Source organism: Spea bombifrons, chromosome 5 (assembly GCF_027358695.1).
Source record: "Spea bombifrons isolate aSpeBom1 chromosome 5, aSpeBom1.2.pri, whole genome shotgun sequence".
Taxonomy (NCBI): domain Eukaryota; kingdom Metazoa; phylum Chordata; class Amphibia; order Anura; family Pelobatidae; genus Spea; species Spea bombifrons.
This window is the reverse complement of record NC_071091.1, coordinates 101,683,172-101,827,350: the sequence shown is the minus strand read 5'-3', so window position 1 is coordinate 101,827,350 and position 144,179 is coordinate 101,683,172.

The window sequence follows — 144,179 nt, the reverse complement described above, 5'->3', positions numbered from 1 at the left end:
TTTCTAGCACAAAAACAAAAGAATCATATTTATTCACACTGTATATTATATTAAAGACTGCCCTAAAAATAAAAAAAACCTGCTTTGAAGATCTTATTTTTTTACAAATTGCAAAGGACTGCAATTCCCATGGTGCGTAACCAACCTCCGGCTCTCCAGACCGCTAGCTCTCAGCTGCAATTCTCATAAACTTTAGGGAAATGCTGGCTGTCCAGTTACAAAGGCGCCAGGAATTAAGTTGGCCAAATGGCACACATGGCAGGAAGATATATTTTGCTCTGTCATGTGATGACATCATACTCCCCAAATGTCCCTAAACCTGGAATCTCTGTGTCCCTCTTTCCTAGGAGCTCAGGAATTTGTTCCCACAAAACATTAATTGAGTTTTCTAGCATGTTATTCTAAAGATGTTTTACTTTCTATGGCAACAACCTATCAGCGTTTGTTTTGTAGCATATTAAGCATTCCCTTAACCCCTTCGCGACCTTTGGCGGTTCAGGACCGTCATGACATGAAGGTCGCTAAATGACCTTTGACGGTCCTGAACCGTCATAAAATTAAATAAGCTTAGAAAGTGATCAACGATCACTTTCTTCGCTTAAACGGCGTTACTGTAATGCCTCGATGTCGAGGCATTCAGTAACGCCGAGATCGGCATCGGGGGCCATGTCTGGCCCCTCCCCGGGGCGTCAACAGCCGTCATACATTGTATGGCGGCGGACGCCCGTTTTAAAAGCGTTTAGGAGGCGATCGACGATCGCCTCCTAAACTTAAATGGTGTCGCTGGAATGCCTCGATCAGGAGGCATCCAGCGACACCAAACACTTACCTTTGGATGGGCTGTGACCGCTCCGGAGAGCGGTCACAGCCGCTGCTGCCGGTGATCTTCGCCATCAAGCAAGATGGCGGCGGCCCGGGAAAATAAACAATAAAGATGAAAGAGTTAGCTAGACGGTCACCAGACCCTCTAGAGAACTCTGGCTCCACTTGCAGGTTGAATACAGGTACTGCATTCAACCATGCAAGTCAATGGAACCCAGCTTTCTAATCACTATGTGATTAGTAAAATATTCAAAAAAAAATAAAAAATGGAAAAAAAATAATAAAAAAAATGTGCTAACATTTAAAAATAATTATGCAGTGATGTCACTAGATGAACCATCCAGTACATTGCAAAATGTGTAAAAAAATATTTAAAAAGTATTAAAAAAATTAAATAAACAAAAGAATAAAGTTTATTATTTTGAGCAAGTGCTAAAATTTCTCAAAAATCTCAACAAAGAGTTAAAATAAAAGCACTTCAAATACCCAAGGGGTGTCTAATATATAAAAAAAATGGAGTAAATTGGAGTGGCCAAGCTCAAAGATAGGGCATAGGTACAGACTGACCAAAATGGAGAAAAAAAGCGCACTTCCCAAATGTGGCATTTTAAATCTCAAACAACCCGACAAACCCATGCATGTCGGGTATCACTGCACTCAGGAGATGTTCCTGAACACACATTGGGGTGTTGTTTGACAGTGACATATACCAGAACCTGTATATCTATAACTAAAGTACAATTTGTGTGAAAAAAATAAAAATAAAATACTATTACAAAGTTTGACAAAGTGTAGTTCTATAATTGGTGCATGGAAAGGGTTAAAATAACAGCATTTGGAATACCCTGGGGTGTCTAGTTTTCAAAAATATATGGTTTGAATGGGTTAAATTGAGTTAACCCGCTTCAAAGATATTCCAAAGAGGAGATGGAGGCAGAATGACCAAATGACCACCTGGATTACGCATGCCCCAAAAGTAGCCTTTTACCAGCCAAACAATCTGACAAACCCATGCATGTGGGGTATCGCTGTACTCAGGAGATGTTCCTGAACACACATTGGGGTGTTGTTTGATAGTGACATATACCAGAACCTGTATATCTATAACTAAAGTACAATTTGTATGAAAAAAAAAATAAAAAAAATTACTATTACAAAGTTTGACAAAGTGTAGTTCTATAATTGGTGCATGGAAAGGGTTAAAATAACAGCATTTGGAATACCCTGGGGTGTCTAGTTTTCAAAAATATATGGTTTGAGGGGGTTAAATTGAGTTAACCGGCTTCAAAGATATTCCAAAGAGGAGATGGAGGCAGACTGACCAGATTTGTTAAAAAGAGTTGGAAATCATAAAACGCTGCTTGTACTTATTGCCCTATAACTTACAAAAAACAGCAAAAAAACATAAAAACATTGGGTATTTCTAAACTCAGGACAAGTAGTAGAATCTATTTAGCTAGTTTTTTTACTTGCTTTTTTAGGTGAGTAAAAGATTTTTCAAATAAAAGTCATAAAATTTGTTTTTTTTCAATTTTTCACCATGTTTTTTTTATTTCTTTTATAGTAAATAAGATGATACGATCAAAATAATGGTATCCGAAGAAAGCCCATCTTGTCCTGAAAAAAACAATATATAACTTATGTGGGTACACTAAATGGGTGAGGAGAAAATTACAGCTGAACACAAGCACCACAAAAGTGTCAAAACAGCTGCGGTCCCACAGGGTACAAAACGAAAAATGAGCCCGGTCCTTAAGGGGTTAAAAATTGTGAATGTGGCAACATTATTATTAAATGGTGTTTCTGGTGCTGCATTTAGTTTAATCCAGTTTACATATACAACTATCATTAAATCCTAAAGTCACACAAAAATCTCATACCCTCCACTACACCGTCAAACAAAAATGTCCTTCCTTGGCCAGTTAAATGCCGGGACTTGTTCAGTACCAATACAGCCATGTTAGCATTAAAGAGGACTCTAAATTGGGGTATATTATGGTAATGGCGGGCTGAAACCGAGGCTGCAATGGATATGAGCATGGATGTGTAATTGTTGTGTATGTATGTGTGTGTGTGTTAGGGAGTATGATTAAGTGTGAGTGATTTGTATAAGTTTCTTTACATATGTGTGCCAGAGTTTATGTTGGAAGTGGGGGCAAAGAAGTCACAGACAAATTGATTGGGGCAATGATGGTGCAGACAAGCTATTTGAGGGCAATGATGGCACAAATAAGCGGGTTGGGGGCACTGACAAACTGGGCAAAGATGACACAGACAGGCTGTTAGGGGGTTAGGATGGCACTGATAAGCTGCTGGGGGCAAAAGCACTGACAAGCTGCACTTCTGATTACTATCATTTATTGATTTGTAGTGCACCATGATTTCACGGTGCTGTACGATGGGATATCATTTCATATTTCCACATTTTAAAAAAAAAAGGCAAGAAAAGATAACTGAAATACGAATATATTCTTTGTTTAGATGTACATTAAAACTTGCTTTCATTTTAAAATTCAGAGATTGGCTTTTGAAGATGAATTCATTTGGGACAAAGTTGTAAAAGTGGTGCAGATGCTATAAAAAGTAATAGAATGTTCCTGTAGGCTGCTCATCATGTAGCAATCCAGCCTAATATTACTATTTATATATATATATATATATATATATATAGTCCATAAAAATCAACAATGGTCTTTCGATAATGTAGAAAAAAAACCTTTTTTGACGGACTAATTTTTTTAGTATTCATAAAAATGATTCTAGTTTTAGTTAATATAAGTTTTATATGAAGGTCTGCGGCAGGCAATATTTGACATTAAACACAGCACATAATCGTCAATATGTAGTTTATTTATCGTCTCTTACGTATCTACTTCATATGTTCATACCACGGATGGAGGATCTCCAAGACGGCCTATTTCATAATATTCATAAACTAGTTTAAAAGCAACTAAATCCCAATTTCTGTTCATGGACAAATACGAAACAGATTTCTAACTGCCGTATAACAAGACTTTACAGGTTGTCTGATGGTAATAAAAATAATTACTTGCGTCATTCTCAAAAGGTTGATGCAGCTCTGAAGCATATAATCCCAGGTGTGCCTTTCCACGATCAGAAACCATATTATTTCAGGCCATTTCCAATAATCTTCGGGGGGGAAACAGAAGTGAGTTTGATAGGGCAACTAACACATGTGGCCAGTTTCTTGAAGAACCCATGCATGGTTTGCTCATTTATCAGAACCGCAAACGCGTAAAGAATTGTTTGGAATCAATAAAAAAGTTCTATTTTGAGGTCAGGAGGCATAATTTAATTTTTATGTGAATGGAACCTGGGAGCCGTATTTCCAGCCGTCATGCTGACATGTGATTTACCGGCTATCTGCTCCAATTAGAAGTGAAAATCTTTAGAATTCAGAGGCATCCCCGAAGGTCCTGTTCGCCAATACATAATGTAGCAATATACATCGCTTCCTCTTAATCATTATTATGAACAGATGTAGGACGTTCTTTCACTCGTGTGATTCATAGGATACGCAGAATGGCAAACCAGCCAATGGATTCTCGTCAAACATGAAGACAATATCAACATTATTTAAGTTGATACATGAACGGAACGTATCTCATCTTTAGCACTGCAAAGTAATTGCACTTGATAAACGTCCTTAGGGGGTCTATGAGTTACGTGAATAATGAAGGTTGGTGTTCTCATATGTTTTTGCTTGAGGACCACTTTCAAGATGTGTTGGACCCCAAGGACCACCTGCCTGTTGTACTTTTTTTTCTGTGCAATTAAAAAATACATATTCAAAAAAAATTAGGCAGTCCAAAATTCTAGGTAAGGTTGTCTTCCTTCTAACCCATGCACGCACACGCATTTGTATTCACTCCTAAAAGAGGATGACCAAATTTGAAACAAAATTGATCTGAATGACGGTCCCTTATGAATACATACATGTTTCTCTCCTTATTTCCTCTTACTTACTTTTACTGCAAATAAACCTCCGCACATCTATCATTTTATTCTTTCTGAAGGTTTAATCAGATAAAAAGGACACAGGAATATATATATATATATAGCATTTTAAGTAACAATTAATTGTTCTCAACTGGATTCTGAATATAACTAATAATCATTTTAGAGAGTTATTTCTGTGAAGGGTCTAGGCATTCAGCAGTTATAGGGGTAAAGTTTCTAATGTTCTATTTAGTAAACAGAATGTTAAATCCAGCAGTGGAACATCATCTTTAAAGTGGAATTGTCAACACTGTACTTTGTTCTTAGAAAAAGTATTGTCATCTCGATCATAGGAGCACTGATAGCTGAACCAGGTTTCCGAAACCACCGCCCTGCATGTATTTGATTTCTAACACGGGAGGAAGTTTATGGCAGCCCCTAGCAGCTTGGAGACCTTGCGATCCCCGGAGCTTACCAATACTGTAGATCTGGATCTGCCCTCAACTAAGAGTACTGAGAGTTGGCAAGAGTCCAGATGCCATGTTGAGGTGACTGTTGGTGTTCTTAGTCAATAATATGACCCTATTTGATCAAGAACTCCTATTCTCCCTCTGCTTGATATATCACTCCTGCCCCTATGGCTACCCAAGCTCCCTAAGTCAAGGTCCCAATGGTTTCAGTGATAACACATAATAAAATATTTATTCTAATACAAGAATATCAACCACCAGGACCGGCCCAAGACAAAATGCCGCCTGGGGCGAAGTTTAAAATGCCGCCCCCCATTATCTACCCTTCCTCTCCCTCCCTGCCGCCCCCCCCATTATCTAACCCCCCCCCCCCGTACTTACCTTTCAGCAGTCCTGTGGCGAGTCTCCCTGCTCGGTCTCGGTGCCGGCTTGTAATGCCGAGCGCCGGAAATGACGTCATCTTCCGGCACTCAGCATTACAAGCCAGCACCGAGACCGAGCTAGAGGGCTCGCAGAGGAGAGAGAGAGGGGCGTCGAGCGGGTTCTGACAACTTGGTAAGCGAAAAACCACTCGGCGCCCTCTCTCTCCTCTGCTTTAAAAATAAATAAATAATAAAAAAAAGGGTAGGGGCGGCAAAGTGCCACCCCTTCAAAAGTGCCAGCTAGAGCAGTTGCCCCACTCGGCTCCATTGTCGGGCCGGCCCTGTCAACCATTGTATGTAGAGTACTACCAAATTTAGAGCTCCAGAATCACCCATATAGGATTTCCACGGGAATGGTTAAATAAGCGATTACATAATTGGCAATATGCATGAAAAGAATGATCCCGTTTCAGATCTTTTATCCTTTTTTAGTGCTTTTAGATGCTAAAGGAATCATTCAAACAGACATTCATGGGTGGAGGCTCTGCAGTTGTTTTTATAATACAGATGATATACGTGAGAATCTTATAAACTATTACGCTTTAAAAGCATTATAAATCAAAAGTCTTTACATGTTGCGGATTTGGCACAGGGTTTGTAAAATTTGGAAAAACTTGCATTTTTTTTTTTTACATTTGCAGCTCTTATATTTGATATTTAAATATAAATAATAGAATGAGAGGGGAAATATGTTTTAAAACACGGTACTTTGTCTAAACCACATCTATGCTCGATACAGATACTTCCAAGAGAATCTAATGACTCTGAATAGCGTTTACAATTTCATCTTTTCATTGTTTTTTAAGCTTGAAATGCCACCCAAATTCAGTTTTTTTAACAGTATGGAAGCCCTGGGCGGTTCTTATAAAATAATACTACTAAATGATTAAAAAAATACAAATTCTGGTTTTGTTCCCAAAGTTAACCTAAAAAGCTTGCAGTCTTTTTTGAGTCTTTTATCCCAACATTTATATTGACCTTAAAGCAGTTTTACTAAACTTTTAACTGAATTTTAAGAGAAAAAAAAATTACTTTTTATAACACAGTGACTTTAAATTACGAGGCAACTTGGATGAACAAGTGAGAAACTCGTTGGATAGAAAGCCGTTCACTTAAAACCCTAGTTACTTACCTACCGTAAGTGATTACCAAAGATCACAGATCTCCGATCTTTTATCTGATGTTTCCCCTACTTTGGAGTTTTTGGAAAAGTTATTGGCACTTTGTAGGATGGTTTATTGTCATTGTATCTGTGGGGTCATTGTCTATGTGTTTTTGGTATTACGGTGGAATGTGTAAAGGGTGACGTTGTTATGGTTTGCTGTTTGGACAATGACTTATTATTGTAATATTTATGGTTTATGTTATGGTTTTTTATTGTTATAATAAAGCTGTGGACAACATTTTTCCAATAAAGAATATGTGAGTCTCTTTTGTTGAGGTATGGCTCAACACGATGCGCCTGTCAAGGTCATTTTGTAGGACATCTGGTTACTTAAAAGCGTATCCGACTACATCTTTTAGTACGAGCAGGCTGGGAGCCATGTTTAAACATAGAAGGGCCCAGGGCAAGTCCCTTCTCGTTGGGTCCATGATCTGAGGTCTGTTTAGCTTCAAACATAGACCACATTTTTAAACAGATCTCCATAAAACATAGTAATATAGACCTTATCTAAACATAAGGAACTCTCAGGGTCTGACCTGGAGTCAGTTTCTAGTTTCTTCAGGAGAGGTGTGTGGCACTAAAGGCTGGATATTTGAGAAAGCCTTTGCAAGAAACATACATTTGTATTCCTTTTGTTTAATAATAAACATTAAGAAATATGTTTCATGACAGCTTCTAGAACCAAATGCAAACAAATGCAAACCTTTCTTTAGGTTGGCACCATGAGAAGGCCGACAAGCCACCTGCATGGTCCCACTCACCACGGTGGAGATCCATTCTCCTCCAACACGTGTGATACAATGTCTTACAGCAGGATCCAAGCTACGTAATCACTAAAAGCGCTAGATAGAACCATAGAAGCACAGATTTATTATCCCTCCTCCATCAACAGGGGAAACATTCAAGTGGACACTTTAGGGGATTTGGAAATGCTGTCGGTTAGGCCTTTGTTACACCGCTAATTTCTTCAATGTCCTCCCCCTCGACAAATGCTGAAGATCTGCAACACACTCCATGAGAAATTTATGCAGCACTAACTGTAGCTTCACCTGTTATAGGACAATGCTTAAAGACATAGTCTTGTAGATTGGAACCTCTTGGAGAAGGTTTATTAAAGGTACATAGGCAGGAACCTAACAGATAAGGACTGGACGGCTAATTTGATTCTTCACCTGACAGTCTCCTTTCCCCAAAGGTTGAGCCCCTTGGTGCTCTGTGGCTGCGAGAAGGCTAATTCTTCACATCGATGAACCTTTTTTTAAAAGGGCAGATCCCCAAGGGACCCCACAGCTGTTGGGACATGAAGGCTAAGGCAATATAACAGGGTCTGGTACGCAGTCACAAAAATAAGAAGAAGCATACCCAAGCTCAAATGTATGACCCATAGAATGGGCAACATAAAAGTAGGGAAATAAATACAGAACCCAACGCACAAACTGGCGCGCACGGCATCATGACCCATGCAACAGCCCATGGTTAGTTATTAGGGGAGTCCATGTGGCACAACCTCAGCAGAAATGGATAGAAGAGAAAACATTGCTATGTAAATCCTGACAGGTAAGTTCCATACACTATGCACCAAGAAATCAACCTTTTTCTACTGCTTTACGGCAAGGCTGCATATGACAGCATACTGAGAAACATCTCAGTGCTCTCCTCGCCATATCAGCTATATCTGTCCAAGGAATCAAGGCGTTACTGTTACTTTACCTATTCCTCCTGTAACCTCCCATATAGGAGGTATATTTTTAAGGATTCTATCAAAGTCATCTGATGACGCTTTGATAGAACATTCACCCAAGTTCTTGGGTTAGTAACAGAGTCCTTTAGAACATATACACCAAGTGATTAGACTCATAATGATCTGGGATCTGCTATAAAATGTGTTACATTGGGCATGAATAACATCTAGAGCTTTGTCAGACAAATAATGAATTTGGGGATTTTTTCCAATAATTCCACAGGCTAATATAAATCAAATAATTGCGATTCTTGCAGGATGCCAGATAAAGCTCATTATTGCTCGCTATCTCGCTATACAAAAGCACAACTAAATGCAAAGGTTGGTTTCCAGCACAAATGAAAACAAAATGTGCTTAAAACTGGAAGGGGATCCTCCCAATGTACAATAAATGCATATGAAATTCAATTTTGGGCACAAAATCATGATCTGGCTTAGCTTTAATTTACTTCTACAATGTCCTTGGCAGAAAATACTAACATGTACTGCCCTTTTGTACAAAAGTACGCTAAACTTTACTTACATTATGATTTTTTTTTTCTGTTAGTAGGACTGGAATAAAAGGGATAAAATACAACGTAACAGTCAAAATACACCCTGAATCACTGCCAAAGCGTTTCCAGGTCCGATGGGGCTTTCGTTTAGTTTCATGAGATATAAATTATGGCCTGAGCCAAAAACGATATAGAAAACATAGACTTGGCCTTTATTTTTGTAAGATTCCTAAAAATATGCAAATGCAAAACTTACTTGTTTTTTTTTATGGATATCACTTAAAAGAAACAATGTAACAGTTTATTAGTTTATAGTCTTTTTCTGTAAATTCTGATAAATAAAATGTAATCAAAATGCAGACGTGGAATGCTGTTAAATCTTGAATGGTAGAAATCTACCATATAATAATATATTCCATATTATACCACCATAAAAGTGAGACTACGATCAGAGTAACAAACGGCTCCCGCTTAATTTTCTCACCTTTCCTGGCTCTTCTTGGCTGGTAGAGGAATTTTTTTTAAATACTGTGGCTTACTATGGGCACTTAGATCTTCTATTTTTCTACAAAAGCACTTTTTTTCTGCAAATGTACCAGATTTTGTATGTTTTTTTTTTTTTTTTTAGTTTTTTGTGATTTTTTTTACATTTTAAGAAGAAACACGTCAAAGGAATACACAGACTTTTGATACGCAGATTTTTGATGCACAAAAGTTTCAGCTTGAAGACTTTAGTGGTCCTCTTCATGGCACGCTGAAGAGGACCAAGAACATCTGGCCTTCTTCAGGCTTTAGCCTGAGAGGGAAATGAAGGGGAGGTATATTCCTATGGAGAGTGCCTCCTCAGAAGATTTGGGGTTTTTTGTCGAGCCCATTTGGAGTTCTTCACATTTTACATACCGTTTAACTGTTAGTTATTCATTTATTAATAATGTATTTAAACTTTTTTTTCACAGCACATTGTTACGCATTGGTACACATCACTTTGACTTTGGGGCTGTAGAACACTGATACCCAATAAACATTGGGAGCTCCTAGAAAAAAGGGACACAGAGATTTCGGGTGAGACCCCCCTCCCCCTAAAAAAATAAATAAAACAGAGGATGGTCGTTGCGTATACCCATAACTACTAAATGCCCCCAATAGCCCTGTTGCATTCTAAAACAAAAAGTGGACCAAGGGAAGCTCATACCCAAGGCACGTAAACGCCCTAATTTAATTTTCATTTGTGATACGCCAGGAAGTAGTTGTCATCCATACTCTTGAGTAGACTCCATAAAATGACATTGTTTATGAAATATTCTGCATAAACCACATTTTGCGTCTGAATGTTGTCGTTTATCTCGCTATTAAAATAGTTATGTTTACTAAATACGAAGTGGTTACAATTACTGTTCTGAATACACAGATGTCTATTTAACTGAAACAAATGATCCTATGATATCTAAATATTATCGAAAAGGCAAATTTAAACAGGCTCATGGGAAGAACTAATACATTGCGATCGGTCTGGCACTGCTAAAGGGTATTTTATTAACAAGACTATTACATCGAGGCTGTAAAGGAAACAATTAAATCCAATGGTATTTTTTGGGGCGGCTCAAGGTGTTAAGACAGAGCAATCACTCGGATCATCATATGTGTTTCCATAGTGACTGATTTGTTAATGTAAAAACAACATGCAAAGACATTTTGTTCACGAAAAGTTTTGCTTTCCAGATTTCCAGATCCAGAATTAGTCCTTCTGTTTGGGGAAAATTTTCCGGATCCCTTTCCGCCTCCAGTCTAGGCGACCGCATATGATCAGATTTCTCAAGAATTTTACTCGACTACATAAAAGAGTCATATATGTCCATGGGACCTTCAGAGAGCCATTAAGGGACCCCGGTGAGTTCCCCCCTTCATGAAAGGTCAAGTTCACTGTGCTAGATTTACATTTCTAGGAGCCGCTATGCACGAAGCACGTATACCAACTAAAAAAATGACATTTATTTATCGTGTGCAAGCAGATTCTGTAGTGCAATTAGAAAAAGGAGCGTGAAGATTAACAATTACATTGAAACTATTGATGTAAAAATCTACAATGACCTTTGTGGTGTTTAACCAAATATAAAAATATAACAAAGGTTCGTCTACATTCAAAGGTATTTATTATAAGGTAACAACACAGCCAAACCCCACAGGACAACAACCCCCTTTTATCTCTCTCTCTATACATATAACAATTCCCTTCAACACAATTTGATCTCACCCAATGTTACGCCTCCAGATCCGATAATAGCTCACTGCCGGGAGCTGACTCTTACCACATCCACCATGGAGGAAAAGGAAAAAGAACTGAAGGAGTCCATGTGTGGCATTATATTATATACCCTTCATTTGACATCACATCCTGTTTCATCACTTCCTTTAGTGAACTGTGGGAGGCAAGGATTCTAAGAACGCCCACCTTAACCTATTCCCTTTGTTTATGGGGACAAGACAAGTTACCACAACCTTAACGCACATTAAGCCACACTGATATAGAAGGAGAAGAGGGTCCTGTTCTTACGAGCTTTCAATTGATTCAGAGGAAGACGTGGAAAAACTGCATGGGGAAGGGTTATCCGATTGCAACGAGGGTCATGTGGAGAAATGTAAACACTTTGTAGGCAGTACGTAAACAGAATTGTTGGGACATTAAAAAATTGCCTGTGGAATACTTAAAAAGAGGCAGAAAATCATCCAGAGAGGTAGGCTGATTGTCCATGACTAGGCATGTGGAAGTCATTGGTGTGAAATGTACACCATAAAGTTATTACTGCCTACAGTTGGTGGCTGGGGGGGTTACCATTAAACTAATGTCCTTTTGCCACCTGTGCCTCCTCTACGTCTTCAGTCATAAGCTTTGTGTGCCGTATGGAATCTTTGGGTTTGTTTTAACCAACCCTGACATTCGTGAGTAGACCTGATGGACACATCCTTTCCTGATCATTTGACAATGGTAGATTAGAAACAGACCAATGCCATTTCTGTGGGTTGTTAGTTTGTACGGGGAAAAAAAACATTAAATTAATAAATGGAAGGACCACATACTGAACTTCTATATTAAACATTTTGGGAAAAGAAATAATTATAATTTTAAAAAAATGTTTGCAAGTAAAGAGAGCAGATCCCATCCAGCAATACAAATATAATTGAATTAATCCCCACTTAATAAACAGGAAGGTTGGATAATTGTGTACAATTAAAACCAGGACTTGCTAAAAATAATTAATGTTTCACAACTTTAAGGAACAAACTATGATACTTCTGAAGACTATTTAAGTTACTTCTTAAAGGAATACTAACATGGCCCATACAGCCCCACCAACAAATAATGCATATTAAAGTACTTAGTAATTACTCTAATATGAATCCTTTACCTGGAAGAACATATACCTTGTAAAAACACTGAAGCTCTAGAGTGAACTATTCCCTCTACTCTCAGCATTTGAAGCCAGTTTAGATTGTCTAAAGCAGCCGATCATTCTCAGGAAAGCACTCTCATTGAAATCGTTAGACCCCCTGGAAATCTCAGTAAACACTTATCCCTCTTGAGGCCAGAGTTCACCTCCTGGGACCTAAGGTGGGTCCTGCTGCAGGTACCACTTCTATCAGCAGGAAAGGGCCTGCCTCTAAAGCCTTTTACTGATGGGATGGAAGCAGAGACATATCTTGACTGGATACTGCTCTAGGCCTGTCTCAAGGCAATACCCTAGCTGCCCCCTAGACTACCATTTAAGTCCGTGGCCACCATACACTGTGCTGAGCACCAGGATATGATGTCATATCCCACAGCGCTGCATGCCCAAAGTAAAGTCATTATGGAGGTTGTGCTGGCTAGACACAGTGCTCTATAGGGTATATTGGCCAGATACAGGGGGGTCTATCTCCCCAACCAGCCCATGGAGCAGCGCCATGCCAGGGAGCCTGGACACCAATAGTGTGATCTACACCTAGGTTATTTGGCTGAGAGGCTGCCACCTCACTAAAGCTGCCTCCCTAGGCCGGAATATGCCACTGGATGGAGGAAGTCTGGTTGAAAATAATGGACCCCTAGAAGAAACCAGCACAATAAGTACCAACATGTCCTCATAGGCGATCTGGAAACATCAGTCTCACCACTGTCATAAATAAAAATGTCCTACTGTTGGGCGGCAATCCTTTCTAATTAAAAAATGCAAACTCTATGCTTTCTATGAAGTATCTAACAGCTAGGCAGCTAGACCCCAAGATAATGTAGGTCCATAGCTCATAGCTTTCTGTTACTTTGTTTTAGTTGAAGTCAAAACATCATTGCAGGAAGAAAACTAAATCTTTAATAACTGTTTTATATTATATTCAATGATCTAGAACACTCAAACTCAGCAATTATACTCATAGATACATCGTTCCTCTCAACGTTTCCTATGTTGTTTTTTTTCTTTGCTCTCGATAATTCAAAATGTTTATTTAAAGAGCTTGTTATGTACCATTAGGGGCCCTCCAGAGGGAAATACATTCATGCATTCTAGTAATTTATGTTCCTACTTATACAATGTATAGCGGAGTTCCAAATGTCACTGTTGTTAACATAGAAAACACAGGGGGGAAATGTACTTGAAAGGCCTTCAATTCGAAACAAAATGGGCTCAGTGTTTGTAAATTGAAACAAATTTGTAGAAAGGTAATTTGATATCCATTTAATCACCCAGTTCTGCTTCAGTACGTCGCCATGTATATTATTTACTTCAATTGCAGTGATCAGCGGAAACAATCGAACAAGCTACATGAAAAGAGCAGCTTTTTCCTCTGAGTAATATAGAAATTACCGTAGGTAACTCCACCTGCTGGTTGGGGTGGGTGGTCTGTTGGTTTCAGACTATGACGTGATACCGCAAAAAAATACTCAGTTAGTAGTCAATATTCTTAACAGTGTCAGTAATACATAGGGTAATACAAACCCAGTTCGCAGTGTCTAGTCTACCTGAAGATGTCCATAGATTATACCTTCTCAGACTACCCAACAGGTGGGTCAGGTGCTGAAGCTCAGGGGTACACATGCTGGATAAGTGAAGTTGCTTTAAACACGCTATAGTAGACTTGGCATAAAGTACTGAACAAATTCCCCAGTCTTACTTGGAGCTTGGCTCACTTTTTTGCTCCTAATGGGGTGGAAAGCCATTCACCATCCATGTACTTACTAGAGTTGAGCTTTGGGTCTCACTCCAATCTCCACCTGTACCGACCGGTTCCTGTAAGAAGGGATTCACTAAATTAAATATTGAAACAAGTGGGTGAGGAGAATATCAACTTTCCAAAACCATTACATTTGGAAAAAATAACAATAATGTGAACTTGCGTTAGAACCTAGAGGGAGAAGAAGACCGTGTTCTATTTATTTACTTTATGGTGTCATCTTGGAAGCACCTTTAGGGACCCTGGGACCCTGTAGGGTTTTACTCAGAGTTATGGAATCAACCTGTTTTGCATCCCCACCGAGGTTAGTGTCAGATTTTAGTTTTTATAATAGAAGGCGCCCTTGGAAGTGGGTGAATCTTTCTCCAAATGGACTCCAAAATGACAGGGTCCACTTTTTAGAAGCCATCGATTGGTGCACCTACTTTAGTTGATGGGCCTCTTCTAAAACATGGCCCACATCAAGAACACCTTTAAAGCCCTCATTATCAGCTGCATTGCATGTAGAATGGATAACCCCAATCCATAAAAGCTGGACAGCCACACTATCCTTTAATTGCTTGAATATTTAGTAACCAGCAGTTGTGTTCCTTTCATACATTGGACACAGCAGGTTTTTTTGGTGTTCCATATCGTAACTTACCTGTTCTAAGATGACAACATTTTTGGCCGTCAGTCTCTTTGTTATGCTTCTATCAACGAGCTTTTGTCTTCTCTGTATCCTTTCAAGAACTTAAGATGCTTTATGGAAATGAACAGTCTCATAAACGTTCAGTTAAACAACAATGACATTTGTTTAATGTCTGTTTAAGTGCAAATGCTATTAATTATATGGTACTCAAACCAGATCAGCTATAACCAGCGCTTATTAAAGCAGGGTAGCAGAACTCGTCTTGTGTCCAACAGTTTCTGAGTAAACATCGTAGAGCGTTACGAGGAACAGACTGCAGGTCCTGGCAGTCACCCATATTTACATGTGATGTCACCTCGGTATTATGAAAGAATCCCTTGGGTTTAATATGACCATTGCAACCACTGCCGATATTGTATTATTGCTGGATGAGTCCAACTTGACTGTGTTGTTGAAAGACAAAACCAATAAGATTCTTAGATTACGTTTGTTTTCTTTGCTCATAGAAAAAATCGTTTTCCACATCCAAAGCATTAAGCACTTGAAACACGAGTGAATGGGGGTCTGAGGAGAATTCCAAGTGGAACAAACAATGACTTGGAACAAAGTAATATTTTCTCTATGCCGACCCGAATGTTTTGCTGATTTTACAGAAGATATTTTTGTTTCTAAAAAATCGTTTTGGTCTGCTTTTCAGATTTACCTGCTGAGTATATTAACAATCAGTGACTTATTCTGGCCAAACAATGCTCCTGCTGCAAAAATGGGGGGGTCGCAATCTTGGGTGACCAGGGAGATCTCTCCAATCGGCCCGTTTACGCTATAGAAGCGGTGCCGGCTCACTGGAGCCTCATTAGACTGCATTATAAGGCACTGCACATTTTTAAAATATGGAGCATTGGGATATGAGAGCACTGCGCACTTTTTAATGCAGTGAAGATGTTGGCAGCTGAGGGCAAAATACTCCACTGTAAACAACGAGACACTGACAGCTACCTACAAGAACAGTTGGCTTTATGAAAAATATAAAGGGAAACCTTAACAAATGTACACTATATGGACTAAAGTATTGGGGCACCTGACCATTACATCAACAGGGACTTTTATGACATCACATTCTAAATACATAGACATTAATATGGAGTTTTTCCCCCTTTGCGGCTATAACAGCTTCCCCTCTTCTGGGAAGGATTTCCACAAGATTTGGAGAGTTCCTGTGGGAATTTTGCCCATTTATCCAGTAGAGTATTTGTGAGGTCAGACACTGATGGTGGATGAGACGCCCGGCTCGCAACCCCATTCCAGTTCATCTCAAAAGGTCTTCGATGGGGTTGAGGTCAGGGCTCTGTGCGCCAGTCAAGTTCTTCCACACCAAACTCACCTAGCCATGTCTTTATGGACCTTGTGTACTATTTATTCAGGCTTCATCTATTAGTGAGAATAGTCACATGTCAGACTTTGTCTTGGTACAGACAGCAGCAAGGTAGCTCTTCTCTACTCCTGCCTTGAAGAAGACTTCTGGCAAACTCCAACCACATTCTTCCTTAAAAGCATGGTCTAGTAACAGCAGAATAATGCTGAGAGGACCAGAGTCTTACACGGTGCTCAGTGGTCCATGCTGTGTCCATAGTATATCAAATACCAGGCTGACAGTAGTTATTGGTGTTTGGATGGTGGCAATGATGAAAACATATCACTCCAATAATATTCAGACTAAGTTAATCCTGATACGTAAATCAAACAAGCATCAAATTAATAGATAAAATAATATTAGTAAAATAATAAAAAAGTAAAATAATATTAATAATATTAAGCAAAAAAATCACTCACATAGAAGGTCAAAAGCAAATCATTGTTTTAAATACAATGTCACCACTCAATGGGTTCTCTAATGTGTTAACCTGGTAATACAACCATGCCAGTTACTGCCACATTTTGCCATGGAGGGTTGAAACATGGAAACTTCAGATAGATAAAACAATGGACATTAATTTGAAAATCAGCATGAAAATAAGATTGATTCTTCAAAACAGACCGTAGCAATGCCTGTATAAGTGTATCAGAGAAAAAAAAGTTATATTCAGGAAAAAAACGGGCCTAGACTCACTTAACACATGGACTGGTGATAAAAAAAAAATGTAAACGGCTTGATTGCTTTAAAATGAGAGAAATCCTAAAACTCTGGACAAAAATGTCCCAGATGACCAAATTTAAATTGTTGATATTAAATGAACTTTTAGATTTCAATTAGAATAATGTGTCTCTGTTTATAGCATACCCAAAATACGTAATAAATTATCTGCTATTGGAACCGTCTGGTTCTGGAACACAGTAAAATAATAATAATAAAAAAAAACAGCCCCCCCCCCACTACCTTGAAAGCGGTCCCGAGAATTATTACAAAGCATCGCAGTGGGCTACAGGGACCACCCCAAGAAACATGCAATGTGATTGTGGCTCTTATTATAGAGATATTCATGAAATCCTAATGAAATATTGCTTTGTGAAATTGTCTTGTCTCAGTTCAGCCAAAAAAACTTTTTTTTTTGCTTAATAAACACAGACTTTCTCTGTAAACTCCCACAAATGATACTCAAGTGTATTATTTATACGCAGTCTGATGGATCCAACTTTCTTAAAAGCAGTATTTGTTGTGGCGATGGTTTCCAAAGAAAAGTAGCATAATACTATGAACAACAGACACACCGCGTTCCACATGTATTATGTTTCTTTGTGAACTGAATTCTAGCCTGGGTGTCACAGATACATTTTAGTTTTCCAAGGTGGTAGGAAAATAAATTAAGTAGATTAAAAAAGTGAATTATTATGATCATCATTCTCACATAATGCTCATTCCAAAACGTTTTTTTTTCTCACAAAAATGTGGGGGGAAAAGGAAGATAACCGAGCTAATACCTGGGAAAAGAGGACAAAGAAAGAAGACAGAAAAGTGAAGCTGCGGAAAAAGGAGACAGGGACACAAAAGTAGGAGGTAGGGAGGCACAGAACATGAGGGGGCGTAAGAGAGAGTATATTAAAGTGTAAGAGTGAGTGAATGAGAGTGTTAGAGCAACGAAAACAAAAACAGTGGTTTTGTTTGTTTTAATAGGGTCGTCTTATATTCAGGCCTTTTTCTTCTTTCAGTAAGGTCCAGGGTTTGACCGTCGTCTTATCATCAGGTTCATCTTATACTCGAGCGGATACTGTAGTCATTTCTCAGGTAATGGACATGACATACCTGCTATCTGCTTATCTATACCATGTGTGCTATGCATGACCTGGAGTTTGCAGTGCCACGGATGTAAAACCACCTTCTTTCACCAATTCTAGCCACAATTTGGAAGAGGAATTATTTTGCCAGTAGAAGGGACATGTTAAAGGTATCCAAAAAGTCCAACTATACAGAATAATGTGACGCTAAAGTCTGTAAACGCAATTTTTCTTCTTTGATGGCCGAACAGCAGCGAGATCTTTTTGCAATAAAATCTGTGCTGGCACGCTGTATTTCTTGAATGTTATCCTATGCATGATACAGGGCCAGCTCAACCCTGTAGAGGTCGGCCATTCATGATGCATAGTGATAATTGGAAGTTGAAATGTTCAGCTTTCTTACAAACTGCTGTTTTAATAAACATACCTTTAAGGGCCAAAAGTGCGATTACCATATGTCCGTCCTTTGACCCAAAACACAGCCATTGTTTATACCGGGCTCTGATGCTACTCTAGTTTATTGACTCGTAAGCCGACATATGAATATATAGTATGTACGGATTTTAGTCATTTTTATGCACACATTTACCATAATCGCTGTTATTAAATATAATTACCATACAGTAATAAGTTAATGTTGGGTATAGTTTTGATTAACGGAACACAATTACTTAATCTTTACTTTAAGCTCCATTCCTTTTCTAGTGCAGGAGACAGCGGATAAGCTTCACGTCACAGATGTGGATTCCACTGAAGTGGTTAATCCACTAACATGTCAATTATACCTCAAAAGGAAGGAAAAAGTCAACAAAAAATCTCTCCCATCAAGCAATGCTATCTGACAAGAAACAGGCGGATTTACTAGCGTCTAAGACATAACCTGGTCAAATCCATTGAAATCACAAGTTTAAATGGTCATTTGTCAACACATGGGGGGTGATTTATAGTGGCGTGGTAAGCCCAACTTTTTGTCAAAACATCATGGAAAAGATAGTTGCAAGGGGAACACTTCGTGATATATAGTGAAGTCAGTGAGCGGGAATTACAGCTCTCCTGCGGACCCCTCTTTTATGGGATATACCCCACACAGGGGCTTTTGGGATTTTAATGGTCAGGTTACCTTCATGATTACTACGGACAGTTTATAACATAATAGAAAGCAGAAGGTCCCTACAGTGACAGTAGACAGTAACACCGACATTCCAGCTAATACTTAATATATTTTATACAAGCGCGTGTAACGTCTCGTTGTTAAAGTGTAAGAATGAAACATACGCATCGTGCAGATGGGCTCTATCTCACAGATTGAGCAAACAAAGTCGAGGAGTGAGATAATTGCATCCCTATGATATTAGGGGCGAAAAGGAAAAGTCTCATTAAAGGAGAGATTAGAGAAACCGGAAAAGAGATAACATGACCCTCAAGTGCTTGCTGGAACATCTTTATCTTCATGCAGAGCAGACTGCGCTTCTCTGGTGATGATTTCTGTCCCAAGACATCCAAGGGCGAGTCCCCTTTTTTCAAAAACTATAATTTATGGGGATGAAATTACTAACGATTTGTCACTTCGGTCAAATTTATTTACAAATGTTGTCTTTTGTGGCAACATTTTTAAGGAGGACTAGTGTTTAGCTATATCTAGTAATCTCTCATCATAAGATCGTTTGAGCAGTACGCTCCTCACCTTATGTCTCTAAGTCCATGTTCTAATTCAATATACTACATGTAATGCCTATATAAACCGAAAAAATAACAATCATTCTCTCTATTAAAAGCTGTCTAATGGTCGACCAGTGCAGGTATCCAATTTGTATCAAGTGGAAAAAAAACCAAGATTCCATGATATTATAAAATGTAGCTTTTTGTTTTCTTGGACCATCCATCTCACCTGTATCAATGGGTAATCATTTTATCTGATTGAACTATTAAACTTCCCCCAATTTGTTAGTTCAGAGTTTTTTTTCTACATCTCTGGATCGATCAGAATGACGAACTTCCATCATAATCTTGTATGTTAAAAAAACCCCTTTAAAAACAGACCGGCTTATCAGTTAGCGATGTAAACCAATATCTCGCTCATCTTAAAGCTCTATATTTCCTCCTCCCTTTCTTTACGGGAACTTAGCTTGTTTTTAGAAGTGTCAAGGAGGTGAGATGGGATCAAAATGGATGAACGTGAACGACCGGGTTTTGTTTAAACGAATGGAACAAGAATAATGGTTTACACAATTGTGTCATTTTGAGATCCCGTGTAACTGATATCTTTACTAAAGACCAAGGGGAACCTCTATTTTTTTTGTCGGACTTAAGGAAAAGATTGGGATGGCCCCATATCTAACAAAAATAAAATTTAAATAAAAAGTTAAATCAATAAGTCTTCTTTAAATATTCATTATTATGCTGCATTATATAATTTGAAATACATAGTTGCTTTATCACCAAAATATTTTTTAATAAAAAAAGAATGAAACATATAATCACACACATTCATATTTATGTGTACACCCATAAATAAAATAAATAAAAAGCAGCATTAAAGTACATCTATATAAATTATTTTTTAAATAAATGTTAATTTAATTACCAATTGCTTTTAAACATCAGCATCAACCTCCTTCGCCATCTAAATATTTTATTTAATGCTCGTAATGCCAGAAAAAAAAAATAATAAAAAAATATATATATATATACATATATATATACCTGCTTAGATGAAGACGTGTCTCGGCTTACATCATCATACCTGTTGCAATCGCTGAGTAGAATGTAATCTCCTTCCTCCCCTATTGATGCTCAAGGATCAGAGCTCTGTTATTGCCCTGTACCCATTCCCTCACCTTCTTGTGAACGCGAGTGGATGAGAGAGTGTGACGTAGTCTTACTTAAACTTGGAAATGTCGAAAGAAGGACGGTGAAGGTATGGATGGATTGCTGGCAGACGTCCTCTGATGAACAGTAACATACGAGTACTGGCGGTGCTACATATGTGTTAGCGGCCATGGCTGCTAGTGGGCCCCTTGACTAAGCATCCACTGGATCCAGTTATGTAGTAGAACCACCACCATTAAATACATTGATATTGATCCTGGGTGATGACTTAATTAGCTGAAGCTTCATACAATGACTTAATGCAACGTCACTGAACTACCAATGTATAAGTAGCTTAAAGTACCCCTCATTGAAAAGGAAATGTTGCCATCAAAGCACAGAGCATAATACATGAAGGAAATGCAAACATCCACATGATAGGCATAAAGCTATCTGGAATATTGGAATATTGGCCAGGGACCTATTAATGTTTGAGGTTTTGCAGCAGGAATAAGGAGCAGACTGGATGGGTTGCCCAAATTCTATATTTTTATGTCACTATAATATCTATAGCTTGTGTTTTTTTTATTTCATTTGGAGATATTTTGTTTAAAGGTGCAGCAAACGGCTTCCTGTCCTGAAGTTCTCTTCACCCACCCCAACAAAGGCTGCCTGAACCAATCAGCATCGATCAGCAACTTAATAGGTGAGAGATAAGATAACGGGGGGGGGGTGTAATAATGCGGATCCTGAGAACAGGAAGTTAAGAGCGCTGCTCGCTCGGTACTCACATAAGGTGCAACACGTTCTACTTAATATGTGAGAGATAAGATAACGGGGGGGGGGGTAATAATGTGGATCCTGAGAACAGGAAGTGAAGAGCGCTGCTCGCTCGGTACTCACATAAGGTGCAACACGTTCTACATCAGCTGTGTTAAATTGCATTTAAGTGCCTACGGAATCTGGGACAGGGCTGGGAATAGACTGTTAGGGTCACACATAGTAAGTTATTTATGGTTGCAAGTGATAAATCAATCCACAAATTCCTAAATATTGTTTATTTTTTGCTTTTTCTTGCTGGACTCATTCGTGGAGTAAGAAGCGTTAACCTGTAGCGAGCCCTGAATTTATGGCGATTCAAACTATCACATAGCCGACCATACACTGCAATTTCTAAGGCTGTGTAGTAAAAATCATTTATTACAAGCTACCAACAATCTCTAAACAAAACAGATTTAAAAAAATGATTTTTGAGTCAAAGACCAACATCAATAAATCAGTCAACAAAGCTTTTGATACATTGATCACATCAGTTATGATAATTTGAACTCCATGCACTTTAAACCAAATCCTAAAGCATAAAATATATAGATGATTTGGGGGAAAAATATGTTTTTTTTCTGTATACGTTTACGGGTCTCAAGGAGATTAGATTATGATCGAGAGGACTCTAAGGAGAGGGGTTTCTTTTCCATCTTCCGTGTAAAGTAGGCTCGGCAATATAAAAGGAGTATTATTTCCCTATTTTTTGACTTAAACCTACTGATATTTACTACAGCGGGATAAAGCCACAGATAAATCATACGCATTTCCCATGTTATCCAACGACTCCTTACTTTTCATTTAATGTGTGCGCATTTTTCATACGACGTTATTCTACTTTAGCTTAACATTCTTTTGGAGCCTTCAGGGTTAAGAGATCATTCTACAGGGACAGTGAGAACGATCAAATTTTGCTAATGACATAAGCAGATAATGTTTGCTTAATAGTTGGCCTCCAGAAGGCAGCTGAAGACATACACATGGAGAACGCAACCATTTCAACGTTTATTAGGTTCAGAAACTGTATCAAAAAAATATGCCGAAATAAAAAGAAAATGTTGGAGTTATGGACTTAATCATTACTCAATGTGTGAATATTTGATCTTCCGAGACAGTTGGGTGTCTATTGCCTCATATATTTCATTGTTGCAGCATATGCTGTAATGCCCCTTGGGTTGATTTAGCTGATCTTTTTAGTCCAGTCAATGTTTTATTTATTTAAAAGGACGCTCCAGATATCATATGCTTTTTAATGTATATGATAGTTTAATGCCCCCTTTAAATTATTTTGTCCTCCTTGTAAATGCATGAAGGGGTCCTGCAGAATTCCCCCTATGTATTTTCCCTTTTCCCTGCCTGCTCAGCTCCTACGCTTAAATCAAAACGTGGATGAACACCCGTTATACTCCCCTCTAGCCAGCTCCAAAGCTGGTCCATGTAGGACTTCCAGGGGATCTAAGGGGACGCCCCCCTACATGCGCAGAAAGCACTCCTAAAGCAATAGGAGTGCTTTCTTGGCACTGATTGGCTGCTTCAAGAAGCAAAAAGTGACACGGATGAACCACTGAGGGGACAGTCCTCCTCAACTTTGGAGCTGCATCTTCTGTCCTACAGAATAAATATGGAAGACTATAAGAACGATATACTTCATCGTTGGGGTTGTATTCACTAGTATTCATTGCTCTGAAATATCCGCCTGATTGTTTGACTGACATATTATTTACAGACACCCTACAGGAAAGCGAAATAAGAAACTGCAATAAACGTCCACGTTGAGCCCTGATAAGGTCCAGAAGCTGCACTTTCACTGAACTGTTTACTTCCGTAGTAAGAACAAGTCGGATCCCCTTTCATAATGATATGTATAGCTTTACTTTGCATGGGTGTAATATGACTTCATCGTTGCCGCAGAATGATTAAACCTTTATATGCAGAAATGTTTTTCATGTGTTACACTTTGCATGCTCTGAAGCTCATGCTGTACATTGATTACATTTAGTTAGTCTTGAGTGACGCACAGACATCAATAATCCGAGGAGCTCAGCGACAAAACAGTTTATCATACAGATCGGTTATTATTTCGCCAGTGTAAGCAATTACTAATCTCTGATGTTCCATCAGCCTATAAACAAATATATATATATAAAAAGATGTTTTAAAAGGTTAATTATAATCAGGCGGGATTAGTACAGCCTACAGAGGTTTCAGCTCAATAACAATTATAATATCTGGGATAAGGGCTTCAACGGGAACTTTCTCCTGCAAGAAGTTCCTGGATCTTGGCATTTAACCCCTTTCTTTACTTGGGTTATGGTATATACTCAAAAACAAGTAACCTTAAATTTGATTTATGGAATTCTATCCAAATAAATTACCTCTGAGGTATTTCTATATTTTATTTTTTTTGGTCCAATAATAGGGGAACTTTGATTTAATTACGCCATCTTCTCCTAGACCAATGGCTACATCCCTCTCCTTGCCACTTGTCAGGGCTGTGGCCTACCTGCAACGCTTGCCTCATGGTTTCTTTTTGTTAGGCCACACCCACTTCTCTTTATAGCCTCTGACCCCAGCAAACCCCGCCTCTTCCTTCGGGCTGTGGCTATAAATGCTGAGCTGATTCAGTTGCTCGTTGCCCCTCGTGGTATCATATATTCTTACCTTTAGGCTCTTGGATTCTGATTTGGCTTACTATTTACTTGCCTTGTATTTATTTACCGGTAAAGGTGTATTAACTAGTATTCCTGTCTCTGTCCTGATTCTTGGTACCCGGACACCATCACAGTTCCCATATCTCTCGATTTTTTATTTTTTTTTCAGATAACAAGGTATAAAAAAAACCCCATATTTTATTTTAAACCGCATACATCACATGAGTCCTCTTGCACGTACCAAGGAATTTTTTTTGCTGTGCTTAATACCTTTAATGGAAGCCTATTTCTCATATCTCCTCACCGCCATTTTCATAAGGGTTTGCAATACCATTCTTACTTGGCTATAATTTGGCAACATAACAACGTCTAATATTTATAATGCTTAATTTTCATTATGTGACATATGGATCCAGGCCTGGGCTGGTCATCTGACACAATGTAGAACAAGAAAAAAACACCCTGAGGATACATAATAACCTTATGATAGGGACTTAATAAATACTCTGGTCAGTAGAAACCTTGTGTCCACCAATAAGCTGAAAAATGTTACTCAGATACAGCTCACATTAGTCAGCCTTATTGAATATAAATGAATCCTCTGCTACAGCCCCTAATGATCCCCCATTCATACATGTGTTAGGATTCTGCATTTTGCGAAATACCCCTATATGCATTTGCCCCCATTGGGCCACCCCCAGCTATTTTCCTTGTGGTCAAAAACAAGATAGACTTGTCAACCCCAGGACTGGTCTGATTAACGTTCTGGAGTGGGGCTGTCTAACAAGATGCACCCATGCACACGTGCAGAAAGCACTGATATTTATTTCAATGGGAATACTTTCCTGCCACTGATTGGCTACTTCAAGCAGCCAATCAGTGGTGCGGAATGCCAGACCACGGAAGGGACATTTTGAAAGTACTTACATACACATTGATTGTTTAGGGGGGTAATTGGGATGCTGGGGTGTCCTTTTAATAATATTCAAGCAAAGTCTTTTCAAGACAATCTAGGTACAAAGTACAAATATAAGTCAAGGCATTTTCCACTCCTTACCTCGCAGAAACCACCACTCAACCCTTAAACCCCTCATCGTGTTTGCTGTCTCGCTATACCTACCCGATATATACTTTATTCATTGAATATTTCAGGGCTGTTTAATGTTTAATTCTGCATTTTTTTTTCTTTCCGTATTATCTGTGTAAATGTATTTCACATATTTTTTCAGTATTTCCTTTTCTTATATTTTCCCCCCACATGAGAACACATGTCATCACCAGCTAGATACGGTGGTTGTTTTATTTTTTTTTGCCGATAACTTTCCTGGTATCCTTCTAAATCACTGCGATACTGAAACATCTTACAGCCATAGTCATCGCTAACACAGTGAAAAGTCTGGTGTTCCAGATGTTAGCTTTTCTAGCTTAACTTGGTAGGACTTACAGGATACCTGGATCTCCCGAAGGTTCTAGACAAGAAACCTTTAATTAGCCACTAAGCCACCTTTGACACTAATCAGAAGAGTAACTGGTTACGTTTACTAAGCTAGTGTAATAAATACACATATATAAAAGGTCATAAGTCTCAGTGTATGTATGGGGATTTTATTAGCTGGAGGTGTTGAGGGGGCTACCGGCCAGAATCTACTAATCCAGCGTTCGAGGTCCGTGTTTCCCAGCTGGTTTTTCTGGTTTAGTGTCACATAAAAACCCAATTATATACACTATCCGGTAATCTCCACACCAGTAGGACTTTAAACGATTAGCCTAACTTGTTTTCCGTTCTCCCATTTGCTCAGAAAAAAGAGTAGTGGGGTTTATTCACTAATTATGTAGCAACAGGGGTTGGGGTGTCCCACCAGTAGTCTCATAGAAGACTTTAAAATGAAAAAAATGTCAGTATTTTTGTAACAATGCCCTTAGAGATGTGGTGCGGTGTATCAACAGGCATACAGGTACATCTGATTTTGTCCAGAGGCTTTTGAAACTACCTGATTTCCATTCCTCTTAGATATTGTGCCCTTTGGGCAGGGAAGAAGGATTTTGCCCTGCTAGCTTCCTTGGGTTTTGCCTGTCCCAATAGATCACCAACATAGCAGTCTCTACACAGCCCCCCACATCCACTACTTGCCTCGTAGATGTCCCTCATAGCCAGATGCCCCCTCACTCTGCTGTGTGCCTGAAAATGGCGCACGGTGTCAGTGAGAGACCTTTAGTGCCAGTGCTATGTTGGAGGAGACCATGTCGCGGGACCCAATCACATCCCGGCTTTGCAAATGTCTGGGGCCCAGGACCAATTGCTCCACGTGCTCCACCATTGATATGGCCCTGGGCCGGGCCTAGCATGGCACACATCCAAGAATACTCCACTGTCTCTGGACATAAAGCCTTAGTACCAACACATCCTATTTAGCAAATTGCAACAGGGTCTAAAAATAATTGGCTGTAATTTCCTATGGAATATCATGTACGTCAGCGAAACATTTAGTAGAATTGTACATGAGGGCTACGGAAACCGTCATGGCACAACAGCGCACATACGCATAGCTCATAGGGATTAGTACATAGGAGATAGAATAGAGAGGCACCAAAATGGAGATTCAGGTATGATGAGGATTAAAGAATTCAGTTTGGTCGCAGTTACATAATACTTTGATCTGGCTTCCAGAATCTTTTTTTTTCCCCCTCGTTCATGCAGAGTATAGCTAATGGGTGGTAATTGGATTCAGATTTAGGAAACTTAACAGGAAGGATGCTTAGTGCCTTGGGGGGCATCGAAAGGATCTATCCAGCTGGGGCAATGACTAAAGCAAAACTCCCCTGCATTGGCAAACCAAAATTATATGTTTGCATCACAAAGGGCCTGCAATCAGAATTAACCCACGCATACCTAACCCCCAAGACTTGGGATCAGCTCATCAATCAGTGTTCTGGTACGGAACAAAGTGATGCACTAGGTTAGTCCGTTTTCTGAATGACACACAAACCCCTAGAATGAGGCCATAATAGTCCCCGTTAATAAGAAGCGGTATGCAGAGTATAAAGCGATAATACATAATTTCCCAAGATTTCTTTTACATTAACTCTTAAGACTCCTAACATTTAACACTATATATTTTTGACTCTCTAGGAGATATTATAAATCAGAAAATCAGTATTATTATTAAAGCTGGACACATTATTATAAAATTGGGAAAAGGTGCTTTGACTAAACCTTATCTAGGGCTCTTGGCACCTGAAGCAGGATCGGTAGTCCTGCCCCACGCTAACGTCACATCCACCAAGGGGCACGGGGGCACTGCTGCTGGGCATCGTATGCGCCTCCCTCACCTTGCCTTATCTGTACCAATGGGTTGGGTGTAAATGAAGTTTATTGGGTTTGGGGTCAACTCACCTCCCCCCAAGCTCATTCTTGACAATATAAATTTAGGCAATCTGTTCCCATGGCTTAAATCTGGTCTCTATTATTATTTACTTATGAAGGCAGTTTCCTTTTTAAAAGCCATTGTGAACCAAGGCTATTTTATTCTGTAGGACCCGAGCAATTTTTGTGTTTTTGCCACACAAATTACATATATTTATATATATATGTTTTTGTTGGGCAAGTTGTTTTTTTTTTAAACTATATAGTGTATTTAGGTTTTGTGCTGCCCTAGGACTGACTAAACTCACGCGCATCCTAATCTTAATCTTTCCTGTCCAGCACACACTTCTTCCATCCCCTTCCTCTGTAAACGCCGTCCCTTTCCTCTTTTGGGTTTACCCCTTCTCTTTTCCTCTTTGAGCTCCACCATGTCCTCTCTGTATATTAAGCGTGGATACTGAGTACCAGACTCGTTGAATTCGCACTTGGTCAGTCTATAATTTGAGCATGATGTGTGTTACTGCACATTCATGCACCGTCTGTGCTATTCATACCATGCCACCGTTGTGCCCAAACAGCTTAACAGTATCATCTTTGTGCCCAAGCATTTTAACAGTGCCATTTTTGTGCCCAAACAGCTTGTCCTGGCGTCTTTGTGCCTAAACACCTTAACAGTGCCATCTTTGTCTCTAAACAGCCATCTTTGTCCCCAGACAATTTGTCTCTGCCAAGTTTATATCCAAACAGCTTAACAGTGCCAACCTTGTCCATGCTCAGACAATTATACATACACATCCATGCCGAGACACACACACTTATATAGATTACATATAGATATTGATGTACATACAGTCATACAGTCATACATACAGTCATACATACTCCCTTCCTTACCCTCTTCCTCTCACTCACGCGTTACGTGACCTCGCTATGTTCACGGATGGTTTTGGTTTTATATATTGATTCATCCTCTTTTCATCTTCAACTTTGGAGAGTTAAACCACCTATTATTGTTCTGCTGAACCAAACAGCATCCTGAGCAATTCAGTCCCATGCTCTCATATGCTAACATTACAAAACATCATAGATGGGGACGATAAAAAGTTTAATGTTTTTGTGTTTATAAATTAAAATTATGTGCTTTTATATCATATTAGGTCATTATTTGTTTTTTTCCTGTTGTACGATGGTTTGGACACCCAGCCAGGCTCAATGGGTGTGTGGTTTGGGCAGTCCAGTCACAGATGATACTTTTTGTGCATGAACCGTTGCATGTGATATTGAACTGGAAATATGTAAAAACAAATTAGCAAAAAATACCTATCCAAACCACAAATATTGGCGATTCCATCCCAGTAGATGACCATAACAGGGGACTATCCAAGGTAGGCTACCCAGTGCTCGCCCTCTTCTGGGGGGGTGCTTTATGAGGGGGGGAGGCTGGTTGTATATGTGGGATAGGCATAGGCATGTGGTACAGGTGTACTTCATTGGTTGATGGCAGAGGAGGCCCCTGCAGACGACCAATAGAGTTGCTCGTACGGACATTTAAACTCCTGGCACCAAAGCTGCTGTGTAGTCCGTACCGCGTTAACCCCGTATTAACCCCTTCTAAAAAAATAGCGGAAAAACGAAGAAAAAAACGAACACGACGAACGCACGCGAATATTCGCCCGAACAGAAGACAGGAACGTGCGAATATACGCGGAATACGAAGATTTTTTTTCCTCCGAAGACGAACACGAAGACACCCCCGGCGCCCAAGTCTACTGTTTAGTATGTCTCTTAGGGCTAAATACATAATAATACACAAATAAATAAAATAATAGCATTTACTAATCGACATCAAGTTTTGAGATTCCACTATTTATTTTTGCAAAATCGCTAAACTGGAACAGATTTCCCAAAATCTCCACAATGCTATAGGTTTCCCCCAACTTGTGCTACCTTTTTTACTGATACAAAAGTTTCCTCTAGATGTCCGGCTACCTAAACCAATCTTTACTTCCCAAATCATTTCATATGACCAGTAGGTGATGCTGTAGACCTTTTCGATTTGTTCCTCTTTGCATTCCGGCTACAATAGGCTTCTGTTCATCATACTTTGGCCATGAAATATATAGTTAGCACATGTGTATACGATGTGGATGCATATAAAGAATTAAAAGACCTCGGCTGCTTCGATGAAACATTATAATTTTACATCAAGAATGAGGCATTTTAAAGAGGGGCCGTCGTGTTTCTAACAGGATGGGGCAATCCCAGGGCAATAAGTCAAATGGCAACTAGAAATTAGAATCTACTAGTCTTCCGGCATTTCCACTGCAAAAAAAAATGTCAGTTCATATAACAATTATTCACACGCCTGCACAAAAGCTGGTGAATGTGTGAAAAAAAATCAACCAATTGGTTGGATGCCAGAGGAGCCCCCTGCCGGCGACCAATAGAGTCGTCCGCACGGCCCTTTAACTCCTGACGGCGAACCTATGGATTTCCGCTCACGTTAACCCCGAGGATGCTGCGTAGATAAGGTAGGCTAGCTGGGGATGGGACCAGAGAGATTAGTAAACGAAGACGAACACGTCTCTCCGTGTTGTGTGTCTTCGTCTTCGTATCCGTTTTGCCGCCGCCATGTTCGTATGTTCGGTATTTGGGCTGAACAACGAAAACGCACCCTTCGTGTTCGTTTTCATGTTCGCCCAAATACGGATGCGCAAGTCTACTCATAAACATAGCACCAGTTTATTAGACAAAAGCAGGATTGCTCTTCTATATGATAAGCTTCGGTAGACAATTGTCTCTGTTTTCAGGTCATACAATCCAGTGTATGGAAGTATGAGTATAATTTGAAGTGTTTCCAGTGGAGCCACTATTTCTAGCTTATTCCTACATTGGTGTAGAGTGATGTCATTTTACAGAGATTTTCATTCTCTCTATGAAAGTAAATGTTTCTGCCCACAGCAAGACTGAGAGTAGTTAGCGGGCTCCGTGGGATGGTAAAGCAATACATTTTCTTTATAGGAAATGCTAAAACACAACGGGACACTTCATATATTAAACATAACCCTGGCATGAACCCATTAAGGGTCATTTGTGCCCCATTAAGGGAATATTTTACAGTCCCTCATCAGGTGTTGATCACGTATGTTCAGCACCTTGGTGGCACGTTACACAGTTGGTAAGATGTTAGAATAATATTTCTAAGCTTTCTCAGAACACTTTGTGCAGAGATGATTAAAAAGCCATAATCCTTAGCTGGGATAAAATGGATATGTCATTTTATTGCTATAACAGGCTTTTCATGCCATCACCAGCCAACGGAACACATTAGTAGTATAAAGAATTTTATAAAGAGTATTTTCTACAATTGGTTGATAAAAGGCACAGTTCATTATCCAAATATCCCACCCGCCCTTGGATCCTATGTGTTACAGTGCACCCCCACCTCATGTTAATCCCTTAAGTACTGAGGGCTTTGAATACCTTAAATACTACAATACTAGTTTGACCTTTTTATCGCCTATTGGTTCCACCATGATTCCTCTTTTCCATGTTTGAGGTAGGTCTCATGCCGCTTGTTCCTGCTTACCACTAGACAGACTGAGATCTCCAGGCAAATTTACCAGCATGGTCTCCTCCAGTAGAGAAGGCATGGAGACCCGTCGGTGACCCGTCGGTGACTAGTAGAAAAAGGTTTTAAAAAATCTGAGCTGCTATGCAGGGGCACCCTAATGTGGTCCTGCGTTACCTGTGTTATACCTTGACTCCTAGCTTGTTTTTGACCATTTTCTGCCCATCGATTCTGGACCTTATTAACCTGCTCTGCGTACCGACGTTGGCTTGGCTGACTCCAGCCTGAACTCGGCATACTATATCTATAAGCTAATGGGAAGTATTAAATAAGCAGGTCCTATACACATGAACACGCATTTTATACTTGATGTGTATACACCGCTGCATATGTTTATTTAGTGTACAGATCTGTAACAGGTAGGATCTGGGAAAAGTGACGGATCCACTTTATCCTTCTACTTATCTTCATACAGCAGCCAATGAAAGGTCCACGATGATTGAAGATCCACTTTTTGTTCAGGGGTTTATTCACAATCTGTGAATTTCATAAAATGCACAGTACAGGATAATTATTCAGCAACATGGCGGCGGCACGCCTATTTCTTGAAACAATTCTCAATTTAATGATATCTTTTTAACTCTAAACACTTCCATTCCGTGTCGAGACAAGACTCCATCATAGCATTGTTAGAACCGGTTTTATTTTGCTTTTGCATTTTACTCTATGTAAACATTCTGGCGTAGAATGAAAATGCTTCCATGTTTCGGTCAGATTTGATCAAAATCAAAGCAATGGAGCGAACGTGGAATTTTATGGCACATGATCTAAGAAAAATATTACTTCTACATAAAAATGTTCATGCTGATAATTTTTTTGATTGCTTTTTGAAAACTATTTCCAAGTATAGTTATTATATTGTTTCTCTTCTGTCAATAGAAGTGGCTCACAATCTACCTAGCCCAACAATATCATATGGAGCACGGTTCCCTCCATTGGGTGAAAAAAGAAAAAAAAAGACTCTTCTCAGGCTTTCGTTCTGTAGTAGAAAAGGCATTAATGCGTGAATTGGATTTAATAGCTCTTAGCAAACAATACATATAAAATACACAGGCATTTGGATAGCTATGTCCTTGTTGTGACCTTGTTGTGACCTTGCTTGCTTCCCATGGCTCCTGATTTCTGGCATTCGATTTCTACTAACATGACCTTTTGGCTAAAAGGACTATTCTACCATTACTCACTACCAGTTCGATAGAGGCACTTGAGGTTCTGGCTGGATCATCAGTAAGTCCTATGGCTGCTTGAACCCAAGGGCTGACCTTGAGGGGAAACCGGTAGGAGGGTGAAAAACTCCACTTTGGTTCCGTGGATGTCTCTCTTCTTTTGGTAAACAATGATCTCTGCTCAAGGGACTGCCCCAGGAAATGTGGGACTGTTGGCAGGTATGCACTTGATGCTACCCATTTTGCATCCCACTTGCTTGGTTTTGCTAAGATTTTTTATGTGACCTTATGGGCAGGGGAATAGGGAAAATGTGTTCCTGTGAAAGACCATACCTGCCAACAGTCCCGCATTTCCTGGGACAGTCCCATTTTGGGGTTCCTGTCCTGGCATTAAAAACAGGTTTGCATTTAAATGCCCTCTTTTATATTTCTCCTTCTCTGTTTGGCCCATTTGAATACAGTCCCTGTATAGCTAAAGAACAGTCTATAGGAAGAGCAATATATTTGGGTGCCAAAAAGGTTTTCATCAGAATAGAAGAACACGGCCTTTGTTCACATCTGGTAGGAATTACTGAATTGGATGCTGTCTTTAACAACACACTTAACATCTTGTGATTCACTGCGTCATCTCTCTGCATTAGTTAGAGCTGGACGTGTCTCCCGATCAATCACGGTACCATGTGGCTAGTTGTCTGATAGATTCCGCTAACTGATGTAAGAGTTACTAGACGGCAGCTTTTACAGGTCACTTATGCAGAACATTGGGCGTATTCACTAAAGGAGAGGTCGGCTGGAGACTTTGCAGGAGAGCTGCTTCTTCAACTTACTGACTTCGCTACGCACTGCAAAGGGTCAACGCCAGTGAAATAATGAAAAAAAGTGACATTTCTTTAAACTCATCAGTCTTAGGGGTCCGAGAGATTTCTTGTTCTAAAGAGGACCCTAAATTGGCACTAATTACGACCTTTGCCAATGACGTATGTAATTATTCACTGCCATGCTCTAGGTATTGACATCACTGGCATTGTAATAATTTAAACATTTTAACTCTTAACATTCCCAATGGCCACTGTTTGTGTAGCAGGTTGTGATCTGTGCCTTACTAAGCCCTTTTATGTCACTTTGGAGTAAGGTTTTGCTAGTAAGGTATCTAGAATAAGAATAATGTAATTTACGTAACAATTCATAATTTAGCATTATCAATAACTACATTTATTAAAAAATAACAATAATTGCTTATTATTTAATGTGAGTCTCTTTATTGTATGAATGGGAATAAAGTACTATTTTTTTATGAAGCAGTTATTGTTGATGCTCTTTTTGTTTTGTTTTTTGTTCTTACAACTCCATTTTTTCTGTATTATATTATATTACCTGGGGGGGCATTTGTACCATTTTATAAACTAGGCATTTGACCTCATATGGTTCTATTTAACTATTGGTGCGCCACTCCTATTTTATATAGCGTAACAATTTATAAACCAAATTTCTGATGTTTATATACACAATAGTGTAACTTTTTAGAAATATAAAACACCGTGATACATTCATACCCAACAAACATTCAGAGGACCTCCAACAGGGGGACGCTTACAACCCAAACAGGGACACTCGGGTTGTTAAGTTGATGCATTATGACCTATGCATTTAAGGTGGGCTCCTGCCATGCCGGAATGACAAATGCCTCTTAAGGGTTAACTCCTCACTTTGTTACGCAGACTGCACCTCATTTTCGGATGGACTGCAGACAGGACAGCTTAGACCATATGCCGATCTGGTGGTGATGTAGACGATCTAATTGCTTACCTTAGAAGCAGGCAGCGCCAAGTGCCCGGGAAACAGAACTAACGTCTAAAGTTTTACAGGCAATGTAACTAACTTGAAAAGGAGTTAGTTATCTAAATATACAAAGATTGGTGTCCAAATATCACTTAATATAAGGAAAGTGTACCTTACACAAGAGAAGAATCGCATTTGGCAGTAGAGCAGTAAGATGAGAACGTTCAGTATTGACATTGTCCATATGAACACGAAGAGGTTTTGAACGTACTTTAGCAAAAGCAGAACGAAGACATGTATCTGTTGTTTTATGTAAGTGAGATTTGAAAAGGAACACGGATCACTGGAAACTGTAGTAAAACTGTAGTAAACATGGTGTCATCATAGATGGTGTGTGCCAAAGGTGAATCGCTGCATTTGTATCGTGGCCATTGTAACTTCACCGTACATGCGAGGCGATATAAGTCAGGCTTTTGCTGCAAAGAAACAGAGAATAAACAATCTATCCATCTGTTGACCTATCGGTCTACGTCGATCTATCGTCTACGTTCTCTGCGCTGAAAGTCATAAGATCTTAAACCAAAAAATATTATTATTTTTGCCATTTTTGGATTAAAACAAGATTTATCGCAATACTCAATGCTCCTACGTGAAACAGTAATTAATCACCCCTTTAAACTACCTTAAACAGACCTTAAAGCTAGTTACAGCATCTTTATCAGCAAAAACTGCAACCAAACGCTGCCTAGTGCTGTCCAGGGGCAGATCAAGGTCTGGCGGGCTCTGAGGCAACAATGTTACTAGGGGCCCCTCCAGAATACTTTATGACATCACATTCTAAATACATAGACATTTTAGGTACGTATTGTCATACATTTACATGTAATTGTAAACATGGCATACTTAGCCTGGTTAAATGTGGGATATCTGGTTTGTAGAAATCCTGTATTCCAAAAACGCATGGCATATAGCACGTTGGTAAGAGCTGTCTTTGTCTCCTTGGTGGTCTTATCAAGTTCTGCTGGCTTAAGTGTGCAGTCTGTTCACACAAGATTTTATGCAGGGATTACTCTACTAATCTGTTTTTAGCTACCAGAACTCTATGATATACAAGAAAAAGCCCACTACAGCTGTGAAAGCAATACAGTCACACCCTTTGTATGTTTCACTTCTCTTTCATAGTAATTTGTGCCAAAAAATCACATTTGTAATATTCCTTATGGTTGTGTTTCTACGTATAATTTTATAGCCATTGGTATGATGAGGATATTTGCAGTAGCATTTTATATATATATATATAGAACCCAAAACAAGACGGAGAACAGCAGGGAGCCAACCGTCTAAGTCATATAGCATAACGGTATATGGCTTTCTAGGTATTATCTAACAAAGGTTGGTCTGTCCAGAAGATGGTTATAATGACCGCTGCTCATTCAGAAGCCGTGCCCTCGTCCCTTTTTGTTACGATATATGAACTATTTAGTCTTTTTTGAAAACTCAGAAGATTCTATATAAGTTCTAAAGCTCTGCTGTGTTTCCATTCCAAGGACATATTGCTTGCCATTTGTTCTGATTACACGATAATGTGACCCAGTATCTTATTATTCCTCTGTGAGTGTAATTTTGGCATTGGGGGGATTCCATATGTTCCATGTGGATTTGTAGAACCTCTGTTTTCCTGAAGAGTCAGCTAAATGTGTTTCTGCATCTGCGGTTCTCTTTCGGGTATGTATACTGTTCACAGAGTTAGTGATATTCAGAAGCATCTGAATATAACCCAAGGGGATGTAATAAAAGCAGTGAAGGCACTAGCTATAGCTATACTAATTCTATCAAAGGAACATAGTGATCCACAAAGTGATTGGCAGAAGATCATCTATCAGTCCATCCATCCATCCATCCATCCATCTATCATCAAGGAGGTTGTAAATGAGACCCAATGCGTTTCTAATGCAAGAAGAGAATAGTTGGCATTTCCCGCCACTACAAGCCATTTTGGCGCTTGTTGATGAATTAAAGTGGGAGGGACTGTATGTGGGAGGGTACATATCAATGACTGACAGGTAGAAGCAGCCAACAAAAAGCGGGAATGGTCTCATTGATGGTTATAGCTGTGATTGATGGGTCTAAAAACCTGTAGGAGTTTTTCCTTACTTTTTTTTTTTTACTTTCGCCAATCAGCATCTACAAGGGAATGGACATGCATTTGAAATTCAGTCCTGCTCCACGGGGCTGCATGTTCCTATGATCATTCAGTGTCTGCCTGCCCAGGCCCAGTGCTCTACTACTGCTGCTGCTGCTGCTGCACCTCTTTGACCGTCCTAACTCTGGGGGAACCTTTTTATTAATTTCTATAATGAAAGATGAGTCCGAATGTCATCCTGAATCAAAAACGACCTCAGAATTTTGTCCAAAATGAATGGCTGGGAAATTAAATTTACTGCCTGAAAACAAACGCGTCAAATATTTAGGCCGAAGGGACTTTGCTCGCCGTGCACATGTCTAATAGAAAGCCTTCTTCCAATCCTGCTTTATATCTTTGAGGCTGGATACATAAGACTCACTGCTGTTATTGCACTAAAGAAAGAATTACCAGGATCATTCCATACATATATTTATAAAATATATATTGTTTTTGGGCAATCTCACTGATCTTCAAAGGGCCCTCGAAGGTTAATGGGGTATAAATTATAACAGACACTAAAACCATATATTAGGGAGCAAAGCATAACAACAATAAGGTCTTTGTGGATCCCTGGAGAATTTAAAGATGGGATTTCTATTAGAATATAATGATACAAAATCTATCCACTGCAGACCCCGCCTATAACAGCCACAACGCAGAGCCACTCCCATGCCCATATAAGGTCATGCCCATGTCACCAAGGTGGAACACAGGTGTTTGTTCTCTGACCACTGTGATGTCATCGGGTGCCCAGCGCAACACATTCTGTGATCTTGGCTGATCTCACTCACTTGTGTTTTGATCGTTCCTGATCACCACACAACTCTTTGCTGAGAGACAATTGAAATTATTCAGTATTGTAGATTAATCGGCTACAATAAATATGGAAGCTGTAAGTTCGTATTATTATTACCTTTTCAGCCTAAATGATTAGAACATATTATATGGAGCTTCAACATTTTATTATTACAAAAAGTCAATATGTTGTGTTGTAGAGATAAAGATACAAAATTAACTATTTTTATAGAGCAGTTATTTGGCTAAAATCTTATGCTTTACCAAAAATTCCCGCTGTGAAGCCGGGTTAGATGATAGATAAGAAATGCTGATTTTTTTGTGTCTTTTTTTCTGCAGTGTTCTTCTTTTATGGGATTTTTGAGGCGCTGCTGTTACTGCAACTGGTGGGGTGCGGAGGATGCAGATGTGAACGAGGAGGCCACACAGCTCGTCCCTGACACTCCTGTGATTGAGGAGCCTTCTGCGAGCAGCGGTAACTGCGACTTCATCGGCAGAGCTCCCGAAAACAAGTTTGAGGCATTTTACAGCAACACCATCCTCGACACGAACTTGAGCTCAGAACCCGACGGAGATGTCAGTGATGGCAGCAGCAGCGAGTGAGGGGCTCCTCACTGCTGATGAACAATTATCTTAATAAATGTTTTATTATTATTATTTATTGTCTTCTATAGCGCCATCATATTCCGTAGCGCTGTACAATGGGTAGACAGGACATAACAAGTAGTATATATAACATAACAATTTGACTTACAGAAACAGGTGAGGGGGGGCACTGCTCAAACCAGCTTACAATGTATTGTGTTTCACATTACGGGTGAAGTGAAGAGTTCATTAAGTCGCTACAACTTGTCTAAATGTGAGATTGTGTGTCACTGGAATTTTAAAAAATCTACTGTTAAAATAAAAGCAGCACATAAGAGTCGCCATGGCGATTGTGACAAAATGAACTGTCATACAGGGGCCCAAGGCACTCAGAGATGGCTCCAGCCTGGCTGCCAAACAGGCAGGAACTCCATTGTGTAAAGTAATCCCATTAACAGGATGGCTACCAGGGGGATATTCAGTAGCTAAAGGGGATTAAAGGTTGGGTTGTCTACATGTACCTGTTTATCAATGTTGATTTATGTTAATGAAGTTCTGTGGCTCTATCAGTCTATGTTTTACTACAATAAACTGTTCATTCCTGCTGTACTCAGTTCAAGGTAGTTGTGTCTACTTATTGGGTACACATAACAGGGTTCCAAGGTGCGCATGCTGGCTGGTGCTGGAAGTGATTCCGGGGACAACAGGAGGATACATGTGGGTGATCTCTGGGAGTTACTTCAGCTCTCTTGGTGAACCCGTTACACCGATTATAATTAGAGGACAATATCATAAGACATATTTCCAGTTTAATATTTCCAGGGGCTGGATAAAGATCCAATAAAAGTATTAGGGCAATTACTAACAGAGCTGTGCGGAGCGGATACGTTGGTGATAAGGAGTAGGAGGATCTTAATGTGGAGAACCCAGTGGTGAAAATACCTTTCCGAAGGGGCCGTTTTCACTACAGCTCCGCGTCTGAAAGACTCACAGTTTAAAAGGCTGCCTCAAGAGAGTAAATTTGCAGATTGGGGAGATCAGGGATAACCGGCCCATTGAGCTGCAGCGTAGTGAGAGTCCCGATCACGCAACGGGGACTGTCCTACCCCCGGACCTGTCACTTTAGGACTAGTTGAGAAGACATTTTTATACACATGTACTTGGATGACAAAATTGATGGATTGGTTTTATGGTGGAATGGAGTAAAATAGAAACTATCCATCGAGGATGTGATGCAAACGTTGTTTCCTTCTCAACAAAATGTGGTTTATATTTATCATGTTTAAATGAGTTTCTCTCAAGTTGTAACATTTTAAAACCCAATATTTTATTCGAAACTAAGCTCTATGCAATTTAAAAATATATATAATTGTAAAGTACTTTTTAATTTTGACATAGAAATGGCTTCAGTGGCCTTCACTTTACATTATTGCAAAAAGCCAGTTTGAGTTAATATTTTTTTAAACCTTATTCCACTCTTCTGGAAGTCACTTTTACTAATATTACCTCATCATGTATGTAAATAGATTTTGCATTGTCTAGTTGCCACATTTTGTTTACGTGTGGGGAAAAAAAAATATATATATATATATGTCCATGAGAATTTTTATACAATCATCTAAAGCAAAGCAGGTACTTGAGCTATAGCATGAAAATGTGCATGTGTCTGACAACAACATGCCTTGACCAACATTATCAGCCACTAATACAACTCCCACATTAGCTATCCCTCTTTCTCTGTGCTTTATGCTTTCCTATACCCTATTCACGTGTGAGCCGGGTCCTCTTTACCTAATCTATCGGTTCGTCTTAGTCTGTCAGTTCTAGTCTTGTCAATGTATGGGCTGTAAGAAGTGCTGTGTCCACTGTTGGCACTATATAAAGATAATACTACTACTAATAATAATAATAAAATGATCTCTTTTCACAAAGATAGATTGTGTAATCTAACAACTATTCAGCACAACCCGATAGGGTCTTTATCTGCAACGTTCTAAATTCCAGTATAGATAAGCATTGCAATTCCTTGTAGACAAAGTATATAACTCCGAGGAACCTGCATGATCTACTCGATGACAAGATAAGCCTAACAATGCAGGATCCTTAACTTTTGCATTTGAAATAACAATACTTTATGTATATTTTTTTCATTTCACACTTGAAATTGCTATGAACAGTAAAATGCGTGTTGATTACCTCTCTGGGTATCACACACTTTTTTGTGACGCACGTTTTCACAACATCACTAACATCGTACCTGCCTAAACCATATATCCGGATCCAATGGGAATTCTGGCTTGAACGGACTACAAACGCATTGTGTTTGCTTACTGGATGTTACAATGATGCAGCTAAATATTCCTAGAACATTCACAGAATGAAGAACAACTGGTTTTAATTATACTTCTTTCCCAGAAGGTTTTTTTTTACCCTTTGGCCATGAAGGAATAATTTAATCTTGTAATTTGTAAACCCTTGCAGAAAAAACTGCATGTTTAGATAAGCTAAAGGGTGCCGTTATGTTATTTTGGATTTATTGTGACCTCATACAGATAATATCCAACCCATTTGTTTTAGGTAACTGTTCTGGCATCACTATAATATATCTTTTAATGGCAGGCCCTATAGGATTTATAAGCTTATGGACTGGGCATAGGACATACAGAATCCTATAGAGCTGTCACTAAAAGTGCGTCTCTCATTGGAAAATGACGAGGTGTTGCTTTGTAGGGAGTAACTTTTCACCACTACATTGTGCCAACAAATTGGCTTGGAAATGCATAGGTAAAAAGTTATTTAAATCCTCAATTCCACACTCAATACCTCTTTAAGCCAGTACAGAGATAAAATGTCTCAGGATGTATAGTACTCTGGAATTGAATAGAAGGCTGTCTGAGTGAGTGCGCAGAACACACTCAGACACACTCGTGTTCAGTGATACATATATATATATATATATATATATATATATATATATGTAACCAAAGAACAATGGGCACTCACGGGTCTTTGTAATAAAGACCTTCTTGAGAAAGGACCGGAGGTGGTCTGAAACGTTGGCCGTGCTGATTGAAACTAGTGTTTAACGAACTTTACTACAAAGACCCGTGAATGCCCATTTTTCTTTGGTTACATATATCTTGCTATTTTTGGAGCACCCGGGCAAATAAGAGCCTGTGTATACTAATAGTATTTCTGAGTGTGCAGCCGCTCCCTTTGGTTTGTGTGTGTGTAATATATATATATATATATATATATATATATATATATATATATATATATATATACATATATATATATACACACTGTAATGGTGATATGGGGAAGCGAATGCCAGTGGGGATAAAGCTGTGCAAATCACCAGAGTGAAAATGTTCAGTTTGGGGCATTTACTAAAAAAGATAACAGGACAACCCCCGCCAGGGTTCAGAATCTGGCAAGTCCCATATAATATAATTATTCTTTAATGCATATTACCCAAAATAATTATTAAAAGGAAAATTAATAATGAAAAACTGAAATTATTATTTATTTATTACAGCGCCATCAAATTCCATAGCGCTGTACTACAGGACATAACAAGTAGTATATAATATAACAATATGACTTACAGAAACAGGTGAGGACATTTGCCAATGACACGGATGGGTTGCGGGTGGGCTCAGTTCTCTACCTAACCACCAGTGGAGAATAAATCTGAAGAGCCGTAGTGTTGCCTGCCTCTGCATTAAGCTTCCATTATGCAACTTTCAGAAGAAATATGGTTCCAATAAATTGGAGTAAAGTGAATATTATTTCGTGGCCTCAGATTTAATGAGTAGTACTGTTATTGTCAAACTTTGGTAAAAGTTACCATATTACTTAACATGCTTTGTGTATTTCCAGCCGGCAATTCCTTTAGAGGAATAAAAGTAGCCAGCGCCGTACCATAAATTATATTAAATGACACGTGATATTGTGCCGTTACTCCAGGACATATGAAAGACACGGGGAAATCAGCGGAACGGTATATCACAGTAGGTCTGATTTCTCATTTGCTCTGAAGTTATTCACCGGAAGGTTGAGTTGCTTTGAAGTTGCGAATCACGCTTCAGGAAATCGGCCTCTCTCATCCTCGAAGGATTTTCGGTAAGTCACACCATTAGTACTCCTATGGGAGCAGAGAACGGTTAAGTAGTAACGCTTTCTGATTCTGGCAGCGAGTACATAGGGCTACAACATTCCCACTTCTCATTTGTTATTTTTTTCGGTGTAACCTGACTTTGGATCAGGAAAGGGAAATCCATGCATTTAATCCAATCCAATCGGTAGAGGGTCAGGAGGTGACGTGCTACAGGAATAAAATAATAAAAAAAAGGGGCATAGAAATGAGAGGTAACTGTTTGGATTTATTTCATAGGCTAGTAAAGGTTTGACGGTGAAAACCCACCCACCTGAACAAATAAAAAAGGCATGTGATGCAGTCATATCGTTTGTTTAGAGTGGGTCTCCCTTATGAGTTTTGGTATTGGTTTTAAAAGATGCTTATGACCTTTTGCCTTTGACCCTTTTCTGTCCCCCTGGGAATTATAAGGTTAAAAAAACTTCCCAGACGCCGTAGAAAATGTGTTATTTCCAGCAGGTTCGCAAATGATCTGAACTCTTACTGCACACGCACGCACACACACATACGCGCACACACACACACATACACACACACATACGCACACAAACCCCCCACTGGAGTATTGCTGCACGCGGGAGATCTCTCATCTGATCAGTTCAAATTGCTTTATCCTGCTAGTGATGGAGGGGAATAGATAAGCCATCCAAAAACATTTCATACAAATCTTAACAATTCACTGAAATCTAAAGTAAATCTAGACACGTAATTATTAAACTGTTTCAATGTGTGTAGCTGATCCTGCACACAACGTAACACGTTTTATACAGAAATTATCTACAATCTTGTAAACGAAGCACTGACAGAAGTTGGCCATTTTACTCGTATTTTTGGGATTAACTTTAGGTACGTTAATAGATTATAAGAAAACTAATATATATATATATATATATATATATATATATATATATATATATATATATTATATATATTATATATACTGTATATATGTATCAATCTATATTCACAGCACTCCCTCCAACTGTTTAGTGCCCCGGTGCATTCAAACAGCATCAAAATATCCAATATTGATAATAAAAAAAAAATATTTATATATATATATATATATATATATATATTTCACATCAAATGTTTTATTATTGATATAATACCCGTGAGTGCTTTGAATTATTGGTGGATATATATATATACTGAAGAAGTAGCAGCATATCATTTGGAGATATTCACGCTAGGGGATACCTAAAAGTCACCAGATGTTGGTCGCATTCAGGGTGCAAGACTTTCTGGGGCATTTAAAAAAAACAAAAAAAAAACGAAATTAGTAAATAAATACTTGCAGGGTTTTGCCAAGGTACGGCCGAGATCACATTATCATCTGATGGGTCCTGATGAGGACGCGTGAATCACTGGGCAAGACGTTGAAATTCTATACTAGCAACCCTTATAAGGCTTTAAATAATTGGAAGTGGGATGTGAACCAGCCCTGACTCAAACCTCGCCTGATTGGTGTTATAGTATATCGGTGGAGTCTTTAGTCGAAAGCCGATACCTTTTATGGGGCTGACAATAAGGGGCGTGACTGGCATCACAAGTAATACGGCTACTCGCGGACATGGGCGGAGCTAGCCCTGAGATATTATGAAATGGGTTGGGGAATGGGTGTGGCTACATGCTGCTCTATTGCCCCAGAAAAAAAGGAGAGTTGTAGAACTTTACCTGGAGCCTCAGGGGCAAACCCAAAGATCTCCCAGATGAACTTCTCGATATTCCATCTGGATATGGGACAATTAAAATTGTGATTTATTTTTGTGTTATTACAGGGTTTGTTCTAAAGCACATCGATGAAGTCCTTTAAAACCATCTTCAAGAACTTTTTAAATCTTATTTTACATTTGTAAAAAATATACAGGTGGAATAAAAGAAGCATTTTTCACACAGTAATAAAGTGCAATCCTCCTGCCCACCATGCGTGATGTGATTTTGTATAGAAATAAAACGCCACGTTTCTAGTCACTTCGCTTGAGCAGAATTGTATATTATCATGTGACAATGGTTACCGCTGTCCCATAGGGACTATGATAAGCATATCACATATATGATGACAATAAACCTTTAACATGAAGTGTATTCTGAGCCCTTAGATGTCAGTGATAATGACAGATACCACCAAGGACGCAAAAGTACAGCATTGTTTCATGCAGAATAAAACTGTCATATAAAATCTATGTATGTATATATATATATATATATATATATATATATATACACACACATGCATAGATATTTATACATAAACACATGTAGCTAAATCATATAAGTAGCAAACAGTTGAAAAGATACAGTATAAATACTAAAATACTAGGACAGATAATTAGTGTCTTGTTATACATTTTGATGTATATAACAGTTTTTGTTCAGCTGGGTAACTAAAGTAATAGCCCAGGAAGGGATTTGGCAGTATGGCATTTGATGTCTCTCATAGAAGACTCATAAATAAATTGAACCAGGTTATCGGTATTGATTAAAGCGGAGGTTTCGTTTTCTGAAGTCTTGTAATGTGAATCTATGAGATGGCTTGGCCCTTCCAAATTCACCTGCAAAGTTTCTTTTTAGTAAATAAGTGTATTTCGTTTCCACTTAAAATCTAATCTGTTATAATTCCGTAACATCACGTCAAAAGGGATCTGTTTGAACTGTTTGAGTACTGCTGGGACTCTATATAGCGAGCCTTTGAGATGCAGCCAGCGAGACATTGCCTGAATGAACCGACTCATAGATAAATCTCGTGTGTGCGACGCTGATCTATATGCATTAGAAGCTGGAAAGTAAAGGTTAGGTACCATTCTTTCATTTTTGGAGCATAGACCGGTAGTTTTCAATGACTAAAATATAAATCATCAACTGGTTTTTGCTCCTAACATTTCCACTTAGCAAAGTTCTAACTACGTAGTCCTTATACTAGCCACAAGATTTATAGATCAAGGTATGTTTGAGTATGCATTTGGTATACAGACATGATGAAAGTGAAGATACTCTGGACGATATCCGCTTACAACATGAGAATAATCTGTGAAGCTGCACTGACTTCTCTCTATATAACTTTTTTTGTGCGCATTCCCTTGATGTCCTTCTCATGTCCACTTTAATGCATATGATAGCTGAGAGCTCCTTTTCAACATATGAGGTGTCCCCTTTGCAAATACATTTGGCCCTTTCCCATTCCCTGACTATGAGTTGGACCTTGGTAAAGGTGGGGAGCTGCAGCTTCTACCTAAGGTGGGTAATGCATTATTATTTATTTATTTGGGTTTTTTTTGTACATTTGAAAGAATACCAATTGAAGCACTGCCTGCAGAATATGTATATATGTATATATAAGCATTTATTTACGCAAGAGACTCGTTTGACCTGGCTTCTGACCACACAATCTCAAGCGAACCGCAGCCCCAAAGCCATATGTCTCACATATACAACTTGTCTCTTCTCTAGCGAATTACTCTTCCGATAACCTCCAATGTAATAAAGATAAAACGATGACTTTTCCCTTTACTTACTATAACAATGATGATGTTTTTGGAGTCATCATATCACAAACTTATGGCATGTATTTTTCAAATATTTTATCAGACACTGTAACACATGCCATATAGATAATAAACTGAAAAACCCATACCATACTACAAAGAGAACATGTCAAAGTTGCAAGAGAGACTCTTTCTATATTGACAAGCTGTTATGATTTATGTCTTTTCATTCTTTGATACTTTCATTCTGCTCCCCATTATTGTCCAACGTTAGCCGTTACAAGACTTTGATAAATTAGTACATAAGGGTTTCCAGAGCCTACAGTGACATCTCACAGCTAGGAAGTCAGTGAAGGCTTCTCCTTAGTGGCACATATTTCATTGGAAATGTTAATCGAGATGGACTCGGTGGACTTGGACCTTCTTTGCGCCCGGAGGTCTCCAATGGTGAGGTGGTAATTTGGCATTCCTGCAAAAAAAGGAAGCTTTGTTAAAACATCTGTTGAAACAGATGCTTATGTATATCGTACAGATGTCCTCGTGTCCATATTACCGATAAGAGCGCAACGGGCAGATACTTATAAACTCCCTGCTTACCAAAAGTCAATTGACATTTGATAAAAGGAAATATTTCTGAAAAAGGTTTAAAGATTTTATAGACACATCCAAAAAAAATTGAGGCATCTAAATTCTCTTATTCGGTTTATTTCCCAAAGTATGGGACATAGCCTTATTAGATGAAAAGAAAGTGGGGCAAAAGTATTATTTAATATTTCTAAATATTAAACATCTTTCTAAAAAAATTCACTTGAAAATTTACAATTGTTTAAAACTTACATCAAAAATACAATACCGGTATAAAGTAACAATATTCTTACATCAAATGAAACATTAAACAGTAATAACTTACATGAAGAACACAATAATATTAACAGTGTCACTCCATATGCCATTATATGGGGAAGGAGTAATCTCGTAATTGCTCCCTTTGCCCAAGGATCCCTTTAAATAGCCATTCTTCTCTGAGCTTTTATAGTATTTGCTACTTAACCAAGGCAGCCAATCTTTTTGGTCAGTATAAGTAGTATGTTCTAAGCAATATTTCTTTTAGGACCCAATGCCTTTCAGTGGTGTGCAAAATATCTCTATAGATGAATAGGTTGCCTGATTCCAGTTATGATAAGGAGCAATCAATGATGATAAGGAGCAATCAAGCCCTCAACAATAATGGAAGAAGCCCCAAACTTGTGACATTCCCGCCATACAGTAACTTGTTTGGAAACTGGAGCTCTTTGGCACAAAGATATTATGAAATGAGCGGGTTCGTATGTAAAACAAGAGTAGAGTTGTCTTGTGCGATAAGAAATGCCTCGCATGTAATGTGAACGTTATGTAAAAATTAAAAGGAGGCAAATTTATCTCTATTGAATATGTGATCGATAGTTTGGATGCAGCTTCAATGCCAACTGCACAGAGACAAGAGAGAGACAGTACTCTAACAATAGAAGATAACTAAGTCAATGGAAGACATTTTTATGCATTGATGTCATGATAAAACTTTTTCAAAGGTGCATAGTCCATTACAAGATATAGACATACGCCATCAAATGGAAGACCAAGTATGGGTTATCAGTTCAAAACAAATAGTAGTAAGAAAAAGAGAAACCAAATGGTAGAAAGACAAATAGAGTGCTGCTGTTTTAGATGTACTACATGCAGTCAGTGTCATTATGATGCGTATTGCATTGCGTTGACATGTGGCATCATGGGTAAGGTCATGCATGGAACATCAGGTTAGAACATTTACGGCAGTAAAACAGGTGGGGACTGAGAGTTACTGAGAGTTACCGTCTCACTTGCATGTCGATGCAGTATCAACCTAGGTAGATGTACGTTGCAATCATATTATGGTAAAGCTTAAACATCTTTGGTGTCATGCAAAACATTTTAAATATTAGATTATAATTGTATTTTCAAGATTAGTCAATGAAAATGATTAGTGGCACTTAAGGAAAATCCAGTTTATTGCTAGGTGATGCCTTGAACATGTGAAGTAAATATTAAAGTAAATTATCAGGGAAATAGCTAGTTTGACCAAGTAGACAGCGTATCAAACCTATATCTAGTAAATTGTTCGTTCATATAGACGGCAATATTTGAAATGACCAAAATGTGTATTTTTGTTTGAAAGCTGAGGTTTTCCCAATATTTTAATTTTCTTTCCCATTAGAATCACTCTTTTTATGCTCCAGCAAATTCTATTTTAATATAGTATACCTACGGAAAGAATGCCTGTAGACCGTAGCCGATACCCCATCAGCCGCTTTGTATGGCATATGGTAGAAATCCTGATGTAGCTATAGGCTCTACGTGGTACCTTAGGCTAAATTGTGATATGTGGACCTTTGAAGTTGCAAGTGACTGCGTGCTACTGAGATTGTCCTTGGAGACCAAAACTTTTTTGAAGTGATAAAAGGTAATTTAAGAGTTTAAGAATGGCGTGCTTATGTAGCCTACAGCAAAGTCAGCTAATGGTTGGTGCTCCAACTGTTGTGAAAGTACTATAGAATTCTTCACAACTCCCATGATGACCAAGCTAGCATCCTAAAAGGACAGGATTGTGTTTGTGGCTGGTGGAGCATAATGAAAGATGTTGCAGGAGAACTACCTGCTAAATATAATTGGTCTCGAGGCCATTACCTTTCTGGCTTTGACAAAAGGGCAAGGATGATGAGACTTTCATTTCTATAGCACCATCCTAAAGGATGCACATATAACTTCTCTAATTATTATTATTATTTTATTATTATCTTTTATTTATATAGAAACAAAAAATATGCAGTGCTTCATAAATACACATGCAGCTGAACTCCCCCCCCACCAAAAAAAAGGATGAAAACAAAGCAAAACGCTCAGAATTTTCAAGCTCGTTCATTCACTCTCTCATACTCGGATTCTTTTTCTCTCTCTAAATGCTTCCCTACCTTCTCTGCCAACCACTTACGCTTCCTCGTCTATCTCCTCTCTTATCCCCTCTCTTTTATATTTCATCTTCTATCACGTATCTTCATAATCTGGCGCAAAAGAACCAAAATATGTGGAAGTGGTCAGCAAATGCAGGAATGGTCTGCAGAGAAAGTAGGGAAACATTTAGAGAATGTGAGAGAAAGTGAATGAGAATGAAGGTGCGAGGGAGTGAGTGCGAGTGATCGTGGGCACTAGGCAATGAATTTAATTACTGAATTAAAAATGCCCCCCTGATTGAACCGAATGGGCAGGGAACGTAATTCTTTCCCCAAAAAGGAATGGGCCATAATCGTTCAATCGTTTTTGGCCCATTTCCACATGTTTAGTAAAGAGAGCCCCTGCTGGCAATCTTAATCCAAAGCTTACTGGAAAATTAAATTGTCTAGTTAACCCTGATTTAGTTTTGTACCCAAAGTGGGTCATCGCAAATACAATGCCAAAAGAAACAAACAAAAAAAAAAGGGTAAAAATCTGACATTTATTGGTTTTCCAAATTACAAGCTCTTGCGTCTTAAATCTCTATTTCTCACAAAGCGTTTTTTCTTCAGCGTATCCCATTCAGCGCCTGCTTTCAAAGAGTGGTTATCGTGAAACATCTGCACCAAATGTACAAACATCTGTTTCAACAAATTGTTTCCTGGTTTTTGTCTGACTCATTCTACATTTCTTCAATTGCATATGCCAAGAAGTTTCATGTTTTGTTGTGTTTTAATTAAGATCAGCTACAGTGTACTTGAAATTTCAGCTGCAAATATATACATTTATACGAATATTGCCATTGAAGACCCTCAATCATAGTCTTTCATGTAACAATTGCTTGTCTTTTATGGTAACTACTTAACCCTTTAACCATTCAGGTGTATAGGGACTACTGTTGCGCATCACTCAACTTTCATACCTGTGTTGGAGTCCATTTTCCAGCAATTAAATTGGTGCAGACATTCTTTATATATTGGAGTTAGAAAATTATATTTCTGTTTCATTTAAAACTCCTCCGCCAGAAATGCCTATAACATTGTTTAATAAATATACTAACAAGATCAGCAGTTTGTAGTAAAATGTTTGTATGTGTACAGAGTTTGGAGAGGGTGTGTGTGAATGTACGTTTTTGTATGAATGTGTAAGTGTATGGTGTTGGAGTGACTGTGTGTGTATGTATGGTGTTTTAGTGGCTATGTGTGTTTATGTATGTGTACTACCGTTCAGACGTCATTTGGAAATGTCATTGTTTTTGGAAGAAAAACTATTTTTTTCCATTAAAATAACAAGAAATGGATCAGAAGATGGGGTTAATGTTGTAAATGACTACTGTAGCGGAAAAATGGCTGACTTTTAATGGCATACCTTCATAGACGTACAGATGTTGTTTATTAGCAACCATTACTCAAGACCAGCCCCAGGTTAGTAGGCCAGTCCAGCCACATTCCAGGAGCTCTGTTGTGAATCACATTGCTGGGGCCCCTGGGCAACTGCCCAGTGTGCCCATGGGTTAAGACAGCACTAACATTTTGGACTAGCCTTTTCCTAACTAAACAATAGTATCTGGGTTTTTTTCCAGGTGAAATACAGAGGTCCCTTTACCCCGTCCTATAACAAAGCACAGTGCTTATGTCAAACTCCATACTTTGTACCATTTCCATGCACCAATACCGTAGCCTCTGACACTGATAGAGTCCAGCAAAGGGCATTACGATCCCATTAAACACAGATAGACGTTATTGCCCAACCTTGGGGAGGGCCTTACAAGGTTGAAACATTGCTTGCATTTCTGTCAGACACCCCACCCCTAATAATAATAAATAATAATAATAATAATAATAATACAGAAATCTAGTGACTTTCTATACAGGATATTGACAGGAGCATTCAAAATGAACTCCCACCATTGCAAGTATGAGATTTTGTTTTAGATTATGTGGTTTTCTTTTTCTATAAACTCTACTTTTTGTATAATATAATGTTTTCAGACAGTGGTATATTAGCCATGTATAAGTGTTTTCATACTGTTACCATAACCCGATCTATTAGTCATTCACCCCGATTCCTTATAATCATACCTGAGAACTGTCAGGGTTTGGCCCAAAGTTTCTGGGCGATTGCTCCAATCTTAGGGTCCTGGGGGAACGGGCAGATTCTCAGAGCCACACCGTCTGGAACAAACCTATTCTACACGGCTGTGGTCAGGTACAAGCCTGCCAGTTGGTGTTTTTGCAACCAGTATGTTATGGTTGATATCACTGCTTGAACGTGGGTGACTTTGTTGAGTGTATCTTTAAACAACGACAAGACCAGCTTTCCATGAGGACTAGTATTGGAGACATTTAATGAATGAGTCACAACATGGAATCCTCACAATGAATCAGCTCGGTGTGGTGATTGCGCAGAGAGCCATCCAAAATATAACATGACAGACAGCAATGGCGGCCTCCAGGTCTTCAGATAAGAGTTTATTGGAGAAAAGGACATAAAACCAAGTATTGTCAGTGCTAACCCACATTATTGTATACAGCACTGGGTTTTATGATCAAGTTGAAAAACATATTTTTTTTGTCTCCCCAGGGGTCTTTCCCTTTCAGGAAGTAAAGAGGCGTCATAGTGGATAATCCAGACACGCCATTAGGATTGTTTTATTCGATATCCTACCCAATGGTATTCAGAGCTATATGTTAAAAAAAATAAAAAAAAATCCTAATTCGATACCTAATGTTTTAACATACCGTTTCCAGATCAGAGTCTCTTTAATTCTCTGAACGCATCATTACATTGCAGCTGCTTTTGTGATTACATTCTTAGACAGTTCACAAAGAATTAGGGGAGATACGGGAGAAAAGTGGGTAGGACTAAACGGCATTAATGCCAAGTTCTGTCTAAATACTTTGATGCCTGCCTATGTCTTAATTATTATTTTTAGGGGGTGTGAGGAGTTCCCTATTGCATGTTTTACGTTTAAATGAGACCTTTGGTGAAAACATTGCACAGGGTAAGTAATAGGAGCCTTACAAAGTCTTTACACAATAAGTTGAAAATAAGCTAACTGGGTTGATGAATAACACGACACTGTAATTAGACCCATAGGAGCTGGCAGGAGAAATAAAGACATGGTGGCCTGATGATGTGATGGCACTGAAAGGTACATCTACTAATCTAACTTGATTGATGAAATTATAACAAAGTTCATATATAGTCTTTTTACTTTGGTCACTATTTAATCTTCGGCCAGACATAAGGGAACCTTCGCTAACCCTTTGAAACATTTAATTGAACCATCCGGACTGTAGTAGCGCATGATCGCGGCCTCAGCATAATGTTGTACACCTGTGGAGGGGAGGTAAAGCCTGACTCCACCTTCAGCTATCCAACAATGATATTCACACAGATAAACAGTGAACCAGGTGCTGTGGAATCCTCTCTGACAACCAATCCAGCGAGGAGATACCTGCAGTACTATAAAAACTAGACTTGGGCACCAGGGGGCTCTTAGTGTTCGTCTTCGTGCTCGTCTTCGTGAAAAAAAAACCCTTCGTATTCCGCGAATATTCGCCTGGTCCTGTCTTCTCTTCGGGCGAATATTCGCGGACATTCTTCGTGTTCGGTTTTTCTTTGTTTTCCCCGGTTAAGGGGTTAATACGGGGTTAAAGCCGCTCTGGCGCCTGGAGTTTAAATGTCCGTATGAGCAACTCTATTGGTCGTCAGCAGGGGGCTCGTCTGCCATTGGTTGATGGCAGACGAGCCCCCTGCTGGCGACCAATAGGGTCGCTCGTACAGACTGTTAAACTCCTGGTGCCGTAACTTGTCCGGCAGATCCCACTGGTCTCCCTGTTCTAGCATTTATTAACTGATAGAACAGGGAGACCAGTGGGATCTGCCGGGTAAGTTGCAGCATTGGGATTTTAAAAGTCTGTACGAGCGACTCTGTTGGTCCCTCGTACAGACTTTTAGGCTCCTGGTGCTGTAACTTACCCGGCACATCCCACTGGCCTCCCTGTTCTATCAGTTAAATGTCCGTACGAGCGACCAATAAAGTCGTTCGTACGGACATTTAACTGATAGAACAGGGAGACCAGCGGCATGTGCTGGGTAAGTTGCAGCATTGGGGTTTTAAAAGTCTGCACGAGCGACCAACAGAGTCGCTCGTGCAGACTTTTAAAACCCCAATGCTGCAACTTACCCTGCCGATGCCACTGGTCTCCCTCCCTGTTCAATTAATTAAATGTCCGTACGAGCGAACAATAAAGTCGCTCGTACGGACATTTAACTAATTGAACAGGGAGGGAGACCAGTGGCATCTGCCGGGTAAGTTGCAGCATTGAGGTTTTAAATGCAACTTACCCTGCAGATGCCACTGGTCTCCCTCCCTGTTCAATTAGTTAGTCTGTGCCGGGTTAAATGTCCGTACGAGCGACCAATAAAGTCGCTCGTACGGACATTTAACTAATTGAACAGGGAGGGAGACCAGTGGGATGTCAGGGGTTAACTTACAAAGACCGTGCGAGTGAGCCTATTGGTCACCTGCAGGGTCTTCCTCTGGCATCAACCAATTGGTTGATGCCAGAGGAGGTCCCTGTAGGCGACCAATAGGCTCATTCGCACTGCCCTGTAACCCGTGAAGGCGAACCTGCGGATTTCCACTTCCGGGAACTACCGCGATGCCGCGAAGCCGCGAAGACAAGGTAAGTTAGAAGGGGGGGGGGGGGGAGAATGGTAGACGATGACTATCACGAAGATCTTCGTGGTGTGTGTCTTCGTCTTCGCCTACGTTTTACCGCCGCCGTCTTCTCTTCGGCGTGTCTTCGGAACGAACACGAAAACGCACTCTTCGTGTTCGTTTTCATGTTCGCCCGAAGACGAATGCACAAGTCTAATAAAAACCCCTCAGACTGTGACCACTTTACTCCAGTGTTCCAGAACTTCCGTTCCTGTTTGTCCTTGGACTCCAGATTCCCGTTGTTCTCTGCTCGCCTTGCTACAGACCCTCTTTTGGATTCTCCGTTACTTGACCTTTGGCTTTCCCATTGGACTTGCCCATTTGTCTGTTTCCTGACCCTAGTTTGGAATACCGTTTTCTCTGATCGCCGCCGGCCCCTGACCTATTGGACTGTCCCTGACATCGTGTTGGACTATCCTCTGCTCTTATGCTCCAAACCCAATCCTGACACTTGATAAGATAATGGATATTGTAAAATCTAATTAATGCATCTTAATAATTAAACTTTTAGCATGGTTTATGAGAACTTCTCACCTAGAACATGGAGAATGCACAGAGCATTTCTGAGCGGTGATTCTTATGGGTACAATAGATGTACATCGCCTCCTGACATATCATAGATGTCTGTAGAATCTCTTACACCTCATTCTAAAGGAATTATCGAACATGCCTTTTGATTTGGGATTATTTAACTATTCCTAACCTTCCATATAACATTTTACTTCTTCAAAAGCTTTAATAACTGAATAAAAAAAAATCTTAAACAGATTGTCATGCCTGTCAGTGGCTTACCAGATGCTTAGGTTTAGTTGGAATTGGGCCAATTGTCTACTGATGGGTTTCATGCAAAGAAAATCGGCCCAGGGTGGTATATGAATACATGTGTATAGTTCTATTTGAAACGTACAGTAATTGAGTTCATGCTCACAAGAAAAAGGAGCAGAATTTTAAAGGTTCTATTAAATTCACCACTCATTATATAATCGTTGTCTTAGCAGTTCATGGTTTTTCAAAAGAAAATACCGGATTTATTGACAGTTTCATATGGTTTTCTCCATTTCATTTATTTTATAATCATGTTTTTTATTTCAAATGGCATAGCTATTTAGTAACATGAAATGTAGTGTCCATTATGTTACTGGTATAAGAATATTTCTACTTAACTGCAAAACATATCATTTGTTCTATATATAACAAACGTTTTCGACAGATGTAAAAAAAAAATGCTGTAAAGTAAAATTGCTTTAAAAATAGACATGTTAATAGTGTTGTGACATTAGTAATTTAACATTAGTCATTTAATAAAATGCAAAGTGAATGAACTTTTTAAAAAAAAAAAATCAAATCAATATTTTGTGTGACCACCCTTTGCCTTCAAAACAGCATCAGTTCTTCTAGGTACACTCGCACATAGGTTGTTCCAAACATCTTGGAAAACTAACAGCAGTTCTTCTGTGGATTTAGACAGCCTCATTTGCTTCCCTTTCTGCACGTAATCCCAGATAGACTCTACTTTAATGTTCTTCTTTATGGCTGGGGTCAATGTCATGCTGCAAAATAATTTCAGGGCCAATCGGATGCCTCCCTGATTGTATTGCATGCTGGATAAGTATTTGCCTGTACTTCTTAGTCTTACGGAGACCATTAGTTCTGACCAAACCCCCAACTCCAACAGAAATACAGCCTCAAACTTGCAAGGAACCTCCTCCATGCTTCATTGTTGCCTGCATGCACACTCATTCTTGCACCATTCTCCAGTGCTTTAGTGAACAAACCACCTTCTGCTACAGCCAAATACTGTAATTTTACTCAGTTTATAGCACCTGCTGCCATTTTTCTGCACCCTAGTTCCTTTTTTTGGTGAAAAGTTGAGTGGCTTGGCCTTGTTTCAACGTAGGACGTATGGCTTCTTGCTGCAAGGCTTCCATAAAGACCACTCCTCACCAGACTTCTCCAGACAGAGGGTCCCACTGTTCTCCGCCAATGCTGAGCTAATGACACTGCTGGGAATCTTTTGATTGTGAAGAGAAGTATGGTGTTCTTGGGGGGTTTATGACACCTCAAGGCTTATTTTATTACCTACCATCCATTGCACACAGGGTGGGGGAATAGGCATGGTTGCTGGCCTGCTCGTTTAGCCCAATTTAACTTCATTTTTGAGAGTTTCAGGTGAAAGCATACACCTTTTTTTATTTAACTTGTATACCTTTATCCAAAAATCAAGCACAACTCACATATTAGTGAAAATGTGTGAATATTGGCGTGTGTAGGTTTGCCATTGAACTTATTAAGCTGGCTAAGCCAATTTCTGCATATTTTCACTAAATAAAGAACTAGTAAGTTTTAACCCATTTCTCTATACCTTTTCAAGGAAGAGGACTCCCTAATGTTACTTTAAGATGAATAATTAAGTGCATTAATTGAATAAGGTATACAAAGAATCGTATAGTCCTGCACTAAATCAGAGGTTCCAGCCTCAGTGTGTAGTCTTTTATTTTTTTTTATTTTTTTTTAACCGGTCATATTTCCTCTCTGCTTTGATAAAAAGCATGATTCACAGTAAGAACGCATAAGAAAATGCGTTAGAACCCAGTGTTTGAAAAGTACAGCCGTGTATCACCGAAAACCTCGACTCCGTGTTAGCGGCTCAAAGAGCTCTTTTTTATTGTAGGCTTTATAATCATTTCCAGGAGTTTCTAGCAAGTTTTTTTGGAAGTGACTGCTGTTCTGGGATTCCTCTTCGCATTGACTAATCTTTGTATGCACTTGGACCAAATGTAGCGAAACCTTAAGGAAGAAGGCTATTCATTCAAAGTTGTCAGCACATCTTCTTCAATGAATAACTTTAACTGCTCTCTCTTTTTTTTTTTTTCCACAATAAAAAAAAGTCTTGCTTTTAATATGGGGCCCGCTAAAGGATTGCCATCACAGACATGCACGTAGTTTGTTAAACCACTAACATATCTGTATTTTTTTTTATACACATAATTCAAGAGGGAAATATAAAAAAATGAGAATTTGTAATGTGCGCGCTAAACACTCTTTTACCACCATAAATTACAATCTACATCGACCTATTTTCTGTATTCTTGACGCATCCTACGGGTTTACTAACTAAATTGGAGATTTCAGGTGAGTTTACAAAAGATTTGCTTTTTCAGCTCACTAACGGCACTCCATTATGACGGATCAACGCCGTTACGTTTCTCGGACACAAATGTCTGGGTGGTCCTGTATTTTCCGCAGTTCAAATACTGAAGCTTCATTAATCAGGGCTTTATCTTCTTGCAGGAGAAATTCTCTGTGGCAAGAGGAGCATCAACCTGAAGCTTCACTTTATCAGGGCGCCCAAAGGTCAATGCAAGAGGTATACGGTGCTGAGGTGCCACTCAAACAGCAGGTCAAACCCAACAAAACACCACTATTCAAGGTCTATAACTCATTTCCGTCAGACCGCTCTCTTCTTTCTGAGATATCATGTCATATCTTGGCATCAAGCTTTCTGAAGCTTTGTGCAGCACAAGGGAGAGGGAGCATGAAGGTCTGTGCTGACAGAGGCACAGACCTCCACTAGACCACCATGCCCCAAATGGGAAGGAAGGAGAGAATGTGGGGGGTAGATGAAGTAAGGCGGGAGGGAATATGTAAGTTTGATAATAGGATGAGGAGAGCACACAAGAACTGTACGAAAGCACGTTGAATGAAAGAGTGTTCACTCCTTTACATTTGCTACAACTGTACAGGACAATATCCAATGTCTCCTGCTGCTCCCCTCTTTTCTCTGTAGAATTAGATGTAATTTAGGGAAGTTTTATAATGCCGAGAGGGTATAGTAAATAGAAAAAGCCTTCCATTAGATGTGGTAGAGGCTAATAGAATGAGGGAATTTAAACATAGATAGGATATGCATAAATCAAGATCAAGGACTGATTACCGTCTGTGGCTCTGCATCAGGGGAATGGGCGACTAGATGGGCCGAATGGTTCCTACAAATTCCATGTTTCTGTACGTTTCTATTATTATGAGTAATTTCTTAGGATTGGGTTACCTTTCAGGGAAGAAGAACTTGGCATTATGCGTAGGAAGGGTCTTCTAATTTGATCCTGAAGATGAATGATCAGGCCTGAGGCAGCTCCTCCATTAATTACATCAAGAAGCTCAGGGACTTATCTAGCTTTGGTCTTGTGCAAAATGGCATTATCCAAATGGACATAAATCAAACACCATGCTTTCCCTCATATTTATTTTGTTTACTTATTGATGTAGAAACCTCTTTGGTATGGAAAAAGGGGTACATATGCAGAAGTCATTGTTTTCTTCCTAGGACTTCTAAAATTGAGCACTGCGTTTAAGGGTTCCGTGTCTCTGCTGTATGCTAAAGCTTTTCCTTAACATGACACAAAAGGGCTTCTTCACCTGCAACAGATTACGTTCCTCTTCCCAGAACTACCACACAATAATTTAGATCACAGGATGATAGCAGTTAAACATATTTAGTGTATCAGATGTTAGCCAACATATCTCTTTTTAACATGATAGAACAATAGGGACTACATATTGCTTCCTTTCTACAAAGAAACTTACCATGTTCCTCTGGGTATTCGCTTTCATATTTACTATTCAAATGTAAATATGATGTCATAATCTAATACCACAAATGACCTCCATCATTTCAAATGAGAAATGAAGAAACACAAAAATACTAATTACTAATAACAAAAAAATGATTTAAAGCAAGATGTCTCATTCCATCAATTATTTTGCAGCTTAAGCTCCACATATTTCAGTCTCCCTTCCCACCCCTCTGTGTCCTAAAACATGCGAACACCCCATTTGTATTTAAGCATCTGATTAGCTCTTTGCTGGTTGATCTGGATTATTAGTTATTGATTTATATAGCACCATATCATGGAGCGCTATACGGGTAGAAAATAATTTGCTATAGATTCAGAGAAAAAGTTGCCTTCTTTTGGATCAACAGCAATCAAATTAACAGACATAGGAAAGCCTGAACTTGATGGACGCATGTCTTTTTTCAGCCTATGTAACCATATAACAATGTAATATAATATTTAATATGCCCTGTATACAGTATAGTTGTTTCAGTATTCTTCCATCCTTTGTAAATGTAAGACTTATTGTCATTTTTCTTCTATCTCGTGTGTCAACTTTTCCCATAATGGCCAGTATCATTGAAAAAAAAATGCACTTTCATCCTTTTAGTCTAACTAAATTCGGTTAAAGCTGCATATTGTGTAGCATTGTACATCATTTTAAGTCAACATAATCGTTTTGCGGTTACTTGTATTTAAAATAAGACGCGATTGGAAAATATTAGGGACAAAAAGTGGCAAAAAATGAATGATTTGAAATTAACAAAATCTGTCAGTTTTCATCAATGGGGAACAGCTTATTAACAAAAAAGGGACAAATAACCTAACGGGGAAGAAAACCATACCGAGCAAGAGGAATTAGGAAGGCAGCTCTCTTACATTTTTTATGTTTCTAGTTTTATTTATTTTATTATCATTTAACAATAGAACACTGTTATTACTGATAGTTTTTTTTAATAGTAAATACATGTGTAGTTTATGCAGTGGAAGGGTTAATAATTGTAACATACCTCCGTGAGTCATTTGAGAATCGGTATTGAGATGTAGATTGGCATTGTGCTGTAGCTTATTTACTTTACTACTGACATCTGGATTTCATGTCATTTTGGCATCAGTGTGCTTCGCATGGGGGTCAAGCTCCCTCTTCTTTGAGAGTATTTACGCGGTGTTGAAACTCAACAGCACAACGTCCAAAAAGAAGGAATTGCTTCATTATTTCAAAGCAAAATTTAATTTCAGCCCCTACAGTATACAATCAGCATACCTCCCAACATTACGAGTTATAACTATTATAACTCAGAATTAGAACTATTAGAAGTTCTCCAAATCTTGTCCCCCTCGCTCCTTACCATCTTCATGCGCAGAGCGGACTTACTGCATCACCGGGCTGAATCACTGCTTGGCCAGTTAGAGCCCTAAACTTGGGACTGTCTCACATGAATCGGGATTAGGGTTACCACGTTTTGCTGAGCCATTTTTTGGACACTGATAGAGAGGTTTATCTAGGGGTGGGAATTCTGGGACTGTCCAGATAAAACCCTAATGGGGATAGATGTGAGGTACGATTCGGTGCTTTCCCTGAGGGGAACATCATGTGGCAGAAAGTTGAAAAATGCTCTTACTGAAGTTACTGTGGAAACTCACACTCCCCACTCACTACCCAAGGGGCGGAAAGTTCTACTCAATCTAGAACATATCTGTAATCCGCTATATTCATTAACAACCTTCCCAGGATGTCTCAAACAAGTTGCAGGCTAAATGTAATATTTTTAGGGTTATAGAGGGAACATCACAAATTTTAATCTTATCGGACTGAACCTTTTTGTTTTGAGACCAACCCAAAGAAAGTTACCGCTCTACATCAGAGAACGAATAAATCCACATTCCAACTTTTTCTAGCATCGAGCAAGGTAGGTGTCTCACTAGACAAACAAAGCAAGGAACCCATGCGAGGACCATCATTTTACCTTTAGGGTCAGCCATAAGTGTTTTCTAAAATGTACAGTGTGTTTGTAACAAGAGGAACAGAGGAAAAGCAAAACCTAATAGCTCCCACAGGAGTCTCAAATGTTTCCTACACATTTGAAGAGAGTGAGGAAGGGAGGTTGCTGGTAATGAATTATTATGACCTATGCTAATTCGGGAACCCACATTCCCTCTCACTCCCTTTTTCTCATTCACTCTCTCTCTCTCTCTGTGTTCTCTTTCACGATATCTGTATGTTTCCCTTCCTTCTCTGCTCACCACTTTTGCTCCCACTTCCATTTTTTAATCTTTTTGCTCTCCATCTTATCTCTTTTAAGCGCTGCCATTTTTCCCCTAAGATGAACTTCCGCCAATTGGTGCCATCTTCTTCCCTGATTGGAAGATCAGAGGAGAGGTAGTAAGCAAAAGCCATTTTGGCGGAAATTCGCACCAGGTTATGCCCGCGGAGATGTGGACAAAGATAGAAAATAAAAGAGAGGATGAAAAGCAAGATGGAAGTTGAAGAACAAGAAGATGCAGAAGCGGTCATCAGAGAATATAGTGAAACATTTAGAGAGTGCGAGGGAGTCTGAATAAAAGCGCCAATGGATTTTGACAGTTTTTGTACGAATCCGACTGCACAATTCTACAGTTGAAAATATTAAAAACATTTGGGTTGATCATCCCTGTAAGGGAAAATGTGAACATTTCCTACCATTAACATAACAACCATTATTTATATATTGCCTTTCCCCCAGCGGTAAGCGTTTTCTTAGCATACACTCTCGGAATAAACCGAAATGGGCAGCGGAATAACAGTTGTTATTATTATCCAATTAATGGTACTTTTTTTACCGACGGATGTATGAAGGGCTGGGTTGACCCTCGTATAATCAAATTCTGTGTATAACACATATGTGATCTTACAAAATACATGTACAATAAACAATATATTGTACATATACAATAAATATGGTGCTACAACTTAAATATTTTCATTAACAGCTTACTAAACCAAACCTGCATCCTTAAAGTACTAAATTACCGTTGACACATTTATACGTTCATCTCAATCGATATAATGCAAGAGGGAGCATTTGCTCCGCGTTCTATAACAATCCTACACAATGTAAGTTAAATATTAACAGCCCACGTCTCCTCCATCTTCACTAACACCTTGAGACATGCCGCATCGATTCAGCCCTTTAAAAGACCACACACTGGGCTTCTTCGTGGCATTTATAAGATCGGCTTCTCATAACATTGGAAAAGTGGGGAGAACCGTTAAAAGTCGCCACCTAAGCCTGTTGTTTATCGCTAACTTGACAATTTTATTTTAAAATGGCACAACACTTATTGGCAAAGACATTGTTAGATTTTTAGAGCTCTGTAAAACTAGACTGAGCAGGAACCTTGATTTTTAATTGAATGTATACAGTATATAGCGAAATGGTAATTCAATCTCGCTCCTATGGAAGGGCAAGAATGTTTCATCAGTTATGGCGGAGCCCTTTGGGAGAAGAAAAGAAGTAAGTGCTATAGAGTCAGTAAGATGCTTAGATTACAGAAGATAACGCGCTGTAAATGTGATTGAAATAATAAAAAAAAATAATCAAATGAAAAAAAATATTAGTTTGAATATTCAAAATCTATGAACTGGTAATATGTCAATCCATACAAAAAACAAAATACTTTCTGCGCTTCTCACCCTAATAAAGTTGGCAATAAATATATAAACATAATATAAATGAGAGGTTTTGGTTATATGAATTGGCCAAAGCATAATTAAGCTCACCCGCCACGTCAAGGTACACTCTCAATAGGGTGAGAACTCTCAATAGGGTGAGAACCTACTCTCACCTCCTACATAGTGGGCACACAAAGCAGTTTATACTGCTACCAAAACCTTATTAATGTGTTGGGGGAGGTGCAATGAAACCTCCTCCCTATTAACCCCTGGACAGCAAGCTGCAACCAGACTGATGAGGAGCCAACAACCTCAAATATGTGCAAACAGGGAAAAGAAAAAATGTCAGTGCGCTAAGCTAGTCACAGGCTCAAATAATACAAATGTGTAATACGAGGCCTACCAAACAGGTGTAAGCATGCTGCAAAAACAGGGAATTGGCTGTACAATGTATACAAAAAACAAAAACTGTCTGCGCTTCTTACCCTAATAAAGTTGGCAACAAATATATAAACATAATATAAATGAGAGGTATTTGCAGCATACTCACACTGTTTGGTAGGCCTCATATTACACATTTGTATTATTTGAGCCTGAGACTAGCTTAGCGCACCAACATTTTTTCTTTTCCCAATATGTCAATCAAGGCAGAATGATAGAATGTATTGTCAGAGATGGCAGACAACATTCCAGGAGGAACAGCTGTATGATACAATTAAGCAGACATGTGCCTAAAAATGCCTCCCATGCATCTTTACTGCCATTCAGGTGTGTAATCCAGTATTTGAGTGTGTGCCCACCTGCTGGATACGCACGTCCGCACACTCCAAAAGACTCCCTAAAGAGTTGTGTCCTATTTTAGTCCCCAGTCTCTCCCTGGTTTAGATGTTTATTCACTAAAGTGAGAGTTCTGCTGTGCAGGCTAGACTATGCAAAGATGGAATCCATGGGAGAGCTGCAAAGTAAAAACAACTGCTGACCAGAAAGCCCAAAAAGGCTTGTCTCACATCTGCCAAGAAAACATCTTGATGACCCCCAAGACTTTTGGGAGAATATTCTGTGGACTGATGTGCCAAAAGTAAAAAAAAGTAAATAAGAACTTTTTGGTAGGCATGGATGTCGTTACATTTTGCTTAAGCTAACACATCTCACGGGTTTGCTTGCTTCAGGACCTGGGCGACTTGCCATCATAGATGGAACCACTTCGTGACCTAAAGCTCACACACACAGTTGGGTTATGCACAGGGCCGGCCTTAGGGGTGTGCGACCGCACAGGGCGCCATGGTAGCAGGGGTGCCTGCCCGGGACTTAACTTAAAACATCGTTTTTTTTTTGTTTTTACTTTATTTAACATTATTCATGTTAAATAAAGTTTAAAAAAAACCAAAAAAACCCGATGCTTTAATCTAAGTCCCGGATAGGGGCGCCGAGCGGTTGCTCGTGAAGTTCTCAGCAACCGCTCGGCGCCCCTTACTCTCTGTGACTCCGTCGCGGTGCCGGCATCTCATGTTGAGCGCCGGACTATTCTGGCGCACAACATGAAATGCCGGCACCGCGGCAGAGCGAGAAGACGGATGCCTCCCGCTCTCACCGCAGGACTCCGGCAACAAGGTAAGTGGGGGGGGGGTGTAGTTTGAAGGGGCAGAGGGGGGGTAGTTTGAAGGGGCAGAGGGGGGGTAGTTTGAAGGGGCAGAGAGGGGGGATAGTGGGGGGGGCACCAGAGGAGTAGTCACCACAGGGCGCCACAACGCCTAAGGCCGGCTCTGGTTATGCAGCGGGACAATGGCCCGAAACAGGCAAGTCCACCTCTGAATTACTCAAAGGAAACAAAATAAATGTTTTGGAGAGGCCTGGTCAAAGTTCTGACTAATTTGATTGAGATTCTGCGGGATGAGCCTCAAAAATCCCTCCAATGTGGCTGAATTAAAACAATTTTGCCAAGAAGAGTCGTCAAAATTCCTACAGAGCGATGTAAACGACACATTGTCAATTATCGCAACCAGGGTAACACAACCAGTTATTGTGTTTAGGGGGCAATTACTTTTTCACATGGGTGAGATAGGTTTTGATTAACTCTTTACCTTCAATAAATTAAATTAACATTTAAAAGCTGCATTTTGTGTTTAGCATTTTTGGATGCTTTGGAAATTTAAATGTGACAAATAAGTAAAAACAGAAGAAATCACCTTTGGAACAATCACTGTAATATAATACAACATGTGAACACATACTTGTGACCACCGGCTGCGGAGCTTAATAAAATGATTTAAAGGAACTCTACATGGAAAACAAAACCTCCTTTGTCACCAGTTTAGAAAACTTTGTGTCTATATTTAGATATAAGTCCAGATATAAGATAAGGCCGGGGACTAAAAGTATTCAGAGGTCGGGCAGACCAGACGGGCCGAATGCTTCTCATCTGCCGTCACTTTCTCGGTTTCTATGTTTCTATATATCAAAAATAAATTACTTTAAAAAAAATATTTAGAGGAATCGTTCAGTTTTTTAACCCATTTTCAGCTGCAGAATTGTACATTTTCATATAGTTTCATACTGAGGTGTTTTGCTTCCATAAATGAGACAGTTGTGAGATATTAGATTGTGTGCAAATCTATTACATTTAACTTCAAATTATCCGTTAAACAGATTCTACACCCACCCCAAAAACGTAATCATATCAACCAAACAGAAGTCCCCCATAGGGCCAGTCAACTCCTGGCTAAGGTAAATGAAAAGTCTATTTTAACACAGATGGGAGCTGTCATATTGCTGGCCATGTTCATCCAAAAACTCGGAGAGTCCTCTGGATGCTGAGAAACCTGCGCGGACCGGACATCAGCATCAGAAACAGAGAACACGGCCAGCACCCAAAGATGTCACCAGCCCTCCTGAGAAAAGTATGAGTCATCTGGATGCTGAGAAACCTGCACGCAATGGACACCAGCGACAGAAACAGAGAACATGGCCAGCACACAAAGATGTCACCAGCCCTCCTGAGAAAAGTATGAGTCCTCTGGATGCTGAGAAACCTGCGCGGACCGGACACCAGCATCAGAAACAGAACATGGCCAGCACCCAAAGATGTCACCAGGCCTCCAGAGTCTAAAGCACCAGATTCCCACCCCACATCTCAAACTCTGAGAAAGTTATCAGTCCGTACGAAGCTGAGATGCCTACCTGCGCTGGACCCCAGCGACCCCTCGGTACCATTCGTTTATATCACCTGCAGGATTAAAACATTTGAACTTTATAATCTGCAGTGTTGAAAAACGGATCTATTTCACATTTAGTATAGAAATACCTGAACTATTTACTGGCTTCAGATAACTAAAAGCCAAAACATTAGTATAAGAGTGTGTGCTATAGAATAAGTATATAGGATAAGGATATAGAATAGGTTTAGGATAAGAATATAGGATGGGTAAACCAAAACATGTCTGGCGCTTGTGTGATTTTCCATTTCTCTGTTCCAAACAAAATTCTAACTATTTTTTATTAGATGCTCCAAATCTCTGCTATGGGTTTTTGCAGACGATGCCAAGATCTGCAACAAGGTAGACATTCCTGGTGTAAAAAGCCAAATGGCTAATGGTGTAAGTAGATCAGAAGAACGCTGGAAAGCAATGTTGATAAATGTGAAATAATGCACGAAAGCACACTAGTAAATAAAGGAATTTGAATTTACAGACTGCTATACATTGGTTTTTATGCATTCAACCTGTTAGCGATTAGACATAAATGTAACAAAAAAGGTTAGTCATCTATGTTTAGTCATCTGACTCAGCTGAGTCAGAATGTGCTTGATATTTACTATCACGCAACGAACGGAACTGTGACCTGAATTGCTTGTTTACAAGGAGCAGTTAGCGATCAACTACTGAGCTGATACACCCAACGTCATAAAACATGTCACTGCAGACCACTGCCGAGGATGATGGTTGATAATTGTTCTCAGACATTTATGATCCCTTTCAATTGTGTTTTTTTCATTAACGTGACTTAGTAGGTGAGTTTCCAAGAGAGCCGAGGTTTCATCCGCTTCACTATACATAATAAAGGGCCAACTTCAGTGAGCAAAAAAAAGCTTGATTGGCCTTGTGTAATACTTAAATCTCTGCGATTTAATGATGGTCACCTCACTGATTGAAGTATGCATTATACAGGGCCAGTGCAGCCTCTCGAGTGTAAATCTGTCATTGTTGGACCATTATAATGCACAGTGACGTTAATTAGTCAACATCTCATCTCTCTTGCAAACGCTCACCTTTGAGAGTGAGTCTTTATGAATCCACAGTACAACCCAGGCCACCAGCATAAAAAAGTGGAGTACAACCACGCAATTGCTCTTATAGGTCTTTAATTTGGATGGCTAGGAACTTTCTGGGTCTGACCCAAAGTCTCTGGTTGGAGCTCTGCTTCCCTGGGTAACTTCCCTCTTTCCATTGAGGTGGAGCAGAGTTTGGCCACCCTCTTATTTCCCATTTAATTAAGATTATCTAGGATTAGCACATTCCCTCGTTAAACAGCACTGGTAGCCATCCCTCGGAAGATCCCATGTATACTATTTTGACATCACTGGGCCAAACTTGGAAACCAGGAATAGTATTCTGATTATTTCAACATATTGTTTCAGGACATTGGCATTATTGAAATATTCCCAATTAGTCTCTACTATTTAGCGACTCGTCTACAGCACACAGTAGCACTTATGGCTTCTGAAAAACCCAAATTTAAAAGGTGGCCTTATTAACATAGCAAACAAAGCAATGTCCTTACTGACTGGGTGATAAATAGGAAACAGCAACAGAATCTTTTAAGTTTTTTTATGTAACTTCATATGTTCCCAACAGTAACTAATTCTCATAAATATCCTATTGTAAAAACATTTAGTGAAATTCTTTAATTGTTCTTTGTGATACCTGAATTATAGAATATTTATATGATGTTAAAATGGTCCAAATAAATAATATTCTGGTTGGAATACCAACCAGAGTCGCTCGTACGGACCTTTAACTCCTGACGGTGGAACTTGACCTGGGGAGACCCCCGCTCCAAGAGCTAAAGGTCCGTACGAGCGACTCTATTGGTCGCCGGCAGAGAGCTCCTCTGGCTCCAGGACTTAATAGTCTGTACGAGTGACCAATAGAGTCGCTCGCACCAGCCTTTAACTCCTGATGCCGAAACGTGGCCTAGGAAGGAACAGGAGTTAAAGGTCCATGCGAGCGACTTCATTGGCCGTTGGCAGGGGCCTTCTCTAGCATCAACCAATTGGACCTACAGATTTCCGCTCCCGTTAACCCCTGTGATGCTGTGTAGATAAGAAAGGGACCAGGGAGATTAGTTGGAGATATTAACGAAGACGAAGATTCTTCGTGTTGTGTGTCTTCGTGTGCGTTTTGCCGCTGCCATGTTAGTTTCTTTGGTATTTGGGCTGAACAACGAAAACCCACCCTTCGTGTTCGCTTTCATGTTCGCCTGAATAGGAATGCACAAGTCTAGTATAATCCTCTACTACTTCGGCTGGGAGTCCGTCCTCACTGGAGCTTACAGTGCAAGGGATACAGCATACATTGGGTTAATGACCGGTAAGGGTTCCCTGGAAAGGCAAGTTTTAAGACGATGCAATATTGCAATAGTATTTCAGAACAGTAATGTGGAATTGCTGGTTATAAATTGTAAGCAGAAGCAAATACTTTAACAGCCAACATTACCCCTAGCAGAGATTGAAAAAAATACCCCCCCGTGAATTTTCCAGGCTGAGGTGCTTCATTCACATGGAGAGCTTTATAAACTGTAATTTAAAGATCAGCGATATTTTCTTTGGCTTCTGTTCAATTCAGTTAAAGCAGAGAGGTAACCTTAAAATTCCATTCTCATCAAAGCAATTTATTGTCTCTCTGCTCATCTGAGTGTAATTTCTGTAAGTAAACGCACTCTAAAGCCTCGGAGCAAATTGATTTCTATTTGGAAGACGGCATAACATTCTAAAAAGTGGACATCTTTGATGTAAGTTTACTAACAAACGGGAAACCTATAAGCATAGAATTATACACTACGAGAAAAATGACACTTGATACGGACACTCAACAGCCCACGGATCTCTAACGTCTTCAGGATCCTTTCCACACGTCTTCATGGAAGTATATGTATAACTTGAATGTCACCAAAGGGTTACATCTCACAAAGCTCTTTTTTAAACAAAAAGGCAAAATCGTTGTGCTATTTTTTAATTTTTATTAAATTGAATTAATTTTAATTTTGTTATTTTTAATTTCGATTAGAATCGACACTTGTAGTTGAGAAATTAAACAATTTTAAAGAGACCTAAAAATTATTTTTGTAAAATTTATTGGATTTATTTATGGGCACCTTTTTTTTGGCTATAATTATTTGGTGCATATAATATGTTACTCAACCAACTCCTAGGTCCTAGAACATTTTCCTGAAAAATATCACTCTGGATTGAATTAGGATTTGTGCATTGTCACTGAGTAATAAAATAGATAAATATCCAGAGCAGGAGAAAAATAAATAATAAAACTAATTTGGGACATTGGTAAATATTAGATAGTTATTGGAAAAGACATGGCAAGATGAAGAAAAACAACTTTGTTTGGCTTATGGTCTTTATCATCCTTGTTGTGAATTTGTGGCAAACCTGCAACCAAATAATACTCCAGGGTCTATGTCCATGTATCAAGAAACACCCTTGGATTCTTTCAAATCCAATGGAGCCATGGAGTACCCCATAGACCACACGTCAAGATCTTCAAAGTGGATCCTTAAGACCAATTTCTATTTTAGTTTCTCAAGCCTTTTGTGATGATTTTGCATACATCTGAAACAACGTTCTCTCTACTCTGTACTTTTCATTGACCAGGGATAGTTGTGGGTGGTTTTATTTTGGACAGTGGATTCCTCTTAAGCTCTTGTAATGGATTATAAGGTAGGTGTGCTAGTAGATGGTAGAGAGCTACATTGAGTAAATAAAACACTATGTGAAGTTATAACTCTTTATGATTTTATTTTATTCTTCAATTTTTGTGTTCATTACCTATACAATACCTATACGTCCCCTCTTTACATTATTCTCCTGTCCTCCTCTTATTTACCACCCAGTTTTTCTCCAACTTTCCCTCTCTGTATGGGACTAAGATTAATGATGGGACAGTCTGGCAGAAGGCCATACACCAGCCATTCCAACGGGGTCGTTTTACATAATGTTAAGTGTCTCATTACATTTCTACTTTCCAACTTCACCAAATGAGTCTTCCAGAAGTCCCTAGTGGTGACTGACAGAGAAAACTTCAACGTTCTGGCTTGGTACCTGCAGAATAACTCAGCATGGGATGCAAATAAGATTTATTACCGGACGCGGGTCCTAAGCACAGATGAGATCTAGGAAACTTTGGAAAAAAATGTTTAAACGCTAAGTCTCGGTATTTTGAGCATACAGGCAATGCGACCTAAGCCTAATTCGCTACTCATACAAGCACCGATTTGACTGACACTTCATATTCATTTTGTCTTTTGCGGAAATATATAGTTTGGACAAAGAGGTTAATGACATTTTTTTCTTTTGTTAGCTCGTGGAATTCGCTAGGTGTATTGTGTGTTTCTTGGATCGAGTCCTAAACAGTAGACAGGGAAGTTTAGTGGGTGGTCAGGATTTGCTTATCTTCAGCAAGTCACACAATTCCATTGGAACTCTCACTTGCTTTCAGGTGTTAACAACATTCCACAGTCCTAAACAGCTGCTCAAGATATTTATTTTATTCGATGGGAGAGCGCTACAATATTTATTTCATATCCCTATTGTACATCTGACATCTCTAATCAAATTGTGTATCGTTTTGCTGTCTAAAAGTTTTCAAAGTTGAATTACTTATGCTAAGTTATACTCCTCGGTTTCCTAAGCCCATGTAACACTAGTCTTACAGTTCTGCTGTTGGATTTTCTCTTTTTTTAAAATGAAATTCAATAGACTCATTTTGTTTAGAGAGAAGTCGTTCTGCGTTTCTAAATAAAATATACTTGTTAATTTTGGTGTGTGGGGAGGCCCAAATGTAAAACATGAATTCGTAGGGATTAATAGGGTTAGAGTATGTTCACATTTTTAGGCCAAATAGTCATACCGCCGACGTGGAAACAAGGTCATGTAACTCAACTATTCACAAAAACATTAGCTGGGGTGCAGAAAATGGCAGCAGATGCTCTGGTGAGTCAAATTTATAAATTTGACTGATGAGTCAATATATTTGGCTGTAGCAGAGGGAAGTTTGTTTGATGATGGGTTGAAGAGTGGTACAAGAATGAGTGTTTGCAACAGTGAACCGTGGTGAAGGTTCATTGAAAGTTTTGGGCTGTATTTCCTCTAATGGAATTGGCGATTTGGTTAGAATGAATGGTCTCCTCAATGCTGAGAAGTACAGGCAGATACTTATCCACCATGCGATACCATGAGGGAGCATCTGATCTGCCCCAAATGTATTCTGCAGCATGGCAACAACCCCAAACATATAACCAAAATCATGAAGAACTAACTGGCCAGTTCCTTATAAAATGTGTGTGAGTCAGTGGCAGAACTACCGGGGTCGCAGGGGTCGCGACTGCTACCGGGCCCTGGAGTTCTGCCAGTCAGGGGGGCCCAAGGGGTGCCGAGCGGTTGCTGAAAACGACCGCTCGGCAACTCTTGGGCCCCCCTGACTGACAGAAATCCAGGCTGCCTCCGCTCCCCGCCGCTGCTGCCGCCGCACTGCCCAGAGTGCACTGTTGGGAGCGTGAGGCGTTTGTCTCGGGTGCCGGCTCTTCAAGCTAAGCGCCGGCACCCGAGACAAACGCCTCACGCTCCCAACACAGGAGTTGATGGTAAGTGACCTACAAAGGGGGGATAGGGAGGGAGTGGGTAGATCGTGAGAAGGGGGGGTAGGGAGGGAGTGGGTAGATCGTGAGAAGGGGGGGTAGGGAGGGAGTGGGTAGATCGTGAGAAGTGGGAGGTAGGGAGGGAGAGGGTAGATCGTGAGAAAGGGATAGATGGGTTGGGGTGGGGAGGGCCCTTAACAGATTCTCGCACCAGGGCCCTGAGGTTTCTAGTTACGCCCCTGGTGTGAGTGTACATACAGTACTACAGATAAATAGATCGATCCATTCACTTATGGGGACATGATCGTGATGACCTCAGGAAAATATTTATGCAAAGCAGTTTTGACTCCCACAATGCTGAAAACGCGATATAACTGTAGGTTTAAACATAGCCTTGCATCTATCAAGAAAGTCACATATGTCCTGGTCCTGCAGGCAGAGATACTGCTTCTTTTCTTATAATACATTATACATTATTAAGTATATAAACACAGTGGGGTCTACTCAACTCCATTCAAGCTGGAATATCATTAAACTATCTAGTAAAACAAGTAAGATGAAGAACAAGGCTTCAAAACCAAACTAGGTGGCTCCATACGTTCTTATATACTGTTATAACTTAAGCTTCGACAGCGATCACAAAAAAATACAACTTACTTTGAATTGGGAACTATACGGAATTTAAAGCTGCATACAGATGTTTGTCTTTGAAGCAGTAATCGTCTTCGAATGCCCATGTAAAAGATGTAATCAGGAAAACCATTAAGGAATCGGTGGAATACGTGTTAGCCTGTGCGCTTTCCCCGGTTCCCAATACAAGTAACATAATGAACGTATATCACGTGAGAAAATCCTTGTCAAAATGCAACATGCTGTATCTATTAAGTATACATATCTGTACGCATCAGAAAAATGCAAACTATGAGCACAAGACTTACCAAATACGTCAAAGACATTGAAAAGTGTGACATAAAAAGGCTAAATAGCTTTTTTTCTAACCTAGTCCTTGGCTGATAATATATCTTTAAAAAAAAAACCACTTCACTTTAATATAATAAAAATAGAGTAAAAGCCAGCAACTACAATATATATTATTCGCCGCTGATTACTCTACATCAGCGGTGAATAATATATAGGGGGCAGATACCACAGTCAAAACTGGGGGGCACAAATAAGTTCCACCACTAAATCATGCCACTAAAAAAGCTGAATATATATAAATAAGAGAGATACCTTTTTTTTTATTGGATTAACATAATACTTAAAAGACAAGCTCTCACACTAGCTGGCTGTTGTGAGCGAGGCAAGAATGGAAAATTGTGCCCCCTCTGTGGTTATTTTATTAACACTGCCTTTACACACACCTGCCGATAAACACACATATACAAATACACTCTCCTTACACAACACTGCCCATACACACTGTCTTTACACACACCTGCCCATAAACACACATATACAGATACACTCTCCTTACACAACACTGCCCATACACACTGTCTTTACACACACCTGCCCATAAACACACATATACAGATACACTCTCCTTACACAACCTGCCCATAAACACACATATACACATACACTCCCCTTACACATCACTGCCCAAACACACTGCCTTTACACACACCTGCCCATAAACACACACATACACATTGGAGTAACTTCAGGGGTCGACCCTTTCTTCCTGTCTCCCAGTGCCGGTTCAAAACAGTCTAGAAAGAGCCCTTTCGACCTGGACAGCACCGCTCAAAGTTGGAAGGGCCCTTTCTAAACTGTTTTGAACCGGCACGGGGAGACAGAAGTGTATCTGGGTCATGTGACCCCACAGTGAAACCAAGGCTGTTTGCACACTCTGCGCGAGCAGCCAGAGAGAAAGCTGCAGGAGCGGGAATGTATGTTTGCTTGTTTGTATGTATGTATGTATATATGTATCTATGAATGTTAGCATGGATGTCTAATTATGTGTGTGAGCATGCATGTCTAATTGCATGTGTGAATGTATGTGATAGTGAGCATGAGTAAGTGTGTGCAATTTGAGTAAGTGTGTGCAATTTGAGTAAGTGTGTGCACATATGTGCCAGAGTGTATGTCGGAAGTGGGGCAAGGGGAAAAGAAGGCACAGACAAGTTGTTTGGGGGCAATGATGGCACATACCAGCTGTTGGGGGTCCTGGGGCAATTTTCGCACCAGGATCCTGTGGTTTCTGGTTATGCCCCTGCACATACACTGCCATTACACAAGCCTATCCATACACATACATGTATACACATACACATAATCCTTCTATGGACATTTTTAAACTTGTGCATTCGTATAGGGGCGGACATGAAAACGAACACAGAACATATGAACATGGCGGCAGCAAAACATATACAAAGCCGAAGACACACAGCACGAAGAATCTTCGTGTTTGTTTACTAATCTCCCTGGTCCCTTCCCCATCTAGCCTACCTTATCTACGCAGCATCACCGGGGTTAACGGCGGCAGAAATCCGTAGGTTAGCCGTCAGGAGTTAAAGGGCTGCGCGAACGACTATTGGTTGCCAATTGGTTGATGCCAGAGGAGGCCCCTGCAGGCGACCAGTAGAGTCACCCACATGGCTCTTTAACTCCTGACGGCACAACTTGGCCTGGGGAGACCATGGTCTCCCCACTCCAAGAGTTAGAAGTTCCGTACGAGTGATTCTATTGGTCATTCTTAAGGACCTTTATCTCTTGGAGCGGGGAGACCAGTGGTAAAACGTAGAGCTAATGTCTTTAAACTAAAAGCCACGTATATGAAATACTGTAAACTTAAACCATAGATAGACAAAAACAGCAGGACTTTTAGCCCTACACCTGCCAATGCCGCAGGAGGTAAGAAACTATTTCTAACATGGCGGGACATCTAGCCCATGCAAATAATTGAATAAGGAAAGGAAGGTCAATATCTGATTGAATCATCCTCCAATAGGCTCGATATATAGAGGGGGGTTAAAAAAGCTTCCTATACCGACTTCAGAAAGTATAGAGCGGCTGGTAAGACAGAATACTGCACATGAAATATGAAATGCAAGATGATAAAGTCATCCATCTTTATTGGACACCAGGGAGGTAAGGTCTGTTTCGTCTTCTTACTTTTACGAAGCTTACTTGTAGACTGAGGTGGGAGCGGAGCGTTCATTTCTCATGGAGTCAGGACTAGAATAACTCATGAAGCTCACCCACATACGTGGCAGTAAATCAACTGCCAGGGAATTAAACTATAATAACCACAGCAAAAAAAGATGAGCTTCATCGGAGAGTCATTGCTGTTCTGGAAATATGCCAGTTCACGTCACCTTTTTAATAAACCAATTTAATCTTTATACCATGTCAGACCCACGCACGTGTCAATGGAACATTGTACTATGTCTGAACTGTAGGCCGTGAAACGGCTTCATGAAGCCGCTAGGCATTTTCACAACTTCCTGTACGTAAATAGGGGGCACTTTTGACCCTTAGCATTGGCAGCTCTGGGATTCAATTTTTTTTTTAGCTTGACAGTATTTCTCTCTCATTTTTTCTCATATTGTCAGAATCCGAAAGGTTCATTTCTTTAAAAACAGAACAAAAAAAAATGTAAAATAGACCCAACTGAGAAAACTGTTTGCGTTTTGCAGAGAATAATGCAGAACAGATCTGGACGTGCGAGCGGGAGGCCCCCTGTAAAACGCGTTCCGCGGGGAATATCAATCTTTTTCAGATATTCATCTGCAAAGTTCAAATGTTCGGAGAATGTAAAGGTACGAAGGTAAACGCTCCTGCAGCGGGCTACATCTGTCTGCACTGATCAGCTCTTATAGCCGTATTCACCAACGGGTTTGCTTTGGAACGTAACGACTCCTGGACCTAAACAGGACCTCCAGCTCGGTTAACGCAAAGCCTGAACTCTTTCGAAAAGGTTGTACAATCAGAACGCGGTTTGGTGAAGTCAGTTGCAGCCGGCAGATGAATTGATACAACCCCCTCTGTCAGCAGTAGATTAGAATAACACTTAAATTAAAGAAAGCAAGCATTGATTGACACGGACTGATTATTTGATCGGTTTAGCTTGATATAAACATTTTAACTGGGCTGCTGACAAATGGAAGTATTTTAAATGAACAATTTACCCCACATACAAAAAAAACTGACAGTCTAGCTTTTTTTCTATATTGCGCAATAATTACATTGATACCAGGGTGACAGCATCCGCCATGTTTCCCAGGACACATATAATGCTTACATATTGCTGACCGGCCCAGATAAAATGCTGCCCTGCAGAATGGGGGATGTATAACTATTACTTCCCCTTGTAAATCTATACTCGCCCCCCCCCCATACTGCAGGGCCGGTCAGCAATATGTAAAAATTATACATGTCCTGGAAAACATGGCGGATGTGGTCAACCTAATTCATACCTATCTAGCCAATAAAGTATTTATATAGGCAGCAATATGTTAATTTATAGATCAAAATATGACGGCCCTTTCTAGCCATCTATCTATCTAGAAACATAGAATCTGATGGCAGATAAGACCTATTTGCCCCATTTATTCTGTCCATTTTTCTTGATGTAAAGACCTTAATCAGTACTTATCCTTAGATATAGGATAGCTTCATGCCTATACCATGCATGCTTCAATTCCCTTACTATATTAGCCTCTACCACATGCGATGGGAGGCTGTTCCATTTATCTACCATTATTAATATTATTTATTTTCTTTATTTAGATACGCATTATGTAGCGTAGGTTTTTAAGCAAAGTGAGTGACTCGGGTTACCAGCCTCTATGCCAGATTTAGGCTAGCAGAGAATCGTGGAAGTTACTGTTAAACACAGTTTCTTTACTCCTACTTTGGCAAAATAACACTCCATGCAAAGAAAAAAAATATTTAACCTCTGATTGACCCACATTAAAGAAGCAGAGTTATACTTGAAACATGGCTAAGCAGCTGGTAGCCAAATATTTAGCTAAAATGATCTTTATTCCATTGAACTGAGTGCGACCAGAGGCTAAGTCCGTTCTCTCATTCTATCAAAGACACTTTTGTATATCGATGAAGGTCTTTCGGAAACTGTGTAAATCAATGATATTGTTGTCTGAAAAACATTCAATTTCTTGAAACAAGACCTGGAATTCGGGAATCGGAAGTTCACGCTCATAAAGAGGTGCCACGAAGCGGTGTCGAGTCATATCCAAAGCTTCTGTCCGCGGTGTGTGTTACGATAAAACAATAACTGAAACATTGCGGTATCTATAGTCATAATGCGTTTCCATTTGCCTTCCATGCAGGTTTGACCTTCATAATGAATACGAAACCAAACTCGCCTTCCAAGTCCTCTTTACACTTTAGTGAATAGAATTATGTGTTCGTATTTATGTGGGGTATCTCTATAGGAATGCAAGCGGTTGTGCCTTTTAAGTATATCTGCTGTATGTATTTGTATGTATGCTTGCATCATACGTATGCTTGCATCATACATGTGTGCTTACATGTATCGGTATAAGAACACAAGGTCAGCAGCAATATCTCTCCTTCCATCATATATGAAAAAATATATTTTATACGGTCTTGTTGGATGGGCGCCTTCTTATTTGTATTCATTCAGTTAGCTTGGGAACAAAATTGTGCTTTCCATGATGGCCCCCTAGCTTTGTCTTTTTGTGCAGGAGCATCGGTTGCCCTTCCAGGATGCTGTTTTTGTTCCCAGTTACTAAACTATTTGGAGAATTGGTTCAACTCACGGCCCTGAGTGCTTTTTTGGATCAGACGTTGGCAGATCACTTCTCATAAATAGGTTCTTCAGAGCATTCGGCGTAGGGGTCCCCCCCTATATTTTACACTTGTTTGGAATCAGCTGGTGAAGACCATATTTGAACCCTTAGGGCAGGTTTCATTGTGTCTTTTGACTTCTTTATTGACCTCTTAATTACATTTGCTAGACACATTCTAAAACCACATGCTGATATACACCCACACACACACACTAAAACCATACACTAACACACACCCTAACACCCTATGCTTACACATACACTCTCTAACACAATACACATACACACTCCCTCTACGCTTTCACACAAATCTCCCCCTAACAGTCCTCACTCTCTGTCTTTAATAGCTTTCCCTTATTCTCCCTATTTTTCCCACCTCACAGGTTTCCCTCCCTCTTACTTGGTGCGAGGCCTTTCTTCACGCAGCTCACACGGTCTATCCGAGCCGTCACGCTTCTACTGCAAAGTCATGTAATGTGTTATGGGACCCGGGAGCAGTACAGGGCCTCCTGGGCTGCTATATATATATATATATATATATATATATATATAATATACACACACACATAGTTATATCTAACTTCTTAATTATGGTTTATATAGTCACAATGCTGTATCCTTATCACATCGTCTAAATATACTAATATACTAAGCAACAGGCTACCCAAGACAAGGCGGGTAGAGTTGCATTTTCCATATATCCATCTGGGTGGGTGGAATGAAAGGTGAATACACAACATGCTTTACCCATAAATCTAGGGAACTGTTATCCGTCAACGTACTGAAAAGGAAACATATATGGTAATATATATATATATTTTTTTTAGCTTTCGCTATAGATCTCACATTCAAATTCTGTTTCTTGAAACATTAACACATACTTTTTGCCCATAGAATGTTCTTTTTAATGACTTATGTTTTTATGTTTTAATAAGAACAGCTGGACCGTTAAATGATGTAATACTTACAGAAGGACAGATCTTAGTTTTGATATTACAATTTCCATGTACTTAGGTAAGCTGTCATAAAAATGGCTGCGGTGTTAGCAACAGGTGAGTTATGAGGCATAAATACCCGGTTGCTACTTTATGCGAAAAGATCTTAGAAACATATATATTATATACAATGTAGACATGGCTTGATTTATAGTCCAGACTCCCCATGGAACTTTTAGCGGGTTTGTTTAGTGGCAGCGGGATGTACTATGCTTTGAAATATTCAGAGCCCCACCACAGCTTGATGGAGGGCTGTCAGTCATCGATGGCCCAATGTGGAACATAGGCATCTGTGTCTAAGGAGACCTTATACTCGTGCTCCTAAACAATCTGAGGAGAGAGGGGGGGTGCTGTATAATAAAATCATCCAATTAACATTTCAAAGGGCAAAAAGTAAACGAAAAAGTATTTTTTAGCGCCCTTAGAAATGAGCATCACCGTAAAGTTTTCCCCCACTTGTGGGTGCCTCTAAAACATGGTATTATGGGTAATTATGCCTGAGTTTCCTAATGGGGAATTGTTTTTAAAATTTAGTAGAACTTTTCCCTTTTATGTTATTTAAAGGTATTTAAGGTAAATTCCCGCCATCATTTGCATTTTCTCTGCCCTACCCCACACAGTTATTGGCAGTCCAGGCTACGATTTCCATGGAGTCAAACAAGACCCCTTATATTCACGTGCAGAACTTTCTCCCACTGACTTGAATAGGAGTCCTTTGCTGCTAGAGAATGGTACGAACAGAAGGAGGGTTTGCACAAAAAGGGGCTGCAATATTAATCTGACAGCTTTTTAGATGTATGTTACATTTCAACTCTCCACCTCAGAGATCGGGCTTCTCGCTGCTTCAATAGCACATAATTAAACTTGTACTTTTCTTGAAATATATTATTTCTCCCAAAACAAGACACAATATAGAACAAAAGCAAAACAGTTAATACACCAATCCTCAAAATAAGTAGCAATGTTCTATATGGGGTGGCGAAAATTTTTGCCACAAGACAAACATGACATGCCTTCAAGGCAAGAAATGATTTGTTGAAATATTAACAAATTACCAAAGATTTTTTTCTTGAATGTGAAGTAAACAATGTATTTGCCATAGCTACTGGTAATATCCTGTTTACACATTGTACCGCGCTGTGGAATGATGGTGCTATATAAATGAATACATAATAAATGTATATAAATGAATGAATAGTAATAAATGTATATAAATGAATGAATAGTAATAAATGTGTATAAATGAATGAATGAATAGTAATAAATGTATATAAATGAATGAATAGTAATAAATGTGTATAAATGAATGAATAGTAATAAATGTGTATAAATGAATGAATAGTAATAAATGTATATAAATGAATGAATAGTAATAAATGTGTATAAATGAATGAATAGTAATAAATGTGTATAAATGAATGAATAGTAATAAATGTATATAAATGAATGAATAGTAATAAATGTATATAAACGAATGAATAGTAATTAATGTATATAACATTTCAGGTATTGTGAGAGCGGTGGAGAGAGAGAGAGGCAACAACATGGGGGGTGAGGGAATCAGATGATTTTAACAGAAATTGTCGGGACTAGTGAAAGCGCTGCTGTGCTAGCAGGGTGATGTAAGCCTACGTGGGGAGGTCTGCCGAAGAACTAAATACCCCCCTCCGATTTGTTTTACACCTAAGCAGTGATTGCTTTTTAAATAGGCCAAATTCTTTTCGGAGGCTACACATGTGCATTGTCGAGCGAGCCTCATATTTCACGAGCAGTTGTCCAAACCTCTCTTAACTAATGTATGTTATTATTTTGCATCAATTTCATCTCTCATTTTTGGGCTACTTTCCACAGCACAAAGCAATGCAGAAATTACTCTATTCCCTGCAAGGAACAAAGCAGACAGTCAGCGAACCTGGCATTGAGCCCAGACGTTGGTGCCATTTATTACCACACTTGAGATTTCAGGGCTTCGCTCTCTCCTGTTGATGTAGGGAAAGCTTTTTTTTTTCTTTTTTTTTTTAAACTCAGGAAATTAGCTAACTCTGCAGTGGCCTTTCTTATTTCTCAAGGGCAAACTTTGCTCCGAGCAGCGGTTTATAGATCTGCACTACCTTGCTTTCTGTTCCTCTCATGTGGCATGAAAGGAAACCTCGAGCGTTGGGAATACAGACGTGTACCATTCACACCGAAGTGAAAACGGCGAGGAGGAAAATGATACGAATGGTGCTCAAGAACACATTATGACAGATTCAGGTCTCAAGGCATGTCTGGCATACACAACGGGCATTGTCCTTTCCTCTGTCTCAAAGATAACATATTGATGTCAAGACCATCCGAAAGCCAACATAGAACATACAAATGCAAAGCCCATCCGATAAACATCAGATCCTTGTCAGGCTGTCATATAAAGTGAACCCTTTCCTCTATGGATGTATATGCTTTTTTACATCCCTTTTTACAGAATCAAGAATAAAAAAAAATGAAACGTTTCAGTGAACACCGGAAAAATTATATTATAATGTTAACAAAAAGACACGGTACAGAACTATATTAGCTGTGTTTATGTTATGCTTGGCCTACAGGAGAACGTCTACCAATTTTTTTTCTTCGAATTTATAAAAAAAAATATTGTTTAATTTAATTTAGTTTAAGGATTCAGGCTATTTTACGCTACAGGACCAGAACAATTTTGTGTTTTTGCAATGTCTTACTACAACTGATATTTCTCTCTCTCTCTCATTTATTTTACCCATACAAAGGTTAGACCTAACTCTATTTAACTAATTCCCTATTAACTAACCTCCACCACACTAACTACATAATAAAAAGTCCTTAAAAAGGACATTAACCCTTGAAGTCAGGTTTAAAAAATTATAAAATAAATTGTATTTCTGGTTTTCAATCTGGATAAATCACTGTTTATTACAGTTTTCTGTCTCTCTCCAGCTCACGATCAGAGACTGTATTGACTGTATGCATGGATGTGATTGGCTGTAGAAGCGATCACATGCATGGAAGTGCAGAGGATCTGCTGTAGACTGACTGCTCCGATCATGGAGCAGTCAGCAACAGCGGTGACCCTGCAAACGCAGCAATCGTGGGACTGGTTTTAACTAATGACATACCTGTAGGGACATCTTTTCATGACGGATCTGGTACGTCATTGGTCTCAAAGGGGGTTAAAAAGGTGTAGTTTTTGCATATTATAATGTTTTCAGGCAGCTGCATATTAGCATTTGTATGTGTTATCTGCTCTGTTATCATAGCTCAATCTACTTGTCAAATACCTTGACTTGTTATAGTGCTTGTGGAAAACAATAGAATGGATTGTTGTTAATATCCTAGCCAGACACTTTGGCTAATTGAAGTCTTTGGATGCTGCCATAAAGAATTAGCTCAGTGTGGTGTTTGTGCAGGGAAAGCCACACAGAATATGACAAAATTAACAACAATGGCGGCCTCCAGGTCTGCAGAGAGTGGAAGTTTATTGAAAAAAAAATTTTTTGTCAACATTAACCTATATGAAATTTTTCCATAGGAATTTACCTTAACACCAAAGTAAATGTAACCGAACTATAAAAAAAAAAATGAAACATTTCTAATTATGAAAAAATAAATGTTTTCACAAGCACACAGAAATCTATAGAACACTGCAACCCCGCAAAGAACTCGATTGCCAACAAGACTGGACGCAGGTCTCTGACTTTACACACACTAGTCCAGAGGGTCTACAGAGGTTGCAGAGTCTAGGGGGAACAGTAAGACAATTGCAACAAGAAAGTTCCTAGAAGTCTACTGATAACTCTTATTTCCATAATAACTCCTGACTTCTGCAGGTATACCATTTTTCAGAACATACTTTGGACTTTGGACTCTTAAGGGATCATCAGTTAAAATGAATGTAGATGTGCACGCCTGTCCCAAGCTACAATTTGTAACACAGTATCCTTCCCTAGAACTCCCACTGTAGCCAATAGAGTTTCATTGAAAACAAAAGCTACTTGTAAACGGTTTCAGTAGGATCTGAGCGCACTAGTGTTGTACATCAGATACCGCTGCCCTTGGGTTTTGGCCACTAACTTGGTCTCTAAAAACTATTTTCTTAATGATAAAACCCCTACTAAACTGGGATACTAATAGGCTCAAAGCACAATTCTGGAAAAAAACAAAAACTTTAGCTTTTAGCTAAATAAAAGTTTCATATATTTTTTTACAAAAAAGTGTTTTCTTTACATGTTCCACAAGGAACCATTTTTTTCACTAAATATAAACAGTCACTGGTTGGTTTACCTATATGGTTTATATCACTTTCATGATTTATAGTGCCTGAGACACTAACAGAAACACAAAAACACCATTTCTACAGTAATAAAACCAAACATGGTTTCTGTTTGTTGCTGTAATATAACCAGGTTTGCGAATACCGCTGTAAACCGACTATGTTGTCCCAATGACATTTGCTGCTGATAACTTATGCATGCGCAATATGTTTCTTATCATATAACCAACTTAGTTTTGTGCAAATAAAAACACAAAAAATACACATATAAATTAAAACATAATGATGTAGCGACTTCACACATATGCAGTAACATGTTTCTGGAACACAACAATAGAGATTCAAAATAAAATAAATACACGGAAAGGGGGGACTTAAAGCTTGCAGTGGGAGCTCAACTTTTTGTGTTATCCTCCTGGGTCCTAAGCTTTGTCGTATTTTTACAGTTTGCAGAATGAGTTTAGCTGGCGAGCCGACCCTAACGAAAAACAGATTCCGTATACAAAACTTTTGTAAATAAGAACAGTAACTAGCCCGGGTGGGCAGGGGTGGACTGGCCTACTGGGGTACGGGAAAATTTCACAGTAGGCCACCTCATTTAGGTTCTTGAGGCCAGTCATCTGAATATGTATGGCCGAAGATTGAAGTGCAGATCTCTCATCCACCGAGCATCTGCCAGTCAGCTTTGCATCGGATATGACATCATACCCGCCGCAGCGCTGACACGCAGAATGTAGAGCAAGACCACCCCATAGACTTACAGGCAGGCGGACTGACAGACTCGCCCGGGGGAATGCTAGGGGAGAGTAGGAAGGCAAAATAACCCTCGGTATAGAGAAGGAGGGGGATGACTATGGGCATGTTGGGCGAAAAGTATGAAGGGGAAATAATCCTTGTTATAGAGAGGGAGGGGGATGACTTTGGTGCAATACGAGATGATGATGGGAAGGAATACAATGATAATGATATGATGTGGTTGGTTGATGGTCAGGGGCGTCTCTACACATACACACACATACATACACACACATACATACACACACACATTCTAACACCTTACACACACACACAGCTACTCAAACACCATACACTTGCACATGCGTGCACATTTTCTTAAATTTATTTAAATTTTGTTAGGATATTTATTAAAAATATGTCATTTCTGTTAATCTATATTTCTTGGTTGATCTAAACTTGCGATGCAGGGTTTGCATGTAATATTCAGTTGACACAGCATCCTTTCTTTCTAATCATCGCATTTCTGAATCATATCATATACCGATTACCCCAAAAAGTTTCAAATCATTTTTTTAAAGAAACTTTTATTTATAAAATTGACACTCTTCACTAAGGAAAGTCTATAGAGAAAAGGTCTCATTGGATAAGCAAGATTTTGCTTGAATTGCCATAAACCACAAGCTCAAAAAAAATAAATAAAAGTCACGCAAAATATCCCTCGACGGCCTACAATGGCAGACTCCTGGGTAGCAGATAAACAGTTTATTGGAATTAAATAAAACTCTGTTTACACCAGTGCTAAACTATATAACGTACACAGTAATATGTGATCATCCAAACATCATTTCAGTAAGGAAATACTTTCTTTATATCTATATTCGATGGGTTAATAACTCCGATCAATGCATTGTAGAGGGTAGTCCTGATACAATTTCATAGAATGTCGAATCTTTACTGACCTCAATATAAACCATAATCTAAACATAAATACTTCTGTACATTGTCAGAGTTATGTACAATCCAAAATATGGATTTCTCATCAGCCTGCAATTCCTTTCTACTTATATTTTAGTAAGGACATGGTTGCAGGTGTATGTCCCGCTTTGAGCTGTTTTGACAACACAGATATTTTGGTATGTAGAACCCAATAAATTGTCGTTATCGAACACAGCATCTATGTGTGGGAAACATTCAGTCTACAGTGTATCCATCACATTACTAAGTAAAAAAATCTGACTAGGTGTGAGAATCACCCAAGGCTTTTGCGTGAGCTGACATAACGTAAAAAACGTATGGGACCATATAGTACACCCATTTTTCTGCTTAGACTCAATCCTTAAGCCCCCTTGACTTAATTCTGCATGTGACATAGTTCAATATTATTTTGATCTCTTCGACTGTGTTCAGTTGGTTCTTTCATTCTTTGAAAGTGTGCATATAACCTTTCACTATTGAAAACACCTAGTTATCTGATTAATAATGTTGTTGGTTTTGGATTCATTATATTATTATATAATTGTCTGTCTTTGGTTTGTTGCTAGTGGGGTGCTGCATAGGTACAGGTTTTCCATGTGAAAAACACAGAAAAGATCTCAACAAACAGGTTTAATATATATATTATATAGTTGTATAAAAGCTCATCTGACAAGGAAATAAATATTATATATATATATATATATATATATATATATATATATATATATATATATATATATATATATATATATATATATATAAAGGACTAACCCCATCAGGTGTATCCATGTAAGTAGTAATTACAAGGACAATTTAGAAGGTTAAGCGTTTCAACTGAACTACCATGTACCATTGAACACATTGTCCTGTGCTCTGCCCAAATAATGAGATTTCCATGAAAAATAAAGTTCCATTGGACAAATATTAACAACCTCATCAGACTTGATCACTTTACCATCCTTAGAGTCTGGCTCAATCTTGAAACCAACTAGTGAACCACACAGTCCAACAACACAGTCTAAACAATATGATATCACAATCATCTCGCCATAATATTTTCTAATAACAAAGAAGAACTATGTCAACAGGTGGGTATCATATTTTAGGTATTCTGCCCATTGGAAAATATTAGGGAAACTGAAACAAATCGGGAATTGGCAGAAAATAAAAAATACTGGACAGTGATATGCTGGTGGGTTTGGTGGCTTTAGTAAGATATACTCAGAATAAAAGCCTAAAGTATAAACAATATTTTTATTTAATAGATGATTATAGATGTAGTTTTAGTTTGATAATAATTTTGTTATTGTGATAGTAAAGATTATATTACAATTTCAGTACAGTCTTTTACTTATTCTTTAGAGTAAAGCCCCCTTTAGCATGACATGCTCACAACATGAAAAGCAGCTCTAACAGACACTCACTAACTCCATACACAGACTCTCACTCTCCTTCTCCACTAAACCTAGGCTAACACACTCACTTACACCATATGTCAACACAGAATCACACTAACACCATGCACTAAAACACACACACACTAACACCATACAGTCACGCTTATACACATAGACTAACACCATACGCTCACACTTTTACCATACATACACTTAGACACTCATTAACTCCTCCTCTCCTATTATCAGTGCAACTCTCGCTCCCTCCCACATGCGGAGCCCTGTCTTTATTGCAGTTTGCATTCTCAGCCCCAAAACGGAATCAACTAAAGACTCCAATATTCTCATGGACCAATACTGTTATATTCATTTCCCGTATTAACTCCTATGACCAAATGTCTGGTTGTCATTCATTTGTATTTATGGCCTTAACATATGTAAATGACGTCACACCGGTACTTACTCCGATTTCCAGGTCTGGATTTAGTGGTTTTATGCTTCTAATTATTGTGGAGTGAAAGTAAACCAGGAAATGTCAGCACATGTGTTAATCAGCCTAACCGTCTTCACTGACCAAACTACTCTTTGTACAAGTTTTAGACCGATATGCATCATACAATTCATATGCATATCTCCTCTGATTTTCACTTGGTAAGAAAGTTAAACATAAGGAAGGGGGGGGGAGTTTGATAAAGTAGAACTGCAAATATTAGCAAAATTCAGCCCAGATGACAACAGGGGGATAGATTTTTTGCATTTCTTTCTTCATGTTTACAAGGCAATCAAACAGTGAAGACAGATGTTACAGTACATAAAAGCACTGTTCTCCAATGCAACACATATGGATGAATTATGCAGATGTTTTAAAACTAAATGATGGTTACGTGGACTTTTTAAAATACCATGGCATATGTATCACATGGGTGCACTCTTAAAAAAAAAATTATAAATATCATTCATTCCTAGAATTCAGTTTGATATCATTATATTTTTTGGTTCCAAGTATGCACGGCTCTGTTAAAAGTCATTAGGCGCACAGCCCCTGGCTCATGTTTTCCAGGTTTGTTATCCTGCGCTGAAAGGTAATCTGGCACATAAATAAGGCCTACTAGGCCTATGGCGGAAGGTCCAGGGGAGGTAGGTCTTCAGCTACAAAAACATGGGTGATCAGACATTTCTGGTGTGCCACTACTCAATGGGGAGTTGGGGATGATGAGGATCTCCCTTTTACATAATTAAGGCCTGGTAACCCGGTGGAAGCCATGGTCAAGCACTGGAGACAGCTGGGTTGATTGAGAGAGAAGATGGGGTCAGTAACCAATAAGGATATACCCGTGATCAGGTGAAAACCGAGGTCAAGAATTGCAGACCACCAGATAGGTCAGGAACAAGCCAAAGTTCAAAATGGTATAGCAGAAGAAGCGTGGTGCAATACACGAGTCAAAATGCACAAGGGACTATCACAGGCAACAAACAGATGTATACAGAGGGCTTAAATAGTACAGCACTTGTGGGTAATGTTGCAGTACTCTGTGCGGCCCAGGATAGCAGAGGTGAGGCTGCCTGACGCCGGCATTCCCTCTGATCTCTTGCACTGATCACACTGCAATCAGCAAGGGTTCCTTAGACTTGCGTTGCTGATTGCAATGGTGTGTTTGGCCAGCAGAGGAGCAATTGACAGACTGATGGCTCTCTCCTCCAAAGAGCGTCTGGTGGGTGTCAGCAGGTGCACCTACAGAAAGGCAATGCATGATCAGGCGTTCCTTCTGTAACTGTGTACCAGCGATCACACCGAGTGCCATTATACATGATCAATCAACAGAAAGTCAGAGATGCTGGCTTCTGCTGATAAGGGGAGCCCACGCTGATCTCCCTTGAGCTGCAGGAAGATGCTCCTGCTGTTGTGAAAAATGCTTGACATACAGATATGTCCTATAGAACTATGGAGTAGCCTGAAAAAGTGTGGAGAAGTAGTGTGGGAAGGCTTTGGCCTGACCGTGTCACAAACCTTGAAAGCTTTTGTTTTGCTGACGAACACGCGGGGAAAAAAAAAATCTGCAAGCAATTTATGCGTTTGGCAAATTGATTCATTGTGAAGGCTTTGATGATATGCAAGAGAAGGATGTTAGACATTTTAATGAAGCGTGTGGCAGAGTTCACCAATAAAGAACTGGATATGATAGCTCTGCAAGGCCAGTGACCCCAAAGATTGGGTGCGGATGGTGGGACAGCTGTCCAAAAAGAGAGGGATTTGATCCAATGCTGGAATGCAGCCTCCGGTTTTAAACTGGACTTGACATTTCTTCTGCTGATGAAATACTAAAAGATTTCAGGATGAGATCAAAACAAACCACACTAACAGAGTACTTCCAGTCAGTACTGGTGAGAAAATCGCCCACACCGCCAACAAGTCATGTGGGGCTGAGAACGAAGGAGAAAACAGCTGATGCTGCTGTCCATCTCACCATCTTCATCACCCACTGCAGCATATGCTCCATCCCTTGGTTCTTTTGAGGGCAGCCATGATTGAGATGATTACAATACAGTACAGTGCCCTCATAATGCTATCACTCCTATTAAGGGTTCATTAACTTTTGTTTGTTTCTTAATGTTACATGTATTCAATGTTAATGAAGTTGTATTTATTTCTGAACTTTAAATGTTCTGTGTAAATGTTTGTTTTATAATAATGTGTATGTGTGTGTGCATTTGCGTGTGGATGTGTGACTGAGTGAATGAGCAAGTGTGAGTGAATGAAATTCATGAATTTCTGGACTTTTAATATGTTTGCAAGGATCCTAACTCCAGTAAATAACAAGGATTGATTGAATATAGCTTTCTGGTATCTAACAGCATTACACAGGCTTGTTTAGTACTACATTTCAAAATGTTATCATTTTGGTAAAAATGATAGATCTGCTTTAAGGCATCGCTGTAAATGATAATGTATGTGACATTGCTAACCTCAGACATCTCTAAACCTGTAATTCCAATAAATCTGTTTTGCATTATCACAATTATACCATATTCATGTGGCATTTTCTCTTGTGTAACAATTTTACGTTTCAGAATTGGATTATTTCCATCTGATGTACTTTTCCTTTTTATTCAACAAGTACGTGATATTCAAACTTAAATACTGTTACTGTATTAGTATATTTGTATACTATCATTAGTATATTAGTGACTTTCTTCATTCTGGAAAATACTACAGATAGATCCAAATCCCATTTATCCTTGGAAGTAGTGATGCTGTGACACAAACTCAATGTTATCTAGTGACCAGGATGAATTATCAATATCTTGGGAAGAAAAAAAAAAAAAAAGAAAAATCAAATGTTAACAAGGTGTATGAAGCAGTTCTAGACAAACTGCAGAATGAGCAAACAAGGGCATTCCCCTGGTATAGGCCATTTGTATCAGGAAAAAAATCAAGCAACTCAGTTAAAAGAGCTGAAGCACATTTAGAAGCAAGCACCAAAGAAAGCACTTAAAGCTTCTGTTAAATTGTTTCGTCGTGACAAACAGCACACTATGTAACTTTCTAAAAAAATCAATTGCCATCGTCATACCATGTAGTTTTATTACTGGAATGCAAAGGATTAAATATGTTCCTGTTTCGAGGTCACGAGTGGGGCATGCTGCAATGCCACTCCTGCGACCCGCGGTGCCCATGGTCGCCCCGTAGACTGCAGGTGTATGGTCATGAATCCCCGAAGAGAAGAGCTTCATGTAAAATCTAGTTCTAGAGTACATGCTCACTTCAACAGAACTTTAGCAACTGCGACATTTATTTATGAAGGACTATTGGAATACTGGGACAGTTAAACAATAACATTAAACTTGACAAAATATACAAACTGAAGACTATTGAGCCCACTGAAGTCAGTGTACGGTAGATGTAATACAGGCTAACACTGGAGGCTGCTGGTGCACATTAGTACCGTATATAAGAATGTACCCGCACAGACAGAAGCCATTTCAGAAGATAGTGCCAACAAGCGAAGATTATTTGTTTTCGTTATTTTTATTTTGCTTGGTCCTTTTTTCATTTGCAATTCCCGAGGACGCAATTTTTTTTTTTTTTAAGTATTAATCTTTATTATTTTTTTTTTTTTAAATAGCAGGGGGGGCATAATTTTGCAAGTTATAGTCGAGGACATCCAAGTTAACATTGGACTTGTATGCCCTCGTCTATAACTCGGAAAAGCGGAAGTTGCATGCGCTTGCAATGCTTGGCAAGTTGTTTTGCAAGTGTTACAATCCAAGCGCATGCTACACAAGTCATGTCTGCTCAGTTGAGTTAACACTTAACTAGGCTGACCTCTCAACTTCTTATTTAATAGATCTAATTGACCCAGATCAGAGTTCCCAAATATGATGATATCTCAAAACCATTCAAAAAGAGTTAGTGCTTCTGCACTCTTGACCACCCATTAACAGTTCCTCCGAAGCCCAATTTCAGTAACTAACTTATTAAAGAGTGGCAGATGAGTAGAACAGCCTCCCAGCATAAGTGGCAGAGGTTAAAACAACGAGGGAATTTAAACATGCATTGCATAGGGATATGGCTCTCCTGAATCGAAAAAGAGACCAAGCCTTGAATGAGCGAGTGTGAGTGAATGAAAGAAATTCATGAATTTCTGTATTTTTAATGTGTTTGCAAGGATCCTAACTCCAGTAAATAGCAAGCATTTATTGAACATAGCTTTCTGGTATCTAACAGCATTACACAGGCTTGTTTAGTACTAAATTTCAAAATGTTATCATTTTGGTAAAAATGATAGATCTGCTTTAAGGCATCGCTGTAAATGATAATGTATGTAAAATTACTAAAGTAACTTAAAAATGTGTACACTTTAAGTTCTGAGTTTTACATACAGAAAAACGGGCAGGGAGGGCTGTTCCTCCCACCCAGAAAGGACTGGCATAGTTTATGATTAGCCCCAAAGGGATGCTGTCCCTGTTGTAGAGAATTTTTGGGGGAGGTGGAGTAACCTCCATAGCAGAGTGGAAGCACTGAAATTGTTGTACCCTCACAGCCCAACACACTCCCTAAGTACCCTGAGACTGTAGAACGAGTGCTGCTATTTATATATGTAGCTAGTCCTTTATACTTTTATTTTCATTTATAAAATGTAAATGTCCAGTTGCATGAAATAACATTGTTTTAAAATTTCAATATACAAATATTCTTTAAAATGCATTCTGAAATACGCTTTTGTATCTTTGTTGCATGCTTGTATTATGATTTTTGTAAAGGCATGACATTATTGTATTGTATTTCTGACAGCTTGTGTTCCATACATATTTACAGGAAAGGTCCTCATTGCTACCCAATCGAGAGAGAGATTTAAGGGAGCCCCACCGGGTTCACTGTATGTGTGCCCATAAGCATGTGCTCGTATGGTCCAAAAGACATTCTCCCCAGCAAGTTATAAACCCACAACCAGTCCATGCCGGGGCAGATAAGTCTTGGTGGCTCAATGATTCAAGCCAAGAAAAGAAAATTGGCTGTACAAAAACATAGAATCTACATTTTTTACAAAAGAAACAAAAACATTACTATCATATTTCTTATATCAAAACTAAAAATTTTACATTTAAGTTTTTCATATGTCGGCTAAACCAACGAATGCATTCTACACAATGGCTAAGCAATACATTAATAGCAGGATTTTACCCTTAACCCTAAGCTATCGTGCATCTATCTTTGCCTAAAATATACTTATACTCAAGATGTAAATATGCATACATTGTTTGTGATATATTATGAAATATTGTGCTTTCATTAAATATTTTTAACTGGAAAAAAATTACTGTTTTTCCAAATGAACTATTTTTAGCATCGCATGGCATAAAACAACTAAATCAATTTACAATTTATACGACTGCATATGTAAAAAAAAAAAGTTAAATTACTAAAGTAACTTAAAAATGTGTACACTTGTTTCACTCCAGCATGCTGATGGGACTTAATTAAACTGAAGGGTATCTAAGCTTCTTATGATCTGTCATGGGACAGAATTAACTCAGAGGGCAGTAAATTAACTTTCAGGGATAATGAACATTTTATGGCTAATAAGCACGCAGTGCGTGTTCAATCATTGTTACACACCGAGTACTAGGACCAAGCCAGCTAGCAGGTGTTTCTGGCCGTAGTGAGCTTTCATACCCAATTATGATTTCAACAGCTGTGAAACATTTGAAGTACACAATCCTTCACCACTTCTCAAATATGCCTCTCACGTCTTTCATCTCTTAAGACCATCTAGAAAGCCCAGTCTATCATATTTTAACATTGAGATCACGTTAATGTATAGTAAATATTGTGCTTATCCTTAACTTGCATGTTTGGTTGCAAAATCTGTGTGGGGGGGGGAACCCTATGAATCCATATTACTTCCATATTGTTAAAAATTGTTATAAATTGTGTCTTGCTTGTTCCTGAAGACTGCAAAAAAGCTAAAATATAGTGTGGGCACGTAGGGGTGATAAGATGGTAAATAACATGTATATGAAGATAACACATTGTACAACTATGTATACTGTATATATGTATTACTTATACTTATTAGTGTTTGTCACACTTAATGTATGTTGTATGCTTCTTTAGTACAATTGTTATTCCAACCAATGGAGAGTATTTTGGTTTACATAACAAAAAAAATGGAAACGTTACAAATTATTAGTTTGTAACTAAAGGGCATTAACAAGGTGGACTTAGCTGTTAAGTTGAATATCTAATTAAATGATTGCATGACAAGCCAGGGAAATGTAAATAAAAGATCTTTGCTGCTATGTGAACGTTATTTATATAATAGAAGCCAATGATGCAGACGTGACGTCAGATTTCAAGGTCATTCGCTTGTGCCAGCTTTCCTCCCAGTTTGGCTGGGAAGGTTCCTGGTTCCCCAGAAGCAACTTGGCCTGGGAGAAACAAAACTTCCTATTCTCTGTCTAGACAAATGGAGAAGCTCCTACAAGTGCTGGGGAATGGAGAAGTGTTGAAGGAAAATGCCGCCTCCCAACCTATGTAATAAAGGACTCTAGTACATTTTCCTTTATGCTAATGTGTTCATCTTTCAGAGCTCTTAGACAAGTCAATATAGTTTCATGGCGGTAGAATATCTTCAGCTGGGGCCCTGCCTTCTTCTGTTAAGGCATGCTTAAGTAGAAGTGTAATTTTCTATCTCTTATAAACAGGAACAGATGGCTTAAATTTGAAAAAATAACTTCAATATACAATAAAAAAAATAAAAAAATTGAGGACTGGAATGTCATTGGTGGGTCTCACGTGCATCCATAACTACCTAGCTGTATGACTACTATATCGTTTTAAGTGTTATAATCCAATTTCAATACCAGGTATTTTACCCGACTAATAATTTTGTTCATGATATTATAACAATAGCAAATGCGCGTAACAATTCCGTCCATCTTGATATCACCCAGGATAACCTCACGAGTGGCGGAAAACAAGTGTAAATATTTAGACTTCAGTTTTGAAAGCCTAAGTAATGCCTTATCCATTATAACGTACGCAAATAACCTCGTGAAACAATCCTTTGTTTATGTAATATGCAGATGTACTTTAATTCATCAATGTGAAATCTTTATTTTTATATGAAATCTTAAAGCCAATCAGCTGTTAGCAACTATCTTCTCGCCGCTAATTATTTTCATACGGAGAATGTCAAAAATTGTATAAATAATTCAAAAAGTAACAGACGTATTCAAGACACGTGTTTAATAATGTGTAATGTGTAAAGTGAGTAATATCTAAGAAATTAATTGAATAAATATTTGCAATTTCAATGTATTACCACTCAAGAATAAAAGTACTCTCCTTGGAAATTGCTTGAATGAAATGGCCTATCTAGGCTGATAAAGACCTGGATGATGAATAGTAATATTAATACAATTATCATGATTTGGCCCTTCATACTGCAGAGGACTAATCAAAGTTTGGGGTCTTACAGCAGGCAAATAATGGGCAAACTAGAGAAGTTGAATGGCCTTTACCTAACATTTTCGTTATTGGAACCCAAAACTGATATCAATCTGGCTTCCATGTTAAGACCTCGATGATCCCACCTAACTCATATTGAGAAGAGCGGGCTCTTTATGTATGATCTACCTAGTAAATGTTTAGAAGTTTGATACAATGTGATTCGGAAAAAAATAAAATACAATATCTTAAGCAGAAAACATCATTCAGTAGATCTTTCTTATTGGAAATATGTTAGAAGCCAGCTTCAGGCTTCCCTCCTGATCTACCTGCAGGCAACAAACTGTAAAAAATATCTATTATTTTTATAAGGTTTGGTTTATAAATTCATAGTAATGCCAGCATGTTTGCAGTGACTACATGTCATTAAAGGGTGAGGTTTTTTTTATGAAACAGTTGCTGGCCAGATGTTTGCACTGATGCCAAGAGACTCCAAAACTCTAGAATAGATGCAGTCTTTCTAAATACGTTATTTTAAATTAAGCATAGAGCCCACTGCCTGCTTGGGGGGAGTATAATGATGTAATAATGTTATCAGTTAAAATCCCTAATAGCAATGGGCTACATCATTATGGATACAGTGATTGGCTGCAATAATCCATATCATTAGGGTAATAATGAAAATATTTTTAAACAATAATAAAAAAATTAAAAACACACTTGGACAGAAGTTTGGATGGGACATCTGAGGCATAAATATTGGGGATTCGGGGCACAATATGACCATATATTGTTTAGCCCACCACAACGTCAAAGTACCCCAAAGTTTGGCGAGTCTTATCTAATTTTCCATGGCTACATTGCTTACCAAGGAGCCGAATCAGTGGGACCGCCCTGCATTTTAACCCACCTACCGCACAAGGTGCCACTAATAAGGCATCTATGTAATAGGATGGGTGGTCTACCCTAAGGTTAGGTCATTAAAACCAGTCTGCCATTTTTTTTTTTTAGCTTTGGCAAATGTGTTTTTGTGCAGGTTTTGGGAATACGGCTTGCCTCGTCGTGGAAGCTTTTTACAAACCAAAACAAATGGCATCACATTAAATTAAAAATTCTCATCCTCCTATTTTAACCAAATCTGCTTGCACAATGAAATGTAATAAAAAGATTTTTGGATTAGCATTGGAGAAAAAATCCTGTTTTGATAAAACCATCGCAAAATTTCCCTTATTGATATATAGTAATGAATCATGCTATAAGCAAAGCATAAAAACAATAATTAATAGTTTTCTTTACGTAGAGTATACCCTGCTATGAATACAATCATTTTCAGACATCAAAGACAAGGAAAGTGTCCAGTGCCATGTATTTATGCCTGAGGCCTCTTAAGATTGAGTCAATTACCTAAGGTCACCGAGGGCAGCAGAAAGATCGAATCCATATTGTTCTAACAGAGACTTAGTGTCTGGTCTGCTACTAATGTCGGAAATCCCAGTTATTTTTTTTATACCCTAGATGTATTTCATACGGGGCATGTATTTCTATTGGGAAAGATCAACAACATTTTTAATACACATTTGTGTTTTAATCTAAAAATTGAATTACTTCGCTGTATGCATACTTAGAGACAGTTTTTCCTACATAGTCAATGCAGATTTCCAACCTAGTACCAACTAACTGCTCGTCCATACTATGCCCGAACATTGTATTTGTAACTATTTCCATAGGTAGTATATAGCACGATTATTGCATATGGGCTCCTAGGATATAAATCTTGCCCTGAACCCACCGACTTCATGCAGTCAGATTTATTTTCTAATAGAAATGGTTAGCTCTCAAGTAACTCTCTCCACCTAATGTACCGGTTCGTCTTAGTCTGTCAATTCTCATCTTGTCAGACCCCTTGAATATATGTGTTGTATTAAGTGCTGCGTAGATTGTTGGCGCTATATAAATAAAATATAATAATAATAATAAATAACTAAATGTTAATTATAAACTACTGTACAGGTATTATGAAGAGCTGGCCCCTGTCACCACTGCCTGGTCTAACCCCATGCACGGCAGGACACATCAAAGACCAGGGCATATGGATACTATAATTACAAGGACTGCAATTTTCTTACCGTGTTAAATATACTTGGTTGTGTAAAGTGCTAATGTTGGCTTCTATTTTCTCTTTATGTCTTCCCTAGGTCAATGCTCTCTGGCATTATTTTTGGCCCCTGTCAGTGTTCCCTGGCTTATAATATATTGGTTCTTTTATCCTTGCTGCAATTATTACCTTCAGATGGAATTCACACAAGGTGCTTGACCTTGTTATTGTTACAGGTCTAGATCAATGTTTAGCGTCTAACAAAACAGAAGGGCATGTAGGAAATCCTGTAAGAAAGGTTATGGAGGCAAAGTTAATGGTCAGACTCTGTATTTCTGGTAAAGATCTGTTCCACTAGATATTTAAGATCATGCCAAACAATCCTAAATATATGGTGGATGCTTTATATAAGATTAGCATTCCTTGCCCGTCATTTAGAAGTCAAGAATCTATTGGGTTTGGATTATGAATTTGCTCACTTTTGTCCATGTAATAGAATAAGTTATTATTAAAACAGGTATCCAATTCTTTTAACTTTGGTTAAGTGTTATTCAGATCAGTTCATACATGCATGTAAAAAGCACATAAGTGTGGATCATGAAAGTGACCACGGTACACATGCATATACTTGATTGAGTGAAAAGAGACAAAGTTGTAGTCAGTGTTGTATATACAGAGGAAGGACTTGTGACTAGTGGGGTACAACAGGTCTCACAGGTAAGGTATATCTTTTTGCAGATGAGAAACGTCCGCAGCTAGGCAGACATCAAATAATTTAGGTAAATTAGAAGAATGATTGAGAGTGTGACAGCTGTAGTTTAATGTTGATAAATGTAAAATAATGCACTTTGGACATACAAATATCAGAGGCAGAATATAGCATTGAGAACACTGTTAAGCAGCAATAAAGCATCAGAAAAAGCAAGCAGGGTGCTGGGTTGTATAGCCAGAGGCATTAGTAGCAGGAAGAAGGTGGTGGTTCTGCCAGACCTAGAGTATTGGGGACAGTTCTGAAGGCTACGTCTCCAAAAAGATAGACATTTTAGATCTCTGTAAGGGATCTCAATATGTAAGGCTTGAAGGAAAGAGAGATGGGCGATGTGATAGAAACAGTGACGGAACTTAAACATGAATGGGACAGGCATAAAGCTATACTGAACCTAAGACAAGACCACCAAGACTGATCAAGGTCTGAGTCTTTACATCAGGACTAGACATGCCAACGCGTTCTTATTTGCTGTCAAATATGTTTCCATGTTAATCCAACATACGATAATAAAAATGCTCTGAGAAGAGAGAGCAGCGTTGAAAACACATTACGAGGAAGCTCAGCACATAAGTTGCACAGCAGGTGGCACCTAGTAGGGTTTTTTCCAATTTAAAATAATAAAGTTTTGGATTCAGCAAAAATCTAATTATAACGTATACGGATTGAGACGTCTTTCTATATTTCTTTAAGAAATGAGATCACTTTGGTAGTAGATAATAAAAGTACATCGAAGAATATTGATTGAAACGCTTAAAAAACGTGTGCATCTGTTTAAAATAAAATACGTAATCCAAAAAAGCATGTGTGCATGAAGTTCCGGTATTTCAATTCTTCCATCAACTTTTTACCTGATTTGCAGATATAGGCTGTATCGTATGTACAATAACATATATTTACAAATGTATATAAAAGTATTTAGACTAATCTACAATGATGGATATGATTTTTTTTAATGAAATGTATATAAGCCGGTAGTATTGACTTTTTAACATTCTAATAGAAAATAATATGATTTTCAAGTAGTAGAAGTCTTTTTTAATAAAAAAAAGAGTAATTTGTATTATTTAAAATGATTATGCTGGGTTTATTGGTCAGGTCATGACAGGGTAGCTATAGCAGACAGTACAAGGTAAGAAAGTAGAAAAAGGTCCAGGACTTGAGATCAGGATTTTAGGATACAAAAGTATGTCCGCCACCGACGTATACTAGTCCTAGGGAGATCTTTGATTATCGTATTACTGTACAACGACCATAGAGGTGGGGAACCATTGGGGCCACTGAGGATAATGCAGTACAAATAGAAACCAACCACACACAATGCATGCGCCAAAGAAATGTATCCAAACATGCGGTTTCATGCAGAACATCAACACAACCACACACATGGTTCATAGACACGTATCACGGCACAAGTCGAAAGCAGCATGACTAGGCCGTGTTGGTGTTACCTGGCGTTTGGGAAAGGCAGGGCGCTCCTCAGCTGGCAGATGAGGCAGGTATTTCTAACTTGTATCGTTATTACGGCCAACTTGAAAGTAGCTCATCATGGCTGTAGTCGAGTTGATGCAGACGGTATTTAGGGATTCATGCTTACAAATTCCACCTGAAATGATGAACAAGTCCATCCATGCCCCCTAAACCCCATATTCTATGGGACAGAGTAAAAAAGTTAACTAAATTGATGACTCTCCGGCAAGCAAATCGACCCTATTAAAATTGATTTTGCGTTGATGCTTTTTTTTTTTTGGTTAGAACGTACGTAACTTTTACCGGCGTAATACAAAGTGGGTGTTGATGAATCACATCTAGACGTGATTCACGAATGACGATGCCGTAGCTTCATAGATCCAAAATGTTATTACATTTCAGCCTTTACTGTAATTTTTATGGATAATATAATTATACAGCTTTATACCTAAAGCAAAACAAATTATCTTCATCTAAATTAGGTTATTTGTTACATCATATGAAAGTAATTAGGATTAAGAAAGTTTTTAAAACCACTATAAGGAAAGGTATAAAAAAGTTCATATTCAGATTAAAGAGATTATTTAATACATTTAGCAGCCGTCAGCTTTCAGACCATAAATTATTTTGTATCAATATATCAGAGAAATTTCAATTTTTACCAGTTTCTTTGTATTTACCTGTATTTGTATTTGTAGTTTCCTAAGTACTCCTAAAGCATTCCAAAACACTGATAGTTGATTAATTGACTTAATTATCGGCACACAATAGACACAGTATCCACATCACAATAAAATAATAAAGGGAAAATAAAGTGTGTATATATATACAAAATAGATTGTTTTATGAAATATCTTGGATTTCTCTTCAGCTCCGATACGTTCTTGTATCAATAAACTTTGAATATCTATTAAATGAACATGAGTCGAGGCGAGATTGCTTTGATCTGCTTTAAGAACACAAATTATATTTTACATAATAACTTTCTTATTGCATTCATAACACGAGATACATTTTATCTCAGTATCACATGGAGTAACACACAGCTGGCACGTAGCGTGTAAAATAACCCATTGATTGCCAGAAAAGTACTGCAAAACACATTGAACACCTTTTGGCGTAGTGTGTAAGCAAAACAGAGGTAAGCAGCGGGCCTGTGCAGAAGTGGTCACAGGGGTCTCCGGGAGCCCCCTAGTGTGGGCCCGGTCACAGTTGAGAGCCCTGCGATTGTGGTTATTGCAGGCTCAAGGGGCAGCTGCTATAGGCCCCCAAGAATGACAGGGCCCTGGGATAACCTCATACCCCATGCATATTTAAATTCCCTCAGCATCTACCACTTCTGATGGGTGGATGTTCCATTTATCTTCTACTATTTCAATAGAGTAAAACGTCCTTAACATCAGATCTAAGCCTCCAAATCTCTCTAAGAATTTTAGCCTCGTGTCCATATTAGATCCTTTTACTTCACATCCCTCCTGCATGTTGATAAAATGGCACTAGTGGGATTATGTATAAATGGAATAATAGTAAAGAAAAAGTCTAAAAGTGGACATATCACTTTGTAACAGAAAATATTTTTACATAAACCTACACAAGCTGTTACTTTTAAATCCTCAATGTAGGTGGCAGATAGATTCCACTCAACTGATCTAGTGATGATCAGCAAAACCATTGAGTTCTCATCTTCAGACAACAGAAAAGGCTATCCAAAAATTTAAATGTAAAATGTCTGTGTAAAAAGTAAAAAAAAAAACTAATGGGAGTCTACAACCTATGGCAGCAGGTTCTTCAGGGCCATTGGTTTCACAGGAGCATGTATGTATACTTCTGCGCTGCAGCAGCACCTAGTGATTGGAGGATGCATTACATCCTCTTATTATTTGAATGTACCCCCATTAACTTTGATTAGAGTCATACATAGAGCAATGCATACTCCAACTAATTGGGGGCACTGGTGCATGGAAGTATTGCTATGAATATACAACCCCCCTTGGTTAACAGGGGGTCCTGGTTCCCATATTTATTTTTTTATATATTTTTTTCTGTGTTTGGGGAGGTGTGGTAGAATTGTTTCACATATTTATCATAGGCAAATCATATCATAGGTAAACAGTGCATCCTCTTTAATAACGTTTGATTTTTATTAATCACAATTTATCTCAACCAAGTACAACTACTAAAACTGGGATACATATAAATATTTCCCGAAACTATTATAAAGCATGCCTGCATACAAAATTGCAGTTTGAAAGGAAATGCAAGGGCTGAATAGATCAGCATCCTCAAAGTCCCGTTTCTTGGTCTATTGGACCAGTGAGAACTATTTCATGAATACACTTATATGCATATCAATGCAATATTCTCCATTTTCCCAAGGAAGTGCCATTATCACATTATCATGAATGGGAGCTTACAGTATGTGTCCAAAATAGATCATTCAAGGCCGAACACCAGATCTAATTAATTCAAGTAATGAGCTACAGTTGGCAAAGCTTTATTAATGTACTTTTTAATTAGACTGAACCCTGCTTAGTGTATTTCATTGCTGGAAAAAAAAAAATCACATTAGTTAATCAAATGACATGAAGAAGGTTATTGTTCGCCCCCAACAGATGTGTTCGAATAAGCCCCTCTTTGTGTAACTTATCAGTGTCTATGAATTGCAGCCATTAACCAGCCTTACAAAAGAATACAGTAGAACTTAAATATATACGGGAAAGTAATCTGGTTATTTAGATAATCTATTTTCCTGAACAATTATTTTTCTAAAGGAAATTAGACAAGTTTCAATATTTTCAATACCCCTTCTTTTTTTTTTCACTCCGCTGAGAAATCAAGAATATATAAATATATAAGGAGGCAGCGCGTTCTTGATATAGAGTTCAAAATGTATAGCGTATAAAATTCTTAGAATGCATGCTCCTGGGAAGGGATTTATTCCTTCCAGATCAGCTGAAACGGTTACCCCATGCCAACTTTATGTTGTATTTCGAAAAACCTGATTACTTTGTTTTACTTTTGGATCAGATTAATGAAATAAAGCTTGCACAAGGCCAGTTTATGTTCGTATATGAAACAGCTGCTTCAAATTATCCCCCTAATGCATGGAATCAGTCATGATCTAAGGAGAGAGGCTAGATGTTCCCCTTGCTCCTATATGTACAGACCACCTTGGACCTTTGTTCTTGTCCTCTGGCAATGGCATAGTTTGCATATTATTATAACGTCTGATATTCATAAAGTTGGTTACCCTATGCATCCCTGTGTTAGGACATCAGAATATTGCGGGATTCCGTTGTCATGTACAGACTCTTATAGTAATTAAAACCATAGCTAAACTGTAATATGGTAACTCAACTATTAAATTAGCGGTTAATGCATCTCCCTTTTTAAGCCTTTGCCCCTGTAAGCTGGTGTGGTCTCTTCTTATCCAAGTGGCCTCTCTTTTAGGACCCAAGGTGGTCTCTACCTTCTTGTTCCCCGTCTCTATGAAGTACAGTCAACTCATTACTGGAGAGACAGAAACAAAAGTAACCAGTATCCTGCTGTATCATATATCTAAACAACGTTCTGTTGAATAATTGTGCTCTTCTAATATGATTCTTCTTCCATATAATCACAACCACTGCAAAAAAACCACATACCAGTCCAATGTGTAGTTCTGTGTTATTGGATGGTAACAACAGCTCCTATTGGTCTGTATAGGAATTTTTATAGCCAATGGGCCAAGCAATCATATTGGTAATTTGTTGTGCATAATAACCATTTTTTTGGAAATGCATGGGATGATTTTACAAAACGCCCACAATATGGGTTTGTGCCTTTGTTCAGCTATTTTTCTTGCAGGAGACGTGTTGAGCATGAAATACTTACCAGCTCTGACTCTGGCTTGGGCAACACTGCAGGCTGGGAGACCACTGTGTGTAAAGTTGCCCCATTGACCTCAATGGGAACCATTTCCTGCTTCTAGCACCCAATCAATGGGAAGAATAGTTAGACCATGCATGAGCACGGCAGCTGCAGCTTCTACCAAGGTAAGGGCTTTTTTTCCCAATTTTGGGCAATGCATATTAAATCAAGTACATTGGTTGAATATGCATTCTTTTTAGTGGGGCTGTTTGAGACAGCAAACTATTCCTTTAATAACTCATTATTTTATTAGGGAAGCTTAAAAATCATGCATGCTACAGGAAAGCAATCATTTTAATGCAGCCTTTCACTGTTCCAAAAGCAACCATGGGGAGCGTGGTTCGGCCTACGAGAAAAATGGACGCTTCACTAGGCCGAGGTAGATAAAACCTTGCTAAAAAAGATACACACGGGCAAAGTAACATAAGAGGTGCAGTTAAATCATGGTGTCAGTCCCACTGAAGTAAGATTAGTGGTTGCTTCACTCTGAGAGGTAAAAAAAGGCAACTTACTGCTAGAGGAGATTCCAGATCAAGATGGCGTCTCACAGGAGTGGGATGGATCTAGCCCGCCAAGATCACCGGCTTCCATTCTTGAAACTCCACAGTGAAACTCTCCCCTGCACCGAGAGATCCTGATGCTGGAATAAAGAGTACATTAACCAGATATATCCCAACTGACCACAGCATTCAGCCTTGAGCTAGAGCAGTTGGGGCGACAGAACTAGCTCTATAGAACAGAAGGTAAACGATGTGGTAGAGGGACAACACGCTACCAGACATGAACGATTCCCTAAACATTCATTTACACAGCTCCAGTGGTAAGTAATGGATCTTAAGGACAGATCAAGGCGAAATAACGTGCGGAGTAGGGGGGACTCCAGAAGAAGCTTCCCCACAAGACCTGTGCAACAATCCGTTTATATATTAGAAGAGAATGATCCTGGGATTATCTTGGATCATACATCCTGTTTGCTAAGCCAAAGAATGAAAATTAAACCTTGCCAAGGGATGTTATCACTTATGTCCATTATTACCACCTGAAAGACAACATTCTAAAGCAACAGGGGACTAAGAATCTACCAGATGAATTCAGTAAGCTTCAAATTTATGCAGACTTGCAAACTGAGAATATTTGCTCCTTACAGGAACAGAGTTTACCTTAAAGGTAGGGATTCCCTAATTAGGAGATATGATGGGAATATTTCAATGTCATCAAAGGTCAAATGGAGAGATCTAGCAGTATTATATTCACATAGGGTAGGACATTCCATGGAAGCTTAAACAATTATACTACTCTAAGATTAATAATTGGTTTTCCAATCAATTACAAAATTTAAAGCTATATAATTTAGTTTTGTAAGAATAAGTTTTGTAACTTCCTGTAAATATTGTCACTATCCCCAAGCCTGGAGGAGTGTGCTAGTGTAACACCCCGGTATGGGGATCTTAGGAATTGGAGCACAAAATGATGGAGCCATTCAACACAGAGGAAAAAAAAGTTTGTTACTCGCAAGAGACAAACAGCTGATAAACAAAGCAGCAGGCACAATCCAAGGTCATAAAGGCAGGCAAAATGCAAAGGGTTAATCTTATACAGTCCAGGGTCACACAAACAGGCAGCAAGTAAAGGGTTAGGTTAGACAGGGAGTAATGCAGGGAGCGCAGAAGGAGCACACTGACAGGCTCTACAACATCTAAGCATCTGAGGAAGTGTGCTCAAAAACCATAAAAACCCCCCAAAACATAACTACGGTGCTGAAATGCTCCAACTTCTCCTCAGCCTCCTCGTCTTGCTGGAGAGCGTAGCAATGAAGGGTCTGTGTATCATATTTGGTGGGGGTGCCCAAGATTGTGAAAATTGTTGGAAAAAGGACTTTTAAGTTAGTTCCATTTTCAATCCCGCAATCGCCTGAAACAGCTTTGTTTTACATATATCAACAAAAACTCCTTAACTATGTTTTTTTTTATCTGTACAAATTCTAATGAGGAATTTGAGACAAAATAAGACACTAAGATGGAAGAAGGTTGTGAAGAAAATTCTAGTTACACGGCAAATGGAATACATGACCCGCTCAATTACTCACACAATGCAATAGTTTGCTAAAATCTGGTCGGCATGGACCATCTCAAAGAAGTCACAGAAAAATGGAGTCTAACTTGAAGGCCCAACTCACATTGTTTCCATACTACTCAAACTTAAGAATTGGTTATGGAGGAGGCGAGGCGCACTTTTTTTTTATTTTTTTTCACTTTTTTCCTCACTTATTTTATGTCATTTTCTTTTATTGTATTCTATTTTCTTGGGTTAGATACTTGTTAAATTGTGTAGAGACGGACTATGGAATAAGTCTCATGGAATAGAAGTCTGGTAAGATATATGTCCAATCACAGCTGCTAAACAATTGCACATTTGAAAGATTAAATTCCGTGCAAATATATCAATAAAAATCAGTTAAAAACAAAGCAAAAAACAACCAAAGCATCCACTGAACATGTTAAGAATCTCATAACTGTGGGATAATGTCCAACATTTGAATTACAGTTTGCATGCTAAACACTTATCCCTAGCAATAAGCAGTGAGAAAAATAAGTCAACAGTCATCATTCCCATTGTGTGCCTCAAAATGTAGTTCTAGACTGGAAATCATAAACAGCAACAAACGAGACCTTTTCATTTCCAGGACTTCACAGATGACACAGGGTCATTTCTTAAGGCAAATGAACTTTCACTTGCAACATGGGAAACGATTCCATGCAAGAAAAAGAAAAGTCATGACGTTATTACATATTCAGTAGAATCTCTAATTGTGCATTGTATTTTTATATAGTAGTATATAGTTTCAGTGACCTCGTATCAGTGTTAAAGTTTTTCTAATTCATTACTGATTACTGGTTAAAGGGAACCATAACATTGCAGTTTATCCCCCTATCCTGGGCCAGATTCAATTTCCTGTTCTTGCATTCTGGCAAAAGAGTGAGTTGACCTAAAACTTTATGTATTTCCCTCTCCTCCCTCTGTCACCTTTGTCTTTTTGGAAAGAAGGGATGTAAAAAAGTTTTGAAAAAAATATCTGGCTACTGCCCCAGGAAAGAGGGGTGAGGTCCATGCAAGCACCCTTTGGGTGCCAGGAGGATGGACTATAATGTCATTGCCCACCCCCTCGGCACTCAAGGATGCAAAGGTTATTGGAAGGAAAAAAAAAATTATGGTATGGGGTATATGCCTCTTCAAAGTTTTTATTTAGCATTCTAACCCGTTCCCCACAATGGGCAGTGGTTAAGGGGTGGTGGGTGCCCACCGATCAGCTATAACATTATGACCACTGACAGGTGAAATGAATAACACTGATAATCTTTTTATCATGGGATATATTAGGCAACAAGAGAACATTTCGTCCTCAAAGTTGATTTGAAAAAGGGCAAGCGTAAGGATCTGTACGACTTGACAAGGGCCAAATGGTGACGGCAAGACGACTGGGTCAGAGCATCTCCAAAATTGCAGCTCTTGTGGGGTGTTCCTGGTTTGCAGTGTTCGGTACCTATCAAAAGTGGTCCAAGGAAGGAAAAGCGGTGACCGGTGACAGGGTCATGGGCAGCCAAGGCTCATTGATGTACCTGGGGGCGGATGCTGGCCCGTGGGTTCAAATCTAACAGATGAGCTGCTGTAGCTCAAATAGCTGAAAGTTAATGCTGGTTCTGATAGAAAAGTGTCAGAACACACAGAGCATCGCAGTTTCTTGCGTATGGGGGCTGCAGAGACCCCTGTCCGCTGCCAAAAAAGCCTACAATGAGTCCATGAGCATAAGAACTGGAGCACACAGCGATAGACAGGGCCGGCCTTAGGGGTGTGCAACCTGTGCGGCCGCGCGCCATGGCAACAGGGGCACCTGCCCGGGACTTAAAACTTTTTTTTTTTTTTTAACTTTATTTAAATCCTCCGTGTTAAATAAAGTTTTTTTTAACTTTAACATGGAGGATGTTAAATAAAGTTAAAACAGCAAAAAAAAAACCCCAAAAAACGATGCTTTAATGTAAGTCCCGTGCAGGGGCGCTGAGCGGTTGCTCGTGAAGTTTTCAGCAACCGCTCGGCGCCCCTCACTCTCCGTGACCCCGTCGCGGTGCCGGCGCTTCATGCTGTAAACGCTGGCACCGCGACGGAGTCACGGAGAGTGAGGGACGCCAAGCGGTTGCTGAAAACTTCACGACCAACCGCTCAGCGCCCCTGCCCGGGACTTACATTAAAGCATCGTTTTTTGGGGTTTTAACTTTAACATCCAGTACGGCAGAGCGAGAAGACGGACACCTCCCGCTCCCACCGCAGGACTCAACAAGGTAAGTAAGGATAATTAGAAGTAGGGAGAGGGGGTGAGGGGAAGGCAGTGAGAAGGGGCAGAGGGGGGCAGTGAGAAGGGGAGTTTTGTGGCAACATTTTTTTCGTTTCCTTTTTTTGGGTTGGGGGTGTGCGCCACATGAGTAGTCTGCACAGGGCGCCAGAACACTTAAAGGCCGGCTCTGGCGATGGAAGAAGGTGGCCTGGTCTGTGGTTTTCTTTTACGACACGTGACATTTTCTTTGTGAGTTCAAATGCAAGATGACTTAAGTGAATTTGCAAGTTTGCTGCCGACAACCACTCCTGTCTACAGCTAAACAAACTTATGTTAATTTAAATTAAAAAAAAATCTCTTGACATCATCTCTTTGGACTACAATACAGCATATTCACTGAAAGTTTTCATGATATAAAGCCACTGTGTAAAATCCATGAACATATGTTTCTCCAGATTCTATGTCAAGGAAAGTCTTTAAAACAAGCAAGTGTTAAACTCCAAGATATGCACTTATCTACGTAGTGCCAGCTATTGGCAGCTTTACAAGAAGAACAATTAACAACCCTGAGTGTGAAATTGTGACCTAATGGGTTTTAAGGCAGCGCTGTTATTTTAATATTTTGTATTTTCCAAGTTGACTTGCCTTTGAAGCTAAACAGAACAGAGGGACCAGAAATCTTAGAAAATTAGAATAATTTTACGGAAATAACTTAAACATGAAATGAAACAGCAGGCTATACGCATCCCAGAGAATTTATCTTCCCTCTAGAATGTTTATAAGCGTTAATAAAAATGGTTCAACATGCAACTGTATAACGCTAATATATGCAGACTTGGTGGGTTTTTGGATAAAGTAATAGATTGAAGAGTCAGAATTCTCATTTTATTAAAATATTGCTAGTTTTCTGAAATCGCTTTTATGCATCAGTCTTAAAAATTAGACTTGGGCGCCGGCCAGCTCTTCATGTTCGTCCTTGTATTCCATGAATATTTGCCCATTCCTGTGTTCGGTTCGGACGAATATTCGTGTACATTCTTCGTGGGTTTTTTTTCTTCATTTTTTACAGTTTTTTTTTTTTTTTTTTTTTTTACAAGAAGGGATTAATACAGGGTGAACGCGGTAACGGTACGCAGCAGCTTTGGCACCAGTATTTTAAAAGTCCGAATGAGCAACTCTATTGGTCGCCGGCAGGGGCAGCTGCTCTTAATTGGTTGATGTCAGAGGAGCCTCTTGCCAGCGACCAATAGAGTTGCTCGTACAGACCTTTAACTCCTGACCTCGAACACTGGTATCCCCGCTCCTGGAGTTAAAGGTCCGTGCAAGCGACTATTGGTCACCTACAATATGGGTTGATGCCAGAGGAAACCCCTGCAGGCGACCAATAGTCACTCGCACAGACCTTTAACTCCTTGCGCGAAGCTACGGATTCACGCTCCCCTTAATTTTCTTTGTTCACAACATTACTGTATTCCATCCTATTAAAGTACTGACTTTTTAATGTGAAACATTTTGTGTTTTATGTTAAAGAAAATTGAATGTTCTAAAGGAGTGGGGTATGCCAAGAGGTGTGCTTAATTGATTTAATAAATGTATATGCGTATAACTAATCCACAGTCCATCTCATTGGAAAGGAGCAGTGCTTGAGTAATGGTTGTGGTGTAAAAGGTGAAGGTTAGAGGTTATATTTGCCTCCAGTGTATATTAGGCACATTTAGTAACCATCTGATCTGTTAGGTCACTCAACCCCATTTTCTCTATGGAAGCGACTTCAACCCTTTGAGTGCCAGGACTTGTTACATTTACCCCCTATGAGGCTAAACCTGATTTAGGAGACAGGCAATACTCAGAGTATTACGCAATATGCGAGTATTGCTTCAGACCTGATGGAGAGGCTAACTCTTGAAAGCTTGTCTTTTAAATATTATGTTAATCCAATAAAAAAGTTATCACCGCATACTATGTAATAATCAGATTTTTTGACAGCATGTGGACTAATACGGCTTAACCCATTTACATTATATATATTTATATATATACACACACACTGTATCTATATTCTTATATTTGTTTTTTCCATGATAATTTAAGCTAAATATATTTTACCCATATATGCCAAAAGAAATTTTTTTGCCATTTTTTAGGGTTTATGTGTTTAATGTGGGGATATTTCTTTTTATGTCCTCATGAACACATCCTATTTATAAAAAGAAACCGATATACAAAAAGAAAAAAAAAATTATAGTATAGTATGGAAGACAGTTATACATTTATACAAAGAACACGCATACTTTACAGTTTTTGTGGCTCATGGATTTGACATAAATACACATACAATTTGTTATAAAACAGGTATAGAAAAATGACTTAAAAAATACATATGAAGGAATGCATTGCGGAAATTGTGGCATTCGCTCTGTTAGCTATGTGAATAATTAAGATATCAAACTTTCTTTTTTTAAATGCAAATGTCTTAAACTGTAACGATTAAACCTACTCTAAACACTGGTAAGTGACAGTTACAACATAGAGCTTTAACGTGGTACGTATTCTGCTTGCATTCTGGAAGTCAATGCATAAATTCTAAACCCATTTAGTACATTAGGGGTATAGGTGGCAGTATAAAATGATAATGTACTTCAGGAACACAATAGAAAGGGTTAATTCCACAATCATGCTAAGGAAACAAAATAGTAGAAAACGCCCATGTCCACAAGTATGCTAATCTGAAGACTTCAACTCCTATCACCCTTGCCATCTTTCTGGCATAGCAGCATGGGAGTTGTAGTCCTGGGCCTTTGATTAAACAAAATAGATAAAAGTATTTTAAATCATTCATAATCTTCTACTTATATTTATTTTATCTATTTTTTTTAACATAGCTTTTATTGAGGTGGTTTAGTGTGTGTGTGTGGGGGGGGCGCCTATGACATCACAATCCTGACACCAGTGCATTAATCTCCTTAAAGTGTCTATTGTTTTCATGTGATGGAATCTTGAGAAAATAATAAATTGACAGATCAGCTAAGGCATATTTGTTTAGCATACAAGAGAGTATAAATGTATATTAATTAATAAAGTGGAAGAGCATTTGATGTCAGAGTGTGCTAACTCCACTGGGATGTTAATATAAATTAAGACATCAGAAACTGAGGAAAGACATGGTTTATACTAAGCTACAAGAGAGCAAAGTAACTGAACCAGGCATCCTGTATTTAAATGATGTTTGAGTCATTCATTTACGAGATTAATATCCGAGGGCACGGTGCCTTAATAATCTTTCATCAGTTATGAGTGGGAAGAACATAAATGTTGGTGCAAATGACTTAAAACATTAAAAGACAAATGTATAAACACTTTAACACTGGAGAGTGAAAACTTTATTTTAAAAGAGCTACAGAATAACTAATGAACTGTTAAGCATCGCTTAGTTAATCTCTCCCCAAATAATAACAGTGTTCAGATCGAAATCTGGATTCAGGGGGAGGGGGTTAGGTGTCATCTCTTGTCCATGTATATAGGTGCATGTGTGTGAATGCGTGAATGTGTGAATGCATGAATGCATGAATGCATGCACACCTAGAGTATCTGTTGGGTTTTAATCTGTCCCTTGATCAATCCACAATAAACACTCCTAAAGGGGCCAAGACATTTGATTTTAATGCAGATCAGATAATGGCCTCCATAAATGTTCTGGGTTGTGATAACTATTGAAATATTCTAAATTGTAAATATTAAACTCTACATCAAATCTACCGCTTTGGGTGATCGGTACACTCTATTCTCCGCTAAACCAGCAGGATATTATAGTGCTTTGGACCATATCAAATTTAGGAAGTCTTGTTATCTCTACTAATAAAATATGAACAAAAATTAATGTGCATAAAAATTGATTTTCATTGAGAAACTTTAGGTGAACAAAGTAATCATGTTTTCTAAATGTCATCTTGACAAAAAAAATGTTATTTCTCTAAGAATTGAGGAATTGACATAAGCAGAATAAAATCCCTGTATTAAAGTGGATCAAAGAAAAATGTAATTGTTAGTTTGTTTTTTAGCAGCTTTTGAAAATATTTGATGGAAAAGATAGTCCTAAGTAGTTAGCCCCTTCAAAATTGTGCCATTGTTTGTCTTGTCATTTGTTAAGCGCATGATTAATTATAGTAATATCTATTTGCCATGATGTTGTTGATACTCTTCATTGTAAAGAATTAGAATCTTATCCATTAGGACCTATCATTATTTCTCCAGCTCTTCCTGTCAACCTTAAAAAGTCGGTACTAGGAGCTATAAATAAGCTACAGGAATGGTTCAGTGCAACGTCACTTATTATTTGTACAGTGTCTAATGTATTGAAGAATGTTTTGCCATATGATGTAATAATGTTTGTTTATGTTTGTTGGTCAAATTCTACCAAGCAAAAAACAAAAAAAAAAACCCACAAAACTGGTGGGACCCGAGTCTGGCTAAGAGTGGTCCAGAAATTAAATGGAATTGATGAACCAAGAACAAGTCTCCTAAACCAGGAACTGACCTCAAGTGATGGACAAATGTTCTGAATTCTGATTTATCAAAAGAGTCTACGGAATACCCAAACCTTGTCAATTTCCAAAGAATTTTGCACCGGATAATTTTCTTATGCATTATGTATGTTTCATTTTCTTGTGTGACAAAAAAAAAATAAAAAAATAAATAAAATAAAACATATATATGTCATATAATCCCCTATGGATGAGTTGGTGCCTTTATATCATAAAACTATGCATCTAAAGTATACATCTAGTTACATATAATTATCGTACACAGGGACCGATGTGCGTTGGGTCAACATTGTTGGCAGAGGTTTTGCCTGCTCTTAAGTTGGTGTTTAATTTACTAAGACTTACAAAGTCCTACTGAATTTAGAAGGATCGTGTGAGAATGTTTCCAAATGTTTTGGAGTTTGGCATAGTGTGGATCGGTGGCAGTAAGGTTTACATTTAACCTTTAGTTAACAGTTTTTGGCCACATGGGGCAAATTAATATGGTAACTAATAATAATTCTAATATGTACTAAGCATGTTTTTTTTTTTGTTTGTTTGTTTTTTAAGGGCAACTATGTCGAAACCACCTCACTGATGTCATTTTTGTTACATATATATTTTTAAATTATCACTATGAATAACATGTATATTGCTAGAAATTCTAAACCCAACTACAGGACTGTCACATAGCCATGGAAAAATATGCACCAATTAACCCAATGTTCTGGCACGAGCTCCCATACTACTGATAAAACTAAAATAGAACGAACACTGGAAAAAAAGTGTTTAAGGGGATAACATGTAATACATGCCTTCTTACTTTGATACAAGTTCTGTTATCTTTTAGTTGTTGTTTCCTGTCTGATGTATTAACATTACCCCAAGTCTTTAAATGTCCTTCCAGGTATTTAGAGGATAATGCCCACATTTTGGATTTTTATGCAATCCTTTAAACTTACTTTTTAAGAATCACAAAAAAAAAAAAAAAAAGTCGAACTTTGTAGATTTGTGCCTTCTTTTCTATTTACTGAACAGTACTGTAATTTTGTAATGCGACTGTAAAGGGAAGAGCGTCTGGAAATATAGTTTGTTCCATATTCACAGTCATAACACAAACCTTTATAATGTCATCTTAATCAGCTGCTACGTGAAAGATAGGCAAGAGATACGACGACGCCAGGGACCTTTCCTGTGCTTAGGAAAGCCTTATTACATAGAAACATAGAATCTGACGGCAGATAAGAACCATTCGCCCGTCTCGTCTGCCAGTTTTTCCTGCTGTAAAGACTCAAACCTCATTCAGTCGTTGGTCTCGTCTTAGAGTCAGGATAGCCATGTGCCTATCCCATGCGTGTCTAAATTCACTCGCAGTATTGGTCTCTACCACTTTTTACTGGAAGGCTGTTCCACTTTTCTACCACCCTTCATTACATTACATCTTGGCCTCCGACATCTTCTTGTTCTAACATCGGTCCTCCTTTGAAATAAACTTCATTCCATGTGAAAACAAGCGCACAAAACATGTTCTAGATATATTTCCTGCACTTTTCCCCCTTAGTTTAAAGGGAATAACAGGGTAATAAGGCAATTTACCAACATATGTTATTTATTGTTTTATATAGCGCCATCAAATTCCGTAGCGCTGTACAATGTTAATTAACACTACAACACCTAGTTGCTCAGATGCAAATATAGTGGTTAGAAATAGTAGCCGTTACTAGGCAGACGGTGAAACAATTTTTTTTTTACATTTAAAATCATACTAAATACGTTAATATGAGATTGAATGACTCATTCAATCGCTTTTACAAAGGCCCAAGAGCAATGGGAATGGATACACACTCGCCTCTTACAGATACATTTGTCCTAACCTTATATTGGCACGTACCCTGAATAATTAGAAATAAACTTCCTTCCTTTAAAGGGTCAGGAAACGGGGAAGAAAGTAAACCTACGGTGTGAAATATAAGAAGCTTTCTTTAAAAGACTTTAAAGTGCACAGGTGAGGGAAGAACACAAGGAGTACATTGAAGGCAGAAAAGGAAATCAATGTATAGTTCATTAACACAAATCGGAAGGGGAAAGAGGGCTTGTATGGGAAACTTAACATCCAGCTCCTTAATTTGCACCCCAAGAGCACAAATGAAGTCTTTCATTATCTCTCCATGTTCCTATTTTGGTTTTCTAATTTTGCGCAGGTGGCAAGAACAAAAACTTAAATTTCATTTTATTTTTCATTCATACATTTTTGGCTGAATAGTATTATCACATACTGTGCTCCTTAATAGCCAGTTTCAGAATCGTTTATAAAAACGTAAATTGCAGAAAAAAAGGTTTTAGGTTTATAGAAACATATGATACAGATAATTGAATTACTCACGGGCGCAGAAAATCTGTTTGGGGCTTATGAATGGGCTAAAAATGTACTTTGTAACCAGGCCTGCTTCAAATAAAAGCAGTGTATGCCATTTGGATTTTTCCAGTTTTATTCTCAGGAACCTTAACAAATTTGTGTGATCTCAAATATCAGTTGACTTTTTGCTAAAGTGTATATATACAAAGGCAAGCGTGGAATCCATAGAATATTATTTTGGTTCTTAAATGCCAAGTAAAATATTTCCAATAACTCAGTAATTGCAGTATGATTAAATTTCCACTGACAATGGTCCCATCATAGAGTACGGAGTGTTTTAGGAAGAGAAAAAAAAATGCGGAGGTCCTTTGCAGGAGATCAGAGTTTCAGGAAGAGAGAAAGAAAGGGGCGAGGAAGAGGGTTAAATTTTTTTAAAGAAGCTAAAAATGCTATTTTGCCTTTTAATGATACATATACATACGCAAATACAGTATAAGGTCACAGGGTTGGCCTTCTCGAGCACATTCTATCCAGTTCGTACAGGGGAACATATAGGTGGTTACTGCTTTGGCAATCACTGAAGGATCCCGAGCCTCTCCATAGAAAGAGAGGTTGAGCTATTTAGCCATTGGCAGTGCGTAGAATGCAGGTTCTCCTCCGTATCCAAGACCTTATGACAACAATAAAACTCGACAGAGGAATATTACCCACACAAATTAAATGATGAAACAATAATATAATACTAGCAGTTCTACAAATGATAAAATTTAACGTAGAAATTGTCAGGGCACATGTTTGGGATGGTAGGGCTACCCCTTTAAGCACAGAGTACGCGTGTCTATGGGTGTTCGGGTCTCGTGCCCCTGCCTGCAGTACAGAGGTTAAATGGATGTGAATACCAGGGAACTCTCCAGGTTTACACCCAAATCCTCTGTGTCGTGGTAGAGGAGTCCTGACACACCCAACTCCCTGTCCATTGACCTCTAAAATAGGGGGGTGTCCCATGACATCAGCAGGAACACCCACTGATTGCCTGCACTGTCATCGGGAATGCCCACCATCAGTGGGACCGCCTGGGACATCAGCGGGTAATCCTGTCCACTTTCCGCAAAGGGGCTCTAGGTAGCCAGAGCCTAAAGGTTCCCAAATATTTGTATGTTTGCTGTTTCTGACCTACCAGTCCTGCTTCCTTTACTCACAGAGGACCTTTCGCCATAAGACATCATACTGACTGCTCCCGGATGACACGATATTTTCCAACTGGCACAGGATCCACTCTACAGCTAACTGCAGGATATCTGGACCAACTGATACTCTGTAGCTACAGGATGTTCTCTCCACTGCCGGGTGGCTCACAATACTGTAAAGCTAGGGTGACCACATGCCCCAGATTTTATATCCCTGGCAGCAGGGCCGGCCCGACAATGGAGCCGAGTGGGGCAACCGCTCCAGGTGGCACTTTTGAAGGGGCGGCACTTCGCCGCCCCAAGCCCCCTTTTTTTTTTTTTTTTTAAAGCGAAAGAGAGAGAAAGGGGCGCTGAGTGGTTTCCGCTTACCAAGTTGTCAGTACCCGCTCGGCGCCCCTCTCTCCTCTGTGGCGAGTCTCCCTTTTCGGTCTCGGTGCTGGCTTGTAATGCACCGAGACCGAACAGGGAGACTCGCCGCAGGACTGCTAAAAGGTAAGTACAAGGGGGGGGGGGTAGATAATGGGGGGGGAGGCAGGGACGGAGGGAGAGGAAGGGTAGATTAGGCATTTTAAAATTCGCCCTAGGCGGCATTTTGCCTTGGGCCGGCCCTGCCTGGCAGACTCAATCCGCGTCAATGCATTGGCCCGGAATGAGATTTCTCAGTGAAGGAGGTCTCAGTCAATGCTCTTGAGTAGCTGAGAGTTAAGAAGCCTCTCCTTATAGGCTGAGTCCCTCTTTCATACTTTGCTCAGCGTAAGCTGTAGCGAGCACCAGGTATGTGTATTTAACTGTCTGTGTGAATAATGTCTGGTAATAGAGGGGTTTATTCTCTAAATCTGCTCATGTCCTGGTAACAGAGAGGTTAATTATCTGAAACTGCTCATGTCTGGTGATGATTGTATGTATATTATATTTTATATATATAATTAAAGTTTGAAATCAACATGGTTCCCAAGGCTTCCTAATAACGTTATTAGGAATATAAAATGTATTTTATGTGTATGTGATTCAGTGTGTATGCAAGGTTATATATATAATATAAAATGTATTTTATGTGTATGTGATGGTGTGTATGTGAATCAACTCTACCAGAGGCCTGGGAGTTTGAAGGTATATAATACACATGTACATGTATGTGCGTACGTGTGTGTGATCTCATCCGTTTCATACTGTAGAATGTTAAATAGTTTTCCCTGGGAGTGCGCACATCTTGCTGCTATAAACTACATATACACACACACACATACTTGTCAACAGTCCTAAATTTCCCGGGACAGTCCTGTTTTTGCGTCCTCTCCCATCAAATTCGGGACTGCCCCAGATAAAGGATTACTGCCTATGCACAGTGCGTTTTAACTGAATCCTCCCATACGCGTTTGCCTCTTTCCTCACCCCACAGCTAAATGATGTAATGGAGTTGTGCTCCTGGGCCGAGCTCTATTTAATCATCACATGCAGGGCAAATGCTGCCACTGATTTCAAGGGGAGCACTTTCCTGCCACTGATTGGCTGTGTCAAACAGCCAATGAGTGGCATTAATAGTTGAAACATGGAGGAGAACAGCTGCTGCAGCAGGAGTCTCTCATCTGTGTCAGGCAGATGCTTTATTATTTAAAATTGTTTTTGGAAGAAAGGGGCCCCCTGGACCAGTGAGGAAGGGGGACATGACTGCTGGCCTAGGGCTGAATGGCTTGTCAGCATCTCCTGTCCTCATTGGTGGAGCTTTGCAACTTTGTTGCGGGCCCTAGGGGTTAAAGGAAGGTGAAGGGGGATCATCTCCCTCTTTGCCTTCCTGAAGCTGCCACAGCATCTGCGATTAAAACGCAAAACAATGTTTTGTGGTAAATATGATATAGTTTTACACAGAATTAAAAAATGTTCTATAGGTTTTTTTTTTTACTTCATTAGTTATTTTTTCATTTTTTTTGTGTGGACCCCAATATATTTCACTGCACGTACACTGATGCACCCCTCCTTTAGTTATCAGAGCTACAAATTCTGAATTCTGTCTCATACAAAATGGGCTCCAATATGCATTTAACACAAAAAAGGGCTGGAGTGGACCTTTATGTTTTTGGGCACAAGAGTGGATATGTACCTAACCAACAGCAAAAAAAAATATCCAATGATGAATAATGTTTCATTATTAAAAAAATAATTACTCTGTATGCCAAAAATAGAATTTTCATAGTAAACACAAGCCAAATATATTTTTGCAAAGAATTCCACTATTAACAATTAACTATTAAAGATTTACAGATCATTTGTTGAATTAATGAATTTTTAAGGTAGCCAAGAATAGTTGCACATATATTTTTTGCAGCAAATCCTTCTTCCGTATAACTGTGTGAAATCTAGGAAATTCTCATTTTAAAACTGTCTTTTAGACATATGGGAATGTCTGAGAGCAATCTAATTAAACTAATCTCTAGAGCATTTCTTATAAGACCTTTCCCTAGACACACAAATGGCAAGGTTTATCGAAAACATATATTTCCCAGGACAATATATTTATGTTATGCAGTAATAGCTTATCATCAATGCAATATGTTTTAAACAAATATTGTTATATACATTTTGTCTTTTATTAAGTCTGTTATCTCTTATATAGTAAACCATATCCTCAAAAACAATACAAACCCAACATTTTAATTCGAAATTTTATTTATACATTTAAAAATTTCATTTCTAGAATCCTTCTATGTGCCGTGCTTAAAACTTAAATGCTGATTTTGGCATATAAAGATTAAACTAATCATGATAACAAAAATTATATATTTTTTTCACTAGGGTTATGCTGAAATAGGATGTATTGTGGAATTGATAAGATTTTTTTTTTCTTAATAAAAACGTTATTTATACTAAATTTGTATTGTCCATGTGCTTTAAAAAGTTTTACTTAAATCAATAAAAAATTAAGTAAAGATTTGCTGGTTTCATGCCAAGGTGACATTAACAATTGTTTTGGAACAACAGCTGGGAAGAAACTTTAACGTAAAGATATAGCCATTAAAGCAAGTCATTTTCCTGCTAACACTCTTTGAAGAAGCCCCACACCCAATTTGTATCAGAGGAACCACTTTCAGACAGATGCTTTTAATGACGAGCCTTACGCACATTTTATTTAGAAGTATAAATATCTGACCAATGTTTAAAATTGACATGATAATATCACCGTATGATCATAAAGTATTACTTTGTTAATGAGCATTCCATCTTAATATAATAAAATATATATAATTAAAAATAAAGAAACAATCCTATTTGATAGCACGCTCTCAAAAAGGTTAACACCATATGAAATATTTCTCATATACAATTTTAGAAACGATATAGGTATACAACATTCACCAGTATGGAACCAAAGCTTGATTCCAAAGGAAAAAAAAATGCTGATATTTCTGAAAAAGTACATTAATTGGCTCTATAGATATGCTATATCATAGTTTGGAACATGATACAATGTGCATCTTGTGAATGGAAGCATGGAATAACCGGAAATCCGTTAAAACGCTGTATAAAATGAGATTCCAGGGGCAGGTTAACAATAACATTTTATTATTATTATTATTATTAGCTTTTAGGTTACTATATAGTATAATAACCTGGAAATAAACCATTTTCAAATATTCTTAAGTATAAAATAAATATACTTTTTTTTTTTTTTTTTATTAAAGATCAAATACCGGATGAAATGTAACAGCAATTCACAAGGCCTATGGTCGCCTACACATGCACCTATATTTATCTTAGTCCCTTGTCTCAAAGATATGAACAAAGCGTGAATTTCATTAAGCTCACACAAACCAAATGGTACGGTAGAAAGCTATACTATAGGTTATATATATATATATATTATATTATATTCCATGGGGATGAGTTATTCTGGGATTAATATAAATACACATTTTCCAATGCTTCAAAGAAAAAAAAAAAAGTACAAACACCCAAGGGTCCCATAGGTTTGACGAGGTGACATTTATATCTTTTCAGTAGAAATATGTTTTTGTCTCTCGAGTAACTGGGAAAATATGTTACTTTTTTCCCCCTTTCTCTGGGGAACAAAAAAAGTCTCATCGCTCAGTTTCTCACATTATGTTATACATACAAACATCTTTGTCATGTATTCCTCGACAGTAACTTCACCAGTTTAGTAGAATTCTAGAAATTCTTTTATTTTATGAAAAATACAAAACAGGCAACATATTAGGTTTTCAGAATTTGAAAAGGTTTTACTTTAATTATTGCTTAGAGACCCTGTCATTTAATAAAAAGTAACAATTTAACAAAAAAAAACTATTTTCTTTGATGGTAAAGGCGACTCTACAAGATGTGTAAAGGGAACCTTCTGCATTGCAGAAAGCCCTATAGTAATAATGTTCTAAAATGGAATTTGGTGACAAAATTCATAGTCTTATGCACGGTATACATAAGTTGGATAAAATTTAGCACTTTCTGCCAGTGGCCAATTGTGTTCTTTGTGTTTCAAAGTTCACCATAAGTGACATTTACAAAACTGAAATAGTCTGCATTCTCATAGGCAGTGGCGCAACTACAGGGGTCGCAGCAGTTGCAAACTGCGATGATGCCTGCCTCTCTTGGGGGCTCGGGCGACCCCTGCAACCACTTGTACCAGTCTCTCTTCGTGCCGGTTTAAAATTGTTCAGAAAGGGCCCTTCCAACCTGACCCCATGATGAAACCAAGGCTGCTGTCTATGTATAGGTGCATGGGAGCATGGATGTCTATGTATAGGTGCATGGATGTCTATGTATAGGTGCATGGATGTCTATGTATAGGTGCATGGATGTCTATGTATAGGTGCATGGATGTCTATGTATAGGTGCATGGATGTCCATGTATAGGTGCATGGATGTCCATGTATAGGTGCATGGATGTCCATGTATAGGTGCATGGATGTCCATGTATAGGTGCATGGATGTCCATGTATAGGTGCATGGATGTCCATGTATAGGTGCATGGATGTCCATGTATAGGTGCATGGATGTCCATGTATAGGTGCATGGATGTCTATGTATAGGTGCATGGATGTCTATGTATAGGTGCATGGATGTCTATGTATAGGTGCATGGATGTCTATGTATAGGTGCATGGGAGCATGGATGTCTATGTATAGGTGCATGGGAGCATGGATGCCTATGTATAGGTGCATGGGAGCATGGATGTCTATGTATAAGTATATGTGACAGTGTATGTATAAGGTGTAAGAGGGAGTGTGTGTTAGAATGGGTATGTATTTGTGTGTGTGTTAGAATGGGTATGTATTTGTGTGTGTTAGCATGTGTACATTTGTGGAAGCGTGTTTAAATATGTGCCGTAGTGTATGTTGGAGCCTACCTGACATTCTTTCAGTTAAAAAAAATAAAAAAATAATCATCTTTCAACTGCAAGAATAGTGATTTCCTTTAGCTATTTAAAATGTATCATAGCAGTGTAATTCTCAGAATACTCTGTAAGATACATGGACCACCATGGAAACAAGCATACTGACTACAATAAATGGCATCATTGACTGTATGTCCTCCTAGAAAGATCACAAAATTCCTATTAACCATCAGGCTTTTACTTAATCTGAACTCCCCTGCTTTATTATTTAGATCTATTAGAATGTTAACAGCTGTACACCAAGCATTTTAATGTAAGTTTAACTATCGCTGTAATGCTCCCCAGTACCAGAAGTTCTATAATCCCTCTCATTTTCTTTAGTTGAGGTTATGCACAGTTTTGTCCTTTTGGTCTTGTGTTTCAAACCCTGCTTTTGTCTGGATCCGTTTTATATGCCCTGTATCCTGGTGACTTGATTTGGAATGTATTTAGCACCTTTAGGTTTTGCTTTGTGTTTGCTATATCTATTGTTACTTTATTTTTATTGAAATTGAGTAGCAGGGCTCTGAGCTCTGTTCCAGTTGTAAAACAGAAATGTACAAAATATCGGTTGAGAGATGATTCCAGAAAGCACCATTCAGTTTTACAGGGGGAATGTATGGTTTAAAACACAAGATCCAAATGTATTTGATAACTGATCTGATTTGATTTGATATTACAATTAGATATAGTGGGAAGAAAAAGTAAATGAACCTTTGGATTTACCTGTTTTTCTGCATTAATTGTTCACAAAATGTGATCTGATCTACATCTACATCTCTAACGAGTTAAGTCTGACCAAAGACTAGTAGATTTACTTTGACGTTTAGCAGCCCTTAATCATAATGCTTCCTCCACCATACTTCTAATAGAACAAGCAGCAGCTTCCTCCATGGTATCATGCCATGGCCTAGAGCCCTGCGCGGGACTGTTTCCTTAATCCAGCTCCTGCTGAATTTCTGACCATTACCACCTGCTCTTGCAACGTGTGTGTTCCACTCCTGCGACGTGTCCAATCCCCGTCTGTCATAGCACGCTGTGCCCTTGATATGCCTTATACCCCATGATATGCCTTATACCCCTAGATATGCCACACTGCCCGCCCCCCAGATGCCATTGTGCCCCATCATAGAAGGCATTCACAAACATTCATATACTCATTCACTACCCTAAATCACATATACTCATTCACTCCTTCATTCACATATTTCGTTCATACAAACTCCCCCATGCTAATCAACAGTTCTCGGTTGTAGATCTTCTGAGATTTGTTTTGTGAGGCATGGGTCACGTCAGCAGATGCTTCTTGATAATACTAAACTCCAATTTGTTTCTTTTTTCCCTCTTTTTTTTTAAATATCAAAGTAGCTCTTAAACATTATTGTAACTTGGATGAAGATCATATCATATTTTAAGACAAATTTATACACAAATGCTGATAATTCCAAAAGGTTTGCTTTCTTTTTCTTGCCACTGTAAATGATAAAATTGTATACTTCTATCAACAAGGATCATCTGATCAAAATGCCAAGAAGCAGTGCTCTGAATAAACAGTAAGCCTATGATGTGTTTTTCAACCGGATGCTGCTGGAATTTTAGGAGCAGTCAAAGGTTTATGTTACGGTTCTATCCCTGATGAGCCATGAGCGGACCCCCTTCTAGTTGACTGGCTGTCCTAGAGAAAGGCAAGCTTACTAATGAGCTGCACATTAATTAGACGTTAATCATGTAACTTTCATAAAAGTCCCAGTTATGCTGGTCAGTAAAACAAATTATTATTACAAGGCTATAGTGATCTATATTATTTATTGTTTTATTAACATTTCATCTACTGACACCCAAGTCTTTATCCATATAATATAATTTATAACATTGCCTATGAGTACAGAACACCAGCATAGACTTTATACAAGAATGAAGTGTTCAGTCACATATCAGGCAGCAGTAATCCAAGCTTATAGCAACATGTCATAAATAAGGTAACGCCAACATTAAAGCATGAGTGATAGGTTTAAAACCAGAGATTATAGTGCAAGGTATGGCACAGAAAATGCATCTCTAACACAAGATCAACTCATGTTTTGCACTCAGATGTGAATGTGAGAAGCAGTTTGGGATGTAGCATGCATTTGTTTGAATAACTAAACATGTAGAGTGCAAATGTATGTCTTAAGCAAACTTGAGATCATTCTCAATGGAATGGAAACATTGTCCCCTTTATGTCTACAAAAATTGTGTAGCTCATAGTTATCAAAGCAAAACTAGAATTATAGTGAAACGTGCAAAAGATGATGTGCATCCAATAGAAGCAGTATTTCTGCCAATTGTTCAAAATGTAGCACAACACAACATTACCGCAAAAATTAAGCAACACTTTAATAAAAAAAACACTAAACAATTCTGGTAAATTTAGGACACCCCAGAATGGGGTTAAGGTTCTACCATAAGCTGTTAACCACCTGTCCTGACTGTAGGGTTCATTAAGTATTCCTAAAGTCCATCACTCCAGTTGTCAGGCCCATTGGGCTTATTTTACAGTGTTAGGTGCTGTCAGCCATCTTTTGTCAATCCAGTACTTCCCCACCCTATCTAAAGTTGTGTAATTTGTTTTTTCTTATATTAAATTAATGACCCGTGATTGGTTCCTTTAACTTTCATGCCCTCACCTGCAACTCACATATAGCTTTTGTAAGTGGTAGTGAGTGAGAGCAGACAACCTCATTAGAGTCTGTTCAGTCACATTAACCCTTGACTCAACTGAATAATTGACCACTGAATGAACTGACCCAAATCTAAAAGGAAATAAGCAGTTCTAAATATATAGATATAGGTATACTTAATCTGTTACATGTGGAAATTTACCATCGGCTCTGAAGCTCATCAGGTTAATAGTTCAAAGTCACAACTTTACTTTGAAAGGTAACACTTTGCATTTTGTACCCCATAAAACTCCAGCCTTCTGCCAAAGTTTTATTACTTTGCGTAAATTTGTTGTGTCAGTATATTTAATTTATTTTATAGTTTATAAAAAACAGCGTGAATAATTTGGTAGTATGTTCATACATGGTATCAGGCGTGTTTCTTCTTGTGCACCTGAGTATAAAATTTTTAAAAATAAATAGTCACAATAGTAGTGACCAATCCAAAAAGAATATTCATATCAGAATAATAAGTATTATGTTATGTACTATGACTTGAAATATGCCACATTTTAGGGAAATGCACTAGCTATGTCATTGGTGGAGCTGGAAAGTTGAATGCCTTAAAAAAATGGTATATTAAAAACACACAATAACCACAACTGATAAGGATTTCAGTAAACTGGTACACAAACGGAGGTTAGCAGGTACAAAAGTACTGAAAAGCTCTGATGCAAGCAAAACAGATGGCTACCAGTGATTGGGTATGGGGGTATACTTGGGAACTTTCAAGGGTGGGCCACCCAAAGCTTTCCCTATTCTGGGTATCGGCTTTATATGGAGACAGGACTAGCTTTATTTGGAGGTGGGGGCTAGCCCCAGGCTGCAAGTAGGAGAGGGGTGGCCAGTGAGTGGGCATGGTCGTGCCATTTCCCTACCCTAAGGAGGAGGAAAGAGACCCAGAGTCTCTGAAAAAGCAGCACTTCACCCAGAGACTCCAGATAAAACATTGTGAGATTTGCTTCCCCATAGCAGGGAACTCTCCCTGGTCTTAATTAAATTGCTATTCACAAGATGTTATCCTAATTTTAAAGGAAAAAAAAAATATTGCACTTTGGGGATTTGCTGGAAAATGCAATGGAAGAGAGATATATTAACACACAATGTAGAAGGTCATGAAAATATTAAACTATTTTCTGCTTTAATTGATTATTTTCGTAATATGTTACTTTCTTGTATATTCTAGGTAGTTGTATACTTTTTCTAGGAAACCTGGAAAGGTAGCGCATTAAATTTCCCCATATGATTCTGATATTTCCCAAACTCATTATAAAAGTGTGATTGATAGCAGCACATTTGCGTTGTTTTACTTAAGCAATGCATTCATTAAAATTACACTAAAGCTTTAAAACACATTAAAGTTTTATGAGAAGGCAGCATTGGTGCATACATGTGTTCTAATACATTTTAAAAACATGCCTCATCCCCTTTCCCCTGGTGCCTAATGAGCCGGTTACAAGGGAGGACTCAGATTTCTCCAAAATACCTATTAATACTATGGAGGACTGGGGTGAGCTGGCATAGCACATTGGGGCAGGTAATGGCACTGCCCTGGGTCAGACCTATAAGGCACTGCCAACACACCTTACAGTCTCATAGGTAGGTTATGGTGCCGCTGATAGCAGCCCCTGCCCTGTATTGTCTGTGTGAGACTAGTAAGCAGATTGCCCTGCTGCTCAATGGGTTGGTTACAAGGTTGTTCTCTGATCTCCCCCAACTGGCCCATTTACATTATGAAGGACTGCGCCGAGCCGGTACAGCTTCTATAGTATGCAGTAAAACTCATTGCACACTTTAAGACATGGAACCCTACATATTACATCATATCCTGTGCTCTGAAGACCTAGGGCTGTGCCAAGGGAAAATATGTCACTAGGTAGAGACACTCAAGCAAAGAAAATGACTAAGTAAAAAAAAAAAAAAAAAAAAAAAAAGACGAGTAAAGATAATATATTAAGAACTTTTATTAAATAAAACATTTTATTACGTCCAGCTTATTCACTTTACTTTATTGGTTTTGCGCCATGAAACAACCATCTTCATGACCTTAACTTTAATTTTGAATACTTATGTTAACTTTTATACATATCCTTATCATATTAAGTAGTGCCAACAAATTACTCTTCAGAACTGGTAATCTAAACTTCTAATATTTTGAGGACAAAATGTTTCTTGAAAAAAAAACCTGGCATAAAGATACATTTTCTTTGCTTGAACCCAAAAGGAACCTGTGCTATATATCAACACCTTTTATTTTAGATTCTATTAATTTTCTTACTTGAACATACTTTTTTTGTCAAAACATGCTAAAAATTGTCTTTGACAGAATATATATATATATTTTTTTAAAAAGTACCAAAAGAACTCAAAGAATTATAATTCACAAAGAATTAACATCCGCAACATTGCAGTTTTCACCAGTCCTCACATGTTACCATAAAATATATTCTATGTAACAAATAAAGAATCATTACTCTTACCTACCTGAGTTTGACATGTTTCAGATCAAGTTGTTTCAAATAGAACATGCATGTTACATTCAAGACATTCCCTCATAAAGTATCTATACTGTAAGAACCATGACCTGGAAACAAGAACGTGTGGTGGCTCCAATCAATCAACTCTTATTACAACCATTCTTCGTAACTTCCAGAAATGTCTACTGTAAATATTGGTATTAGAAAGCTATATTGACAAAACCTATATTGTATCAAAACCAAAAAAAAGACCACAAAATAAGTAAGGAAAGCTAGATTTGAGCAAAAAGTAGAAGCAATATATCTGAATTGTTTGTAAACTTTTGTAGGAAGGTGTTTTTTACATTGATGTTACATTTCATTTTATGCTGGAAGTTTGTCCGCTAGGCAAAGTTGAAGCTCTGGAGCAAAGACAGGAGTAGTCCGTCAGACCACTGGAACCCCAAAGCCCCAGGAGGAGATCTTCGTCCTCCAACTGTTTCTCCCGCAGGTTAATCCCTTGGGCTCCAGGGGCCGTGGGTCTTGTGATGGCCGTCCATGATCACAGGGAACCAGCCGGTTAGACAAATATGAATAGGTAAACAAGCTGTTGTCAGGAGTAGAGAAACCAGGATAACTATTAATGAGCCAAGATAAGAATAGGACATATCAGGATATTTGTAGGCCAATTTGAGGTCAGAATATCAGAGAATACCCGGGTCAACAACAAACACATTACATGAACAGGACCATCCACACCACTGACTGGACACTGAAAGACTATCTAGGAGTATAAACAAGAGTGAGCTGGGGGTTTAAATTGCTAAGCCTAAAACTCAGTAGAAACAGGTGTGGGAGCAGGTGTGAACAATAGCCATCCAACCAACAGCCTCCTATTAGAAGCTTTACAGTTCATACGTCAGACTGACTCTGAAGCTGCAGGTCATAGGTTCAAGACCAGTCAGAGCACCAAAAACAAGTAACTACAGTATGACAGTCATTTTAAGCTTAAAATGTAAAAAGTGCTAGACCTTTAATTCTTTAACACAACATTGTATGCATTTTGTACACCATCTTTAAATGTTTATCTATAATGTAGTAGTTAAGCGCTACAAGGACTAAAGACGAATAAACTTTAGATGTATTAAGCAAAGGCTCTTATATCATAAAACATATCTAGAATCTTTTCTCCAATCAGCAGAATTTGCTCAACAAATGAGTAGGATACTTTATTCATGACTATGTTTGTGGATCTTAATGCTTAATCAATGTTTTTCTCAGCACCTTTTCTGTTACCATGGAGATAGATACAATTAAAGAAACCCGGATCAATCTATATTTCATTACCTTCTGTGCATATGTTATAAGTAGCATACCCATTAATCCTGTTAATATATTTGACACACTACGATAGAGGAAGCCTAACTAGGAAGGATCCATTACTCCCATTTGCACTGAAACAAATTGGTTATTTTAGAGGAGGCAGCATAATAGGTCCATATTTTGTAAGAAATACTACATGGCCTCCCTTAAGCTAATTACATCTCATTTATCATTGTTAATTGATCTGCTGTGTCATTTTGGTACTTAACTTTTGCTAAAGTGTAATATATCTCAGTGTTAGTGAATATGGACCAGGAAAAAAATAAAAAGAAAAAGAAAAAAAAAAAGAATGTGAACCCTTTGATAAATATAGAACTCCTAGATTGAACTAATAACTGCTACTGCCATGTTAACTCCAAAAACATGAGCGCTCATCTGATTTATTGGAGCAACTAATAGGAAAGCGAAAACGTAATCTTCATTGTCCTCAGGAACAAATTAAATTCCAGGTCCCAACAAGGCCAAATGTTGCTGTTTTTGTGCCCTCCGTGTCTAAAAACATTATAGAAAAGCATTGGAAAACTGGTAGGGCATGGGCATAATGTTGTGACGGTTGGAGGGGGTGGTATTACATCTTTTTATTGCCCCTATAATGGAACTCTAAAGACATGCCTAGACTCAGACAGAGATTACGGTTCTCTTGTTGCTTGGATTTGTATGGTCACGTACTTGTAGAAATAACTATAGTTATGACGACTTCAGGGTGCCAATATTATTATACTGCTTTTCAGACTAGGAACCTGCAATTGTACAGAATCAGTAGACTCAAAATTAGTATTTTCCTTTTTTCCTTCTGCCACCATGTTTGTCCATTGGTCACTTCATTTGTTTTAATTGACAGAATTTTCTAAAACCATTTTCTAGGCCACAAAAATTCAGTCCGTAATATAATATCCTCGTTAGCCTAATTCATGTCTCAGGACCCAATGGGTTTGGATTCAATGCCAAAAAGAAATCTATCACCATTAATTGCACAGCGATGGAAAAAACATTTGGTTCAGTTTTCTGCCTCTTATTGAACCGTTTATTGATCTTCAAGTGACAGAGGTAAGTTTTAAATACAGCGATTGAGTCCGTCAGATTATAAATCATTAATAATGGCCTCAACACCTTTAATTTATATAAAATAGTTAACGGCTGATGGTTAGAATTACATTTAAATAGATCTTAGCTGAAGTAAATGTACATCTCTACTGGCAATATAGTGCTAGAATTGGACAGTCTAGGTAATCAATTTGTGTGGTTTATTTTTGTACTTCCCATTAAGACTTTTGCATTCGCATTTGCATGAGGGGCTCCAACAAACCAGAGCGCTCAGAATTTCCTTCTACTTTGCTATGCTCCCTGTTTCTTCTGTCTTCTTTCTTTGGTCTTCTCTGGTGGTCCACGTGTTCTGGCTCTCAGCAGGGTTATCCTGACCAAATTATGTACTTCCGCGACAAGGAAGGGTCTCAGCGTATACCCCCTCTCCTGCACACCCACTCCGCCGAGTGGAGGGATGGGGGGAGGCTGTCCTTAAATAATTTAGGCTGATCTTTGGAGAAACCGTTCCCCACTCCTGACAGTGACATGCTGGAAGGCAGGTAATGTCACATGCGCATCTGCTCACGATGTGTGGCATCGTGACACCTTGCCATCCGCAACCCATGTAGTGTAGGCAGTTTTATGATGCCATTGGATGTTTCTTCTCGATCACTGCCCCTTTTACTGATGTGCAGCGTCCAATCTGTGTATCAGTTTGTTCATCTGTCTAATATATTCCCTGTACTGCGTCATCATTTAATATAAGTTAGATATTTTTTCCCTTTGTGATGAATCTTTTACAAAACCATTGACGACAACAGCGACATTCTTGTCTAGGCCAACTAGGTCTAGGCTTAGAGCGTGAAGTCCAGGAGTTGGGGGGCAAATACACTGCTTTATGACAATAAAAGTATAACTTGACATTTTATTATATAATAATGTCTTGGTGCTCTGTGAAATCTTGGAAAGTTATGCATTTAAATTCTATGCATAATTCATGAACTATATTTGTTTAGACTATTGCTACTGGCAGCAAATTCCAGCAAAAAAACTCCATCATGTTTCAATCTAAAGTTAATTATAGGCATGAGTTCACTCATCAGTCGTAATAGTCAAACAAAGGACTTACTTATGCGCTAGAAGTTTTTCGTCAATGAAGATTTTAAGACTGGGGTTTTTTTTTGTAAAGTATGTAACAAAATGGGAAAATATGATGGATGGCAACAGTATAATCAGTGACAGAATATTAATGGAACCGTGGAAAAATAATGAGTCAACCAAATGTATGTTCTTGGCTGTGCGTTTTTAGAGTGGATGTTTTATAATTTGCCACCAGCATTGACAATGTGCCCAGAAAATAACGGTATTCCTCTTAATTAAGATGTAATTAATATAGTTTAAAGATGTTTTATAATAACTTGTTTTATTTTTACCTAGCTGATTGTATTAGCATTCTACAAAATTCTTTGTATTATGAATGATTTGGTATCGGGGACTGGAATGGCATGATTGATTTCTTTTTAGGGGTCATATTGTTTGCTCACCAGCATGAAGCGGAGAAAATGACTTAATAAAGAATAAAAATTGATTTTGGTGTAATGTTCTTGCCGGCTGCTATGGTGATAAGGCCACTTTTCAAACTTTATACCAGAATCACTTTTTTATATAAAGCTCAGTGACCCCGCAATGCATGGAGTGCTGACTGGGGGTAAGTGCATCACTAGCAGAGACATGCTTGGCCAAGCAACCCTCCTGCACACAAAATAGCTTGGTGGCCCTGGCAATGTGGTAAATGCATGGGGGGACATTCTGCATAATCCCCCCCATGCATTTGCAAAAGGAACATATGATGGCTGGAGTGTTTCTATAAATTTTATATTTTTTTTTACTTCCCTAAACTAAAAATGCCCCCTAAATTAATATTTAACCAGATTCTAGGACTATCATTCATAAAGGAGGGACACAATGTAGTTATGCAGATATGCTATAATTGTGTTACGTTTTGCATAGATTACTAAACATTTTATGAAAATAGTGGACAACTATGCTTAAGTATATACATATACAATATATATATATATATATATATATATATATATATATATATATATATATATATATACATACATACATACATACATATATATATATATATATATATATATATATATATACACACACACATATATATATATACATGCATATATATACATATATTCCATGTTAATTAAATAGTAAAAATGATATTAAAACATGTCAATAGGTTATACTGCTTTTTTGGATACCAATTCCGATAAGTGGAATGAATTGTTCTCAATTATAAATCTTGGTATGCATTTTCTATGCCTCCCACACCCTTCCATGACAAATTACCCGATTTACAATCCTCTAGGAGCTGTGAATTACTAACAATAAACGGCTGGCACATGGATTAAAACCGGCTTCCAAAAACAATGACTGAGCGTTGGTGGCACGTTGTAAGTGCCGAGTAAGTGAAAGTAAATAAGTAATCACCTGGTATACACATGGTCAAAAAACAAAAATCATAGTTTTCATGAGGTTATTAGAATCATTTGGTTGCTATCATTAAAAAAAATGAATCCTGACAGACTATTAAATGGTTAATATGTTTTTTTTAAAAACTTTATGTCATTGAATTTAGAATGTAATGGTACAGTTTATGAATCTGGTTGAGATGGTTTACCCACAAGGTGACCGGGGCAGATCGTCCGCCCATAGTATTGTATAGTATTGCGCTATTCAATGGGCCAATGACCTCCTCAACCTGCCCATTTACACTATGGAGGCTGTGCCAACTCAGTACAGGCCGCATAGTCTGGTTTAGAAGGCGGCATATGCCATTAAGAGGGGTAAGATGTTCTATCCAGGCGCTCTGTCTTACAGGCAGTAGTACAGACTCCGATGAGGGGCAACGAGGGGCGCTCCCCTATATTAGAAGAAAAGATGCCCAGAAAGTAAATGCATCCCTGGCATCAACGGTGGTTTTAGAATCCTTGATCTTATATCAACATTCTACAATTGGTTGGTTGGTCCATGTTTGTCCTCTACAATCCACGAAGATGTCCTCAGGACTAAAAAATGGAGTGCAAGTAGCCCAACCGTCTAACAGCAACATCTTCTGTACTGAACAATGAATTATGTTAGTTTATGTTGGTTGCCACAAGATAGATCCAATGTGGCATCAGATGTCATCCATATGTCATCACATTGTCGTGTTACACTAGCATGGGCAGTAGTAATATATTTACAAAGCATGAAAAGGTGTAATGGTCGTGTTGCCATTACACTATCGCTAACCTCCCCTACTCTTTGTGGTGTTTCACAGCATATTTGGTGGCAAAGCATGCCAAGTCTGAGTGACTGAGTGGCACCATTTTAGTTACATGGCTCAACCTGCCCCACAGCTTACACTCTAATTTTATAGTTCACACACACATTTAAAATAGGAAATGAACAGCAGTCTCATGATTTCTGTATAGTTTATATTAATGTACAAAATGAGTATGTATTTTTACAAAAGCTGCATTGTTTGAAATGAACACATGCATTGTGTGTTTTAGCAATATATTATGGCTATCATTCATATTTGATTGAGCTGCACTAGAGTTAATTCTCAATTGTATAACAAGTGTCTATTATACGATTCTCATCTGGTTGAATATATATCTTAATAATGATATATATTTCCTTAAGTGTTCTTCTAAACACAGAATTTTGGTGAGCGAGCGGGGTATCCGCTGACCCCAGATAATGATTGGTTTGAGTTACTTTCTAGGAGATGGAACGGCCACAATACATTTTCTCATCATATCGGAGGATTTGAGTTTAAAAGAACACTGAGGAATACTTTACATTGCATCAGCGCAAAACGTTGAATATTGTGTAAATATAAGGAAAGAAAAACTCCCAGCCAGGCACGAAAGTCACTTTACCTGACGTGCAAAACAAGAGGTGCCAGGTTTCTGGATGAAACATGTCAAACGTAACTACCACCTGGCTGAGGGACCCTTGGATTGTGTTTTGTGTCAGTTGGAATTTAATTCCTTGGATTTTTAATATAATATATAATAAGTTATGTTTTATACCCACGGATGGTCCTGCTTACTGCCCTTTTTTGCACATCCATGTATAGTGAATTTCATGATTGATTGGGATTCTCTTTTTATTTGCAATATGACATCTTAAGGAACAGTACAAAGAAGGCAACACTTATTACTGTGGAGTTGCTGCAATTCAATGTTGTGCATATAGACACATATATAATATACAATATAGACATATAATATACATACACACACACAGATCTATATACAAATATACATACACACACACATAATCGTAAGTGAAAAGGGCAACAGCTACCACCAAATGCCGGAATTGGAAGGGGCGACTTTCCATTGTGTAAACTATATGATAGCAGCTGCTGCCCCCACCTAAAAGAATCCCAACTCACCTACCATAGTGTGAAACAGGCACCACGTCCACTAACTACCTTTCTCCATTCATCCATCAAAGGGCAGATTATAGCTGCCCATCACCATGTTTTTCAGATCTTAAGCTCTTCCTTTTTGTTTCATTGTGTTGATAGCTATATTTTGACCTTTACTATAATATTCCTTGTTAATATTGATAATAAATAGAACATTGCTGCTAATAAAATGTCATAGTAAAAAATATATATATTTTGACGTTTATGCCATTTTGTCCAATATTTACCTGGATTCAACTGGGAAGCTGATATTAAGAAATAAAGGGTTAAAGATGCTGTTAATTGCGCTCTGTATATCTCATTCTTTTTCTGGGAAAGTTTAATCACATAAAAACAGAAATTTCCAAGAAACCTTTTCAGTTTATAGCAATGATCTGCAAGTGCCTGGTTTTTATGCCACATGACAAGTGCCAAACATTACTTGAGTTGGATTATTTCTTCGAAAGATTGGGCATTTAACAGTCGTCGGAATGGTGTTCATTATGCTGACTTTAGTTACCGAAGTGTTACATTTAGCAGAGTAGGAGTAACAGCACGTTCAAATAAGCAATTTCTACAAGACCCAGGGCCGGCCCAAGGCAAAATGCCGCCTGGGGCGAATTTTAAAATGCCGCCCCCCCCTATCTACCCTTCCTCTCCCTCCGTCCCTGCCGCCCCCCCCATTATCTACCCTCGCCCCCCCATTATCTACCCCCCCTTGTACTTACCTTTCAGCAGTCCTGCGGCAAGTCTCCCTGTTCGGTCTCGGTGCCGGCTTGTAATGCTGAGCGCATGAAATCGAGACCGAACAGGGAGACTCGCCACAGAGGAGAGAGGGGCGCCAAGGGGTCACCCCAACATAAGGAGGCCAGAAACATCCAAAGATATGTTATTTATGACAAAGGTAAAGCAACAATGTACATAAAGAAAAAAAAATTACTTGCTTCAACAGGTACATAAAATATAATAAATGCAATACCAGCAACAAGAGAGCTGCATTGTGGAGATCCCCCAACATTTTCGATGAGATGCCTTTTGCAAAGGTGAGGCTGGTACATATAGTAAGCCTGTATAGGGTAACTATAGGGGCCAAGGCTTCTGCTGGGGGGGGACACATGTCAAGGTTATAGGTAAAGTGCGAAGATTACCCAGAATGGCAACAGTGAGGTCTTACACTGGGACAGTCTTGCTTCATGTGGAGGAGTTGGATGGTATTATTCTAACAATAGTGCCTATAACCCCCATGAAACTCTAGTCTTGACTATATGAAATTTATCAAAAATGAGTTTTTAGTTATAGATATCCCATAATCTATTATTGTTTGGAATAAAATCCAGCATATAATGTAATATGCCTTTAATACTAACAGCATCAATCATTTTTTACATTATTTTTTTCCAGCAGCCATCGCAAATTCCAATGGCTAAGCAGAAAATTGTAAATCATTCCAGTTGCCAAAGGAAACTGATGTTTAGCCTTAAGAACTTGGACACTTTCGAGGCATTACGGGATATCGCCCCCCAAATTTGTTGGATTTAACAGCCCTTATTGTCTATAGTCAACCAGGCGTTTTATTTATTTTTTATGTGAATTGTTATGGATGGACCGAAATTAACAGTGTTTTTATCCACAGAAAATGCTTTAATAGAGACGATTCCAGTAAATATGTTTACAAGAGGATCTCAAACAATAGAAACGTCTGAGCTTTTTCAAATGCCAGGCTATCCTTTCTCTGCGGGGAAATAAATGTCCATGAGCTTGTAATATCAGGTAAATATTAAATCCCTTTAGGACAAGACAGCTGCATCTGAAAAGGTCAGTATATATGCTAGAGGAACATTGCTATTTAACTTACAATATGTACTTAAGTAGAATTCTAGAACCATTCCCATTTCATCAAGAGGGGAAAAAAAATGACATTTCTGGAAGCCCTTGCTTGGTCATCTTGAGTACTTATATAGTATTTTTCTGCCTGCCTTTATTGCTGAAGTAGTATATTATTTTAAAATGACACAGTGACCTATAATTATAGTACAAATAACTCCATCCTCAGATGTCATCTTATATTTTAAACCAACTTATTAACGTCTGGCTCTTGAGTGCTTATGTCTATAGCCAGGAAACGATAACCAACTCAACACCCCGACTCCACAATAAACTCATAACTGGCCGGCTAAAGGGCACATGTCCCTCAGGTAGATGCTCACAAAAGATGTCCACAAACTCACGTCCTGAGTTCCCATTAGCCACTTACTACTTGGCTGCCAGTTATCACTCGAGACTGACCTTGCAGTTATCACTTCCATTGTCATGCCCCTCTCACCCTTACCTACTCTCCCCAGCTGTCCTCCGTCGCTGCAGGCATCGCAAAAGCTCTGCGGAGTAGGCCGAAGCCGGGGACTGTAGTAGCGTTGTCTACCCATGATCATGATCACGGTAGCGCGGTAGGCCAAAACCACGGCCTAAAGTTACAACAGACCCCAGGGAAGACTTCCAGGCGTTACCCAGACATCAGCATAACGTTGCACACCTGTGGAGGGGAGGTAAAGCCTGCCTCCACCATCAGCTATCCACCAATGATGTTCACACAGAAACAGTGAACCAGGTGCTGTGGAATCCTCTCTGACAACCAATCCAGTGAGGAGCTTGTTCAGCACAGGGGCAGAGTAGATACCTGCAGCACTAAAAAAAACCCCTCAGACTGGGACCACTTTACTCCAGTTACTCCAAACTGCACTTTAACACAATTAGCGCCTGAATATGATGTCATATCCTGGCATCCTGTAGTGAAGATGGTGGCTGTGGAGGGGGCGTTTAGGGAAGCTGCCCTCAGTCAGGCCTCTTGCAGTGCCAAGGGTAAATACACCACTGGTGCAGAGGGTAAATGTGCCTTTACCTGAATTAACTGCTAATTATCCGCTAGATTTTTGACATACAATCGCCTAAACACGAGGGGATTTGTTAACTGTTTTTTGTACGTTTGTTGAATTTATGTGTTTGTATTTTACAGGAAAGATGTGCATTTTTTTAAAAAACTTTAATAAAATGTAGGATTTACTACTTCAGCAGGGAAGGAAATCTTCCATTTATCAGATTATTTAGAGAAACATAAAATTTAATGGCAAATAGACCTATTTGGCCCATCTAGTCAAAGTAGGCAGAGGCCTCTTGTGTGAATCCGCTACAGTTTCGGGAGGATTACTTTATGCCCCTCACAGGCCACAGAAGTATTTCCAAAAACTGGGGACATTTGAGATGACAGCAGGCACCCTCCTATAGTCTAGGCAGCTGCCTAAGTCATCTGGCACTAAGACTGGCCCTTGCTATACATTTTTTTTTACTTATGGAAAAATCTGAATAAAACCTCTTTAGAAAAACTATTCTAGGTTTTACACAACCAATAGGTTCTCCTTAAATCAATCTCAGTAAATAAAACTCTTAAGGGATGTAATAATATCTCCATTAGATTGTTGAACGTCTGAACAACATCATGAAACTTAAACATTTTAGACAGCCAACATAAACTATACTATGTTCCACATAACATAACACCTACCTTTTCCCTTTGAATTAATCTCAGTAAGTAAAACCCTTAAGGGATGTATTAATATCCCCATTAGTTTGTTGAAAAGGTTAAGGGTGCCCTAATAGGATCATTATAGTGGAAAGAGGTAAAGTCATGCTAAGGTAAAATACATGACTTTGGTTAAAAAATGTGATTAGAATACCTGCTGCGGGCAAAGTGTCATTTAATAATTATGTATTCCAAAATATTAAATGATCAAATGATAACGTTTGTATTTATCTATATTTTTGTCTATGTGCACATGACTAATTTAATTTTTTTTTAATTTATTTATTTATTTTTTACAAAATACAAAAAAACTAAATCAAATTCATTGTCTGAAAACAAATTACCCAAAAACAAAAAATGAGTTAAAATAATTTTCACGTCTACTGTCTTTTGCAGCATTTCCTAAAACAATAAAGAGGAACCAGTTATTTAAGCTTTATGAATGTCAGAGTTATGGAAAAATATATTTGATGAAATGTACTTAAAAGTGGGTTGTTAAAAAAAAAATACAACTGGCATGTTTTTCTGTGCTGGATTTAGTTTATATTTTGTATCTCCAATTTGACAAAACCAACAGCATGATATCATACCATCATTGCCCAACAGGCTAAAAACATGAATAGAAAACAAGAACGTCAGGGACATAGATCAAACTTCTGATACTGGAACCCAAAGGGTCACGATGGGAGCTGAACCAATACGTTCCATTGGGATTTGGGATCGGACCACAGATGCACCCTATGTAATTGCTCTACTACTACTACAGATCATAACAATGTGTTCAAATTTGTATTCAAGCTGGGGAAAAAACAAATTTGAAGTGAAATAAGACACCATAATTTCGTAATATAAATGCACCACACATGGATTGTTGCATACAAAGACCCTTCGTATTGTAACTGTAAAGCGGTTTACGTATGAATTCCTAAGTAGAGTAACATCTGTATTAATTTATCTCACGTGGCATACAAGGTATTTGGCTGAGTGCATGCTTAGAAATATAGACTTACGTGAAGGCCGTATGCAAGTAAATAAGCGTGTAACAAATCATGCAACAAATCACGATTAAATATAAAATGTTAAAACTTTGGAAAGTACTTGAAACATACCTTCCATCAGTTTTTTTTATAGGATAAATGTAGCATCAGAGTACAGTGATTTTTAGGTTTGGTGATCCAAACATCATGAAGTCCTTTTTCGGCACTGGCAACAGACAACAAAAGTGCCTATTAAACTTGTGCATTCAGATTCGTTCGAATTGCAAATTAAGAGAATTTTGGTAAATTCGGCTATTCGTACGAAGCCCCGAAAATGAGGCCAGACCTCCCCACATTCACCCCTTGGGCCAAGACTCATTCTCTCACTCTCTAAATGTTTCCCTACCTTCTCTGTCTACCATTTCCGCATCTTCCATATACTATCTTCTCCCTTCAATCCTTAATCTGCTATCTTTTTTCTTCGTCCGCATCTACGTGGGCATAACCCGGCAGCAACTTCTGCCAAAATAGATTTATAAAATGTGTAGCTTATATTATTTTAGGAAACTGGGTAAATTTATAAAAACTACCTACATAATTACATTAGATTAATAGATTGTAGTTGTCTTGGTGTTACTTGGCTTATTAGTATATTTTAGCTTACGGAAGCCGAGATCTGCCACTTGAGGTTTAAGAACCACCATTGCATTCTCCCTATTCTCCTAGCCTATATTCTTATTAAGGTTGCCAATGAGGGACAATAAGTTGTCGAAATGCGAGAAATAGGAAGTAATAAGCATGTGGTATCAAGAAGAATATATTTGTCCGTGTATATACTGCTACAAAGCTTATTTTCTTTTCAGGCATAATGTTTTAAAAGTTCTAAATAAACTACTTCAAGATCATGTCCATATAAAGTGCAAAATGAACACCAATGATGTTGAATGGAGAAAGGTTTGCTAATAGGCCTTGCAAAATGTTTAAATAAACCCAACCAAGGGAATTTAAACATTCATGGCATGACTATATGGCATCTTAAATCTAGAACGAGACCAAGGACTGATTAAGGTCCGAGTCCCAACAGGAAAATGGGCAGACTAGACGGGCCCAATGGGTCTTACCTGACATCAAATTCTATTTTTTGAGTCTGCAGTACCAAACTAACCCAATAACAAATTGCTAATCCATTAAAGCCAGCCTGCATTTGCACTTGCCATAAATCGCTCTCAAATCACATATGTTGGACTGCGTATCATTCTTAATGTACAGTGCTGAAACATTCGATAGCGCTACATAAATCAAAAAGTAAAATTGTAATCTTATGATATGTTTAACCTACTGATTTGTGAATTTCACTTAATCATGGCCCATTTTAGGCTTATGTGGTCGTTCTTACTTAATAAAACCCTGATAGCAGTGGATTGTCTAACTTTGTTTTTCCTACTTCAATACATAAAAAGGTCCCATTCCAACTTAAGAAGAATCCCCTGAAGTAACATCTTTTCAGATCTTAAGTGTCTACTTCTTAAGATCTGAAACAGATGCCACAATATAGGTGTTTGCCAAGATGAAATGAAATGTTATCTTAGAGATAAATCAATCCTCTTTTACATGATTTATATCACATTTGCAACTCTTTGAACATAAGCCAATGCAAGGCCGATTCTATTCTATTTTAATATATATATATTTAAAAAAAAATGGCAGAACAATGGGACAGTTATGTATAATGGTGTTATATATAAATGAATAAATATAATATTGAATCAATATAATTGTACATTTATCTACTTTATCTAGCCATCTATCTGTTCCTAATATACTGATTCTTAAAATAGGATTAAAGTTATTTTAACAGCATTCTTTGCACTTTATTGCAAATAAAAAATAAATTTAGACTACGGATAACAGTGATAAGTGATAACAGCTTGGACTATGGTCCACCGTTGTCTCCCACCTATTGTCTCAGAGCGAGCAAAGTCAACTATTAATGCTAGTTCAGTGTATCGAATATACGTGTTGGACATTTTGTCGAAAAGTAATGAAACTATCCACTTTTGCCAACTAGTGGTGTCACAAACATGAATAGCTGGGACAAAGAATCAGAGGAGCAGTGTTCCAAGTCAATTCTGCAGCAAATTCCATAAAGATGATACTTTTATTGGCTAACTGATGTATAACAGATTGCAAGCTTTTGTGACTATCTACGTCTCTTCGTCAGATACTCTGGAAAGCTTGCAATCCATTCTACTTCAATTAGCAATAGTATCACCTTTACCAAATTCACTCTCTCTTTCTACAGCTAACACGGTACAATTCTATGCCCAAAGTAAATCCTGGATGACAATAAAAAAAGTATTGAGTTCACCCAACATTTTTTGTCTAGATGAGCAGCAAACTGTTTTTCTTCCGCTCTTTATTTACACGGTATATGTACAGTAAGACTGCATATAATCAAAAGTCATAAAACTTGAGAACTTTACCCTGTGATGACAGTTGGCTTTACCATATGTAGATATATTGAAATGGTTAATGTTTAAATACATAATTCATAAACCCTAGTGATCAAGCAATGCGTTATTCTATTTGTACACATATGCATCAGATGGAAACATTTGCACAAACTAACATTTTGGATTTTCGAATTATGATTTTCTTGGAAGAGATCCTGTTTTGTGATCTTTAAGTAATAACAGATTCTCAAATAAATCCAATCCAACAGCTGTTAAGTGGTAAGCATGTATTTGTGACAACTATTTCTTCCTTTCCACAAGAAAAACGTGAAATTCCTTCTTGTCACTTGCTCAACTTTTATGAATTAAGGTATGCACAGGAGAATGTGTAAGTAATTGCAATAATTACTGTAATTTATGTATCCAAGACAACCATAGGATTTTTTGATGATGCTATAGGCAAAGTATGATTCCCCCCCCCTCAATGTTCTAGATTCTCAAGTCATGTCTTATACGCCCATAGCTAGTTTTCAATTAAAAAGTGTTACGGTCTGGCAGGATTGACCTTAATGAAGAGAATACACGTCCAGGTCCCGCGGGGTTAAAAGGGAGTCCTGGGGACTTCTGCTTGCTTGTACATTTTGCAAGCAGAAGTCACTCACAAGCAACCCGTACATTAATGAATGAAGAGCTGTAGTCCAATAATATAATATATTGTTGAAAAATCGACATGCTACCATATTTGGATAGGATAGTAAATTAAAAGTTCTTTTTATTATAAAAACAATCATATTAAGCAATTCAGACAAGTGTGCAATGAGATTCCATCTTGACAATCCAATGAATTAATCCAATATCAGCGTTTCGGTATGCCAAAATATACAATTTTTAATGTTTATTTTTTTGTGCCACATCTGATATTTCAGGAGGGGAATCTTTCGCTTCTATTGCGCAAGTTTAACATAACCTTTAAATATATATCATTAGACCATGCCAAGTCATGTTGCTTTTCCCTTAATTCGGAGGACATTTTCTCTCGAGGTACTACATTTTTAGCTTTATGATTATGATTAAAGCACACCTAATTTATATTTTAAGAGTTGCAGTATAAGACAGAATAAGACAGAATAAGGCAGAATAAGACAGAATAAGACAGAATAAGACAGAATAAGACAGAATAAGACAGAATAAGACAGAATAAGACAGAATAAGACAGAATAAGACAGAATAAGACAGAATAAGACAGAATAAGACAGAATAAGACAGTCCAAAAAGCATGCTTGGCTCGTCATTTCTGGACACAGCCGGCTCGTGTAATACAGTAAAGACATTTAAGCAAGCATGGGATAGGCATAAGGCCAAGCTAGATATAGGATAAGGGCAAGTACTAAAGGAAAGTATTCAGGTTGGTCAGACATCCAGTCTGACCAACCTCTGAGTACTTTCCTTTAGTACTTGCCCTTATCCTAATGGTTCTTATCTGCCGTCACTTTCTATGTTTCTATGTACTATCGGGGACCGCCATGCGCAAAGGTTACGGTTTTGTTCTCAGCTCTTAAGTTCTGCCTAAAAATGAAAAAAAAATTAATGCCAATTTAAATTGGACAGATATTCAGCTTTATGGGACATAAGGACTATAAATCACGACAATCATGTAGTACATTACATGTAGACATATCAATACCAAGGCAGATTATAGAATTGGGGTCACTGTCCTGACAGAAGAGAGGGGCTTTGGCTAATTATTTCAGAAGACTTAAAGTGAAGCAGAAAGACAGAGGTGGTTCTGCCACTTTACAGATCTCTGGGAGACCATATATACAGAAGGATATTGATATATTGGAAAAAGTTCAGAGAAGGACTAAGATGGTCAATGGTATGAAGGATATAAATCAGCATGGAGGAAACAAGAGGGGAGAGATGTGATAGAAGCATTGACTATTATTTTCATATCACACACTGTACAATAGGTAAACAAGGCGTAACACTTAATATATAATATAATTTAACTTACAGAAACAAGAAGGGCCCTGCTCAAACACGCTTACATTAAAATACTTAAAGGAATTTAACATAGGAGGGAAGCATATCCTCAAGGGAGGAGAGATGCTAGACTAAGAGGTCATAACCCAACAGTAGCGAGTCAGAGGGTTAGATATAATGTGAGGAAGCTTTACTGAGCGGCCAGTAGATAAACCCTTACGAAAAATTACTGCAGTTTTTCTGAAGTAATACTGCAGTTTTTTGGACATGAAAAAACTGCAATACTGCACTTTTACTGCAGTTTTACTGCACATTTACTGCAGTTTTTGTTTATATTGCAAACCTACAGTTGTACTTCAAAGTACTGTAGCTTTATTGCATTTGTACTTCCGTACAAAAAATAACTGCAGTACAACTGCAGTACAGTGAAGTACAAATACAGTAAAACTGCAGTAAATGTGCATTAATACTGCAGTAAAAGTGCAGTATTGCAGTTTTTTCATGTCCAAAAAACTGCAGTATTACTTCAGAAAAACTGCAGTATTTTTTTTGTAAGGGAATGGAACACAAGAAAATAAGTAAACCTTAAAAAAGACAACTCACTTTATTCCATTCGATTTATATATGAGATAATACAAACTTTGACCACACAAACACTCCTAACAGGCCGAACAGTGTACACGAGATGCAGAAGAGGTATAAATGTGGCAACTTTCACATTTAAGTACTTTAAAACTGGAGTAGCCTCCCAGTAGAAGTGGTAGAGACTAATATATCAAGGGAATTTAAACATGCATATGATAGGCTTATGGCTATTGTGAATCTAAGACAAGACCAAAGACTGATTAAAGTCTTCACAGCAGGAAAAATTGGCAGACTATATGGCCCAAATAGTACTTATCTGCCATCAAAATCTATATTTCTAAGATCAAAGATGGTAGATATGAAATTCTGATGCTTATTTTTTGTAATGTAATATCACACACTTATTTTTGGAGGATATTAGATTGGTTATGGTTATAGTCAGTGATTACATTTTTTTTTTGCTTTTTGGGTATAATGAGTTAAATGTTTTTATTACAGCCACTATTTTCAGAAGTACATGGAGCCTGAATAATTTGTAAATTGCTACTTTTTGGGAGTAATTTTGGGAACTGTTGAATTAATGTGATTATATGTGAGGTCCTTTTTGCACAAAAATCTCTTAAAATGGACAATAAGATTTTTCTACATATTTTTTTTATTCTAGTTTACCATTCCATGCCTCTTCGGGGCACATCGCTATAATAATTTTACTATAATTAGCTGCGGCTAAGTCAGCTAAAAGACAAGCCGCTGCATTCCATCTATACCAACAAAATAAACCGGTTTCCAAGAATGACCAATTCACATTATTTCCCACAGCTATTGGCATTTTGTGGAGAAAGAGGTTTTCTCAGTAGGGCAGACAAATTGGTTTTGGAAACCCAGACTAAACGTTGGGGGTCTGTATATCCTATCATCATTCTGCGGCGTGTTCTCTCTTTAACCACAAGATTCTAAAAAAGAACGACAGGATTTCTTCACAGTGTGTACCCTGGATCTTCACGCGCTTTCGTCTAACTTGTTTTGACAGTTACCAAATTTTAAGATATTTTTAAAAATTAAATTCAAATTTTGTAAAATAAATTACACGACATCTGATATTAGCTAGTTTTCACTGGACTAACGCCAAGAAGCACATGATATATAGCTGAAATATGTTAAACAGGCAAAAGGAATTAAAACCACTGTCAAATAAGTGAATCCAGGAACAATACGGGACATCCCACAGTTTGTCCAATTTTAAGAATCACTATATTCAGTGTGTAAATTATAAAATTCTAAAGCAATTAATGAAAGTAGTCAAGTTTTTTTCCACGCTTTTTTTGTCCTGCTCACCTATTAACAGCACTGCTTGTTTGATGGTTTCAACATAACCACTTTTAGAATGCATACAACATGAAACACGTCTAAATGAATATATTTATATATAAAGGTGGTTCTATTATATGTATTACTGTTATGAAAAAAAAAATAGAATAAATGGTTGTATGGTATACACCAGTGCAGGCATTGCGATGAAGGGCTACCTTGGCGCTTTAAGGCCAACGGCCGCCTGATGACGCAAGGTTTTAGGTTTCTTTTATTTTTTTTTTTTTTATAGTGTGTGGATAGGCACACTGTGTGTTGCTTGGTTGGGGCATTTGCCTGGTGTGTCAGATGGCCACTCACGGCCTGCTATACACACTGCATATATTATAAATGATGTTTCTACTACACTAGTCATGGTACGCTTGTTTACATTTCAGATTCAATATTTTTATTTTATCAGCTTTAGATATAAAAATACAATATGTCCCCTGATTTACTTTTGCAGATGAAGCACAATGTCATTTAAACAGGTATTTAGGTAGAATAAATGTCATTTTTTTTTTTTATTTTCAGTCATATTGGAGTGCATTTTGCCTGGACCCAAATGCATTTTCCTGCACACATAAGGATGCATATTACCCAGGACATACTTGAGAATGAGAGAAATCAATGTATACTACCTGGTAAAATGAGACAGCAATGAGACCCATTTTCCCCTCCCCCACCTGCTTCTAGTGAAAGCAGCAAGCATACTTAAATACACTTCCTGCACATGGGCTGTAGCACTCCCACTGAAATTAGTGCTTGTATTGGCTTGGAGCTACATGATATCATAACATTATAGCAGAAGGGAATCTTTATAGAGAAGTTTATAGAAGATGACAGCGGACAACCATAGCTTTTCTATGATAGAATGGGAAGCAAGTCCTCCAGCTCTATTTTAGTTATCTGATGAACTATAACAGCGAGGACCGTGTCAAAATGTGACCCAATTGTGTTTTCCATTCATGTTATTTTTATTTGTTGCAGTTTCCATTTTATTTTGGGAATGGATAAAGACTGATATGAAAAATGCTGAGACGGAACTAAGCACTGCCTAGTAAAATGCACAGACTCAACTACTGATATAAATTATTATTATTATTTATTATTATTAGTTGAGCTATTCTTAAATGGTTAAGCAAATTGCAAAGTATTTATGTACTATTTATCAACATTCATAGAAACGAACAAACATTTTTAAACTAAAATAGTCTACAAACCACAGATTTCCAAAACAACCAAAATGTATTTTTCTCCATCATGGTCACTTTAATAAATGTATCCAATGTTGCAATCACCATTGAAAAATATATATAAAAAACACTATTGTAGAGATTCTTGTTTCATTTCCAACCAACATAAACAATGTGTGTTTTGAGGAGGCTAAATGAAATTATATTTTTTTTTCAACTGACCTCAGACCCAAGTAAAATATTGTTTTTCCAAATTTAGTCATCTTCAGGGTCATATTTTTACTATTATTTCTGAAGTGAATATATCATGCTTCATCATTTTATAAAGTTTGGTATTGTAATTAAAAAATGTATTTTTTTTTTTTTAACTTTGTCCATATTTATTTTTACATACTAGTGCTATCTTTTCCATTGGATAATATATGCCATCTTACTAGTTGCCATAGATAGATGTGGAGTCATGTCATTGTCAAAATAATATGATTGTAGCATCTTAAGGACAAATTTGAAGCTTTTTTTTTATATATATACCGTATTGGCTCGGATATAGGCCGCCCCCGTATATAGGCCGCACCCTAAAAGTTTGGTGCTTTTTTAAAGAAAAAGTTTTTTTCTTCAAAAAGCACCAAAAAAACATGCTGCCACTGTCCTCCCTCCCCCCCCGAGATATGCTGCCACTGTCCTCCTCCTCCCCCCCAAGATATGCTGCCACTGTCGTCCGCCCCCCCGAGATATGCTGCCACTGTCCTCCTCTGCCCCCCCACCCCCGACTTACCGGAGCAGACTCCCGGGTGTCTTGCAGGGCCGGCGGGGGACATCTACGCAATACGCGTATACAACTTGTTGTATACGCGTATTGCGTAGATGTCCGCCGCCGGCCACGCAAGACACCCGGGATTCTGCTCCGGTAAGTCGGGGGTGGGCAGAGGTAAAACGCACGGTCCGCACGATGCGCTTAGACAACCTCCCGTGCCGGCACCCCCCCTGTGGGAAGTGCTGGCAGGGGAGGCTGTCTGAGCGTATCGGGGAGTAGGATGCAGGTCCCCTGCACCGCTGCGGGGGATCTGTATCCTAACCCCGCTGCCTGCCCGGCGCCCGGGATTGCATGTCCCGGGCGTCGGGCGCTAGACCCCGAATATAGGCCGCACCCCCACTTTAAAGACTTAAAGTGGGGGAAAAAAGTGCGGCCTATATTCGAGCCAATACGGTATATAAAAGTTGGTTAGCAAAGATTTGCATTGACACCAACACTGTACCTATAAAAAAAAACCTAGATCTCCCCCAAAGGCCCTGGGCAGGTCAGTCTGTTGCTTCTGGGACAGTCTTCTGATCTTACTTTTGGAGTAGCAGCATTTAAACTATGCCCACTCTCCATTTGGTTTGCCATTTTTTTTTGCCAATTCCACCCATAAAATAGACAATTATCTGCCTATTTCCTGGAGTAAGCTGCCCAGGGCTCCTCCTCGCCTGCTGAGAT